The sequence below is a fragment of the Vitis vinifera genome, chromosome 4, assembly GCF_030704535.1.
Source record: "Vitis vinifera cultivar Pinot Noir 40024 chromosome 4, ASM3070453v1".
Taxonomy (NCBI): domain Eukaryota; kingdom Viridiplantae; phylum Streptophyta; class Magnoliopsida; order Vitales; family Vitaceae; genus Vitis; species Vitis vinifera.
The window spans coordinates 20270230-20414408 of record NC_081808.1 but is presented as its reverse complement, the minus strand read 5'-3'; the positions used below and the strand labels follow the sequence as shown (position 1 = coordinate 20414408).

At 34.7% G+C, this 144179-nt stretch overlaps 13 protein-coding genes across 19 annotated transcripts; 4 read left to right on the top strand and 9 right to left on the bottom strand.

The window, feature by feature from the left end:
• The first annotated feature begins 1148 nt into the window (after positions 1-1148).
• On the top strand, positions 1149-4629 carry LOC104879136 (transcription factor bHLH110). The gene is made up of 7 exons (XM_010650805.3): positions 1149-1799; positions 2214-2871; positions 3444-3569; positions 3669-3734; positions 3896-3961; positions 4162-4221; positions 4420-4629. Exons 1-7 carry the CDS (start codon positions 1669-1671, stop codon positions 4546-4548), a joined length of 1236 nt encoding a protein of 411 aa, XP_010649107.1. The 5' UTR covers positions 1149-1668; the 3' UTR covers positions 4549-4629.
• Positions 4630-5226: 597 nt separating this feature from the next.
• Positions 5227-10716, bottom strand: LOC100250656 (phosphatidylinositol/phosphatidylcholine transfer protein SFH12). Of its 3 annotated transcripts, none has more exons than XM_010650806.3 (15): positions 10544-10716; positions 10094-10212; positions 9639-9885; positions 9297-9396; positions 8926-9192; positions 8756-8833; positions 8558-8659; positions 8426-8475; positions 8166-8265; positions 7922-8017; positions 7695-7787; positions 7288-7411; positions 5830-6227; positions 5551-5625; positions 5227-5427 (listed from the first exon to the last, which is right to left on the bottom strand). In XM_010650806.3, the coding sequence occupies exons 2-15, from the start codon at positions 10119-10121 to the stop codon at positions 5410-5412; spliced, it is 1776 nt and encodes a 591-aa protein (XP_010649108.1). In that variant the 5' UTR covers positions 10122-10212; positions 10544-10716; the 3' UTR covers positions 5227-5409. The 3 variants fall into 3 exon arrangements, with proteins under 3 accessions (XP_010649108.1, XP_010649109.1, XP_010649110.1); XM_010650807.3 differs by having other exon boundaries at positions 5830-6224; XM_010650808.3 differs by having other exon boundaries at positions 5830-6068.
• A 5730-nt stretch (positions 10717-16446) lies between these two features.
• On the bottom strand, positions 16447-21296 carry LOC100264353 (thioredoxin domain-containing protein PLP3A). The gene is made up of 9 exons (XM_002276260.5): positions 21013-21296; positions 19481-19569; positions 18648-18722; positions 18513-18560; positions 18264-18406; positions 17585-17657; positions 17442-17503; positions 16981-17078; positions 16447-16910 (listed from the first exon to the last, which is right to left on the bottom strand). The coding sequence occupies exons 2-9, from the start codon at positions 19562-19564 to the stop codon at positions 16801-16803; spliced, it is 693 nt and encodes a 230-aa protein (XP_002276296.1). The 5' UTR covers positions 19565-19569; positions 21013-21296; the 3' UTR covers positions 16447-16800.
• Positions 21297-23716: 2420 nt separating this feature from the next.
• On the bottom strand, positions 23717-27239 carry LOC100245534 (disease resistance RPP13-like protein 4). Of its 3 annotated transcripts, none has more exons than XM_019219634.2 (3): positions 26995-27239; positions 26788-26839; positions 23717-26541 (listed from the first exon to the last, which is right to left on the bottom strand). In XM_019219634.2, exon 3 carries the CDS (start codon positions 26515-26517, stop codon positions 23965-23967), a length of 2553 nt encoding a protein of 850 aa, XP_019075179.1. In that variant the 5' UTR covers positions 26518-26541; positions 26788-26839; positions 26995-27239; the 3' UTR covers positions 23717-23964. The 3 variants fall into 3 exon arrangements, with proteins under 3 accessions (XP_019075179.1, XP_019075178.1, XP_002268940.1); XM_019219633.2 differs by having other exon boundaries at positions 23717-26538; positions 26995-27238; XM_002268904.5 differs by having other exon boundaries at positions 23717-26538; positions 26788-27238.
• A 5421-nt stretch (positions 27240-32660) lies between these two features.
• On the bottom strand, positions 32661-34592 carry LOC100262690 (AAA-ATPase At2g18193). Its single transcript, XM_010650810.3, has 2 exons — positions 33594-34592; positions 32661-33467 (listed from the first exon to the last, which is right to left on the bottom strand). The coding sequence occupies exons 1-2, from the start codon at positions 34578-34580 to the stop codon at positions 33045-33047; spliced, it is 1410 nt and encodes a 469-aa protein (XP_010649112.1). The 5' UTR covers positions 34581-34592; the 3' UTR covers positions 32661-33044.
• Positions 34593-38734: 4142 nt separating this feature from the next.
• Positions 38735-41136, top strand: LOC132253684 (uncharacterized). The gene is made up of 3 exons (XM_059736597.1): positions 38735-38750; positions 39325-40385; positions 40486-41136. Exons 1-3 carry the CDS (start codon positions 38735-38737, stop codon positions 41017-41019), a joined length of 1611 nt encoding a protein of 536 aa, XP_059592580.1. The 3' UTR covers positions 41020-41136.
• Positions 41137-49937: 8801 nt separating this feature from the next.
• Positions 49938-51635, bottom strand: LOC100257556 (AAA-ATPase At2g18190-like). Its single transcript, XM_010650985.2, has 2 exons — positions 51410-51635; positions 49938-50521 (listed from the first exon to the last, which is right to left on the bottom strand). Exons 1-2 carry the CDS (start codon positions 51633-51635, stop codon positions 49938-49940), a joined length of 810 nt encoding a protein of 269 aa, XP_010649287.2.
• An 8452-nt stretch (positions 51636-60087) lies between these two features.
• LOC100241950 (uncharacterized) lies at positions 60088-63118 on the bottom strand. Its single transcript, XM_002269148.4, has 2 exons — positions 61759-63118; positions 60088-60939 (listed from the first exon to the last, which is right to left on the bottom strand). The coding sequence occupies exons 1-2, from the start codon at positions 62782-62784 to the stop codon at positions 60397-60399; spliced, it is 1569 nt and encodes a 522-aa protein (XP_002269184.1). The 5' UTR covers positions 62785-63118; the 3' UTR covers positions 60088-60396.
• Positions 63119-72627: 9509 nt separating this feature from the next.
• On the top strand, positions 72628-77366 carry LOC100259055 (abscisic acid 8'-hydroxylase 3). Of its 3 annotated transcripts, none has more exons than XM_010650812.2 (9): positions 72628-73543; positions 73970-74294; positions 74557-74706; positions 74934-75185; positions 75691-75777; positions 75954-76023; positions 76405-76514; positions 76605-76723; positions 76806-77366. In XM_010650812.2, the coding sequence occupies exons 1-9, from the start codon at positions 73299-73301 to the stop codon at positions 76915-76917; spliced, it is 1470 nt and encodes a 489-aa protein (XP_010649114.1). In that variant the 5' UTR covers positions 72628-73298; the 3' UTR covers positions 76918-77366. The 3 variants fall into 3 exon arrangements, with proteins under 3 accessions (XP_010649114.1, XP_002269279.3, XP_010649113.1); XM_002269243.4 differs by having other exon boundaries at positions 75945-76023; positions 76405-76511; XM_010650811.2 differs by having other exon boundaries at positions 75945-76023.
• Positions 77243-87485, bottom strand: LOC100259176 (toMV susceptible protein tm-1(GCR26)). The gene is made up of 9 exons (XM_059736427.1): positions 87118-87485; positions 84052-84708; positions 83070-83276; positions 82473-82688; positions 82119-82341; positions 80260-80507; positions 79423-79601; positions 79074-79327; positions 77243-77643 (listed from the first exon to the last, which is right to left on the bottom strand). The coding sequence occupies exons 1-9, from the start codon at positions 87250-87252 to the stop codon at positions 77492-77494; spliced, it is 2271 nt and encodes a 756-aa protein (XP_059592410.1). The 5' UTR covers positions 87253-87485; the 3' UTR covers positions 77243-77491.
• Positions 87486-87814: 329 nt separating this feature from the next.
• LOC104879155 (heavy metal-associated isoprenylated plant protein 43-like) lies at positions 87815-88418 on the bottom strand. Its single transcript, XM_010650986.3, has 2 exons — positions 88263-88418; positions 87815-88101 (listed from the first exon to the last, which is right to left on the bottom strand). Exons 1-2 carry the CDS (start codon positions 88345-88347, stop codon positions 87815-87817), a joined length of 372 nt encoding a protein of 123 aa, XP_010649288.1. The 5' UTR covers positions 88348-88418.
• A 29008-nt stretch (positions 88419-117426) lies between these two features.
• On the bottom strand, positions 117427-130391 carry LOC100243691 (toMV susceptible protein tm-1(GCR26)-like). The gene is made up of 5 exons (XM_059736596.1): positions 122728-130391; positions 122225-122552; positions 119632-119707; positions 118114-118770; positions 117427-117462 (listed from the first exon to the last, which is right to left on the bottom strand). Exons 1-5 carry the CDS (start codon positions 122810-122812, stop codon positions 117427-117429), a joined length of 1182 nt encoding a protein of 393 aa, XP_059592579.1. The 5' UTR covers positions 122813-130391.
• A 3070-nt stretch (positions 130392-133461) lies between these two features.
• Positions 133462-133863, top strand: LOC132253683 (uncharacterized protein At2g34160-like). The gene has a single exon (XM_059736595.1). The coding sequence runs from the start codon at positions 133462-133464 to the stop codon at positions 133861-133863; it is 402 nt and encodes a 133-aa protein (XP_059592578.1).
• The last annotated feature ends 10316 nt before the right edge of the window (positions 133864-144179 follow it).

Sequence of the window (144179 nt, the reverse complement as noted above, 5' to 3'; positions counted from 1 at the left end):
CGATCCTCAGCTATTATCCGCTAACCAATTTCATGCAATAATAAAATTAATTAGTATTTTCTTGATATTATACTATCTATAATGGATTATTAAGACTGTGTTAGGCAATGAATGTTGGAAGTATTTTTAACCCTTCTAATACTTGAAAATCTTTATTTCTTAAGTATTAGAAATGCGAAAACACTTCTTAAAATCACTATTAAATATACTCTAAATTTAATTTGAATCAAGTTTTGAGAATTTTAGGATAACATTAGCACATAAATTGTTTTTCTTTTCCATAAGGATATGTGAACACAAAAAGAAAAGAACCCGTCTTCCTAAGAGTTCATTATTTTTGTTTTTGCCGAACTCAATTTTCTGGTTCATCACCTGCTATCTATTTGTCCCGTCAGATATCATCATTGCTCTATCTTTACTGATGCTAACAATTGTTACCGGAGATTATGTACTTATTTTATTCATATACTAAGAAGATAAACATGTCCTATATACCAATAAACTAGCGGAATCCCCTCCCAAATAAAACGGGAAACACTTAGCATTAATCAACAAAAAATTAAATGGTTAAAAAATTAAAATTATATCTTTTATGATTTTTTTTTATATTTATGATAGAGAAAAAAGTTCTTAATGCTATATATGTATAAATTTTTCTTTATCTAATAAAAGTGTTTTAAAACCGTAAGAGTTATTTGGCTTTACAATAAACAATATCTATACAATTAGGCGTGGGATGTCACAAAATAGCATCAAAACTAATCCTTGATGTGTGGGGGTTTGTTTGATGGTCCCATAATTTGATGGTATATAATAAAGATGTTGTGTTTGTATGAAAATAGTGATTGTGTGATGATCTGCTCGATATCTATATGGTTGGGAGTGAATTTCCACACTTTTTGACATCGAAAGGACTTGGAAATTTTAAGCAAAAGGGTTATGGCCTTTTACTTAATGCTCTATGTGCATGTTACTGATAAGTAGTGAAGCAAGACAGTTTTTACAACTTGAAGATTATCAAGTAACCAAAAAGAAAAAAGAGAAAAAAAAGGAAGAAGAAGAAATAAAGAAGAAGATTAACTAGGACATGGATCCTGATAATAGTTTGAGGTGGGGTAGCATGTAGGACACAAACTTACTATGTATCCTTGATATGTTCAGCCCACGCCACGCCCATATATGTTATAGGCTGGGTGCCCACAGTACTCAGCATAATGATGGAAGCTAGGTTCTTCAACATCTGGGGAGCAAGAGCATGGTTCCCATGATTTTTCTCTTCACACCCTTTGTCTTATAAGCTTCTAAATTGAAGACAGTGATTTTAATCATGGCATAGAGGAAGTATAATCATATCCCTGTTATTGCAGAGAGCGGAAAAGTATTTTAAGGAAGACAAATATAGGGTTTCAAGAACAGGTGAAGCTGCAAAAGGTTTCTCAAAGACAAGAGACGCATGGTATCTTCATCCCCATCTCTTTTTTTAAAGGCCGCTTTAAGCTGAGACCTGAAAAAGTAAAGAGAGAAAACTAAGAAAGAAAAGTGTGGCTAAAAGCAGGAGGTTTTGTGGGTGTCGTCTGAACCGTTTCTTTGAATAGAGTGAAGGGTTTCTAGAGCAAGTTAATTTTATTTACCCTTCTTGGGATTTTCAAGTCTCTTAAAAGAATCATTATGGAGTCTGTAGATGTCCATCGCCAGCATCAGCTCCAAGAACAGTTTATTATTAATGGATGTTCTTCTCTGGACACCCATGCTGGTTATGGAGTTCCAACCATCCATGGCCGGAGCCCAAGCATCACCATGTAAGTAAACCTATCTTCCTAGGGCCAGTACTGTTAAACCCTCTGAACATTAAGCTTCAGTGCTCCTAGGGTTTAACTGCAATTCACTCGTTTTTGACTTTTATGATGGCTTCAACAACACCTATCAAGTATGTCTGTCATAGGATTTGGAGTTAACTCTTTTATATTTCATTTATTCTCCAACAATAGGAACTGACAAAAGCAAATTTTGGTAGGTGTAATAATTCCAAAATTTCTTTTATACTTCTCGTCCTCTTCAATCAAACATATCATTTTTATTTAGTTGCTTAACATGGCTTGTTCTGGATTTAGTTCACGGATCTATTTGGCCTACAGTTTCTAAGTGTTCTTGGCTATGCAGGATTTTGGATTCAGAGTACATATATTAATAGTTTCTTTGTATGATTATTGCAGGAATGGTAGCAACCATACGTATGGGAACGAAATATTCCTCCCAAACTCAAGGGAGGTATGGCTAAAGAATGCCATTATGGATCCTCCTGTTAAAGCTTCCATGATTCAGGACTTGGGTTTTCATACTCATCAGTCACCCACTGAGGTACTGAACTTTACCAAAATCAAAGAGGAGTTGCCCAATTCTTTTCCCAAGTTTGGTGAAATGGTTGACAATCATTCCAATGTAGAAGAATTACATTTAGTACCTTCCATAGGCAGCTACATGAAACATGGCCAACAGCCCTTTCGAGATCTAAGTGAGAATCTCTGTTGGCTAAGCAGCAACTCATCTGAGGGACTTCAACTTTTGGCCGGAGATTCTTACTCAAATGCTCGAGAATCTGAAGGTTATGGAAGTGCATACGCATCTAGCAGATTCAACTTCAGCCATGGGTTTCCAAGTGCAAATCTTCCCAACCTGGATTTCTCGTCTTCATTAGTTTCCAATTCCTTGGGGTTGAATTTACAAACTTTGGATCTCTTAGCTTCTGCAAATTATGGTGGTGGGTCTAGCAAATCTTCACATAATGATCTTGATCCTTTTAAAGAAAGTATGCCTTTAGATCATGATCATATGCAAGAATCAAGTCACAATCCATCAAACAGCTCTAAAATGGTTGGTATATTTTTATACATTCTTCTTCTTAGAATTAGCATATATGTTGCTGTGCCTTTGTTAATACTCCTTTAATTTCATAACAATAACAATAACAATAATAGAAAATAGTAATAGCTAGTAATGTATAAGGCTATACATTGGGTTATAGTTTAACTTAGGGCAGCAGAAATTAAGACATATATGCATACCTTATACTATCGATATCGGTCATAATTAATTTCTTTTAATACATCTTGAAATGCGGTTAATTATTATTTGATTAATTTGCACATTATTTAATTTATTGTGCTCCTTTTTTTTAGGTATTAATTAATCAAAAATGTTCAGAACTGATACTATCTATAATGTAAAGCAAACACACATATCCTAAATATGTCAAAGAATCAGAAGAAAGGGTAAGGAAAACCTTGTCTTTTCTGCTGCATGCTAAGCATTCTTTTCAGCTCTCTGCACTCCACAACACTGATCTTTATAAGAATTATGAGTTTCTTCTTTGAGATAACTTTGGCAAAATCTTCATGTCATTATCATCCATAAACTGAACTTTACTTCTTTACTTAATTTTATAGACATCAGCCTTCATGAATGGAGTTTCAAGAACAAAGGTAACCCGCAGTAGAACTGCACCGAAGGCTTTGCATGCAGCAACTAAGATGTCTGGGTTCGGACCACGATCCTCGTATCCACCCCTGAAGGTAAGAATAACTTTAATATGAAAACCAAAGCTTGAAACTTCTTTATCATATGCCGTGGCTTTGTAGTGATTATGAGAGATATATATGGCATCTCACCAGGTTAGAAAGGAGAAACTAGGAGACAGGATTGCAGCTCTTCAGAGGCTGGTGGCACCCTTTGGAAAGGTACCATTTCTACATTACATGTATGTGTATATCTATATATACACACACACCTTATTCATCAGAATCCACTAACGGAGAGAGAGAGAAATAAGCATTATATTAAGTTGTTAGCCCATGCTGTGATGCTGATAGAGAACTTTTTCGTGTGGAGGAATTTGCAGACAGATACTGCCTCCGTATTGACAGAGGCTATTGGGTACATTCAATTCCTTCATGACCAGATCCAGGTTATTTTTCATTTCCCAACCTTCTGTTTTGCTTTCTCATTTGTTCAGTTTGAATTTGGTGTTCTAACACATTGTGAAGGAGCCGGGAGGATAACTAAAAGATAAATAACACTAACACCAGGGCAAATATTATAAAAAAAACGGTTGAAGGAAGGGAATGTGGTTAGCCTGAAACTCAAACCAATGTTTATTCCCTGCAGACATTGAGCGTGCCTTACATGAAGTCATCCCAGAGCAAGTCTCTTGTTCCAATGCAAATGGTAAGGTCCAAAATACTCTCTCTCCTCTCTCTCCTATGTTAGAACAAAGCACACAAGCCCCAAATCTGAGCCAATAATTAAGGGGAGAGTGAACAGATTTTGACCCAGTATTATTTTCTTTTGGTTATATGGATTTTTATTTATTTTAATCTCATTAACTAGTATTGATTGTTGAATGTTAATGATGGGACTTGACAGGGTTCAAGTGACGAGGACGGAAAGGAAGGGGCAAAACGAGATCTTAGAAGTAGAGGACTATGCCTTGTGCCCGTGTCTTGCACATCATATATTACCGCTTGCAGTGTGGGCGTTTGGACCCCTCTCTGACTTTGTATTAATAAGAGAAAAAAGATGCTAAAACTCTTCTTGGTTCCCTAAATCAAAAAGGTTTGAACGCCTTTTTTTTTACTCTCTTGCTTAGTTGGTTGCTCTTTTATGTGCCCTTCAGAGGTGTATATGAACTATGGTCATGCTTTAATGGGGCCGCAAAAGCTAATCTTGTAAAGGGTAAAAGCATCATCTATGTTCATAACTTCAGCACATCTTGGCTGTGGATCAAATAGGGGAAAAACTCAGACCAAATTATTATTATTTAAAATAAAAAAAAAGGAGAGGCTAGTGGGTAAAAATTAAAAATGAATTTTGGGTTACATAGGGAACATTTTCATACATTGAGTTGTAATAAATAAAAACTGCATAACTATGGAGGAAAGCCATCAAACAAGGCCACTAACGCTATTTCCTTTCACACTACTAGTTCTGCTGGTCTAAGGGGATAACCAAAGGGATATAGAGTAAGGGAAAAAGAACAAGGCATGACTGATTGTTTAATATATACACTGGGCTCAATCTAAACTCAAGGATCATGTCTGATGAATGATGATATATTATTTAAGGATCCAAGTGAAAAATTTTCCGGGTTGGAGACCCCTATACTAATTTAAGTAGAAAAGGGTAGTGGATATACAGGTTGAAAATCTATTGTCATTTTTAAGTAGACTGATATGATGTGGAGTTTTATTTATATATATACCGTGAAAGAATTGCAAGTTGTATATTTGACAAAAGCCTTGGGTTTAGTATATGGTAAGTGGAACATTTAAGTCACAGGGCATTGGATGGCCTTGGAGAATTGAAAATCGCCCTGCAACTTGCTTTGACTGCATCTCTTGGCAAGCCTGCATCTATTTACCAGCTGAATGGATTCTACATTATGAGCCAAAAAAAGAAAGAAAAAAAAAAATGAAAATGAGATGACTTCAACTAGGTACAAATGCCAATGAGCAAAAACTAGCTGAGCAATGATATTTGGATCTTTTAATAGAATACCAATTTCTTCTTCTTCTTCTTCTTCTCAATATAGGCCAGGACCTCCTCCTGTTGGGCCATGGCTTCCTCCAGAGTCTGCACGAACAATGGCCAGTGGATGATATCAATAAAAAGGTTATTTAAAGCTTGTAGTTACTTCATCTACCAGGGAAGGCTAGATACCAAATTGTGTAATATGGATTCAGTTTGTGGGCTGAACCCACAAACTGAATAATCTTTTAGGCTGTATTGAATTATAAAGGCAACGACAGAACTCAAAAGAAGCCAACAATGGGGTACCTTCTTGGTTGCTGCAAGTTCTCGCTCCAAGGTGTCGATCCGGATAAGAGCAGCATTCAGCAAATCCTCCTTGTCAGCTGGCATGGCCGTAGGTTTGACACTGAGAACACTCACTCTATCTTCCATCTCAGCCATGCGTTTCATGAAGGCCAAGAACTCTGTGCCGGTAATGACAGGGGCAGATAGCTGGTGTGCATATGGGTGGCTTTTAATCATTGCATCAACACAGTAGATTGGACCTGGATAGAGGTTGGCATCAGTGAACTTCTTGGGCATTGTTCGTGTCAGTCTGATCATGGTCACAATGCCCATAACCAAGGCCATGACACCAGTGAAGATCTGAGTGCTAAAACCGTCAGGAGCCTTGTAAGCATCATGTATGGTGAAACAATCCGCTGCTGTAAAGTATAGAAAAGTTACTATATATTGTTTTGGTCCAGGAAAGATGGATAATTTCTTTTTGGGCAGCCTGTTAAATGTTAGACCAGCAGTTGCCAACTATGTAATCGAAACAACACTTTCCCTTGCGCGGCTCAGACCTTGGAGAGGCAAACAACAAAACATAAACAAAGAAATGGGAAATAAGTACTAGACCAGGGTTCGATTTCTAGACCTCGACTCTTCCACAACCTTAAAGAATACTTTGGAGCAGCTTGCAGGTTCTTGGAATACAAGTCACTAGTATTTAGAGCTAACAACTGTTAAAATAGTGTGATGTATTGGACCTGGTTGTTGTGATGCCATTTCAGAGAAGGGGATAAATAGGGGAATCCTTAAGCTCTGGCTTGTATATCAAAGCTTCGAAGTATTAGTATAGTGGCTTTCTTCAAGTGTTATCTGCCTACTGGTTCTTGTTTTTTCTTAGTTTTGCTTCTGTAACTAAGGGGAAATCTTAGGGGAAATCCCAGAGGAGAGATCTCAGTCCATGAAAAGAAGCCGTTGGGCAACAAGCTAAACCAATGGAGTAAATCAAACTAATGTCAAAAGATAAAAATCCAATTCAAGAATAGGAAGCAGCCTCCATATCATGAAATATTAGAAGAGCATTTGGTGCACTAATTGGAATGAATAATGGTCATATCACAAAGCTACTGCAAACCTAAAAATCTAAGCTGAAAGAAGAATCCTGACATGATCCATGTTAGCCATTTGATCCAATCCTCAACTCTTATGTTGTTTATCTGTGCTAACATGTTGCAACATACTGATTTAGTAGTCGATTAAAATTATGCTGTATAAAGCATCCAATTCCACACATCAGAGGAATCAATAACATTGCGAACAATGAAACCAGATTGAAGAACATGCTGAAGAGACAAACTCCATCATAAGAATTTCAGGAAGTGAAAAAAGAGATGCTTTATGATCATTTTCTCAAACTCATATGTAGTAGCTTCATAACTCATTCAAGGGAGTCAGTCATATAAGTGGATGCAGAATTATAAGTAGGTAATGTACCTTTGGAGAGAGCATATCTGTCATTCTCCATGACATTCTGCCAAGGTGCGTTCATGCTCTTATCAATAATTGGGATGAAATCTTCATAATTGTAAGATTTATGGAAATTTTGATTAATCCTGACCTGCAATTTTTGCCCAAGAAGGAAACACGAAAGAAAATATATCACAACTCAACCTGACGATGATAATGTAGGAAAAAAAAGAGGGAAAATGACTGGATTGAAAAATGTCAAGGAAGAAAGACAGTCTAGCAGGTTTTTAGGTCCCCATGGATCCATAAAATTTTTACAGACGAAACAAAAAATGGATTCCTCACTTCTTCTAGTTTTACTAAAAGGAAGTCTCTATTTGTGCATATGTGCACTCCTTCTTGGATCTTTTTGTGCCAGAATTTACAATACTTACTTCTTCGTGTACAGGAGAGAGATTCGGATGCTCGATGTAGCTCCTAGGAACTTCAGGGGAGAGTGATTGAATGTCTTCTACCTCTCGAGAAACCTCCACATTGGAAGAGAAACACCAAATAACTCAGCAAAATAAATTCATCTGGCACTCAGCATGCAGCCAACAGTATATAGCAAGAAGGAAAAAAGTAAAGGCAGAAATATGTTCAAAGACAACATGAGACAGACCTTGGGGTAAACAATCTCATCCTCAGAGATGGTCTTTTCAGCAGTGGATTGACTCTCACATTTCGTTCTACATATGGCATAACCATTTTGAACCATCTGCAAGTCAGAACATCAACTAGGTGTCCGTTACTCACCACAGGATTGTGAATTTAATAAAACATAATTAACTAGAAATATATGAATTGAATTATCATTCAAAAAAAAAAAAAAAAAAATTAAAAACAAACTAGGAGCAGTAGATAACCCTCAAAATCTCTGGGTCCTTCCATGGGCCCTTATCAGAACGCATACAGCCTCCTTGATCAGCACAAGTGCACGTACCTCCTAAAAATTCTGGCAGCTCACTAGAAAGAAGCCAAGTAAAAAGGACATACTAAGAAGCCCCATAAACACAAGTTTTAAGCATAGAAATTTATGACCTTTGAAGCAGTGATTTAAGAAAAAAAAGAAACTAAAATGGAACAGAAGTTGAAATTATTTGACTGAAATAATTAAGAAGCTTACCTAGCTTCAATAATTTCAAGCAGCTTGCTCTGGAACTTATTACCAAGAACCTGGTGAATATTGCCTCTCACTGATTAACTAAATTTCCTTGATTAAAAGTAAAAGTTTCAGCACAAGGAGATGTATGCTTACATGGATCTTTGATGTGGTTTTGGGATCAAGAAAAGATTTAACAGTGTTCCACAATAGCCTAAATCCAGAACCCGCATTGATGATAAACATGCGATTCAGTGTCTACAGTGACCAAAATGCACATGACATCATAAACCTGTAAGAAAAAATCCAGACTCCCGGGACAAGCCAACTCAGGAAACCAGGAGAAATTAGTACCTCAGGGTAATTGTCACCATCAACCTTTTGAAGGTTTACGATAAGCTCCCTTGCAGATTTGGTGAAATGCTTAAGTCCCTGAAGTATTAAACAATGATGTATACGAACTCTCTTTATAAGATCGACTGAAAAAAACCATATTGCAGTAGTTGTTTATTGTTCTAACATACCACTCCTTGGACATCTAGGATGGTTGTACTTTGATCAATTTGCTTCCTCGCTGAAATCGAACAAGATGGAAACTTGATTACAAAAGTCCTCTCAAACTCCTGTACATGGTATTTTACATAGCGGTCCATTGTTGTGGCTTGCATCAGCTTGTTAGCATCCACTTTCCCTAATCTCTCAATATAAACAGGTCGGCCTTCCTTGTCGACTCCGTGATGACCTTGAGGATAATGTTCAATGACTTCGTTGAGCTCCTTGAATTCGAAGTCCTTGCAAAAATAACAGAAGCAAAAGATGAGAAACTCAAGAGAGGATCTCATTGTCATGCATCCAAACTTTTCAAGCATCAACCGCCAGTTTCTTTCATTAATACCTCCATAATTGTGTCAGCACCGAAGTCCTTCCTCCATTGAAGCATATCAATCCACATTTGTTTTGTTTTCTCAAGATCAAATTTCCTCGCCTTCAAAAATCTGGATTACGAAAGAGTACGTTGGAAGGCTAGTTAAAGAAATGAAGCATAAAATAATGGTCTCCGCAGTTGGGTGAGGAACAGTAGAAATTAGAATTGCCTTACAATATTAGAATACAGAAATAACTCCACCATAACAAGCTTCTATACAAAAACTTCAACCATTCTACAACTATGGTTTCATGAATTACGAATAATTATCTCGCATATATATATATATATAGGGGGAGTTCCGTCACTGACCTGAGCAGCATATGATAATCATCATGTCTTGAGGGTAAACGGTCTTCCGATATAAGTGCTTGACGGAGTGCATCGACAGCCTGCAACTCCTCAGCATCATGCACATCCTCGATGTCAACAGACATAACTTTACCACTTCTCCTACCCCTTTTTGTCAATGAATGTCTGAACTTGCTGGAGGCATTATTTGCTTTCTTCTTCAAAGAACCAATTCTATTCTCCCTCTCACACACAGAGTGGTCAACTTCTGTAGATACATAGACCATCAATGTCAGGTATCATAAATTAAATATTAATTGTTGTACACAAAACTGACAGATTTTTGTAATGGAAGGTGTGTACAATGTATGATCTATGGTCTCGGAATTTTTAATGATTAAGTTGTAAGATTTAATGACTTAATTGTTAATCTTGTACACTTTGGTGTAGCAATGAAAAGAGAACATTGTATTTACCAATATTTCGAGAGGGAGGTTCAGACATGATCCCTCAAATGTTGGTTTGTGAGACAATAGAGGGCAGAAGTGTCAAGCACTCATATCAAGATGCCAGAACCAAAGGCCTTGGCAAATGCCTGCATATCCCACCACACAAAACTTAGCAACCAAGAACACAATATAAAGTTCATTCTCTAAATCATTACCACTTGGATCTTAAAAAAAAGCTTTGATACAAAATCCAAATTTTGGCTTTTTTTTTTTTTTCCCTCTCATTTTGTTGGCAATCAAAATGAAGCTAATAAAATTACAACAAATTCCAAAAACTCAAAACCAGATTAAACAAATGAATCCAAAAAATAAATTCAAGGAACAAATAGATAGAAGGAATGTAATTACATTGAGTAAATAGAACAAAATTGAGAAAGGAAGAAAAGGTAGAAGGAGAGAAAGTAAGATGGACAATACCTTTGGAAAAAAATTAGGGGTTAGGGAGAGAGAAGGAGAGTATAAATGACCGAAGAATCCTCTATGGGGATGGAGGTCACTTGGAAAACAAACATGGAAGATTGATGCGTTGGATGTAAACCATCACCATGAAACATTATGACCCAGTCTTCTCTCCATGCCCTTTTTTAGCTTCTTACTCTCACACTCTTTCTCTCTGTCTTTATTTTTTGTAAATTAGATGAAGACAGGGAGTTCCGAAACCCAAGGTGTTCCACCCAATTCCTTAACTGATTTTAAAAGTAAAATTTGGGATAAAATGTCAATAAAAATTATTTTTTTAAAAAGAGTAATTTTTTTTTAATATTAAAAGATTAAAATATATTTCACTTAATATAAAGAGACTTGTTACTAGAAATTACATTTATGACATTTATTAAATAATAAAAAAATATTCTATAAAATACGTTTTATAGAATGCGGAAGATTGTGGTGTTAAGGAGTGCTCTCAAGGAAGACTATGTTACATACTAGAAGCCAAACATTTGCTTAGATCAGTGATTTTTTTTATAAACTTTTAAATATAGGATTTGTAGGTGTGTTTGGGCTAATTTTGAATTGTATTAGCTTTCTTTGATGATGAATTCATGAGATATGGGTTTTAGAAGATTATTGGGCAGGTAGATATAGTTTTTCTTTGATCATAGCCTTTAAACCGATTTTCTCGGTTTTTATTGCCTTTGATTGGTTTTAGATGCATATCTATATATTTATTTTTAACGTTTATTTGTTGCTTGAGTGGTGATATGTTGCTTGATTTTGGAGTTGATTTTCATTTTTGAAGTTCATTAAACTTTTTAACACAATATGAGACTTAAATTAGTTTGTGAATTATGTTATTCATATTTAAATCTTGATGAACACAAATTATTCTTATTTTTCTCAGATTTTGGATGTGTTCTCACTATTTTTGAAGAAAAAAAAATCAAAGTAACATGTATCAGATGTTTTATCTAAATCATTTTTCTTAGATTTTCATTTTTCTCCCTAATTGAACCATATTGGTTGTAAACATCATATTTTCCTTTTTGTTTATGCTTCATATGATGGCCAAAGATCGGTTTCAAGATCATGGGCTTTAATCTTGTAATTTTACTTGAAAAATTGATTACTTGCTCTTGAACTTTTGGCCATTCCTAAATAATTTTGAAATTGATTTTTATAAGCCATATTTCAATCCTTTTGAATATCATTTCATATTCATTTAAGGCTTAAAATTGTGATGGTTTTATGCTCATTAATAGCAGGCATGGGCTTTGACACATAAGACTCTATTAATTAAGGGTATGCTTGATTGTGAATGCTCTTATATGCCTTTGTGCCTTCTTTTTGAAATTTGAATGTGATGAATTGTTTTTTTGATACTTATGAATCTCATTTCATATCCATTTGATGCAAGGAGAAGGATTAGAGCTTTATAAATTAATCGAGGCCCATGTTTTGGCCAACACTTATACAAGTCCACTTTTCTTTTCTTTTTTTTTCTTTCCAAATCTTTGATTTCTTGTTTCTTGATATTATAATTCTTTTCAAAATTAGATTTTATGGGACTTATTCTTAGGCTTTTTAGCTCCTACCAATCATTTGAGGCTTGAGAAAATGAGAATTTCTTACAAAATAAATTAATTAGACCAATATCTTGGCACATTTGTTTCCAAATTTGTTTGAAAGCATTCGTTTATGTATGATTGTCTTGGACAATGCTCCTATGTAGGCTCTGACTAGTTGCATGGTTGAATGCCTAGAGTTGTCTTATTTTGAATCTTTCTAATGTTTCTTTAAATTTAAACCTTTTAGGCTTCTAGGTGATTATTTGGATGTTGTTTTAGAATGTATATTTTGCTTTAATGATGAAACTTGTTGTAACTTTGAAAATTATTTTATTCTTTCTCATGTCCATATGTTGCCCTTATAGATATCAAGACTTGTAGTAAATTAAATTATTACGAAATTGGTCCAATTATCACAAAATTGGTCCTCAAAATTATGGCTTATTAATTCAATAAAATTTAAGCTTGACAAGTGATGAGTCATATATATATTTGACATATGACATATATTCAAAAGTGACACGTGACAAAATTTGGAATACTACAAAAATTGGTCTTACAAATAAAATCAAAGTTTACAATTGAAATCAAAAGAAAATTAAAAAATAAATAAATAAAAAATCTCTTGTTGAAAAGGAAATAGATCTTCCAATTGAAGTCAAAAGAGAACTAAAAAAAAATTCTCTTGTTGGTGATTTTCCTTAATGAAGGAGACAATATTCTTTGAATTAAATAAATCAAATCTTAGATATTCCAAATTAGACTTCGGATCGACAAAAACGACACTATACGAGGAAAAGAGGTTTTACAAATAATAAAAAGTTTCACAAAATTTTTCTTCAAATCTAAGAAATCGTAGAAGAACTACATATGTGTTCTTTACTTTTCAACAAAGTCATTAAGGAATAAGCCACTCTAGGCCCTCGATTGATTTTTGAAAAAAAAAAAAAAAATCTTCATCATCTACACACATGATCTTCATCGTAAAACAAGTTCATTTAAGAATAAGTCATTTGTAGCCTTCGATTGATTTACGAAATCAAGAAAACGTTTTCATCATTATTCGTTGTATTGTGATCAAAGCGAAAGAATCAGAAAGATATTTTTTTATAAAAGAATATTATCACAAAAATTGTACCTCACAATTATTAATTTTAATAGTAGTTAATAACTTGATAATAAATAGAATCTCCTATCACATGAAGTGGATCAATGGAAGTTTTATCTCATGGTTCATTGATGATGTTTTAGACTCAAGTTATGCCCTTTAAATGTTTGAAGTTCTCTTTAATCATGACAACCAACTTGTATACAAGGGACTTATGGTAAAAAATTTATTCCGCAAGTACAATGGTTGCCACTTAGTCTTAAAAAGAGTGGTGAACATTTTTTGTTCTATTTCCCATTGTCATACAACTTACTTTGCTCTAGACCCATTCATTACTTGTAAACAATTTCTTCAACTTGACTTTTTTTTAAAAAAAAAAAAAAAAAAAAAATTGATTGTATAGGACACTAATAAATCATGTTATCCTAAGTTGGACTATAACTTCATCATAAATCTTTTTCATCTGTGAAGTAACCAACCATGATTATATATAAAATTAGTTATTTTTAAGTCACGTTTATAACATCTACAATATTCTCTCTTTTATAATGTTTTCAAACATTAAATTGATGCAATATGTCATGACATAAAGTTCAATTTAAGTTCAACTTTCATGTCAACAACTTCTTGAACTTCACAAATGTCAAACCATTGTTTATGACAATTTAAACCATATTTGTTGGGGTAACATCTTCGATATCATCATATAGCAAACCATACATGCATATAATGATACTATGATGCCTATGGAATACACCACAAAATTAATAACTTGGTTAGCCCCATCCATTTATCACACACTATGATACATTCATAAGTCTTCCATTTTTCTCTTTGGTTATTTACGTAGGCTTCCATTTCCTTATACTTCATATCTCAAGTCTTATTATTTATCTCATAAAAAAGGTAGGGTAGGTATACTCTTACCTACAATATTAGTATGTAATGAAAAAAGTAAATGTTATTATAAATATAGTTAGTAAGTAATATTCATATTTTAAATATTTAATAGTAATTATACACTTAGATCATGTTTGATTCCTACAAAATTTGAAGGAAAAATATGAGGAAAAGAAAATAAAGAGGAAAGTAAAAGAAAAATAAAATGGATTTCAACTCATTTGACTTATTTTTAACTTTTCTATATAAAGATTAAATCATTCGAAAAAAAAATCATAAAATTCTAACTAATTTTCTCATATTTGATTTCTTTTGTATTTTCTATAGTAAAAGTATTAAACATGAAAAAAAAAATTATTTTTTAAATATTTTTTCTTTCATTAATACTTTCTTAGAATCAAGTATTAGTTACATTTTTGTTGTGCACTGATCCATCATGTTTCTTAAGTGATGAGGTCATACCTTTGAAAAAATATTCTCATAAAAAAAGAATTTGTCATTTGAACTTATTTAACATTTTTTGTCTTGCATTAAATGATTTGTATGACGATAGTGCAATGGGCAGTACTACACTACTACATTTGGGACTTGACTACTTTGCGCACATCACTAAGATTACCACTATACCTTAAGGTTCTTTTGTCCTTTACTTGTTTTTAAGAAAGACATCATGTTTATTGTTGTGATTTCCATTCAACAGCCTTGAATGCTCAAATCGCAACTCAATATGCCTATTGCTTGTCAAGATGTATATCAACGAGGTACATGTAGATATCATTATCTTCATCAATGATTTGTCTTTCACTTTCTCACATTGTGTCATACAATTTAGCTAAAATTCATTTATTTATGTATTTTTATTTTTTATTTTTGCTCCTTTTAGATGATAAATACTTTTTTAGGCTTGAATGTGAGTTTGCATGTGATAAATGACACTTAAATTAGATGATGCCTTTACTTTGAATTGTATGGCCACACAAAAAAATATTTTGTGCTTTTTCTATTCCCTTTCATTAGGATACAATACTTTTATAGCGAGAGATTCATAATAGCAAATGCCCTTGATTCGCGAGAACCAATTCAAGGTTTCAACCATTTTTATTCGTCATTATTTCTTTTTTCTTTTTACAGTTAATCAAACTGCACTTGATTGAGTCAATATCACAATTTTGATACCTCTACTACCACAATAGTCGTTGCCCCCTGCCCCCCTTATAACGTATGTCTCTTCACGAGATGGGAGGTGACCTTTGCTACACTTGCCATTTAGCAACCTCTAGGTAGGTATTGGCTTGTTCTATTTTACATCACTTCCACTTTCACTTGGACTAGTCATTGCTTATGAATTGTGAATTTACAATAATAGATCGGAGTTTTGCTTGCATAAGTTGCAAATCATATACTTTTAAATTAAATTAAAATTAAAGGTAATATTTAAATAAGGAAATCAAACAATTATATTAAAGTAAACAAATTATAAATTTGAAAGTGCATATGGTATAAACTATATACAGATGAATTAATTTTTAATTCAATAGCAAATTAATAATTAAATTGAACTAATTAAACAACTACTTTTAAGTAAACAAATTGTAAGTTTGAAAATGTAAATAACAAAACATGTTTAATTAAATTAGATATTAAAACAATATTTACATTAAGGTATTTAAAAAATTAAATTTAAAGCAAACAAATTATAAAATTAAATGAATACAAAACTAAAATTTAATTTCAATTAAATTATAAATGTATTAGTGTAAATTACAATCGATATAAAATTGTCTTATATTAAAGTAAACTAGTATTTAAATTATATATATATATATATATATATATATATATATATATAATGAATGTATATTAAAATAAATATAAAATAAATATCAGAATTCAACTGATTAAAGTATTTAAATTAACATTTAACTTAAACTACAATTATTAGTAATTTAATAACATATTTTGAGCGGTTAAGATTTGATTGAATTAATTTTGAGCAAGAGTAGTTAGACATTATAAATTTTTTCTGACCCTTGGATAGGGAGCATGAGTAGTTGCCCGTTGGTAGCAATCCTTTTGTGAAAAAACAAATCATTTAAAAAATCATCAATATATTCACCATAAATTGTTTGAAAATCAGCTATACTTCACCCTCCACCGGATCTTTTATCCAGGGCTTGATCTTGTCCGGCTCGGGCTTTGAGCCAGAATACTTACAGAAACGGATAGGTTCCAAGTAAACTGACCCAAACGGACCCAATTTTCTGCTTTTCTGATTTCATTATATGGCTAACTTGAAATATACCCAATTCCACTGCCTCAAGGCAACCAAAAATGGTAGTTTTTCTCATATTCAAATATACCCAAGCTCAATCTCTATCTCGAATTTTCTTCCCGCCCTGTAGGTCAAGCCTCTACATCCATACATAAGTACAGGACCATTCCAAGGCTTTAATTAACATGAAACCAAATAATCTACAATGACCTCTGGGATATCCTAAGGAGGATCAGGAGCATACTCGCACTTCCTCTCTCCCCAAATACCATCATTAATTCAGCTGTTTATTGGTTCATGCCTATGGCTATGAAACCGATATCACACTAATAAGCATTCCAAAAGCAACTCACAATCACAATTGAACTCTTCAATTACTTTTTCCATTTCAGTCTGAATCAGAGTTTGGATCCACAGATGATCTCACTGTGTTGCGTCTACTTTCAGGATAACCCCCGTCTTCATCATCTTCATCTTTTTTCTTCTCACTAACTATACCTGTAAAATAATGGTTTAGAGCCAGCACTACCCAGTAGATATAGCAAATTAGACTGGACAAAGGTTTTACCTTTCTTTATAAGTAGAGCCTCGAGTGTCCTCGTGGCGAAATCATCTTTTCCTCCCATATCTTGAAACCCGATCAACCTATCTACTGCAATCCCTTTTCTGAAAGAGATGGTTGTATATTTCCAAGTTATATGTTTAATCCAAAAAAGAAATTTAGTCTGATATGGCATGAAACAGTCAAGCATATATGCCAGTGCACTTTGGCATATCTTTCAGATTGATTTTCTGCTTGGGTTTTCTTTAAGCAGTCTATACAAGTGTGAATCATTTTGCCCCATTTGCAACAAGACAAGAAACTCTGGAATTTTACTACTGGAGGTAGAGGGTAGTAATGAGATTCCAATTTTTCTCTTCTTGGGAACCAAATGAAGTTCTACATCACTGACATGCTTCTCACAAAATTACAAAGAGCAGCATAAAATATAAAATGGAGCAGTGAAAAAGTACTAGAGAGAGCCTGACCTGAATAAGATGACACAAGGCAAAGTTTTGACTCCTAGTTTAGCGACAAAGAATGGTGCATTCTGCATTTCACTTTTAACAATGAGATCTTATTTTCCTCAGTTCCACTGTGCAAAAGAACAAAAGAGTTAAGGAAAACTGACCTCTGCATCCAGCTTGATAAACTTGGTGTCCATATGCCTTGGTGCAAGGGATTTCAAATGCTTATCCATTATCCTAGAAAAATCAATCAATAGGAACACAATATTAATCTGCAAATACATGCATCCATGTAAACAGAGGTTCAAGAGAACACCTCCAACAACAGCTTACAAATGCGAGCTCACTGATGTGAGAGAGGCTTATACATCAATGTGAAAGTGTCAGGAAAACTGCTTCTAAACATGGGCTTATGAAGGCTCATGCCAAAAGATAATATGTCTATGTACGTGTCATTTTTCACTCTAGCCTCTCCTCTACTGATGTTTGAGATATATGCATCATCGATAGAGAGAAACTAACGCTCCTGTCACATAATTTTATCTTCTTCTACGGAAATTTACCCAAACAAAATCTTAACTCATTGCAATAAATTTAACCTCACCTATTGCAAACTTGATGAGAAACTAGATGAATTCTGGAAAAAGTATAACAAGATCTGGGGCAGTCAAATCCAACCCCTCAAGACACTTCCTTTTAGACATGTGCGTACAAGTGTGTGTGTGAGAGAGAGATAGAGTGGCACAATAAGAGCTGGGACATGGTCATATCCAACCCCTAAACACCCTTCCTTTTTGACATGTGTGAATAAAGAGTGCATGCAAGTATGAAGAGAAACTTTACTTGCATCGGTAGAACTCCCGATGGTAGAAGTGGCAAATTACTTTTTCACTCCCAGTGACTTCACCCAAGAAGTCCGCCTCAGTTACCTCCCTGTATTCTCCATGCCCTTGCTTCTTTAAAGCCTGTCGCTTCTCAGCTTCTTTCTATCAAATAAAACATAGGGTAACTACTTCACCATTCTCAGAAAAGATTACCACATATCTCAATATTTAAAGATATAGGTTCATTTCACAAAGATTGAATTCTGACCTTAAGAGCTGCAATCCTATCTGCATGCAATCTTTCCAGCTCTGGATCCTGATATCACCCATGCAAATAAATTCATGTAAAAATAAATAAGTGCATTAAAAAGAAGACATGACATAGATGCATTATCCCACTTACATCCATTAACTCATCAAGATCAACCTCCTGATTGATTGAACTGGAAGCTAGTGCCTTCTGCTGAGATAGCACTTCCTGCAAGACCAGAATAAGATGTTGTCGCATTAATTTTCATGAATTATGAGGAAGGTTTTCCAAGCTATCAGACTTGCCACCTTCACCATTATTCTGTTATATTTACAGAAACCTCTGAAAACACTCAATCATGGAGGAAAAAAAGTTAGTATCATTGTTTTAATCCTCTTATTATGGATGACTAGCTTATGCATAAGAATGTCAGGTCTTCAGGTTCACCATAGTACTCAGTTCCCTTCCCTCCAGTACTAGAGGCTTAAAATCAAAACATTAGTGGATAGAAAATATTGCATTACTTATGAGACATGATGTTGAAAGGTGGTTCCAACAGGTAACACACTCCATTCCAAGCCCATCTTAGGTACAATGTTACACCGTTCAGTTTCCAGGGGAAAAAAAGGCACATAAGAATCTTTAAGTTTCTTAACAACTGAGGGAAAGAAGCATTCAAGTCCTGTTCCTCAAGAAAGAGATTCTTCCTATCAAATCCGTGAACATAGGCATTGTAAATCATCCTGTGGAATAACTATTGTGCATTGCCTGAGTGATTTTTGGCAACAAATAGCATGGAATGCTAAAATCAAGTTTTCATCATGCTGTACCAAGCAGCAAGCAATATTAAGATCAAGTCCACGTCATGCCTTTCAAAGGATAGTCTCATATCATGCTTCTGAATGGTAGATACTAGCCAGTAGCAAACTAAGAGCCAGAGAAGAGACTGTTCTTAAATGAAAGAAAAAAGAAAATGAAAGAGGCACCTTTTGATAATCTCGAGCAGCTGCTGCCATTACATTTCCAAATGCTAAATTGGACAAGGTCGTTTTAACTGAATCAGGATCCATTTTCTCTGTAAAAAATTATAGCACAATAAAGATTAGAACATATTCTAGTAGAGATGACCTTAGTTTAAAAAAACAAGAAAGAAAATCATATGCACCATTCTTGGACTAAATTCAAGGACAGACTAGTTCGTGATAAGGCCACATAAACTCATAGAGTCATCTTCTAAAAGCTCATAGTTAATGAAACAACAATATAGTTTGTTTAGGAAACCAATTTCAAAACATGTATTGCTAATAACTTTTTATGCAGGAGAAATAATGATTTTTCATCAGACACTGAGGCTTCTACATTCCCCAGAAAAAGGGGTAAAAAAGAAACAACCAAAGTGCCAAGAACAAATGTATGTGTGACAGTATTAGTTTGCCCAAACAATGAAGCAAAGGAAAAAACTGGATTGGCCAAGTACTTACAAGTTAATATGGAACGGAATATTTCTTAATACCCACCCAAATCATTATATGTGCATGTCTTTTTCTGTTTAAACCATACCATAAGGGTTTTTCCTGAATTGACTAATTACTCAGTTGAAAAAAAATCCAACATACTTATGGAAATACATAATTGATAAAGTAAATGGTTCTAAGTACAGTTATATCACTCTAATGAAAACCAAGATTTTCCACTTGAAACTGTCAACAAACAGAATTGAATACTCTTCATCACTTGCACACAGGTTACAATTCTGTAAATTGTTGATAACTTAAAAATGCTTTGGAATGTACTGCAATGTGAAAAAAGGCAACAGATGTAAAGCGTTTAAGGAATGGAAACTAAGGGCTTTTATATTCACAACTTACTCAAGACAATAATGGGCAATTGCAGAGATGAATTAGTCTCTCTAAGAGTGAGGAGATGCAAAATGAGCAGTACCACTAAGCACTGACAGAAGGGTTAAAGTGCATTTTTGAGGGGAAGTGATACTTTCTGGACTCTAATTGGTAGCAAACCATGGATAAATCTCCTACAATTAATAAGAACCTCAAATAGTAAGGAACTAAAAAGAGGAAATAGACAAGCAATGGGAAATTCAATTGAGAACCCCACCAGAAGAAGAGAAATGTCATGAACTTTAATGTTGACTCATCTAATCAACAAAAGATAACTCCACAACAGGTCATAAACCAATGCTTAAGGTTCTAAAACAAAAAATTGAAGAAATACGAGCTTAGTCCAATGGATCAGCATTTTTCCACCTTCCAAAAATGGGTCATTTCCAGAAAAAATAAATGAATAAATAAACTGTTTTTGAAGCCATAGGAAGGGAAGGATCCTGCTGCCGGAGAGGAAGCTAGGTCGCCATCGACTCCTATCCGGGTTACCGCGGCAGGGAAGGATCCTGCTGCTGGAGAGAGGAAGCGTGACCCCAACACACAACACAAACATACCCAATCTTCAAACAAAGCAAAAATAGACGGAGTGACATAGGAAAAGAGCGACATTTATTCACCTATAACAAGACTATCGGAGAGATCGCCGCCGGCAAGCAAGAGTCGAATTCAGATCGCAAATGTAGAAGAAAACTCTGAAAAACCTTCCAATCGCTTGAGATGCGACGAACACGAATGGAGACACGAAGACTAGGTTAGGGTTTAGGAAGACATTGGGTAAAATAAGAAGAAAGAAGAGGGAAATGTGAATAGGGTTGGTGTTCAAATAGAATTCGGGGAAACTGAGAAGAAACTGAGGAAGATGAAACGGGAAACGACGTCAGATCGCATTTTCAAAATCCTATTCCGCTTTGAAATAAAAATAACTAAAATCCATGTGGCATGATTTTTTAAAATTATTATTTTTTAAAATATTATTTAAAATAATTATTTTTAAAATAAACATAACAACTTATCACTTTTAAATACTTATTTTATTTTTACATTAAATTTGCATCTTGAATTTTTTTTTATTAAGTTTATTTTTTACGCTCAACTTATTTTTTCAAAAAAGTAAAAAAAAAAAAAAATTTAATAATATCTAAAAGTATTGTAATTTTAAAATTATTTTTTATCACACGGTTTCTTAAAAGAAATATTTTAAAAAATAATATTACTTGTGAAAGTCAATGCTAAGCAACTACAAAAGAATTACATTGAATATAAGTTTGGTCCAAATTTTATTTTATTTTTGGTCAAAATGATCCAAAATTCCAAATAATCTTAATTATTTTTAAAGAAATGCATTAAATTTAAGTATGATAAATTTGGTTCTTATTGATATTAACAATGATGAACTTTATAATTATACTGGTCAAAGTCTAAAAGTTTGTTTGATAACTATTTTCAAAAATAATTTTCTGTTTTCTAGAACAAAAAAATAAAAAAACATGTTTAATAATTAAAAATTATTTTTAGTTTTTTGTTTTTAAGAATAGAAAACATGGTGTCTTCAAATAACATTTTTTAATTATTTTCACTTGTCATTGTTTTAGAAAATAATTATATAATCATGTAAAATGATTACAAATAAAGTATTTGATATAAAAATTATTTTTAAAACATATTTAAAAATATGAAAAAATAAGTTAAAAATATTTCAAGTTCCAAACGGACTTTTATTCTACAAAACATTATAAAACAGTTTTCAGAAACTTTTCTCTAAAACTGTTTTTGAAAATAGTTTCCAAACGTGATATAGATATTTTATTACATAGATTAACCAAAATTCGACATGAATAATAATCCTATCAAAATCATAAATCAAAATATTATTTAATTATTAAATAAGTAACATCTCATGAAACTCATTTAATTCATTTAATAATCAAATCATTCTATTTCATATAATTAATATTTCAATCTCATATGTTTATGAATTAATTGACATATTTATTTAAAGATAAATTTAAAATAAATTAAATATAGGTGAAATAATTTAAAGTTATAATTATGTTAATTAGATTGTTAAATAGATCAATTCTGATTGAATTCATATTATATAAATTGACTCAAAAACTATCAATTTATTAAATAAATTATATAAGATGACATAAAATTGACCCATAACTAATTGCACCAAACTTTACCAACCTTGATTAAGATACACTTTTACCGTTTAGTAACCATGCTTCCTGTCAAACATTGACTTCATTGGCAGCCCTAAACTATAATTACTAATTAGGCTCTGAGGGTGCTGAAGTATTTTCACCTCTTTAGAAGCCATTAGCCCTACTAGAAGCAGTACGCTATTTGAAACCAAAAGAACCAATCATGAGAGCATGCAAGATGAAAATATTGATAATCACTCGTTACTTTGATTTTATGCGTATATAAGATATATAAAAGATATATCAATCGATATTTTGACATAAAATATGATCACGTAAAAATTAATAGAATTATTAAAATTTTTTAAAGTATTAAAAAAAATCTAAAAAGTTATATAAGAAATAAAAATATATATTTTAAAGTTATATATATATATATATATATATTTTGTCATATTTGATAATAAAATCCTTTATATCGATAAAAAAAAATATAAATTTTATATTTACATTTATTATTAAGTTGTATTATAGATTATTTTATAATATTATTACTATATATATATATATATATAATTTTTTTAATATTTATATTTATTATATTTAATAAATATATAGATTATACAAAAAAATCTATTAAGAAAATTATGTTTTTATATTTTTGGTAATAAATTAAATCAATTATAAAAATAAAATAATTATAATTTATTTATTTAATAATAAAATATAAAAAAATCAGTGAAATATCGATAAAATATCTAGAAATATCGGTTGAAACATGAAAAAAATCGAAAAACCAATAAAATATCGATAAAATATTTGAAAATATCGGTTGATATCCATATCTTCCCAAATTTTGTATCGATATCCATGATATTGGATATATCGCGGAAATATGGACGATATATCCAAATATTTTAATCCTTGAGTATATGATTATTTGAAATCAAAATTCTTATTTTCTTCGTTTAATAAAATTAAAATTAAAAATAAATTCTACTTCATTTATTTATAAGAACTAATTTAATACAATAAAATCATCATCCTAACTAAACTCGGTGTGTTGACCGTCGCTCAACAACCAACACCGAGTAAATTCAAGATATCATTAGTGGTATGATTTGAACCTAAAATCATGTGCTATTTATTGAGACCACACTTGCTAGTGTTCACCTTGATAGTCTAACTGATGGGTTCGAACTCATTTATTTATGAATCATTGGCTTTTCATTAAAAGATGAATGAAAGCTAAAAATTAAACCAAAAAAAGGCTTACAAAAGATGCGTGTCCTATGTTTACACCTAAACCAAAAAAGGATAACAGAAAAATGCAAGCCAAAGAATTATCACACTTAAATACAGAAGACAGGGTATAACAAATAATATGACACAGAAGCTTGTTTTTTTGTATTTCTTCTAGTTCTAGCTTGGGCGCTCTCCCTTCTTCCACACTCCCCCTCTGAATCCAACATCTTCAATTGGAAATGAGTCCAAATCTGGACACCAACTAACATTCACAATTCTCAGTCTTGGCATCACTTGTTGCACCATAGACCATTCCATTCCCAAATCGGATAGTGATTCCAACATTAAGCCCTCAATTTTCCAGGTATTGTCACCATCACCCCAGAAACGTTGGCTCATGTTTGTAAGGTTTCCTGAAGAGATTGAAAGATACCTTAAGATAGGAAGTGAAAAAGGGTTTAGCCAGCCTGGGTTCATCTTTCCTGGATAAAATCTGAGAGAGAGCTCATGGAGCTGTTGGGGAGGAGAGAGTTTATCCAGTTTGGGTATCAGGTCATCACCGTGACTGTCAAAACAACTAATTACCAGAAATTGAAGTCCTCGGAGACCTACCAATACATTGTCGTCATTGTCTCCAATCTCATCACCCTGAGTTAGTTGTAAGCCAAGTCTCCTAAGCTTAGTCAAGCTTCTTAACTCAGCAATCCGACAACCTTCTAATTGATTTGATTTTGCAGGTTTAAACCCCAATAATATTTGAAGATTTGAAAGGCTCCCCAGGCCTTTGGGAAGGTATCGAAGTGAACCACAATGACTCACATCTAACACTGTGAGCTTCTCAAAAGTTGTAACATAAGAGGGGAGCATTTTCAAATTCTGACAGTAACTTAAATCCAATACCTGAAGGTTGCGGAGCTCCTCTAGTGCAGGTGGAACTTCAGTCAATGGATGTGTGTTGCTTAAGCTGAGATAAGTTAAGTGTTGGAGGAATCCAATATGATCCAATAAACCTGTGAGAGACTTATCAAAGATCGTTTTGGAGATATCTAACACCCGCAGGTATCGGCAATCACAGAACTTTTTTGCATTGCTTGAAGCAACCTTGTTCACTTCTCCAGTCTTGATTGTGGACAATAATGCACGCAGCTTCTGATTTGGCATATCGTACTTTCTGTCGATATCACCTTCAATACCCAAATGGCGACAACTTGCAGTTGTTGGTCCAGAGAACGCATCATCTTCCGCCTTCTTGATCACTAAATCCCGAACCATATCATGAATTTTGCAGGTTTGTATTGCTCCAGTATAACTCTTTTCAACGACTTCTATCAAACAACGATTTGTTAACCCTGAGAAACAATCCTCCCCAGCTTCAGTTGATAATCTGCCTCTTCTCAGTGGGACAAAACCCTCTGCAATCCACCAATGAATCAATTGCTCTTTGGTTATTTCGCAGTCCTCTGGATAAAGAGACAAACAGAGGAAGCATGACTTGAGGTGAGATGGGAGTTCCTCATAACTTAATTCGAGTGAAGCCATGACAGAACCATCCTCTTCTGCCAATTCATCCCGAAAATGGTCTGCAATTCGCTTCCAGTCATGATAATAAGGTTGTTGATAGAGCATCATTCCTCCAGCTGCCTTAATTGCTAATGGGAGGCCCCCACATTTATGTACAATCTCCCTCCCAATGTTCTCCAGTTCAGAGGAAGTACAAATGCCTCCATTTGCAGCAAATGCTACATTGCGGAAGAGCAACCAACTATCATCCTTACTGAGGACTTTGGGCCGATGTGTTCTCTCTTCCTCCACTCCCATCATTGTTGCGACTTCCTTAGTTCTTGTAGTGATAATAATACTACTCCCATTTCCTTTAGGCAATCCATCACTGATTTTGCGCCACCAAGTATTTGTGTTTTCCCCCACATCATCCATGACAAGCAAAAACCTCTTGCCCAAGAGGTATTGATTTATTTTCCTCAACAACTCACCACAATCATCTCCCACATTCATATCACCCAAGTTCCTCAACATGCTTCTCAAAATCCGTTTTTCATTAGGTGTCCCAGTGACAGACACCCACATCCTCCTCTCAAAACGAGCCTCCATTTCCCTGTCATTGAAGACCACTTGAGCCAAAGTAGTCTTCCCAACCCCACCCATGCCCACAACTCCAATTGCTAGGATTCCATCCTTGGCTTCCAACAGCCAGTTCTTTACCTTCCTTGTGTCACCCTCTATCCCAACCACTTGGGAATGGTCAAACACAGAAGAGCTCCATCTATCTACTGGGAGGTTCCGTGAATCTGCAATCTCGGCTTGGCTTAGAATCGGCACTCCAAGGAAAGACGGGATATTTTGTTTAATCCGAGTGATCTTCTCGTTGATTTCTCTGAGGCGCTTTCCAGTTTGATACTTGAAAGGAAGGTTAGTAGGATAGAAACACACAGCATACCAACCGGAGATGTCTTGGCTCCCCTCCGATTGAACTTTGCAATCCGCAAGTATATCTTCAGCTTCATAGATCAGCTCCCGCAAACCAATCATCACCGTCCGAAGAGTCTCGTTTTTCCTTTTCAGCCTCTCTGCATCTTTGAGGAAGCTTTGCATGAGCCGCAGCTCATCTCGTAATCTTTCAAACTGCTCTCTGAAATCGAACAGAACGCGGCCCTCCTCTTCAAGAGCATTGAGCAGTTTCTCTAGGAACACAGTAACAACAGCATCCACCATCTCTTCTCACCTTACAAAAATCTTCTTTCAAAAAAAAAAAGAAAAAAAAGAAAAAAGAAAGAAAATCAGAAATTATGCATTTGCACTGTAACAATCCCTCGATACATTCAAAAGACAATAGGAAATGAAAGCTTCAAGGTTGAATAGCGATGTCTGGAATTTTACTAAATAGATCTGCAGTAGTGTGGAATTTCGGGATTATCCCCAATCAGAACAAAAAAAATATAATTATCTACATAAAGATAAATGACGAGTTCAAAGCCCACTTACAGTTTTCGAGCTTGGAACAGTTTCCCAGAGCCTTATGTTTGCATCTCCCCTTCTGAAACGAAGGAACAGAAATCAAAGGAAAAAGAGGGGCAAAGGCTGAGATCTACAACAAAGGAGGCTGTGAATGTTAAACCATGGGCTGCAAGGTCCCTAGTCAACGCCATACAAGAAGCTTCTCTGCTTCTGATACCGAGGGACCTACCCTACCTTACACGGTTTTGGGCAATTGCTTGGACTCGGTCCAGAACGAAACCAAACAACAGACCGATGCCATTGGATAATCTCTACTTTCCTTCCACCTCAAGAAATTTCTATCTTTTTTCCTGGAAATTGCTGTTGACTAGGTTTTGGAGTGGAAAAAGCAATTATTACACTATCCTATTGAACTTTCATCATTCATGCAGGATTATGGTAGCCTGGAACCTGGGTCGATTCAATCTTGTTTGGGCTGGAGGCGGTAAAGTTTGTCAAAAGCAATTTTTTCTTTTAAATTTTTTTTTTATGTAAGATATATTTTAAATATAAAAGAAAAGAAGAGAAGAGAAAGAATAATATTTTTTTTTATATTAAATTAATGAGATTATCATGTTTCTTTAATGTTAAAATATATTTGATAGTAAAAATTTGATTTGATTTTATTTTAAATTAGCAATTAATATTTATTTTACAACTTCAAAATATTTGATTTTTAATCTCTTATTTCAATGATTTATATTTTATAAATTTTAAAATAATTATTTTGTTTGATAACTCATATAACAAAATTTATGATAATTTATAGAAATTTGAATTGTTTATGGGTGATCCACCCTCGCATTAATAAAATGTCTGTGTCAAAAATTGATTGTCACTTATTTAAAAGCTAACAACCAATCGTTAATTTAAGTCCTTTTATTGCCTCTATTTTCCTTTTCCAATTACCATTGGGATTCTTAAATTACATTAAGAATTAATTCTCCATTCTATAAACCCATTTTATCAATACTTTTTTCTTTTCATATGACTAATGCTGTAGTGCAGAAAAATCATGGGGGTAAACACATTTTTGTTAAACCAGGTGAATACTATATGTTTAATAAGGATCGTGGAAAAACTTAGAGCTCGCTTGAATATTTTTATTTTTAAAAATTAGATAATAATAGAAATTTTTATATAAAATATAATAATTTTTATATTAAATGATTTGGTATATCAGCCAATATATAACGAGACTTAGAAGCAATTCCCATACAAAAAACAACTTTTATATATATTAGTCAATATTTGATATAATCGTCAATATGTATTGATTATTGGCTTGTCACCTTCCTAAATTGATTTTATTTTTTCAAATGATTTAGAAATATTTTCATGAAATAAGAAACAAGCTGAGAATATATATGGTTGGGATTTATAGTCTAGATACATTTGAGAATTATACGGATTATCTTCGATCAGAGACAATTTGAAATTGTAATATGAAAATAAAGTTACAAATATTGCATAAATTAAAAGAAAGATATATAAAGAGTGATAAAATTAAGCATATGTTGCTCAAATTTCGTTTCCACTTACAAGTTTTTATAATAATGGTTAAATTAATGTTCAATAAGTAAGATCAAATGATAATTTAACAAACATATTCACAAAGGTATTATTAACTGCAACATTCAAGAAGCTCACATATAACATTATAATGCGTAGACTCAAATATCTTTGTACTAAGTTCGATAATAAAAGAAAATTTTAATATTCAGCACTTTTTAATTATACCAAATTAAAGAGATTGCTGTTTTTCTTTAATTATTAAAATATATTTTTGTATAAGTTTGATTTATGAACAATTACTTATATTAAATTATTAATTGATATTTATTTCATAACTTTAAAATATTTGATTTTTAATTTCTTATTTCATAATATAATCTATATTTTTATAAATTTTACAATAATTATTTTGTTTGATACCTTATAGAATAGAATCTTCAAATAAGTGGAAGATGTGAGAAACTAATCACCATTATTTGCCTCCTATTTATTAATAATTCTAATTAGATTTATTAAATCATTGGTATAAGTGCTTTTTTGTGTTGACAATTTCAAGTCAAAATTCCCATTGTGTCAAATCCCCTTCGGATTTTTGTCATTTCTAAATTATCCATGAATGAAGGTTGGTACAAGAGATGATAAGTGTTTTTAAGGTGATGGATGATATTAAACATGGATCAATTCAAGTTTTAACTTTTGTTCTTTCGTTGAAAAATGAAGTTGAAATTTAAGAGAGTGAAAATTTGTATTTAAAATATTTGAATCAATTATTGGTTCATCAAACTACAAATAATAATTTCTGTTATATCCAAAATTTTGCAGTTTCATTTAATCAATAAAGATTTGATCACATCTAGATTTTTTTTAAAAAAATAAATCTTAATGATTACTACTCAAAAAGTGCTCTTTGATAGCTTATAATTAATCATTTTAAACATTTTTGAGTAGTAGTTTTGGCCTTTTAACTCAATTGGCATGTTAAGGACCCTTGAAAGCAACTTTAATCACTTTGTGTAAGTTTTGGTGTTGTTGTTAGTAATTTGATCACCAAAGCAATCCAAGATTGAGGAGAGTTATGTGGAATCTAGGACAAAGCTTGGAAGTCATTTGCCAAGAGTAAATCCGGAATGCAAGGAGAAAAAGTAAAGAGAATCTGCCATGAAGCATATTCTTGATGACAGTCGTGGTAGCCACTTTTGGAGCACTTTCTGAAGTCCAATTGATGCATGCTATATACCATTTCAAAGCTCAGGAAGTCAACAATCCAATGCTTCAAACGGTGTGCAATTCGGAGTTGAAACGAAGAAGTTACAGCCATTGCAAGTCAATCACTCCAAGCTGAAGGAAGCATTTTGCAAAGTGTTACGAAATCACCCTTTTGTTGCGAAGTGATTTCGCAGCCTTTTTGTACAGTATGGTGTATTTCCTCCTGAAGTTGCCCGATATATGCCGCAGGTTGGAAGCTGGGAACCTCAAGATGGAAGCCAACTTCGCAGCCCTGCGAGAATAACCTTTTGCTGCGAAGTGATTTCGCAGCCCTTCTTGAGTGTCTGCGAAATCTTGCAGACACCATTTTCTCTTGCGAAATGGTCCCTGGAGCATCCCGATATTTGCTACCGACATTGGGAGATATTTTACATCAAATTTTTGTTGTCTAAATCCCAAAATACTCCTTGTAAGCCACCAATTACAAGATTCCTTAGCTTTTAAGTTAGTAAAAAGAGAAAATATCTATGTAATAATTAGTTTTATATTATGTTCATATAAATACCTCTCGGGAGTCTGTTATCGGAGAGGAACCCTTCTGTAAAAGTTTGAAAGCAAGTAAAGTTCAGGTCCTTTGTTTTGCCTTACCTTCTCACTTTGTATTATTTATTTCTTACTAAGTTATGCACTCTCTGAGGAATTTTCCCCAGAGAATGAGTAACTAAACTTCTAGTTCCTTGGAGCTAAGGTTGCCGGGGAAGGTTCCAAGTGCAAGAATGCAAAGCTTTGTGGTTTCAGCCATCAATGAAGAGGAAGTGAAATCCTTTAGTGATTTCTATGTTTTTAGTTAACTTAAAACACCTTAGAGTCACCTGGGCCAACACTTGGTAAGGCAAGTGATCTCCGTCCATGGAGATGCACTAGTTTACCCCTTGCGAGCCTCTGGGAGGTGACTTGAAGGTAGGATTTTCTAGAATTGCCAACACTTGGTAAGCTTTTGGACTCCAAGGAGACATCCATTAGTTATCTCTTGCGAGCTTTTGAAGGGAAGTCCAAGGTTAAAGATCACCTTGAATGGTTAAGGCTTAGTGAGAGGTTTGAACCATTGCAAGTTGCATCAGTGAGAGAATTAAAGCTGAAATCTAATTGAAGGATGTATCTGTACAACACCGGTTAGAGAATTGACTATATGTTGATTCTCTCATGCGTGGAAATGAACCAACTGACCTGAGCTATGTCTTTTGCATGAGGAACCTCCCCAGTGAACCTGACTCTCCAAGGAATGTTTTTCTTCGTAAGTAATTTCCATTACTTGTTTTTCCGTTAGCTTAAATCTAAATCTTTCTAAACCAAAGTTTGTGTTTTAGTTCTTAAGCTAACCTTGAAATGAAACACTACCAATTCACTTTGAATTGATATCATTGATAATTTGGAAACCCTTCCCAATGAACGATCCTAGAGCCGCTATACTATAGTAGCTTTTTCTTTGCTACCCTAGTATATGGTGTAATAGGTTATAAATTTTGTTAATTACTCCCTCATCCAAGGAGCACCAGCTGGACACGAATCAGCTGAGACACCAATTGGGCATGAATCACTTAACTATTTGATGGGTTTCAAAACCCTAGAATTTAAACCATTTCTCAAATGAGGAAATACAACTTTGAGAGTTAGGTGGCCTCCCTTAAGCTTCAAGTGCTTTAACTATTTTAGAGTTGTTTGGTTTGAAAGAAATTTTTATGGGTCTTGAATTAAAAATCATCTTTTGAATGAAAAAAAATTCTTCCAAAATGAGTTGATTTAGTATAAATTTCACCCCAACTCTTGTATTTATCATTATCTTTGGAGTAAAACTTAAATTTCTTCTTTTATACATGCAAAAAGAGGTCAAGATCAAACTTGATGTAGATTCTAAATATACTTCGGAAGAAGAAACATATTATCTGAAGTATGCCCATGTTTGAGACAAGTAGTTTGGTAAAGAATTTAAGGTTTGGATTAGGTAAATCCTTATATTTAATTATTTTTCTTCACAATGGATGCTTTTGGTTACTTGTATGCCCATGATTTTTTCTCTTTGAGGAAGTTTTCATCTCGATGTTATTGACTTTTTACCTTTATCTCATCTTTTTATTTATTTATTTTAACTTATGAAACTTTCATTGATTTAATATATCGACTGATTAATGTAATGAATTAAAATTGAATCACACTTAATATTTAGAATAGTGTGAAATAATTTTTGACTTGGTTTTGATGTTAATGGACATGAGAAAATTTGTTTTAAATGGCCCAAATACCTCGTATATCTTGGTTAGAAGTGTTGATTCATTTGCATGTGAATTATATTGATGATTTTATTGAGAGAGTAGTGTTAGCACATTAGACTTACTTGATGGTAAGATTGATAGATAGGACTCACAAAAGTACCATCTCAAATTGATTTTAAAAATACCTATTCCCCCGTCTCTAGGAGTTATCCATAGTTGTGATCCATTCAGTTGGACCTAGTTGGAAGGCTTGTTTGGATTGGCTTAGAAAGGTCAAGTCGACCCATTTCTGAAGGTCGGGCGCGGAACAGAAAGGATCCTCACTTTTTTCTATTCCGTGGTAGTTGGAAGTTGGAACAGGGACAGGAGGACCCATCCTGACCCAATCTGTTTACATGCCTACTTTCACATTCTCACTCTGTCCAAATTATGAATAAGGAGGTTAGTCATTTATCCTACAGCTACATATACATTTATTGAGAAAAAAAAAAATCTATATTTGCAAAAATCTTAAATTTGAAAAAAAAATAAAAAATTAACTAACACTTTTAAATCTTATTTTTTTTAATTTGAATTTAAATAAAACTTAATTTAACTTAATTCTAAATATTATTAAGTATTAAGTTATTTGTTATTTATTATTTATTTCTATTAAATATTAAGCATTAATAAAGTGAAGGTTGTGTTGAGATTATGTTTAAATTATTTAAAAAATATTATTTTTAGTATTTAGTAGAAAATCAAATATTTTGATTATTTTTATTCAATAAAATAATTTTAAAAAATAAATAATAAGTAGACAAAAAAAATTAAAAATCTAAAGGCAAATTACATTCAACATTAAGTGTAAAAAAATTTAAAATACCCCAGTCCAAAATGTATTATCAAGAAATGAATGTGATGCAAGCTACAAAAGATTAAAGATTTGGACTTGTTTTCCTCTTAAGATTTTATATCTATAATGGGTTTGCTAAAATTAGCAGAAGAAGGATTGTGCAGCAATTGGACCCAACGTTACGAGTGCAGTGTACGCTAGGCGCTGGGTCCAATCCTGCACCATGATAAGTAGGTGATGGCCAGGTCCTTTTAGAGCCCGCTTGTTTCTATTCTTGGGTCAGGCCAGTGGGCATATGATGGGCCCTGGCGAACGGTTCAAGAGGCACTGAAAGGAAAACAGTCTTCAATATTCAAACCCTGCGTGAGTAATCACTAATCAATGTAAACTGGTTGCATTTTAAATTATTATATACAGCATTATTCTTCACCGCTCCCTTCACCGCTGACTTCATGTTCATCATCGTTTTCTCTTCCCTCCATTCTATTGCCTTCGATCTTTTTCCGGTTGATGAATTCAACAAGTCCTCCAAGCGCAACATCAGCATCATCGCTCCTCATTAACTCCTCCCCAATTTCTGCCGGACTAACCTCCGTATTTTTAAGGAGGGTTTCGATCTCCCCAAAGAGTGGATGGTCAGTAACACCAAGGTAATTGGAAGCTAAGGTCTTAAAACCATCGTAAGTACAATAAGACATGTAGATATGCATATCCATGCGACCAGGACGCAGCAGAGCAGGAGCAAGTCGATCCTTGTGGTTTGTGGTAAACACAATGATTCGCTGCTCTCCGCAACTTGACCATAACCCATCAGTGAAATTTAGTATGCCCGATAGTGTCAGCTTCATGAATAACGAAGAAATAACATAGTTAGAAGTTAGAACCATTAAAAACCATGATTTATTTTACCAAATGATGATAATGATAATGATGATGATGATGATGATGATGATCAGTTGAAGTACTACCTTAGCTATGGTGGGCTCATATAGGTCCAAAAAGTCTCCACGATCTCGAGTCTCCGCATTACAATCAATATCCTCGATCACTATCATGGATTTACTAGTAGTTGACACCAATATCTGCTTGAGTTCGTTATCGGAGCGAATGCTATTGAGCTCCACATGGTAGATGTCAAACTTGAGATAATTGGCCATGGCTGCAATCAAGCTTGATTTCCCCGTGCCTGGAGGACCGTACAATAAGTATCCACGCTTCCAAGGCTTTCCAACCCTCTTATAATACTCCTTCCTCGCAACAAACCTATTCAAATCATCAATTATCGCCTTCTTTAGTTCCGGATCCATCGCCATAGTGTCAAACGTGGCCGGATGCTTCAGAGTGATGAATCCCCAGTCTCCAGTGTAGTCGTAGGAATCGTCTCCACCACGTTGTGTATGGCTACGGCTATAAAGTTTGAGTACCTTGTCTGTTACTTTAAGGTCATTGGCCCTGGCCATTATGTGAGGCAAGTAAGACTGGAGCACAATTTCTTTGTATTTCTTGTCGAAGCTAAGCTCGAATGTGCTGTCGAATCCATCGTCGTCACGCTTTGTACCGAGCACCCACTTGAGCTTGATGTTTTCGAAGGAATCGGGAACCACTTGGCCCTCTGCGATTGTAACGTTGAGATTGTTGTCCCTTGGGGTTTTCCCAACTTTAAGGCGTTCAATGAAAGGTGGGATCTTGGTGTCGAGATAGGCCTGGGTAGCATCGTAGATTTCGTTGGGCGTCATCCCATGGTCCTCTTCGATGAGGAGAGTGAGCTGAGAGAAAGGAGGAGCGAACCAGTAGGTTTGAAGCTTAGAGAGAACATTAGTTCGGATCTTGTCAGGGATGAGCTCGTTGATCATGGTTCTGATCAACACTATGAAGGCCTGGAGAGAGGCATAGAATGAGAATAATTTGGTTGCAATTTCAGGCATTGCTGAGAAAGAAGCAGCTATGGTTTCCATTGGAACTCTCTTGCAAGCTTGTGTGTTGGCTCCATCAACCATGATCAGTTTTTAAATTTTACAGGAGGGACAAGACACTCAGGGGTGCAACCGGGTCCCATGTCACATTATTCTTTCTTACCAAGCACGGAGAGTAGGATTTGGTTTGAGTTTTGGAACAAAATATTATTATTATTATTATTATTTAAAAACCATGTATAAATTGGATCCTACATGTAACTCCCAATCCAATATCTCCCAGTTATGTATACGTGGATATAACCTCTTTATTTTCTTTTCTCTTCCATGGCTGCCTTTGATGGAGTTGACTCCGGAGCCTTGAGACGACAAAACATTTTTTTTTTTTTTCTAAAAAAAATATTTTAACTCCCTGTATATTTATTTTTTTAATTTATACTCATCCATATTTTATCATTTTAATTTTTTATTCATTATTATAGTTTTAATTCATGTATATTTTTATTTATTTTTATCCACAATTATCTTTTTAATTCACCTATATTTTAAAATATACAATTTAAAAAAATATATTTTTACACATTTGGATAAATTAAAAAAAAAAGTGAGATTTGATTCATTAATATAAAAATATATAAAAAAAGAATTTCAAATATCTTAAATCAGTATTATCTTCATTTATTTAAAAATAATTTGAAATATATTCAATTTTTAATGAATAATCCAATTATTCCCAAAAATACCCTTTTACTTGTCATGTTATTCAAATCAATGGACAATTAGACTCGGTATAGATGTTTCCATTTCTTTTAGATATTTTATTATTTTAAATTCTTTTTTCTTTAAAAACAAACACCTTCGCATGATTCTTATTTTAATTTCCTAAAAGTTTAGGAAATATTATACAAAAAAAATCCTATTTAAATAGGATTAATATTTTTTTATTTCCTAAAATTTTAAAAACAAATCCTATTTACTCATAATTAATTACCAATTCAAAAAGTATTAAGGTTGTTTATTAAATAATAAATAATAAATTTAATAAAATATAATTATTTTAATTATGATTAATTTATTTAATATAAATATTTATCTATTTATTTTTATACTATATATCAAAGTATAATCATATTGTAAAACATTTTATATCTAAAAAACTCTTACAACAAATTTTATTCTCTATTATATCAAACAATTATTAATATTATATAATAAATATAAATTTATTATTGGTTTATTTATTATCAAGAATATGAATTTATTTTTAACTTATTACTATTAGAATAAACTTTTTTTTTCTTCAAATTCTTACTTTATAATGTTTCTAAAGAAAAAAAATTCCCAAATAAAATAATAATAATAATAAAAAAATATTTAAAAGTAAGGGAAATATTTAGACGGAAGAGTTTAATTGTCAATTGATTTGGATGACATGACAAGTAAAAAGACATTTTTGGGAATAATTGGATGACTCATTAAAAAGTGTGTGAATTTCAAATTATTTTTAAATAGATGAAGATAATATTAATTTAAAAAATTTAGAATTATTTTCTTCATATATTTTTATATTAGTGAATCAAATCCCACTTTTCCAAATTAAAAAAGAAAATGATTTTGAAATTTTATTTTTTTATTTTAATTTTCAGTTATATAAAATATTTAAGCTAATTATAACATATTAGTATCAAAATAAAAAATTTGATTATTGACAGCTTTCCTATGTAACACTTTTTTTTTTATAGTAATTTTATTTAATATATTTAAAATGCATAATAGTAAATTAATTTTTTAACTAATAACTGAATCTTAAATTTTGATAATATTACTTGGTTAATGATATCAAATTGTTGCTTTCTAATTCTACATAATTGTGGTATTCTCATAATTTATGTTAGATATATTAATACATAGTTGTTTATATAATAGATATTATATATAATTAAAGTTTTTTATAAATATTATTTGTAAAGTAATTTAAATAAATGGTTAATTTCACTCGCATCCAGTCAAATTTTAGACGAATATAATTGATCCTTATTGGTTTTAAATTTCATCAAACATTTCCCTTTTTGAGAGATAGAGGAAGCGGGTGAAAATAATAAATGAATCAAATAGATGAAATATTAATAAAATTTTAAATCAATGAGAATTAAGTGTATTTAATTAACCAAAATTTTAAGAGAAGTAATTGTTATGAGAAATTGTTATTTAAATTATATTTTACTTGAAAAAAGTAATTGAAAAATACTTGTAATATTTTCCATGATACATGTAATTTTTTTTATTTATAAAATTTGTTGAAGTCAAAAAATGCATATTGAACACATAGTGAGTGTAAAAAAGTACATTATGTTGCATGTCTCTACAGAAAACTTATATCTAGCACTTCGATTTTTTTAGGTCACTATTTGATCATTACCATCAAAGGACCCATGTATATGTTGTGATGAACATCAGAAACCTAAACTTCCACATATGTGACAAAGTGAGACTATATATATGCCAAGGAGATATTACTCTAGAACAATGTGTCACACACCTGTTGTCGCCTCGCGTATCCGATGGTCCACGTTGCTGCTATATGGATGGACACGTGATTCTCAACACACAAGGGGTTCTTGATTCAGTGGTTGCACCTGCAAAAGGCATCCGGACAGGGTGTCCGGACGCACCCTCCGATGGTTTTATTAGCCATGGTGAGAAAGAGATATATAAATCAGTTGGCCTTTTTTCTAGGTATCAAGAGGTTACCAGGAGATCCCCTTTCTTCTTCGTGCGAAGGTATATATATCCAGCTTCAGGGGTACTGTTCCTCTCATTAATGGTGAGGAGATCTTTTCTGTTGTGATGATGACAATAGGTGTTAGTAGGAGCACTATCATCCTACGAATGGCTGTCAGAGACTATGGTAGGTGATGCGGCCGTCAGAGATCGTGGGAAGCGATTATGCAGAATGATCGTGGGAAGTGACTTGCTGTCACTTCCTCTTGTCTTCTCATTCTGCAGGTGATGGGATGTGGGCCATGGCTGCTTGTTGTGATTGCGTGTAAGACTCGCTTTACTTTAATTGACCATCTAGAAGATTTATATCCGGATGGCTCATGCTGATTATCCGGATGTGTTGTGGAGGCTATCCGGATGTGTACGCTCTGCCAGCGTCGTTTGCTCTTCCTTGGATAGGAGAAGATGAAACGTCGTTTGCCTTTCCTTGAAGCGGTCCGGATAGGATAACTGCACCATGCATATCCTTAGGGGAATCCGGATGATGATGGTCCGGCTGATAACACGTGCCACGCGTCACTATGAGCTGCGTGCCACGTGTTTCCCAAGGGGAGGGGTCCCTACATTGCCCCCCTTTTTAACTTGCCTATTTTGCCTAAAAAATGGGCGGGTTAAAAATAACTGGCTTTTGAAAACTGAAGAAGTCCCTTCGTCTGACTGGGCCACGTGGCGAGTGGGGGTGCGGAAGCCAAAAAGGCATTTATGACGAGCCGCCGACCCTGCGTATCCCCAGACAATATGTCGTTTCAATGATAACATGGCTGTTGGTTTGGCTTTCCGAGGGGCTGTCCTGCTATAAATAGGGTACTGTACCTCTTTTTGTATTTTTTCCTACTGCATTCTCTTGAGAGTCTTTCTTCTTACTGCTTTTTCTACGCCCTTTGCTTTTCTGAGAAAAAAAACTCCGAAAGCTCTTTTGTACCAGTGCTTTTGTATCGCGACTTTGTTGGTTTGCTGCTGGTGATTTTGTATCAAGGCGGTACCCGTTCTTCTTCTTCGGTGCTGTATTTGGTACGTATCTCTTTGCTACTGCCGTTCCTTTGGTTGCGTTTGCTGGTTCTTTACACTTGTTTTCTGGCTTGCTTGGGCATTGTTTTGGACGAGTCGTTTGCAATTGTTGTTGAATGTTGGTACTTTGTTGTTGTTTGGAGGGGTTTTTGAGGGGTTTTTCTGACGGCTTTGAGTTAGGGTTTGTGTATTTTCTGATTGCTTGGTCTGAACCGTTTGCATTGTTTTTGCGTGTAGATTTTGCTTTGGCTTTGTGGTAAGAAATGGCTCCAAAAAAGACTGTTTCGTCTGTCCGGGTCAGCGAGGCTGGCGAAAAGGCGATAGATAAACTAAATGCGAAGGAGTTCCGGGAGCGATTCCACATCCCCCATGACGTATTGATAGACCTAGTGAACGAGGAGGCGGCTATGCCTACTGAGAAAGGTGGAAAAAACGCTATCCTCTTCACAAAGGAACAATTCAACGCGGGGCTCCGGTTCCCTCTGCCAGCCTTGTTCAAGGAATTCCTCCACTTCTCTCAGATTCCACCCATCTTCATTCATCCCAACCTTGTCCGGGTGCTGATGGGATGCAGCATTATCAACATGCTGTACAGCCTCGACCTTACGCTACTGGAATTGTTCTTTGTCTATTCCCTGAAGAAAGCAAAGAATGATATCTTCAGTGTGTCCGCTCACCTGCCCTCCCTTCAAATGGTGACAGAACTGCCAGATTCGACAAAGGGAGGGGCGAAGGGGCTGGTGGCAGTCTGGGGTGGATGGGCGGGGCTATCGCAGCATCCGTCGAGGCTTTTTTCTCCGAATTATAGCTTAAAAATTCCGGGTAATCTTGTTTTGCGATTTTTTATCCGGATTTTGCTTTGCTGATTTTTTCTGATTTTTCCGGACAGAATTCTCACCTTTTGTTGCTGACAATGCAGGTTTGGAATTGAGGGGCCACCTTGTGGATTGGGTGGAAAAGGCGTCCTTTGCCTGCGTCTGCAAATTATTTGAAATAGACCCCAAGGAGAGGGCCTACAAAACATTGCTTTCCGCGCGGAATTTGACAGAGGTCATCCGGGAGCCCCAGGAATATGTTATCAATATTCTTCCTAAGAAACTGGCAAAGGATGAGATAGTGTCTGGGGAGCATTATACAGTGAAGGAGCTTCCCCTCTATCAGGAAGCTAAAGAGGCTGACGCTGAAAGACGACGAAAGCTCCTGGAGGATAGAGATCAGAAAAAAACTGAAGGCACTATCCGGAAGGCTCCCGGACAGAAGGGGGGGCCGGACCCTCCTTCAAAGAAAATTCCAGGCAAGAGGGGGAAGCTAGTGAAGAAGCATGGGAAGGATGTGAAGGAACCCACTCCTCCCAAGGAGTTCCCTCCTCCCCAAACTACCTATGAGGGGGAAGTAATGATAGAGGAGCCAGTAAATGCTGCTCCGCACTCTATCTCAAGCGGCCCCGGACGCATGTCGGGGTTGAATCACTCAGGTCCTTCCTTGGTCGCAGCTGCGCGTCTGGCTAACGTGGCTGAGGAAGCTGCATCCATCAACCGTCCGGGCAACCTTAATCCGGATGCTGATGCAGCTGAAACGGCCCCGTTGGAGGAAGCGGGAGCAGAAAGCCAAAGTCAGCCTTCCGACGACCCGGATCGCCTGGCTATAGTCCTGGTGAAAGGGTCTCCCCTCAAGAAGCTGCGTTTGACGCGCGATCTACAGTCCGGACTCTTTGAGCGGCTTCAAGAGCGGCAGCAAGAGATTGAAATTAGCTGCGCTTCTGCCCATGACGCTCATCCGGATGGAGGCGAGGTGGAGATGGCTACTGAGACCTCAGCCGCTCCGGCAATAATTCCGGCTGAGGATGCATCCGGACCTATGTGCCCGGACGAAAATATGGGGGCTCCGATTCCGGGACACGAGCTACCCTCTCCTTCCTCATCCGAGGAGGAATCTGCTGATGATGCCGCTCCCGCTAGCCCTTTCAGCTACGCGGAGTTGGAAGCTAAGTTAAAGCAGATTACTCCTGACTGGAAAGCCATCAAGCCCTCTGCTAAGATGTTTGATATGATAGAAACGGTACACCGTTGTCTTGTGTTTTTGCTTTTTGACTTTTTGTTGCACTGATGTGTTTGTTGTAGTATGATTTATATTTTTGCTTTTCTTGTTTGTGTGTTAGCTGGTGAGGGGCCTCCGCAGCATGTCTCAACAACACGCTCTTTTTACTCAGCTGCTGCAGACTGCAGACTATATGAGGACCTTCTCCTCTCGGCACCAAGAGATTGAAAATCAACTGCGTCTGAGAATGGAGGAGGCTGAGGCCAGTCTATCCACCATGCGAGAGGAAAATGAAGCCCTCCGGGTGGAGTTGGCTGAGGCAAAGGGTCGAGAAGAATCAATTGCGGGCCGCCTTCATGAGGCGGAGGGTGAGGCAGCCCGGCTAAGGGATGAATTGAGTCGACTCCGGACAGAAGTTTTGAATGAAAAGAAACAGAAGGAAGACTTGCAGCTGCGTCTGGATGTGCAAAAAGAGGAACTTGAACGGGAGTTTGCTGTGGAAAGGGAGGAACTTGCAGCGGATTACCAGAAACAAGTGGATGATACATTTATATTTGGGTATCGCTGCTGCATGAAGAAGAACGGTATAAAGCGAGATACCCCTTCAATTCCTCCAAGTGAAGAAAAGAAGCTCCATGAGAAACCTGCTCCCTGATAGTTTATCTCTTCTTGCAATTTTTCTGCTGTAATTTTTCCTTCTGTATATTTTTGTGGTCCGGATGTCTCTTTGTAATTACATTTACTCATATCAATAAAACTTACTTCTTTCTCATTTGCACTTGTGTACACTTTCTACTGATAATACTGCTTTAAATTAAACACATTCCATGGTCTGAGTAACGGAGTGCCATCTAGCTTTTGTAAATGATAGGCTCCATTTTCATTTGCCTTAGACACTATGTAGGGTCCTTCCCAATTGGCTTGGAATTTTCCTGCGCCTACTTCAGCAGTATTTTCAAAAACTTTTCTAAGTACTAGTGTACCATTTTTGAAGTTTCTGGGCCTGACTTTTCGATTGTAATGCGCTGATGCTCTTTGTTGATAATCTGCCATCCGGATGGATGCGCTTTCTCTGACTTCGTCTGCCCAGTCCAAATTTCTTCCTAGTTCCGTGTCGGCGTCTTTTTGCTTTGCTGCATCAGTCCGGATAGTAGGAAGACCTATTTCAGTGGGAATGACTGCATCCATTCCATATGTGAGGGCAAAAGGAGTATTTCCTGTTGGTCGTCCGGGTGTGGTTCGATAGGCCCACAGGACGCCGGGTAGTTCCTCCACCCACTTCCCTTTGGCTTGCTCCAGCCTTTTCTTCAAGGCATTGACTAGAGTTTTGTTTGTGGCTTCCGCCTGGCCATTGCTTTGAGGATAACGTGGCGTGGAGTATGAATTCCGGATATTCAATTCCGAACAGAAATTCCTGAATGCAATGCTGTCAAATTGTGGACCATTGTCAGCTATGATGATTTGGGGAATCCCAAAGCAGCAAACAATGTTCTTCCATACGAACTTGGTAACATCTTTATCTTTGATGCTTGCATATGCTTCAGCTTCTACCCATTTACTGAAGTAATCAGTGGCGACAAGAAGGAATTTCTTTTGGGCGGGTGCTGCTGGGAGGGGTCCCACTATGTCCATGCCCCACTGCGCGAAAGGCCATGGGCCTGAGACCGATTTTAATGCGACTGATGGTATATGTGGAATGGGAGCGTATCTTTGACATTTATCACATTTTTGGACATATGCTGCCGCGTCTTTCTTCATTGTTGGCCAATAGTATCCTTGTGAATGAGCTCTATGTGCTAGGGATCGTCCTCCCGTATGATTTCCGCATATTCCTTCATGTAACTCAGCTAACACATACTGGGCCTCTGAATGCCCAAGATAGCGAAGATAAGGCCCTGTGAAGGATCGCTTGTACAGGTGCCCCCCAATCAGGGTGAAACGGGCAGCTTGCACCCGGATTTTGTGCGCTCGTTTAGGATCTTCGGGTAAAGTTCCTGTCCGGAGATATTCTGTAATATCATGCGTCCATTCTTGATCATCCGCTTGGTCTGCCTCAATGGAGTTGCAAGTGGAATTTTCTGCGACAGAGGGATTGGCTTGTACATGGATAGGCAATAGAATGGCTTCTCTGATGGGGAGGGAAGCAGCTATACCGGCCAAGGCGTCAGCGCGCCCGTTGTCAGCTCGCTTAATTTTTTCAATTGTCCACTCGGTGAATTGCTGTAAGGTGCTTCTTACTTTGGCCAAGTATCACGCCATGCGTGAGTCCTTAGCCTCATATTCTTTCTGGACATGCCTTACCACTAGTTGCGAGTTGCTGTAGATTTGGAGTTTGGAGACGGATAGAGCAAGAGCGAGGTCCAATCCGGACAGGATGGCCTCGTATTCTGCTTCATTGTTAGACGCGGAGAATCCCAGCCGGATGGCCTGCTCCAGATGTTCCCTAGTTGGGGACTGCAATAAGAGCCCAACTCCAGAGCCTGATGAGCGTGAGGCTCCGTCAACTCGTAGAGTCCACCACTCCTGTTCACCTGATTCGTGGTGCTGGTCGGGTCTTCGTGAATATTCGAGCACGAAGTCGGCCATTACTTGGCCTTTTTTGGATAATCTGGGTTGGAATTCGATTCCAAATTCGCTCAATTCGATGGCCCATTGTAGCATTCGCCCAGTTAAATCTGGCTTGTGTAGAATGCTACGAAGGGGCTGGTCGGTCAGTACAATCACTGGGTGGGCTTGAAAATAGGGGCGGAGCTTTTGAGCAGCACTTCGAAGAGCTAAGGCTGTTAGCTCCATTTTTGAATACCTGGTTTCTACATCTGCCAAAGCTCTGCTGACATAGTAGACAGGTTTCTGCTCCTTTGGCGAAGGGCAGCGGAATAGAACGGCGCTGATTGCCCATTCTGAGACAGCTAAATACATATATAGCTTCTCCTTTGGGATGGGGCTGCTCAAGATGGGCGGATGCATAAGACAGTGTTTAATTCTTTCCAACGCGTTTTGGCAATTGTCCGTCCATCCCTGCGTTCCAGCTTTTCGTATCGCTAAGAAGAAGGGTCGCAACTCATCAGTGAAGCGGGCTATAAAACGTCCTAACACAACGAGCTTGCCTGTGAGGCGTTGTAACTCCTTTTTGTTCCTGGGAGGAGGTGTCTCCATGACTGCTTTGACTTGATCCGGGCTGACTTCTATGCCTCTTTGGCTGACCATAAATCCCAGAAATTTGCCAGCACTCATGCCAAAGGCACATTTGGAAGGATTTAGCTTCATGTCATACTTTCGCAATAGGTAAAATACTTCTTGTAAATGGAGGATATGCTGCTCTCGAGTTTTGCTTTTAACCACGATATCGTCAATGTATACCTCGACCGAGCGGCCTATCAGAGGTTTGAAGATTTTAGTCATCAATCTTTGATACGTGGCGCCAGCGTTTTTGAGTCCGAATGGCATGACTTTGTAGCAATAGAGGCCGTGTGGCGTTATGAATGCTGTTTTTTCTTCGTCATCCGGAGACATGGGAATTTGGTGATAGCCGGAGAAGGCATCCAAGAAAGAGAGCATCCCTTGCCCGGAAGTGGAATCCACAATTTGATCTATCCGCGGTAAGGGAAAACTGTCTTTTGGACATGCATTATTGAGATTGGTGTAATCAACACAGACTCGCCATTTGCCCTTTTTCTTTGGTACCACTACTACATTTGCCAACCAATCCGGATAAGATACCTCTCTGATGAATCCGGCTTCCAACAATTTGTTAATTTCATCTTGGATAACTCTTTGTCTATCCGGGTGAAATCGTCTAATCTTCTGTCGAATGGGTCTGGCTGCTGGAAAGACGTTAAGCTTGTGAGAGGCGATAGAGGGATGAATTCCCTTCATATCCGAATGTGTCCATGCGAAGATGTCATGGTTATTTCGAAGGATATTCTGTATGCTCTGGGTTTCTTCTTGTGTCATGAGGGAACTGATGTTTGTGAGGTGATCATTCTCTTCTGAGATTTGGATTGTTTGTAAGGGATCTGCTACCGGGGGATCCTTGTCCACCGGACCCAATAATTGCTATTGGTCGCACGCAATGCTAGGTTCAGGGGGAGATGCATCCTCCTGGTTAGCGACTGTTTCACGTGCTATTTGGTAGCACTGGCGAGCGGCTAACTGGCTGCCATACAAGTCAGTTTGCCCTTCATTGGTGAGGAAACTCACCATTTGATGATATGTGGAAGGGATGGCTTTCATGTAGTGAAGCCATGTGCGTCCCAAGATGATATTGAAGGGTGGCAATTCTTGCACCACCGAGAATTGCACGTTGAGAGTGACTAGTCCAGCTCGAACCGGCAGTATAATGTCTCCTAAGGATGTTGTTGATGATCCGTTGAATCCGGATAAGATTCGTCCGGGGTTTTCGAGACCCGCGAGACTATGTCCCATATGGCCCATGACTGATGCTTGTACTAGATCGGCTGAACTGCCTGGATCAACCAAGATACGTCTTACATCAAAATCTCCTATTTCTAGAGAGAGGATGAGGGCGTCGCGATGTGGCTGTAGCGTCCGGGTGGGATCTACTGGTGGGAAAATGATTGTCCCATCTATGGGGCGAGGGCCCTCTCCAGTAAGACCCGGCCGGATGGAATTAATGCGCTCGCGTATTGACGCGGCCCGCAGCAATTTCTGCCTTTTACGCCTGGAATCGTATTCCTCGTCAGACGGGCCCCCATTGATATAGTTTATCACAGCCTTGGGGGCGACTGGGGCCCTCGGGGCCTCAGAGTTATGATGCTGAGATACGTCCCTTCCTCCAGTATCTGAGCGGAGGTACTGTTTTAAATGTCCTGCTTTGATGAGCCTTTCAACTAGATACTGGAGGGATCGACACGTCTCTGTTGTATGACCATGGTCTTTGTGGAAGGCGCATTTCTTGCTGCGGTCTCTTATGGATGGGTCCGTTTCGAGGGGTCTAGGCCACCTGAAGTCGGACAACCCTTGGATCATTGGGAGAAGTTTTTCGTATGATACGGATAGGGGTGTGACGGGCGGCCTATTCGGACGACTCGGCCCGTCCTGTCTCCGGTCAACTGGTTTTGGACGGTCCGGAGGCTTGGCATGCCTGTCCGCGTTATCTCTAGAAGCCCGTCCGGCAACCAATACTTGCTGAGTGGCTGCACGCACGTCATCTTTGAGCATTGAATATTTGTTAGCACGTCTGAACAAATCGTCCATCGTTGTAGGAGGCTTTTTTGCCAGTGATTCAAAAAATGGAGTGCCTGGACAAATGCTTCTCTTGAAGATTTGTAGGACAGCATCCATGCTGCAAACCTCTATTTGGAGTACGGCTTGGCCAAATCGTTTCACAAATTCCCTCAAGGATTCGTTGTCTCTCATTTTTATGTTCTGGAGGGTGCTGATATTCTGCTTGTGTCGAGCAGAGCACAAGTACTGTCCCACGAATGCTTCAGAGAGGTCCCTGAAATTGTCAATAGAGTTAGGAGGTAGGCGATGAAACCATGAGAGGGCCTGCCCTTGAAGGCTGGCGGGGAATACTTTGCATAACAATGCATCGTTGCCAATATCGAGCGTCATAAGCTGTCGATAGTGCATGATGTGATCGAAGGGGTCGTTGGTCCCATCATATGTGGAAAACTTCGGTACGAGGAATCCCCTTGGGGGTTCGTAATGAGTGATATGAGAGCAAAAGGGCGTGGAGAGCATGTCATCCAGCCTTTTGCTGATGGAGCCAATGGGTGGCTCGTTTGGAAGGTTTCTCCCAGCTGGTCGTTCCGCTAGGTGTGAGTGAACGTTCCGCATCGCTGGGGTGACCATGGGGTCACGATGCGGAGGTACGTTCTGCACCATGGGAGCGATCATAGGATCGGGGCGTGGCGCCCGGGTTGTGGCTGCTGGTGGCCTTGATCTCCCAGGCTCTTGTGGGCCTAGTCTTGCGCGCATAGAACTTGACAACTGTGATTTTCTATCACGCTGTCTTTTTGCTGAGAAATGAGTGGAATCTGAGCTTTCCTCACGGGGAGCTCGAGGCATGGGTGTGCGTGGCTCATGGGGCCTTGCGTTGTACGTTCCTGGGATAGCTCCTGTTGACCCAGGATATATTGATTCTGGCTCTGGCTTTGAGTTTGCCACCTGGCCTTTTGAGCGCTGACGACGAGGAGGTCCTGATGTTGAGGCTTGAATGCGTAACACAGCGTTTTCTTCCCTTAACCTCTCCGTCTCCTGGAGGAGAGCTTTTAGCTGTTTTTCGCTCGCCAACTGTCTTTTTTCTTTGGCTTGACGCCATTCGTGATTATCTTCTTCCTCTCTACCAGATGATCGACTTTGGGAAGGTGTGGCCATCTTTGCTAGTGACTGAATCAAAATAAAAAGTAAAAGTTTTCCCACAGACGGCGCCAATGTTGTCGCCTCGCGTATCCGATGGTCCACGTTGCTGCTATATGGATGGACACGTGATTCTCAACACACAAGGGGTTCTTAATTCAGTGGTTGCACCTGCAAAAGGCATCCGGACAGGGTGTCCGGACGCACCCTCCGATGGTTTTATTAGCCATGGTGAGAAAGAGATATATAAATCAGTTGGCCTTTTTTCTAGGTATCAAGAGGTTACCAGGAGATCCCCTTTCTTCTTCGTGCGAAAGTATATATATCCAGCTTCAGGGGTACTGTTCCTCTCATTAATGGTGAGGAGATCTTTTCTGTTGTGATGATGACAATAGGTGTTAGTAGGAGCACTATCATCCTACGAATGGCTGTCAGAGACTATGGTAGGTGATGCGGCCGTCAGAGATCGTGGGAAGCGATTATGCAGAATGATCGTGGGAAGTGACTTGCTGTCACTTCCTCTTGTCTTCTCATTCTGCAGGTGATGGGATGTGGGCCATGGCTGCTTGTTGTGATTGCGTGTAAGACTCGCTTTACTTTAATTGACCATCTAGAAGATTTATATCCGGATGGCTCATGCTGATTATCCGGATGTGTTGTGGAGGCTATCCGGATGTGTACGCTCTGCCAGCGTCGTTTGCTCTTCCTTGGATAGGAGAAGATGAAACGTCGTTTGCCTTTCCTTGAAGCGGTCCGGATAGGATAACTGCACCATGCATATCCTTAGGGGAATCCGGATGATGATGGTCCGGCTGATAACACGTGCCACGCGTCACTATGAGCTGCGTGCCACGTGTTTCCCAAGGGGAGGGGTCCCTACAACACCCACACCTTCGATACAAGGTTATATGAGATATATCTTAATAGGAGAAGGAATGTAAAAGGTGGGGGGTATACTTGATAATTGACTGGCTCGAGTGAGGGTAGGCTTGATATAGATGCTCATGCAAGGGTGGAGACGATGACATAAAAGACTAAAATGGTGGTCCTTAGAATATGTAGTGTTATATGAGATGAGACATTTCTTCGAATGAATGTTGTAGGTAGGAGTATAATTTGAGTGAGGGTATGACCGATGAGGATAGCTCATGGAAGGGTGATGACTATAACATAGACACTTATGATAATGGTGGAGGAAGAATGAGTGTGGATAACTCTGAAGAAGGTGGAGGGGGGAGTCTAGATGTGTTTAATAGGGTGGAGGAGATTGTGCAAATAACCTAGGTAGAGGCTGAAACAAGCCTCTCTCTCTCTCTCTATATATATATACATACATGTGTGTCTAGATGCCTTCCATGGTAAGAAAAGAACTAAATTGCTAGGTAAAGGGAAGAGTGTGGATATATGAACCAGACACTTTAATCTTCTTGAGAGTAAAGATAACCAATCCTTCAAAAAGCAAAAAGCCCGAAGATGCAAGAAAAATTAAGAAGGAATTTGGTTAAAAATTAAGATGGCTATTTTCTTTTCCTTATCTGTTGGTCTCAAAGTCAAGCTGATTTTTGAGAGACAAATTGAGGCATTGATGAAGAATAAAGCAATGAAGAACAAAGCGAAGGCACAATCAAAGAATAAATCTTGGAGGGTTTTGAAGGTTGTCGGAAGGGTGTGTGATTTTGATACCTTCGCCATTGTTGGTAAATATGCTTAGGTGATGAAGAGACGAACAAAGAACAAATCTTGGAGGTTAAAGATTATGGAAATTAAATATGTATAGTTGATGAGAGAGATTAGGGGTTGGGGTCCTAAAATACTAATAAAGTTGGGTTCATAATTGCTAAAATTGATAATAGAGAATGAGAAAATTTGAGGAACAAAACCCAAAAGTTAGGCAATAGTAAAGTTAGATTTATAAATTAGTAAGATGAAAACAAATAAAGAAAATGACGTTGATATTTGCATCAATCAAATATCTTTATATATCCACCTAAATTAAGAATTTTTAAAGATAAAATAATCTTTAATGAAACAATTAAATTTAAAGTTAGTATTGTTCAAAATTATATTTTCAACATTTTTAAGTACAGTTGGAAATGATATTTTTGATGTTCAACATTACAATTTTAGACACTACACATTTAGTTGTTGTTGTTGTTTTTTTTTTTTTTTTTTTAATATTAAAATTTCACTTCTAAAACACTTTAAAATTATTTTTAACTATTTTTTAATTATCTTTACTAGATTTTTTTTTGGGTCAAAATTTACATAAATCATTAACCTTAAAAAATATTCATGTAGTACTATTTTGAACTTATTAGATATATATATATCTTCTAATTTTACCTAGGGATTGCTGTCGAGTATAAAAAAATTAATTAAAAAAGGTAGGTATAAAAAAGAATAATGAAGAAAGTATTCTTTATATGTTCAAAATCTTAAAGTGAATGTATTAATTAATATGATTAATATTTTAATATGGATATATAAATAAGATGAATATATATAAGTTATCTTAATTTAAAATCATATGGATAGTTTTTCTTTTTTAAATGGTCAAACAATTGGCTAAAACTTTTTTGGTTTTTCCTCTTGTGCACTTTCGAGCATATGCATCAACCTATGTTATCAATATTTTGATATTTGTGTTATGTGTTTATAATTGTTTTATAAAATTTAATATTTATTATTTAATGATTTAAATTATTTTTTAAATTAAATTATTATTATTTAATTTTTATTTTAAATATTAAAATTGTTTAATAAAGTTAATTTAAAATTTATTTTAAATCATTAAATTGACATATCTTATCTCCTTAATTTTATTTAATATTTCAATTTTTATTAATCTTAAATAATAACTAAAATATTTATAATAAAAGATAAGTTGTGAATGTAAAATTATGATTACAAAATATATTATCATTAAACATAGACAAATGAAACAAAAAAATTTGAAGTTAAAAATAAATTAACTATTTTAATTTAATACTTAAAAATTATTTTTTACTTTAAAATGTGATATTATTTTACCATATTTAATCTACTTAATAAATGAAATTAAATTATTAAATCAAATTAAATTGTCAAGTTGATTTACTAATTAACACCCTCTTCAAATCGTACGTAAATACCAAACTTAAGGTGATTGGCCATGGCTGCAATCAAACTGGATTTACACGTACCAGAAGGGCCGTACAGTAAGTATCCACGCTTCCAAGCCTTGCCAATCTTCTTATACAGCTCCTTCCTCTAGGTAAACCTCTCCAAATCCTCCATGATCTCCTTCTTTTGATCGGGATCCATGGCAAAGGACTCAAACTTTGCCGGATGATGGAGTTGGATTGAGTCCCAACTCACTGTCTTATGTGTGGCATATTTACGAGTGTAAATTCTCACTTCCTCGTCTTCCTCTTTAACGTCCTTAGACATGGCTATGACGTAAGGCAAGTAAGACTCCAACACGATTTCTATGAACTGCTTGTCGAAGCTAAGCTCGAAGAATAGTTTGCGGTCATCAACAAGCTTCCACTGGAGCCGAATGTTGCGGAATGAGTCCTCAACCTGTGCACCCTTTGGGAGGGTGATGGTTGAGTTGCTTTGCTTGCTGGGTTTGCTCACTTGGATTCGGTCATGGGAAGGAGAGATCTTGGTGGGAAGATAGATGTGGGAGGCCTGGTAAATTTCGTTGGAAGTGGGACCGCAAAATTGGTCGATGATGAGAGTGAGTTGAGAAGAGGGAGGAAGGAAGAAGCGTTTAAGGGAAGAGACAATGTAAGATCGGAGCCGATCGGGTATGGTCTCCTCAGCCAAGGTTCTCAGCAGCGTCACCAACCCTGCCAAAGATACATATATGTAATTAAATAAAAAATATTTTAGTTTTTTTTTACTTTTTAATAACTATAAAATAATTTTTTTTTTTACAAAACTGAATTATAAAAATTTAGAATATTTATTTTATATCAATTATATTTATTTTGAGTAAAATTAAAATATTTCTTATACCTTACTCTGTTTTAATTTATTTATTTATAATATAAATAAGAATAAGTTTAAATAATCGGATGACTCATCCCGAATCCCTACTGTCTCTTCGTTATAAAGCTCTTAAGGTATCATAATCAGTCTGCACAAATGCAACCCATGTAGCAACCCAAGCCACTTAAGATATCATACAGAAACTCTGAAGAAGTGGATCACGAATGGAGCTCACGCACAGAATGGTCCTTCTCATGTGACCCAAAACTCGTTTGCTTACTTCTCGCTTAGTTTCTAGTAAAGCCATAAACTTACCCTCACTGTTTCATAAGGATTTTTGGACTTAAATTAATTATTTCAAATTCTTAGGGCTAACCAGAAGGAAATGTTCCTAAACAAAACAATACCATTCTTTGTTTCCTCTCCGGTAGAGCTCTAACGATGGACAGCTATCGTTACAGCAAAGAAATAAAATAAAAGGCGTCGAGAAAAAACCCAAATAAATAAATGAAGTTGGTGTAATGTGATATATTATCTAAATTAGAGAATTATCTTAGAGCATTAGGTTTAGAGATCCATTAATTCGTTCTCCCACTTTTTGCCTCTTAGCTTCACGAAGTTGATCAGCATCTTCATCTCTATCTTTGATCTCTGCGGCTTTGGTTCTCTTGCGCTTGAGGAGGTTCACTCTTCATCATTAATTAATTAATTTATGATCCATTAATTAGCCATTGCAGCGATCAAACTCGACTTTCCAGTGCCTGGAGGCCCATACAGCAAATACCCTCGTTTCCATGCCCTTCCCACTTTATTATAAAACTTCTTCCTCCTTACGAACCTATCTAGATCATCGATAATAGCCTTTTTCTGCTCTATGTCCATGGTCAGTGTCTCAAAGGTTGATGGGTGTCGCAGAATGACCGACTCCCAGATGTTCTTGGATGATCCCTGAGCGTTCACATACGTATGCATGCTCACAACCTTTTCTGCGTCTCTAATGGCTTTGGATTGTTCTAGTATGTACGGCAAGTAGGAGCCCAACACCCTCTCCTTGTGTTTCTGGTCGAAACTCAACTCAAAGTATCGACACTATTGTTTGGAGGAGACAAGAGAAGAAACCACCGATTTAGAATGGCGAAGGAATTGCACACCCATATCTCCTTGAGTCCTGGGTGGGAACTGTGTACAGACTGTTGGAATTTTTATGTGTGGACTTACATAATCAATTTAATAATGTCATAAATCAGTGTTATTTATTTTTTGCATTGTGGTCCATAATGGGACTGGACACATATTGTTGCTTGATTTTTTATGGGCTCACCCTAATTCACTTGACTGGCCCATTAAGTCAAGTGGTGGTCCAAATAATGTGTGTGATATATATATGAATATATTTATATATATATATATATAGAGAGAGAGATGTTTGCATTTTTCTAGAGAGCATCTTTTCTTCCTTTTGAGAGCTCTCCCGGCAAACACAATCACACGCTCCACTTTGGACTGAATTTTGGGGATTAAAGGGAAGAGCTCATTGATCGTTCATCCTCGGAGCATCACGCACCCGGAAAGCAGATTATTGGACATCAAAGGTAGCAGAAATGGCTTCCCAAAGCACGAACCAAGGTAACGGGTTGAATTTTGCTGAAAAATGCATGCTTAATTTGTCAACATGTGATCATATGAAATTTAAATTCTCATCAATTGGTATCAGAGCACACATGATTGACATTTGAGCTGCAATTTTGGGTTAATTTTTGGGTTTCCCGTTTCCTGTGGTGGAAGCCATTTTTTTTGGAATTTTATTTCTCGTTTGATGTTGATTCTCTGTTTTCAAGCCCGATTGTTGTTGGAAACTTGTAGAGAATATTGTTTGGAGCAAAACCCATCAAATTTTGTGATTTTTTGGAGCTCATTTGGTGGGATTTCGAAAATTAGGGCTTGTTTGGTTCTTGCTATTATGCGGTTTTTTGTGCAATTTTTGGGTTTGGATTGAAGAATTGATGTTTTAGGATGGAAATCTATGTTTTTTTGACGAAAAATGCGTGAAATTTTGGGCGGAAAATTTTTTTTTTTTTCTTCTCCAGAACCAGGCCGTGCTCAGCTGGAGGAGAAGATGAACAGTGACGTGATGACGTCATAAAAAAAAAAAAAAAAAAAAAACCAAAATTTTTTTTTTTTTGTTTGTTTGTTTCCTTGGTATTCTTGGATTGATTGTGCATATGCTAGAATTTTTTATGCATTTATTAAATTTGACTTTATTGGGACAATTATTATTATTATTGTTCTTTATGGTATAATTTTTTTCTTATATCAATAATGTTGTCCTATGTCAATTTTGTTAAATATTTCAATTTATTGAGGCAATGAAGCACACTTGTGTGATTGCCTATCGCAATTCCAAGTGTGTCAAATTGTGAAAATTGAATATTTTATTTTATTCATGACAATTGTGAACATATGTGTGATTGCCTATCGTGATCCTATATGTGTCAAATTGTCCTTGTTGAGATAATTTAACTCCCACATTTAATCGTTTTATTATTGTGATTACTAAGATCCATACGGGTATTGTAATTGTCCTATCGATGATAACAATGCTTGGTAGGATGCTTAGATTGGTGAAGGAAATTAATTGTATATTATGAACTGTACTAATTTCCTTTGCCCTTTCGGTAATAAAATTAGTACATTTTGGTTGTAATATTTAATTAGTTGTCCTTACCGCCGTGGAATTTTTTAAAAATTCCAAGCTATTGCTAAATTGAGAAATTATGGAAATTAGCAAATGCATGATATTGTAATAACATGCATACTGTTGAATTTTGCTATTTTCCAGCTACCAGCAATCCTGGTATTTCTCTGCAATTGTCTGCCATCAAACCTCTTACTGGGAATAATTTTGAAGAATGGTTTGAGTCCTTTAACGTGAATATGACTCTGCAAAATCTGGACTTGGCTTTGAGGGTTGATGAGCCAAGTAAGCTCACTGATGTGAGCTCTGCAGATGAAAGATTATTTTATGAAAGATGGGAGCACTCCAACAGGAGTTGTTTGATGGTGATGAAATTCACTATGGATAAATCTATCAAAGAATGCGGGCCAAAGACGGAAAGGGCGAAAGACTTCTTGGAATATGTGAAGGCCAATTATACCAAAGTTGATAAGGCTGAAATGGCAACTCATTTGAAGCTTCTCACAACTACTGTATATGATGGAGTTAGTGGGGTTAGGGATCATATCATCAAGCTAAGGCACTACTTCAACAAGGCAAATGAGATGAAAGTGGAGTTGGGTGAAAAATTTCTGAAATGGTTGATACTTGAGTCTCTTCCTGCTTCCTTTGATGCAGTGAAGTTGACTTACAATGCCTTGAAGGAAGAATGGACTCTGGAGGAGTTGATGTCCATTGTAGTGCAACATGAAGTCTCACTGAAGAAACATGAGACTCACTCCCTTGCTCTTGTAACAAATCAAGCCAGTAATGTGAAGAAAAAACATCCACATAAGAATTTTGGAGGCTCTAAGCAGTTCAAGAGGAAAGGGAATTCAAATCAAGGAACCTCCAACGCATCTGTTTCTTCTAATGCTGCAAAGAGTGAGAAATTCAAGGGGAAGTGCAACTTTTGCCATAAGATTGGCCACAAGCAAGTTGATTGCTTCAAATTTAAGAATTGGCTAGAGAAGAAAAAGAAAGGTGAAATTGTGGTTGTGGTTAATTTGAATGCAAACATGATTGGGACAAATATTGTTGATGTTCATGCCAATTCTTGGTGGTTAGATACTGGTGCCACTATTCATGTCACTAATTCTTTGCAGGAGATGACAAACAGAAGGAAGCCGTCAAAGCATGAAGAATGTGTGTATATGGGTGACGGAAGCAAAGTGAAAGTGGAATTTTTTGGCATGATAAAGCTGAAGTTGATCACAGAAAGTTTTTTGTTGTTACACAATGTGGCTTTTATACCCTCACTTAGGAGGAATCTGATTTCTGTATCTTCTTTGGATAGACATGGTTACTCTTTTCACTTTGGAGGTGGAAAAGTGGATATTTTTTGCAACTCAGTCTTAATTGGCAATGGTGTTTTGTTTGGAAATCTTTATAGTCTCAGTTTGCATCATGGTTTATTATGTGATTCATCCTCTGTTAATTCTGTTGTTGGTTGCAAGCGTGCTAGAATGAATTTGAGTTCTTCCATGTTGTGGCACAAACGTCTAGGTCATATTTCTAGGCAAAGATTAGAGAGATTGGTGAAAGATGGTGTGCTTTCTAATCTTGATTTCTCAGACTTCGAGACTTGTGTTGTTTGCTTAAAGGGGAAGATGACAGCAAAGACCAGAAAGGAGAAGATTGATAGGTGTGAAAGTACTTTAGACTTGATCCACACAGATATATGTGGTCCTTTGTCACCAACTGCTTTAGGGGGTTATAAATATTTCATCACTTTTATTGATGATTTCTCTAGATTTGGTTATGTTGAACTAATCCATGAGAAATCTGACTCCCTGAATGTGTTCAAAGCCTTTAAGGCTAAGGTGGAGTTGCAGTTGGGAAAGCCCATTAAAGCTGTGAAGTCTGATAGAGGTGGCGAGTATTATGGGAGATATGATAAGACTGGACGGAATCCTGGACCATTTGCTAAGTTTCTGTTGGAATGTGGCATTGATGCGAAATATACATTGCCAGGCACTCCTCAACAGAATGGGGTTGCAGAAAGGAGGAATCGCACATTGTTAGATATGGTGAGGTGCATGTTGTCCAATTCCTCTTTACCAGAATTTCTATGAGGTGAAGCCTTAAGGACTGCGGCATATATTTTGAATCAAGTGCCCAGTAAGTCTGTGCCTAAGACACCTTATGAGCTATGGTCAGGAAAGAAACCCAGCCTTTACCATTTCCATGTTTGGGGATGTAAGGCTGAGGTTAGGCCCTATAACCCACAGTCAAAGAAACTTGATCCTAAAACCATTAGTGGTTTCTTTGTTGGCTATTGCATTGGATCAAGGGGTTCCAGATTCTATTGTCCATCTCATACCACCAGGATCATTGAATCAGACAGGGCTGTATATTTTGAGGATGAAGTTAATGTTGATCCAAATTTTGTGCCTCGTGAGATACCTTTTGGAGAAGAGCATGTTGTGATTCCTTTTCCTACATCTCATGTTCCAAATATGGATGTTCCTATTGTCCAACAGCCAGCCACTAATCAAGGAGAACATGGTGATCAAGTGGAATCCGACCTTCCTGTAGATGATACAGTTGTTAATGAGGTTCCTTTGAGAAGATCACAGAGGGTTCGTAGGCCGGCTATTTCAGATGATTATATGGTTTATTTACAGGAGCATGAGTATGATAGTTATGATGCTTTTGATCCAGTCACTTACCAAGAAGCAATTCATTGTCCTCATTTCATATCTTGGAAAGAAGCCATGGATGATGAAATGAATTCTATGTATATGAATGGTGTTTGGGACTTGGTTGAATTGCCTCATGGTTGTAAACCAGTTGGGTGCAAGTGGGTCTTTAAGACCAAACGTGATTCTAGCGGGAAAATAGAGAGATATAAAGCTAGACTTGTGGTTAAAGGTTATAGTCAAAGAGAAGGAATTGATTTCAAAGAAACCTTCTCACCTGTGTCGACCAAGGACTCTTTTAGAGTGATTATGGCCATAGTAGCTCATTTTGACTTGGAGCTACATCAGATGGATGTCAAGACAGCTTTCTTGAATGGTGATTTGGATGAGGAGGTGTATATGGAGCAACCTATTGGTTTTGTAGAAGTTGGAAAGGAAGATTTAGTTTGCAAGCTCAATAAGTCCATTTATGGTCTTAAACAGGCTTCGAGGCAGTGGTATCTGAAGTTTGATAAGATTATCACCCAAAATGGCTTTAAAGAAAATACAGTTGATAGATGCATATATTTGAGGGTCAGTGGGAGTAGTTACATATTTCTTGTTTTATATGTTGATGATATACTACTCGCATCAAATGATCCTGACTTGTTGATTGAGACAAAGCACATGTTGTCAACCCATTTTGACATGAAGGATCTTGGTGAGGCTTCTTATGTCTTGGGCATAAAGATTCTTCGTGATAGGGCTAATGGAGTGCTTAAATTGTCTCAAAGAGCCTATATTGAAAGGATATTGAAGAGGTTCAATATGCACAACTGTAAATCTACTAAAGCGCCAATTGTGAAGGGTGATAAATTTTCAAAGGCTCAGTGTCCTCAAAATGATGATGAGAGAGAGGAAATGAAGACCATTCCTTATTCATCTGTGGTGGGCAGCCTTATGTATGCTCAAGTATGTACACGCCCTGATATTGCTTTTGTTGTGGGCATGTTGGGAAGGTACTTGAGCAATCCTGGGAGTCAACATTGGAAAGCAGCTAAGAAGGTCCTTAGGTATTTGCAAGGAACTAAGGACTTAATGTTGACATATCAGCGCACCAGCTTACTTGATGTAGTTGGGTTTTGTGATGCTGATTTTGCTGGCTGCATAGATGATAAGAAATCCACTACGGGCTATATTTTTATGATGGCAGGAGGAGCTGTATCTTGGAAAAGTGTCAAGCAGACACTTACAGCATCCTCAACCATGGAGGCAGAGTATGTGGCATGTTATGAGGCTTGTTGTCATGCTATGTGGATGCGGAATTTTGTTTCAGCTTTAGGAGTTGTTGACTCCATTTCTAGACCGCTGAAATTATTTTGTGATAATTCCGCAGCTGTTGCTTTCTCCAAGAACACCAGGAGTATTTCTCGCTCCAAACATATTGATGTAAAGTTCTATTTTGTTAAGGAGAAAGTGGCAGAGTCTCTTATTGATATTGAACACATGTCCACAAAAAGTATGTTGGCGGATCCATTAACAAAAGGCTTACCCATAATTGCGTTTCAAGAACATGTATCTCAAATGGGGTTGTTGGAAGCCTAGGTTGTATTAAGTTAGTGGGAGCCAATTTTTGGTATTGTAATACTATGTTATTGTTGAAAGGATTGCTATTATTGTACATTTCCCTATGAATCAAGCAATGAAGCATATATGATTGCTTTTGATTATTTATTTCTGATGAGATTCTATGGGACATTGATTTATGATTATATGTATGTTGTAATGTTTGATTATGTAGTCCAAGTGGGAGATTGTTGGAATTTTTATGTGTGGACTTACATAATCAATTTAATAATGTCATAAATCAGTGTTATTTATTTTTTGCATTGTGGTCCATAATGGGACTGGACACATATTGTTGCTTGATTTTTTATGGGCTCACCCTAATTCACTTGACTGGCCCATTAAGTCAAGTGGTGGTCCAAATAATGTGTGTGATATATATATGAATATATTTATTTATATATATATATATATAGAGATGTTTGCATTTTTCTAGAGAGCATCTTTTCTTCCTTTTGAGAGCTCTCCCGGCAAACACAATCACACGCTCCACTTTGGACTGAATTTTGGGGATTAAAGGGAAGAGCTCATTGATCGTTCATCCTCGGAGCATCACGCACCCGGAAAGCAGATTATTGGACATCAAAGGTAGCAGAAATGGCTTCCCAAAGCACGAACCAAGGTAACGGGTTGAATTTTGCTGAAAAATGCATGCTTAATTTGTCAACATGTGATCATATGAAATTTAAATTCTCATCACAGACAAATACCCATTTAAGCACTATCCCTTCAAAGGTATCGTTAATTCTCTCATCTCTATCGAACTGAAGGTTTAGATTGTCCTCTTTGGCGCTTTTGCTTACTCTGAGAAGCTGAATGTCAGGGCTGATCCTGCTGGACAAGTAGATCTCAGCCGCAGAATAAAGCTGATTTTGGTTGATGCCACCATATTCTTCGATGACTAGGGTGAGCGTTGAAGGGCTTCGTAAGTAAGAGCAAAGAATATAATCTTCGTAGCAGAAAATTTCGCATTGGGTTAGGAATGAAATTGTCTACGATAGATCGAATCGGCAGAACTGAAGTGGAGATGGAGACATAGGTTGAGAACAACGATGATGGCGAAGGCGCCATGGTCTCTCAACAAGTGATGTGCTGTTGGGATGTGGCTGAATATTTGGTTTATATGGTTTTGGCATGCGTTTGGGGGAATCCTAGCAGGAAAAGGAAACAAACACGGACAAAATCAACGATCATGGAAAAAAGAGCACGTGAGACTCTTTTTAGTCTTTTGCCAATGAAGCGAGAGTACGGGAAGAGAGCAACACAGACAATTGCTTCTCGATAAAAGCGTTAAGTAGTGGTTTAAAAAAAGTGTTTTTTATTTTCGATGATTTTGAGAAGTATTTTTAATATTTATAACATTATTTTTAATTTTTAAATATTAAAAATATTAGAAATACTTTCTCGTATTATTACTGACTCTAAATCCACTCAATTTCTAACACCGCCTCTATGCTGGAGTTGCGAGTCCATTGATACTTAAATTTAATTATTTTTTCTAGATGTTTTTATTTTATGATTTTTTATGTGTGTTAAAAACACTTTTTTTTCCTTTAATTTTTTTTATATACACTTAATATTTGTGCCATTAATAGTAATTAAAATGATAATAGAAGTGATTATGTACTTACCACCATCATTATTTTTATTTTCATTGAAAATAAAAAATAAAAATTAAAAAATAAATTTAAGGAAAATAATAAAAAAAATTAGGATTTATTTGATAATATTTTCTTAAAATAGTTGTAAAAAATGGTTTTTTAAAAATAATTCTTAAGAACAATTCTAGCTATTTTTAGGAATAAAATTATGTTTCTAATTCAACTCCTCACTTATTTTCCCTGAGAGTACAGTAAGTAAGTTATTTTTAGGAATAAAATTATGTTTCTAATTCAACTCCTCACTTATTTTCCCTGAGAGTACAGTAAGTAAGTTTATATGTAATACATAAGTTTGTATTGTATAGTGTATAGAACTTTAATGAAATGTTGAAATGAGTGTGTCATCTATAATTATCTTTCAAGAATGATGGACTTAAATTTCAAACTACTTAAACATGCCCTATTACATATTATTTTGAAATTGTTTTTAAAAATAATTTTTTATTTTTAATAACAGAAAAATAGTTAAACATATTTCAAAAAAATAATTGTATAAATAAAGAATGATTTACTATAATTAAAATTTAACAATATAAAAGAAGATAAGTAATATTTCAAGTTATAAAACATATTTTTTATTCATAAAAAACCAAACAAACAGTTTTTATAAATAGTTTTTGATAATTATTTTGAAAAGCACTTTCCATATGTATTTTTTAAAAACAATACTTAAAACTATTTTTTAAAATTATATCAAAAAGCACTTTCCAACCATAGTCTACCCTCCTCCTACAATCCCATAGATATATTATGGTAGATACTGCATTATCTTCAAAACAGGATTTGGAAACAAAGAACAAAATCATAGCAATTTCCATAACAATGTATTAAAGAGAAGGGACCAATTGGGTTCAGAGGGCTTTCACTCACCACAATTGCAACTCCTCTCAAGATTTTCCACGAAAACATGAAGAAATCTCCAATTTCTTAATTGCAAGGACCCTGTGAAAAGAATTGCAGAAATATTATGGTGAAGTACCACGGCAACATTCTTTAACAGAAGGAATGAAAAATGTTTGAGATCAATTGATGGCAGAGTCTTCAGACTGGCTTTGTATCCTCTCAATTCTTTCACTGCAGGACACGAGTATTTCCCAAGGAAACAAGAGTGACTATCCATCTCCAAGTGTAAAGCCCAGCTGTGGCATTCGTTTATTCATCATCATCACCTCGTCATTTTCTCCAACACTACCACCTTGCTGCAATTCCAGTTCTTTTTCTGGCTTGGCTTCTTCTTCCTCCTCTTCTTCCTCTTCTTCCTCTTCTTCTTCTTCTAGTTCTTCTTTTTCTTTTTGAACCCTAGCCTCTTCCTTCTTCACTTCGAGGAATTTAATCAAATCTCTGAGTGCCTTTTCAGGCTCATCACTTTGGAGTAGATGCTCGGCCACTTCAGCTGGGGTGACTTCAGTAGTTTGAATGAGATTTTCAATGTAACTGAATAGGTAATGGTTTATTATTCCAAGGTAGTTGGCAGCTAAAATTTTGAACCCATATGGAGTGCAATATGACATGTGAATGTGCATGTCCATACGCCCTGGACGCAGCAAAGCAGGATCCAGCTTGTCTTTGTGGTTTGTTGTGAATATTATGATTCGCTCGTCACCGCAGCTTGACCAAAGTCCATCGATAAAATTCAACAATCCTGAAAGCGTCACCTGTCACAGTTTAATGCATAATACGGAATTAGAAGAGGCAAAAGTAGGAGAAAATGGCCCTAACTTCGAAAAAACTCTCTACGGAGTCATTGCCATTTTCTGGGGGGTACTGTTACCTATTCCACACCCATATTCCGTCATCAATAAAGAGGAGAAAAAGTGGGTGTTTAACTCAGTTGTCAACACCTCTACAATAAACAAATTCTTCATATATATATATATATATATATATATATATATATTGTAATCAATTTAATCAAACTTGAGAGAGAAGTTGCTGTGGCAGTTTGGAGAGCTCATTATCAAATGACTAGAAGTCCTAAGACTAGTAACAGAGTACTATATTTTTTAGCAAGAAAGCAATTCACAGAAAGAAAAAAAAAATCCCTTGAAAACGACTTGAGTATGCCAATTTTTATGACCCTAGGGGAAAAAAAATAGTTTCATACTCCAAACCAATATCTTATATGGTTGAGAATGCCTTAACATTAGCCGGCATTGAAAAATTAATCACTCAACAACGAAATGAATTTCAAGCCTGATTCACGAATGACCCAAATATGGGAACATCATAATAGAAAAATAAACTGATTCACGAATGATCCAAAAACTGTGCGCGAGGTCCGGAAGGCTTATTCCAAGGAAAGATAGTACCGACTTTATAACCAATTTCGTGAAGGATTCTAACTTCCTACTAATCAAACATGGCGAAATTAGAGACTCACAGCTTCAATTCAATTTTCTTTTCTACTTTTTTTTTCTCAGCGACCAAACAGAGGAAAATTAAAACTAGTGCACAATTAAAACTAGTGTACTGACCTGTTTCTCGAACTGAAATGAGCGTGGATTCATGACTTGGCTTTCTGCCGAACGATCTTGCAACTGAATCGTACAGTCAATATCCTCCACCACCAGAATTGATCGATTGGCTGTCGCAAGCAGCAACCTCCTCAGCTCGGAGTTGCACCGGAGTTCCGTGAGCTCCAAATCATATATATCGAAGTTCAAATAGTTAGCTATGGCGGCGATCAAACTCGATTTACCCGTACCAGGAGGTCCGTACAGCAAGTATCCGCGCTTCCAAGCCTTCCCGACCTTCTTGTAATAATCCCTCCTCCTGACAAACCTTTTAAGATCTTCCAAAATTTTGCTCTTTAGTTCCGAGTCCATGGCGATCGTATCAAAAGTTGATGGATGATCAAGGCTGATTGATGACCAGGCATCGCTCATCTTCCCAAACATTTTTTCGAAATCGACGGTGAAGAGCTTCAAAGTCTTCTTCTCTTGTATCAAGGATACTGATTCCTTCAATATGTATGGAAAGTAGGAATTGAGAACCATATCCAAATGCTTCTTATGAAAACTGAGCTCGAAAGATCGAACTTCGGATCGAATTGTGGAGTTGAAATCGCGAGGATTGTATATACTCCTGGACTCAGTCTTAATACATATCAAGAGCCACCTGAATTTGACACCACGAAACACGTCGACGATCTCTTGATCACGCTCCACGTTGATGTTGAATTTGCGCTCCTTGGCCGGCCTGCTCACTCTCAGCCTCTGGGAGGAGCAGACTTTGCTGCCCAAGTAGGTCTCGGCAGCCTCGAAGATTTGGTTGTAAGCGATGCCATCGAACTCGTCGATCACCATGGTCATCTGTGGGGAGAAGCGATTGAACAAGCGTCGAATTCCAGAACAAAAAATTTGCTGGGCTTCGTAAGGCAAGAAATCTTGGAGGACGCTTCGGAACACCATAGCGGTGGCGAGGAGAGAGGCAGCGGTGGAGAACACCGTCTTGGCGGAGGCCAATTTGGTTTCAGAGAAAAAGTTGATTGCGTTATTCATGGTAAGGCGAATGGAGTTGCTTGGGGAGAGGACGAGAGATCTGGATAAAAAAACCAGAGAAAAGGAGAATTTTCTGAGCGGTTTCGCGGACTGTGATGAATTATGATGAACTGTTGTTTCAAATCAAGGATCTGGGGTATGCTGTTGGAGCAACCTCCAAACTGACATAAATGCCCCTGTGCTGCTCCAGATTAACGGCAGGAGCACATGAAAACGAGGACTTTCTAGTCTATTTACAGAGGGCTCAGTCTACCCTACCCCTTAGCGTGTGTCTTGGGTTCACCGAACTGAACGTCCGGTGCCTTGGAAACCGCGATACCGGTTAGACTCCCACTTTCCTTTTGATATAATCACATCTCTTCTAAATAAACCTAAAATATGAAATAAATATTTTGTTAAAAGTTAAAACCTAATTTTTAAAAAGAAAATAAATAGATATTAAAAAAAAATTCTTTGACTTTCATTCAATTTATTATAAAAATAATATTTATTTTAATTTAAAATTTAACTTTTTATTTATTTTTTAATTAGGAGAGAGGAAATAATTCACTCTAAATTATAAATGTGGAAACGCAAATAACTCTCCTAATTAATTTTGGATTCAAGGGAGAACCCCTCGTAGAAAGTTGCTAAAATTATGTAAATTGACTTTAAGAAACATTAAATACTATATTAAAATTCAAGTATTTGATTATGGAATTGGAAATACTAAAATATATCAAACCCTTCATCTCAACTCCTAAATAATAAACTTCAATCTTAAATTTAAATTTAAGAGATATACACAAATAAAATCAAATATTAAATATGAAAATTGACTTTAACAAATATTAAATAAAGAAAGGAGTTCTATTAGATTAAAATTCGGTATTTGGTTATGAAATAGGAAAACTACTAAATTATTCTGTATTTATCAAATATTTTTATTAAATTTTAAAATATTAAACAATAGAAACAAATGAGATTAAAGTATAAGAATATAAATCAATGAGACTCGGATCTATAATCATAAGATCTTGTTGTACACATCTAACATTTAAGGATAAAAATATCAATTTTAACGGATATATCAATAATTTGATTTGAGAAATATATCGAGATATATTGATAAATATTTTAACACAAAATATCAATAAAATGAAAATTGGTAAAAAATTATGAAAATATTATAAAATATATATATATATAAAGTAATAATAGAAATATTGAATTACATCACACATTTAGCTGTCGAAATCTTTTGTTTGGTAGACATAAAAAAACTTATGAATTTAGGTGTGTTGCCTCGCGCATTACAATAGTCTTTTGATTTTAATTGAACCCCATCCACCCACCACGATGTTTTATCCTCTGCATGGCATTAAAATTTAATAGCATGCAACATGAACAACTCAAAAATTCTTTCAACTCCATCTTACCCCATTTACAAAAATGCTTTGTGCCTTCAAGTTGGGAGACTTTTAAAAGCATGTTAAGAGTTCTACAACATTAGAGATCGTAAAATTAGTTGACAGGCTCAAGCCACCTAATAAACTTAAAATTGTGAAAAAAATAAAAAAATCTATATAGATTCATTGTGGAATAGCTCTCACTCCACATTTTTAACAAACAAATATAATCGCACCCCGAAATGAAAAACATAACACCACTATATGACTCGGTTTTTAATTGGAAATCTCAACTAAAACCCATGATTGCGTTTTTATCTTTTCTTATTTATATTGTTTAATATATATATATATTTTGAGAAAATTATGCTTTGGATCCAATTGGTCCAAAAAAATTGATCTTAAATCCATAAAACCTACTTATTTAAGCCCAAGACATAGTGAAAGTACAAAAATTGAGATATAGGATATTAAACTTCAATATTTTCCGAAATGCCCTTTATTGATTGTGACAAAACAAAATCACAAAATCCAAATGCCCTTTATAGATTGTGAAAAAACAAAATCACAAAATCCAACTTAAAAATCATTTCAGAATTAAAAAAAAAAAAAAGAAAATAAAAGAAAAGAGAATTGTGCTTTGCACTCAATTGGGCCTTAAAATTGACCTTTAATCCATGCGTAGACCCACATTTAGGCATGAATCACTTTTTCTCTATTTGTTTTTGCAGATCACATTTTTAGCCAGATGTCACTATCCCAGCGGGCCACGTGTCACATCCTTAGTGGCCATAAGGAATCAACCTCACTTTTTGAAGCAGAAAAGGTGGATGCAGAAGGGGTGGAGTAGAGAAAAGGTGGTTGTAGAAGGGGTGGAGCAGAGAAAAGGTGGTTGCAACAGGAGTGGGGCAGAGAAAAGGTGGCTGCGGCAGAGATCGTGAAAGAGGCAAATCCAGAAAGAAAAAAAGGAAAGGGGAGAGGAGATTTTTTTTCTCAGAGGGAGGTCTTCCATTGCCAAGAGTGAGTTCTTGACGGCAGAGAGAGACATTTGGGCTGAGCTACTCCATCGGAGGGGTCATTGGGAAAGAGTAACTCATTGAGAAAGAGAGACTTGATTTCTTTTTGCTTGAGGAACCAGGTATGTACCAGTTTTCTCCTCGTCTCTCATTATTCATTGATTTTCCATTACATAACGCTGTTTTGGGTGGATATTGAAGGCCACTGATCTGTTTGTTGATATGTATGCCTGCATTTGTGTAGATTTGTCCATCTTTTAATTTGATATGCTCCTGTTGTGGTTATGAAATGCTTGAAAATCATGAGGGTGGTTGCATCTGATATGGTTTACCCACCTACTCAGAAGATTCATGGACGATTCATGAAATGGATTTTCTGAGATTTTTCTTTATTTATTCGTCTTCTTTCACGCTCTGTTTCTCCACTTCTCCTGTTTCTTGATATCCATCCATGGTATGCATCCATTTTCTCATCCCTGCTCGAAAGAGATCGTAGAAAATTTGGGAGTAGTTGTCATGGCGGCAAAGCTCATCTCATTAGCATCCCCATACCCATCATTCATCTCTCTTTCTCTCTAGGTCGTCATACCCACTTCCTCACTCAAGCTTGTAGGAATCAAGCATCCTCCACCACACCCATCTTTCTCTCATTCATTCTCCATCCCACTCCCTCGCTTACATGGAGTCTCACGGGTGCATGCCATCCTTCACTCCTTCACATACCCATTAAAACCACTCCTCCAAGCCCGCATATCCACACAACCCATACCTAACCTTCATGCTACTCATAACCACGTCCATTTCATTCGGACATATCGCATCCAGAATTCCTCCGCCGCCATTCCACTCGGAAGTCCCCCCCGCATCCGGAATTCCTCCCCCCGCCATTCCACCTGGATGCCTCACCATCCAGAATTCCATCCGGCCAACATTCATTCTATCCGGACATCTCGCATTCGGAACTCTCCGCCGCCAACATTCTACTCGACATATCGCATCCGAAATTTCTCCACCGCCATTCCACCCGGACATAACGCATCCGGAATTCCTCCCCCCTACTTTCCACCCGGACATATTGCATTCGGAATTCTCCTCGACATTCCACCCGGACATATCGCATCCGGAATTCTGCTTGACTGACGTTCCACCTTCCTCCGGATATCTCGCATCCGGAATCCTGTTTTGTAAATTCTTTTTAAATCCTGGTATTCAAATAATCCCAATTGTCTCATACTTCATCCTCAGAGTTTCTTTAAGTTCCTAAATCACATTTCTAATAAAGCTTTGCTACCACTTTCATTTCTGGTAAGCAATTTCCATACTTTCTCTGTTTTAAAATGTTTTGAAATGAGCAAGGAATCAAGTTCCGTAATTCCGAACAACGGAGTTATCGGAATTGATTCAAGCAAGATGAAATGGGCTGGTGGGGGCCCCACATATGTGAATTCCTAATTGATCGATTGATTGATTTATTTGTCATGCGTAATTGATTTGCTATGTCCCATGGTATGTATATAATCATTTTGTGTTTATTCGCTAACCTCATTCCATGATAGCACGTTGCTGTTTGCTGCTCAGGTACGCATTTACTCATTCTAACTATTCACTATACATATTCTAATTCTCATATGTGCATGATAGTTCCGGGTATCCATTGATTTCCTAATTAATTCTCATGGTTGCTTCATTTTATTAGTAGAGACCCATTTTAGGGGCTTAGAGGGGTGCTACGGTTTATACTGTACCTTCTTGATAAGTAACCTGACCCTCGAACCTAATCCGATTTTTTGCAGACCGTCTTTTCCAAAGTAAAGAGTCACACTTAGGGTTTTTCTTTCTCATTTTGTTTACCTCTTAAAAAATAAAACAAAAATAAGTGACGACTTTAAGTCAATTTTTCTTAATCCATAAAAACCGAGCTCGCCATCGAGTGGGAAACGCATGAGCCGAAATACGGGGTCCACACCATGTAAGTGGCATAATTGATCGAAATGATATGAAATTATAAGAGACCAAAATATCCATAAAGATGACAGTATAGATTTTTTAAAAAGTTGATTGGTAGCACATATGATGAAGACTTGGAAAAGACCCTATTTTTTATTTGATTAAATACAAGAAAAGGTTATTTACAAAATATCTTTCAATCTTTTTTTTGTTGACAAAAACCAATTTCTATTTGAATTAGAAAATATTTATAAAAAAATAATAATTTATGTTTAAAAAAAAAACTCTCAAATTTATTTAGAAAAACATTATAATTTATTTAAAAAAAAGTTATACTTGCTTTATCCTTAAAAAAATATTTTAAAAATTAAGAGGAAAAAAGTCCAAATTTATTAAAAAAAATGTGATTTCAAATTCTAAAAAAAAGGTTTATTTAAAAATAATAATTTATTAAAAGAAAATTTCAATTTATTAAAAAGGGAAATTCGATTTTATTAAAAAATATATTTTTTTGCTTTTCAATTTTATTCTAAAATGTTTTTTTTTCTCTACTTTTATTTAAAAAAAAAAGAGACCATTTCTCAATCTTTATTTTGAAGAGTTTTATTTTTGGAGAAAATTATGTTTTAGGGTCAAATGAGATTGATAGTTGACCCAAAATCCATGTAACACTTTAAGCTCAAAACCTAACAAGTAAGTGAAAAATTAAGTTGAGGATATTATCTTCCAAAAAAAACCCTAAAACACCTTTTGATTGTAAAAAAGAAAACAAAAAACCTAATCACCACCACACCCTCATCTCTCTCTTTCCCCGTTTTCTTTCTCTTTTTCCTCTCCCATCTCATTTTCTTTATCTCACCTCCATTGCCAGACCACCCTATACCCATACCCATACCGGTCGCACCATCACATTGTCGACAACCACACCTTCAGCGACTACCCATCAGCCAAGACCAGGCATGGTCGACCACCCCCCCAAATACTTTTTCTTAGTTTCTCTCTATCTCTTTATATATAATAATAATAATAATTAGTAATGAAACAATTAAATAATGAAATAATTAAATAAAATTGGGTAGGCCATGTTTGGGTTGGGGGTGGCAATAAAAATAAATAAAAAAAAGAAAAAAAATAGTATATTTATGAATAAATAGAATAAAATAAAAATTGATAATAAAATAAAAAATTGAAAATAAAAAAATACATATAAATAAAGAAAATAAAATAAAATAAATTAATAATTAATAATCAATAATTAAATAATTAAATAATTAAATAATTAAGTAAAATTGGGTAGGGCAGGGCGTGTTTGGGTTGGGGTGGTGTTTGTGGGATGGGGTGACGGCTTATAAGGGTTTTTTTGTTCCTTAATTTTTCATATCTTTCCCGTTAATTGTGGATGTTATGTGGATTTTGGATTAATTATCAGATCCATTTGACTCTAGAACATAATTCTCCCTAATAAAAAGGATATAACAACTTACGTCTTCCGATATTTTTATAAAAGTAAATTATAATTAGTTAATTTGATATACAATAACTAGTTAATTTGATGTATATATATAATTTCAATTTAAATATTTGAAATCTAATATAAAATATTTAACTTTCTTTATTTTGATTTCAAATTAAATATTTGACATCTAAAAATTTGAATTATTGATTTATCTTCACATATTCCTATGGCTAATTACATAGCAACAATTTTATAGTGTCATTTTTTACCCAATTTATTTTAATATATGTATTTTTTTGAAATAGTTAAAGTTGAAAAAAAATAATTGAAAAATATTTTTGAAACATTTTCTATTATTGTACATGTATAAGTTTTATAAAAATTGTCAAAGTAAAATATCTATCTATTAAACAAATATAGTAGGAGTAAAAAAAGTACATTATAACACATTTCTTCACATGGAGAAAACCTCCATCTAATTAACACTCTCTTCCACTCGAGTCACTCCTTAATCATTGCCATTGAAGGATGATAGATTCAACTATGCACCATGATGAACATTACATACCTGAGTTATTGTATCTACGTGTGATAGAGTTGGAACTAAAGGCCATGGAGACATCACTCTAGGTTGACAAATCATGCGCCTATAACTTAGAATGTGTAGGGTTACATCAAATTGAATAACCTAAGACATCTTTAACATGAGGAGTGATGTCTTAAGTGAGGATACAACTAATGATATGAATGACTCAAGTAGGAGGGGGCTTATGTAGATAGCTTTTGCAAGGGTAAGGATGATGGCATAGAATGTGCCTGAAATGGTGGTAAATGAGGATGAGAGTGGAAGGGTGAGGGTCGATGTATTTGGTGGAAGTAGACGAGCTAGTACAGATGACTTAGGTAGAGATAGGGACAATGACATAAATGTTATGATATAACCCTTGAAAGCATGATATGATGCAATAGAATAAGATTTCGTTAATATATTTACGTTTTATGAATTTTGATCTTTCTTTTATATTTGATTGTATTATTTCTTATTTGAGCATTTATGTCTATATCACTTGTATTATACATGACTTGAGTAATGGATTCCTTATAAGATAATAATTTATTCATAGTTGATTCATGAATTTAATTAGGTAATCCATTAGAAATTGTAGTGCACCATCTCTTATTTAGAGGGATAACTTGTTTTGGTCATCATGATGAGTTTCTTATATTGAGTGCACTAGTATGTAAGATTACACATTAGACAACATCTACGGTAAATCATGATATTAACTACCAGGTAGTTATGATTTACTAAACTACTATATTGTATAAGTTTTTAACCTTGAAAGAATATTAAACTAATATTGAGGTTTTTAATGACTTTGAACTATATGTGAAATCCTAAGGCACTCATATACAAATTAGGTCGCTATTGATTAAAGTAAATGACAATAAATATTTCAAGATAGACACTATAATATCTTATGAATTGAAATAATATGTCCTCTTAGGTGATCCTAAGGACATGTGATTATGAAATTTGTGGTTATAGTAATTTCTTAAGTGGAATTTAACATATGCTTTAAAAAGCTAGAGAATGCCAATTAATTATATAATAAGAGGATATGAGATTCAAGGATTGTAAAATTAATATTGAGAGGTTAATAACATTTACCTAATTAGATTACAAACACTAGTTCATAGAAAATTTACATTTAGTTGATAGTAAGTCATAGACTGGAGTTTTACATCTTAATTTAATATCATCTAAAATCTTGGAGGGTAGTTGACTTTCCATAATAGGATGTTGAATCAACTTTAGAATTGGATTATGAGAAAACATATATTTTTCTATGAGTCCCAATGGTTCTTGTTTGAGCTCACATTTTTTGATGCCATAGTTTTTAAGGATATTTGGTTTCTTTGTTCATATGTGTGCATAAGGGTGTTTAGGGAAAAACACAAGATTACATAAGAGCTTATGGATGATCTTTTTAGATTGGACTAATTAATTAATTTAGGCCTAATAAAACTAATTAATTAATAAGAAATCACTAAGTTTGATTAAGTATCCAAGCCTAAGATGGGCTTAAGTTACTTAAAACATAATTAGCTAGATTCATTTTGCCTTCCCAAAAGAGATAAATGTATCATTTAGGCCAAGTGAGAATTCCATCATTCTCAAGTGCCAAAATCTAAGAGAGAGTTTAGGTGGAAGATCATGAGGTTTTTGAGATCTACATTATCTTCTTCTTTAATTTGAATTAATTAGGAACATCTCGATCAAAAGTAGAATTTTTAAAGCCCCTAATCTATGTTTTATCCCTTTTATCGCTTCCCTTGTGTAAATCTAGTGTCCCTAGATGTATAGAGAGCATGCACCTATGATTCATGGATATCCCAACACTAGATGTCTCAAGTGGTAACAGAAGAACTAAAATGGATGATTTTGTTGGGGTTGGAGGGATGAGTATGGATGTATCAAGTGAGAGTAGAAGGGAAAGCGTAGATAACTCAAGTAGGGATGAGGATGATGATAGAGTTGCATCAAGTGGTGGTAGATATGGTCCATATGGATGACTCTTGTGGTTTAGAGGGTGAGTGTGAATGTATCTAGTGGGGGTGGAAGGGTTGGTATAGATGACTTAGGCAATGGTAGAGATAATGACGTAGATGCTTGAGGCGGTGGTACAAGGGCTAGAAATAGATGACTCTAGTGAGGGTGAATAGGGTGGTGGTGGAGTAATTTAATGTGAATGAGTTAAGTGGATGAGTGGTTGAAGCAAAAGTGTTCTTAGTTTGTTGCATAGGTAATCGAGGCCATCGACTAAGTCTCCCACTACTTCTTTCTTAACCTTGAGTAGGATGTAGCTTAGTGGTAGTAGTTGATGCAGGTGGTCTCTAAGGTGACCTTAATGACTTAGATGGTTCATCTATTGGAGGTATATGATGATCATTTATAATAATGCACAAAACATTTATAGCAATATAATAAATGTGTCCTAAAATAGCTAAGTAACTTTAGCAATCAAATAGAAATTTACATCATAGTAATGATTTGCAACACAAAATGAAATATGAGAGATAAATTTGTATTATTAACGATAGTTTAAATTAGTCGAATTGTATTATCAACAACTCAATGGTGGTCGTTGTACTATGGTACCTCATTGAATCCCTACACACCAAGGGTGTAGTCAATTGTTGTGCCATATCTTAATAGATCACGTGTTTATGAAGTGAGAAAAAAAAAAAAAATCAACAATGTTTTCCCTATAAAGTGAACCATCGATCAGATTGGTTTATGAATTTTTTTTTTCCCACAAAGGGGCATGGGCTGGAAACCAGGTTCCCACTCTTTGAATCGATTTTTGGAAGGAGAGCCAAAAAATTAAAACCCTCTTTACTTTTGCTTCCTGGCAAGAATATTTTGAACATCACTTTTGAGTCAGAAAACCAAATAACCTTCAAAACAATATGTTTCACTGTTCTGGGTTGTTCCATGAATTCCCGTACTTTGATACCCATCAGCCCTCTCATAATAAATAAGAAACTTAGTCATAATTCTCCTAATAGAGTTTGATTTTACTAGGATGCTGAACACAGACCCTCGTTTCATAATGTTACCTGCAACGTGGTTGGAGGGACCGATGGTGCAATTAGAACCAGGTATTCTTTGAGAGATCTCTTCGGCTCACTCAAACTCTGTGGATATGAAATAGATCACGTTCCAAACCCTGCATCTGTTTCATGTTTTTCTGCCTTTCTATAACAGCTAAAGTTTTGCCATATAGGCTTTCAAATTGATCAAAATATTTGATCTGAATTGGATGAATGCTTCCAAAAGACCAAATGCAGCGGGCCATAACTTGATATGCATTTACTAGCAAATCGCATACTTTGATCCACTTGTCTGATTTTGTTTGCAAGTAAAGATTCAGCTTTAGTTCAAAGCATATGGGCCTCCTGCCCATCCAGTTCTACTGGCATTTTGAGGATGATATGTGCCACAACGGTATGGATGGCACCAGTCCAAGCTGTTCTTAACCATTGTTGAATGAAAACTATCAATCTTGCCCAAGCACTAATATTGTGCTGTTTCAAACTGTACCCCAAATGACTCAAATCTTTTTCAGAAATCAGAATGAGACGGACCACTTAGTTCAAATGACCAATGTCCAAGTGGGTCCTTCCATCTCCATGGGCACGTGAAGCCAGAAAGACCATTCCAGCAAAACCTCATTTCCTGCCCATTTACACTTCAATCATCAATCATTCATTTCCTTTTTCAGTGGTTGAACATGATTTGACACTTTACATGTGACTGATCAGTCCCAACAGTTACCATTTACGGAGCAGCATGTGCAATATCACTCAGAGATAGAGTTTTTCAATGGTTCACATCATTACTATATCAACCTTAAAGAGGAGCTTAATGCTTAACTCAGAGTCAATTTGCCCATTTTAGGACAAGGAATGAGTTTATTTCATCAGGAAGAGCTTGTTTTTCTTCACCACTTTGAACATTTTTGTTTCTTCACCTCTTCCTAGGATGCTCCACATTTTGATACAATAGATGATCTGAAGTGTCTCTCCTTAAGCTTCGACTTCCATTTATCTATATATACAGTGTGATGTTTGAACTGTGATTCATTACATCTTCAATCTTCCTTTTTCTTAATCTGTTGACTGCCTCAAGGAAAGCTAAAGATGATTAATCTACCTAGGAACAAGCTTGTCTTCCTTGTACAGAACCATATCGAAATTATGATGGTTGCAGTGTTCTCCTTAGGAGTAATGCTTATTGTCCAAAAAGCATTGAGAAGATTAACAAGTGAGAAAAGTGTTATTCCTGGTCGTCTGGGGTTGCCGCTTCTGGGTGAAACCTTCTCTTTTCTATCAGCCACTGGTAGTACAAAAGGATGCTATGATTTTGTGAGGCTAAGACGACTGTGGTTAGTGATCCTCTTCTACTGTTGTCAATATTAATTCCAAATATACATTGCCTGCCAATGTTCTCTGCTAAAGCTGTTTGGCTTCTCCTCCCATGATGAAGCCAAGAGCTGTAAAGCAGCAGCACTTGAGAAGCTGTGGAAAACAACAATCATATTTAGTCTAATTCTTCGTTTCTTATCCATCATGATTCTATTCTTTCTCCAATAGGGTTTTGGATTTTTGTTTTTTATTTTTTTTTTATTTTTTCTTGGCAGCAACATTAATCTTACCTAGTGTCTTTTACTCTCTAGAAATCTGCACAAGTAACTCCATGCACTGATAATTTTACCTAGTTTGTGGGCATGCATACTCTTAATTTGGAACACATAGTTGCAGTTGCTGGTTAAGAAAACATGTTCCTAATTTGATGATTATGATGAAGGTAGGCATGGGAAATGGTTCAAGACAAGGATATTTGGCAAGGTCCATGTGTTTGTCCCAACTACTGATGGAGCAAAAACGATTTTCGCTAATGATTTGGTGCTTTTCAATAAGGGTTATGTGAAATCAATGGCAGATGTTGTAGGCAAGAAGAGCTTGCTATGTGTTCCTCAAGAGAGTCACAAAAGGATTAGGCGTCTTCTATCAGATCCTTTCTCCATGAATTCTTTGTCCAAGTTTGTCATGGAATTCGACAACATGCTGTACCAAAGACTCAACAAATTAGAAGAAGGGGGGAAAAGCTTTGTAGTGTTCGACTTCTGTATGAAGGTATTAACATCCTAGTTCATCACTTGACTTGTTGTTTTCGGCCTTTTTGTTGTGGTTATCTCTGCTTATCCGTAAATGGTAAGTTCACCAGTTACATACTATTGCCTCAGTATTTAATTATGCTTCTTTGGAACTATCACATCCATTTTTAACACAGAAAAGCCAAAAACAAGTATCAAACTAGACAAAATGATAGTTAATATTGTTAATTAGTCCACTTACGTACTAACCTAGTTCTCTGGAAATGTTTGGTAATACCCAGATAGCATTTGATGCAATATGCAACAGGCTAATAAGTGTCACCGAGGCTCCCTTGCTACAAGAGATTGAGAGAGACTGTACGTATGTTTCCAATGCTATGTTGTCATTTCCTCTCATGATCCCTGGCACCAGATACTACAAAGGTATCAAGGTAAAATTGTCATTTTCCTTTCTAATTCTCTTGTTAGTGAGGAGAGGGAGGGGATTTTGTTTGCAATAGCCTGGGTTTTGTGATGAGACCAGCCCTTAAGAAAAGGGGCCCAGTAATTTGTAAACTAGGCTGAGTATTACTTGGGGAAGAGCATGCAATTTATAGTATCCAATCAAAGCTTAATTTTGCCTTCAACTCCACAATATTAACGAAAATAGTTAAAGCAGGCAAGAAAACGTCTAATGGAAACCTTTGGAGAGATGATTAGCAGCAGGCGAAGTGGAAAGGAGTACTCTGATGACTTCTTGCAGTCCATGTTACAACGGGATTCATACCCGCCCAGTGAAAAGCTTGAAGACTCAGAGATTATGGATAACCTATTAACACTGATAATTGCAGGACAAACCACCACTGCGGCTGCAATGATGTGGAGTGTCAAGTTCTTGGATGAAAACGAAGAAGTCCAGGATAGGCTAAGGGTGAGAATCTGGATAATATATGCACACTATCCTACAACTTGATCCCCATCTGGAAGCAACCTTGGAAAAGAATAATTTCCACTGGCTTCCACTTTAACAACTTCCACACACAAACACTCAAGAATCCAGTAATAGAAAAAAAAGAGTACAATAATAAAACCCTCAAAAAACTCCTTTCAATTGTGGCCACTCAAAATATAACATGGTTAAATATATAATGAGGGTAAGTTGGCCATTCATTACATAAAATTAAAAAAAAAAAAAAAAATCTTTAGGAACACTATTCCCTTTAACCTCTATAACCTGATCAGGCAGTTAAATCCCCACTAGCTCAACAAAAAGTTCGACCGATGTTTTGAATAAAACACAATAAAACTGATTCAAACTTCACAATCTAACATCCTTCAAACAATTACACATGAAAAAAAAATTATAGTGCCTTTCAGTTACTTGATATCAATATTCAGTACTTACTAAAAGTCGGCTAACATTTATGAACTAACAGGAAGAGCAACTGTCAATAATCAGAAACAAAGCAGAAGGAGCCTTACTTACCCTTGAAGATCTAAACAGCATGTGCTATGGCTTACAGGTCAGAAAAACTAAACCAGCTGGTAACCTTGTTTATGTATGTGGGGTGTTGTGGGATATTCGTCAAGCAAACAATTATACTGAATACTGATAATGTTCTTGATTTTCTAACCTCTTTGTTGTATTTATATAGAATGATGTCGATGTTTTTACTAATTAATTTGTCAGGTTGTGAAGGAAACATTGAGAATGTCAAATGTTTTATTGTGGTTTCCTCGTGTTGCACTTAATGACTGCAGAATTGAAGGCAAGTTTTTCTTTTAGTTCTTCTAGTTAAAGCTTTACCATGATATTTCACGTTGGATAAGAGAAAAAGTTTCTGATGCTATACATCTATGAATTCCTCTTAACTTTGTAAATATGTTTTTAAGGTGTGAGGATTCATCGAACCCAAAATGAATAATATCTACATAATTAGAAGCAGATCATTACATATAAGACCATTTGAGATAAGATTTTATGGTCTTAATATGAAAGACACCAACTTGATTTATATTGAAAATGCACCTTTCTTACTAAAGCTTCTCTAACCAGATAAAACTACCAAAGCAGTATTTTTTTATTTTCTAATAATAATTGTTCTTCTAATGTAAATGGCTTCAACTAGATTGATATTACCCGATGGCAGGTTTTGAAATAAAGAAAGGATGGCACCTCAACATTGATGCGACTTACATACACTTCGACCATAGTCTGTACAAGGACCCTATACAATTCAATCCTTCGAGATTTGATGTAGTAACATCCAGTCTGCTATTAATTTGCTGTTTTAGGATTCACATTAAGCTATGAACATCTAATAAGGTATACATATCATCATGTCTGCAGGAAGTGCCAAAGCCATACAGCTTCATGCCTTTTGGATCAGGACCAAGAACCTGCCTAGGAATTAATATGGCCAAAATGACAATGTTGGTGTTCTTAAGCCGGCTGACCAGTGGATTCAAGTGAGGCAATTTTATATCATGACTCATTACCTTGTTCTTCCTTTCGTCCTCTTGGCAATAACATTTCCCTTCTGCTGTGTAGGTGGAGAGTCGATGATCGAGATCCTTGCCTAGAAAAGAAGGCACACATTCCTAGACTGAGAAGTGGCTGCCCCATAACCTTAAGGACCCTAAAGAAGAGGGATATCATATAAACCGACTGGCTTCGAAGCATATGCTTGAAACTCATTAAGGGCTTATGAGAGATACGCACATGATTCATTAGATTCGGAGTTCTGTGATTTGTTATCTTTCTATGATAAGCAGGGAGTTGCGATGAGGAACAGTTTTCCCCTGAAACCAATTTTCAGGTTGTGTTTGTTTTGAAGAAAAAAACCAGGTAGAAGTGTTTTCATGATGCCAGGAGTCCCTGGTCTGACTATGGTCATGACGTGTTAAGCTATATTGCAAAGAAACTACATAACATGAAATGAAGAGGACTAGAATTCCAGGCCCAGGCCAATTTCCTTGAAAGAACCATTTCATGAATAAATTTGCTTTATTTTCTGTAAGAAAAATGGCAACATTTTTTTCCGATATTTATTTGCGCCATGAAACTTATTCCTTACCAACATCAGACGTTCCATTTCGAAAGTTGTCACACTAGACTAGCTACTAGTTGGACAAATCTGATCCCTTCCCCTGTTCTTATCTGCGTATATGGGATAGAAAGCATTCAAGGATAAGAAAGGTATTGAATCTGGGATGATGATGAGGCAAAAAGCACTTTCACTTTATGCGAATTGATTTGTATTGTTGGACTGTGCTTGTTATAGCTCGTTCAACTGGTAACCTCTCCATGCTTGATGCGCCATAGAATCCATGAACTCCCTTGGTCCTCTTTAATACGAATTCTGCCTCTTGGGGACCAGAAATAGGACCTGCAAGTTACACCAAACAAATGACTTATGAGGTATTATAATCTACGGTTATGAAAGTTTCAAACTAATATGGTTAGATATGATATACAGGTAATTAGGAGCAATCTTCAAAATCTTTTTGAATGTTGCTGGGTAAGAATAGTTTGATTCTCTATCCCAATTTTTTTTTTTTAATTGGATAGCCTGTGCATCCCTGGAGATTGAAGACCAGGGTTTTGGCTAGAAACGTAGCATTGGAAGGTTTGATATATCCAAGAGCCAGTACCCAACATTTCTGAAAAAGAATTAATAAAGCCAGGATATTAGTTGAGGTGAGGAGGTGCAAAATCTAGGTATTGATTCCAGGAGGTTCAGAAAAGGAACAAATTGTTGTGTAGCCTAGTTATAACTTATGGAATTCATGTCATCCTCGTGAAAAGGATCAAATCTCCCTTTGTGCAAAAATTTCAGGGGGGCCCCTTGCTCCTCTGGGGCATGCCTCCAGCCTCCAATACTGATTACCAAGGAGGTTCCCTTTTCCCTGTTAGTTCCAATATCTAGCACTATACAAATAACATATTGATGTATTCCCAGCACAGAGCTGGCAATGGGTCAGCTGTCAGGTCATCTAGGGGATTAACCTTAAGCATAATAGATAACCAGAAAACCCTCGACCGAAACAACCAATATTGTTAGAACAGTCTGAAAATCCATAAGAAATAAACCAGACCCCAAATTTGACCTACTTAATCTGCCTAAGACGAATACACTTCAACAGGAATAGAATAATACTGAGACAAATACACTTGAAACAGGACTAAAATAGTACTGAAATTAATTTAAAGATTGAAAAAAATGAAAACCACTCATGATATCACCATTAATATGCGTGTCAAAAACCTTTTTCAATTTAGAACTTTAAGTTTATTGGATAGTAATAGCTAACTGGTCAAAACCCAGACCATCAATTAGAAGTAGCAGCACAAACTCCACAACACTCAGGGATTTCTTATTGGTCAATTGAGTCTATGTGCATCTACTTATACCAAATTTCCGAGGGTCATGCCCATTACAAGACCACAGGAATAGAACCTGCAATGGGTCATGTTTTCTTGTTGGTGGATGGAATTACACTCCTGCACAAAAGAAAATGAGCTTTTAAAGTGTCTGTTGTCTGCAGCTGATGTGTGTGTGTGTGTTTTTCTTTTTTTTTTTTAATAATTGAGGAACCTTCCATGGTCAAGCCCTTAGGACTCTCCATGGGGACCCAAACCTCAGTAAATGGTGCAATATCACCTTCCTATGATTCAAACTATAGGATTATTCATACCATTGTTCACCTGATTCATCAGAAAATATCCATTTTAAACATTTCATACAGCAAATCACTACTATATTCAGAAAAACTGGATAAATAGACTTTCTAACAAAGAACAGGTCTTTCAGATTACCTCCATGGCAGAGCACAATAACCTCAGGATTAATACTATGTGCAGCATCTGCAATAGCTTGCACACGAACAACACTATCCTCAATTGAAACAGATGTTTTTGCACCAATAGATCCAGATGTTGTGAGTCCCATATGGGCCACAATAATGTCGGCACCAGCTTTTGCCATTCCCACAGCTTCATCTCGGTTGAAAGCATATGGAGTTGTCAAGAGACCCATTTTATGTGCCTTTCCAATCATCTGCACCTCCAAGCTGACCATGAGAAAAGTAATAAATGACAGTTGGTGAAAGCATATATAAATAATTATAACAAGAAAATGAGTAAACTTAACCTTTTAGGCTCCTACCCATATCCCATTCCCGTCTCTTCCAGATTTTGTCTAAAATTACCATCAATAAGTCCAACAGTTGGAAAGTTTTGCACACCAACAAATCCAATCAATTCCAACTGCTTTAAAAAGGAATCCATTCGGCGGAAAGGATCAGTTCCACATACTCCAGCAAGAACTGGTACTTCTTTAACCACCTACACATATTTATAAATCACAAGCATTGGTTGAAGTTGATTTAAAACCATTACCATGCAGGTAAGTCCAACATCATCTTTGCACCCATAACATTTCTTTCATATAATAGATAAGAAGGAATGGAAATGAATAAATTTGATATCAATGAAACAATAATACATTTTTATCAAAAATTTCCAATTGTTTGGATCATCTGGTATGAATTCAGACAAATCTTTAAATACTGGTTATGACTAGGAAAAATATAATGAACATATCAAATGATTTTCAGGCAGCCAAAATTTAGCAAAATTTTTCTGCATCTGTCTCCCATTTAAGCTGACCAACTCCAGGTTTAACCCTTTTCTTTTACATCCTCATACCTCAACTCTTTACTTGGCAGCATTCAATATCAAGGCTTCTTATGATCCACAGTTGATATGCAATAATGTCCTCTTCGTTACCAGACAGATTTAAACAATACAAGACACGGGATGCAGGTAAGGGCCTGAGAAAATTGAGGGAAAGGCATAATAGAGAGTAGCCGAACCCAACAATTCAAACTCTGGATGATCTGTTAAGGAAATGTAAATTCATATTTCCATCTGATGTAATTGATAATTTGACAAGGACTTTTGTTTAAAGAAGTTCTAGAATAAACAAGCAGTTGATACTTACAGGCAACACTTCACTGGCCATGTCAACTACCACTGCATTTGCATCAGCAAAAGGTAACAGTCCTGCTAAGGAACCCCTTCCTGCCATCCGAAAGCGGCCCGAGTTGTAAATAATTATCAAGTCCACACCACCAGCTTCCTCAAACTTTGCAGATATGCCTGTTCCTGCACCAGCTCCTATTATGGGTTTCCCTTTACTTATTTGATCTTTCAGACGCTGTATTATTGACCTAGTTCTTTGCAAGGTCTCTGAGAAAAATAAATTCAGTTACTTTTGATTAGGTCATAGTCTATATTGATATAGAACAATGCTAGATCCTCTATTTGCTTATATATATATAGAGAGAACAATGCTGACAACTAAGTTGGATAACAAAAAGCTCCTCATTTTCTGCACAATATGCCATTTTGAGGTATTTAACTCTAATGGTTACAAGAATTCAATGTCACCAGAATAGCTCATTCATGAAGCATAATCGTGAACAAAATTACATGGTTCAATGTAACTTCAGCCAACAATTTTCCCTAATGGTCAGTCTGTGGCAAGACTAGCAACCATCTTGCAGCTCAGAATGGTTTTGCTCTCCACAGACTGCACTCAGCTTGTGTTGCAATCTTCAATAGACTTTTAACAGCCAAAGCAGCTGGTCTCCGAACATTAAAAAACATTGGTGGTGGGTAAACAAACATTAAATGAACATATCACAACATGATTTTATATATCTATTTTCATTACATGGACACTTCAAAAGCACCTCAAGTAAATATGTTGCGATGACACAACATAACATGTGCACAAGTATGGGAAAGGCACAACTTTCAGTCATACCCAATTCCAGCATCCAGAAGAGATAGTAGGTCCTTTTGTTTAGTTTTGTCTTTTTTTTTTTTTTTTTCCCCGAAGGGGAAAAAAAATGAATGGTACCTGACCAACATGGAATACAAAAATATATCCCCAGGCCCATTTTTTCAGATAACAGGAAACTTCAGCCACATTTCCATATCTAAGAAACCAGGCAGATTCCCCCACAGCTGTAGCATTGACTCTGGATTAGAACTTGGTACACCAGGATATTAGTTCCACTTTTCCCTTGGATCTAGAGGATAGTTAAAAACTATTTTTCAGTGGCTTCCCATTTTACTCATAAGTACACACTGCCTCTTAAAAGTTAAAACCACCATTGACTCTGTTGACACAGGTTCAGATTTCCTCAGCCACAATACCAAAGTTCAATTCATGTACAACCAAACAATTATTTCTCCTCAAAGATGTGCATGATCACATAAATAAGAGAAATCATTTTGCCATACTAATCACTCTACAGAATTATTGCTCTCTTAAGAGAGTGCTCATGGGTCATAGAAATTTCAATCCTTAGCTGTTGCATGAGGAGAAAATTTCTTAAATCCATCATAGCCCTTAAGTATTTCAACTGATAAGGAAGAAGGAGATCTATTTCTTTCCCTTCTTCTTGATCAAGAGGAAGATGTATTTCATGTATGAGAAAAGTATATCTGCAAACCTAGAAGGTAATAAAGTATATCTGCAAACTAATATCAAATAATAACAGCAATAGATTAAGAAAAGTTAAAAAGATAGATTCATCCATGAATTTGCTGTTGTTGTTGTTGTCATGTTATTTAGAACTGTGATCAATGTGTGTGTGTTTGTGTATTGTTCTTGCAAACTTGTGATAAGATCTAAGACATGAACTAAGGTAATGACATCAATGCGAGTGTAATCTGAAATACATCTTTAATAATCTTGAAGTTACTGATGGATAAATTTAAAGAATGGATATAAATATGAATTCAAGAAGTTGCTAATTATGAATATAAAAAAAGTGTACAAACTCTAACCTGGCCTTGCATCAGGAAAGTCACTTGGGCTGTAACAAATTGTTTCATTGCCCAACAAATTCGGTTTAGAAATAGAATCTTCATGAAGGTCTTGATTGGGTACAAAAGCAGCAATTTTACGAGGATCAGCATCTTCGGAATGCCTTTTTCTGATCTCCAGAAATGAATCAACCAATGTGTTCGCAAACTCGGGGTCATTAATATGGTAAGGATACACCTCTACCTATCATACACACAACTTCCAATTAGAAGAAAAATCAAGATGATCCATAAATGGAATCATTCCATCAAACCCAGGCAGACAGAGAAGGATGGAAATTGCCATAGACACCATCTGATATGCAATAATGGTACCTGTCGATCTTCATTTGTCTGAATAAGCTTCTGTAGTTCCTTTATTAGAGTAACGGTAGCCTCAGGATCATAAAAGGGCTTCCCTGGTGCATCCAAAGCAGAGATACCTTTCTGTGGAAGGCAAACACGAACCTTTGATGATGCTTTGTTCAGTTTGTTTGCTATAAAGCCAGCAAATTTCTTGTTTTCATCTACCGTAGTTCGAACAAGAGATACCTGCAAACAACAAGCAATGAGAAATCCATGTAAAAGGCATCTCTCATAATCTAAGTAATCTGAGTCGCAGATATATTAGAAAACAGATACGGAGTCAAATCTAGTATATTAAGTATTTTGTTCCATTATCCAGAGAAGAAACACATGCTTTATCACTCCCTTCGGTCAGTCACATGGCATGATTAATGAAAGTAAACATATCATCTCCATAAAAGACTGACTATGACACTGTCAATTTTAAAGTCTTGAGAACAGAGGCATGGCAATAATAAAATATACACAAGGATTATATCATGCTAAAATTAGGGTGCATATGTTTAATGAATTAACCTAGCTGGAACAGAGTTAAAGATGAGAAAAACCATGAAGAGACCCCAATACCTGCTCATTATGTACATGAATATTTCTTTTCAGTAAATGAGAAGGTATGGTAGTCTTGGCTCCAAAATTCACCATATCCAATGCTCCCACACTCACAACTAAAGGGATCTTCTTCTCTATCATGGCATCAAAGCGGGAACTGTCACAAGCCATGACACCTCCAACTACATAATCCGCAACCTCTGTTGTTGTGATGTCCAAAACACCCTGAATAAAATAAAAGATAAAGGTTATGTATGATGTAAGGACACAAAAATGGATTTAATTGACACCGGTTAGTACCAAGGTTAGGTTCATCCAGAAGTTAGAGGCAGTTAAATCGATGATCTATAGCCAAATCTTGAGGAGTATTTTATAGATAAGAAGCGAGAATGTAAAAATATTAAATACTAGACAAACTACTAAATAAACGCTCTTTTTCGAGTTGAGGTTTATCATAAGAACAAATGATCATATACATAAACCAGATAATTAATGATTAACTCTGAGTGCTTATATTAATTTGATAAAGTACACACAAAAAAAATGGAAAATAACAAGCATTTCATGTTCAGATCATTGACATTTCAACTACCTCCTTATCTCAAACAAAGTTCCATTCAATGGTACTAAGACACATTCTTGGTTCCAGGTCAAGTAAGCCTAATCAAGGGTTGAGCCAACCCCTTGAGCCCTGAAATTTCAACAATCAAATAACACCATCTCCTTTTATTGGCTTCAGTTTTACTTCAACAACTTTAAGCTTGAAATTAGACACATCAAAGTAAATTTGGTCCAATAATCTTTCAATTAATAGTCCAGTTTAGAAACATGTATAGGAAGAAGCATTAAAAGTGTAATGCAATGGCCTGATACTTCTTCAAAGTCATGTTTTCTGGTCAACTGCCAAAGATTGAAAGGTCAATTACATTTAACAAAATGTGGATTATGATCATGCTAGAAACTTTTTCAATGCACAGTAGTGATAACTTGGCAAGTGTACCTGTATAAATCCCCCTCTGACAAGATCCTCCATAGCCCTTCCACCTGTTCCAGTGGCATGGAAAACCAGAGTCTCATATCCTTCTTTAACCAATCTTTCTTTGACAGCATTTACACATGGAGTTGTGACTCCAAACATGGTTACGCCAACAGTAAACTTTTCATTACTACTTAAAGAATCTCTGGATGCCTGGAGCCTTCCAATCACCATTCCAGCAAAAGCAGCACCAGCATTTGATAAAACAACCCTACTTACATTGTTAATCCCACATACATCCACTACTGATGGAAATAATATTAAATCTGAGGTGCCAACATAAGGTTCAGTTTGACCACTAGCTACAGTTGATACAATAATCTTAGGCATTCCAATGGGAACAGATTTAAAAGCAGATGATATAATAGATGTGCCTCCACTTCCTCCAATACCAATTGCTCCAGCAAGAACATGATCCTCCTGAGCTTTCTTAAGGTAATGTTCAAGTGCTTTACTCATTATGCCAACAGCTTTGCCTCTGTCCTCTGGCAGTGGGCCAGGTGTTTGTTCCATAGACCCAAAATAGCAAGAGAGGATATCCTTTCTGGGTACAAATATAAAATCCCCCACACTGTCAATCTCGTTTTGGTGGGTAGATACATCAACAACTGTCACTTGTACCTGTCATTTCCATAGACATGTCATATACCTTTAAAAATCACAAGCTATAGAGAATCCAAAAACTAAAAATCTTATATACAGACTCAAACCACATTGCCAAGAAAATATAGAAAATGTTAGACCAACTTTTGGTTAATCTCATATTTTTATAATAACAAAACAAGGTTTTGATCAATGGTTATATTTAAGTTTGATAGGCAAGGAGATCTCCTTGAAACGTCAAGAAGAAGATAAATGGAGCAAAAGAGAACTTTAGGGAGAATGAAGAAAAGGTTTCTCAAGTTTATCATTAGGATACTTGATGTAAGATGATGGGTGATTGCATATTTTTTTTAAGCACCAAAACATTCATCCATAGGTTTATAAGGTTTTATACTTGTATAATTTGGATGAAATCTTTTTGAGGATGAAAAGACCTACCAAGCCTAGGAGACTACCTTGGACCTCAAACTTTTCATGAACATTTTTTAAGGTTCTTAAAAACATCATCGACTTAACCAAAATTCTTTAGACTTGAAAGTTTCTTAAAATATCAATTAAGACTATGTTAGAAAGTGGTTTACATTCATGAGTTAGGTAAAAAATGTCTAAAATTCTTTAGACTTGAAATGTTCTTAAAATATTAGTTAAGACTATGTTAGAAAGTGGTCTACATTCATATGACTTAGGTAAAAAAGGTCTAACCCCAAAACATGTATGAACTTTAAAAAATATTGTGCTAGAGCACGTGTGGATGACCAGTGATCATCCAATTGTCATATGGATGTCCAGGAGGTCATTCATGTGCTTTGTTTTGGGACAAAATGACTAGTAGGAGCAAAATGGACATCCACCTGGACAACTACTTACCTCGAGAAGTGATTTTTGGCTACTAGAAGCCATGTGGAAGTCCACTAAGACAACCGCTTGGTAATATAGATGACCACCTAGAAACTCACATATGCTTTTTGACCTTCATCGACTCTCTACACCTCATTAAAGGCTCCAATGGTTAGTATGTGGATGACCACACAAATGTTCAATTCTAAGAAACTTCCTTCTAATGGCTAATTTGACCTTTTAACTTCTATATACAGACTCTATACTTCTTTTATAAATAAGAGAAGAGTTTCAAATTGCTATTCAATCATCTCTTGAACCTTAGGAAAATATTTTGAGTGCATTAAACTTAACTAACATTTTATTTTAGTATACTTAATCAATTCTAGTTTTCTTTGTATCCTTAGCAAAAATTTGTAAATTAGGAATTTGTAATGAGAAATTCATTTTTTTGTAAATCTTGTGAGGTGAATTCAAGTGCAGGTATCACTTGAGGAGTTTAAGAGTGAAACTTTTTTTTGAAGAAAATTACAGGTGTTCATTGGAGCCGATTAATCAAGTGTAAAGCTTGAGGCCTTGATTTGTAAGCCTTAATATAATGCATTAGGATTGAAGCTAAAGGAGAGCCTGGGATTGAAATTAGAGGAGAGCTTGGGATTAAAGCAAGGAGAGTGGATGTAGGTCGGGATTGAGCCTCACCATTACAAATCTTGAGTTTGCATTTCTCCCTTTCTTGTTCTCTTTCTTTATTTATATGCAATTCCTATTTATAATTTTATCATATCATTGGTTGTTTGTCTCTTATACCCGTCATAATTAATTTCTATTATAATTTGCAAAGAATGATAAATATCCCATTTATCCTCTTTTGGTGTTTATTTTACGTTGGTAAAAATTATTACTTTTTATTATTGCTGACATGGAGCCTGAGTGGAACCCAGCGTGGTTGGTTTCCCATACCGTTCTTCCATGGCGAGATTATAAACAATAGGTGAAAATTGATGGACAAAAGAATCAGTGCGGCCATAGAGGCGGATAGGAAAGGACACCACAGCTTAGCAAGAACACCCCGTTTCCCAACAGCTTAACAAGAACACACCGTTTCCCATTTATAGAGACCCTTTTGACCTTTTAACCAAGTGGGGAATAAAAGGATGTCTTTCCCAAATCAACTCCCATTTTTGCCATCTTTTCTGAAGTTTCTTCTCAAAACTAGAAGTTCATCAAACACAAGGAACAGAACCTGCACCGATTTACCTCCATGTTTTTAATAATTAGACATTTTTTATTTTTTTGTATTTTTCAGAAGTATATGTTCGCTTTTTGTTTTTTATTTTTTATTTTTTTACTTTTGGCTTCTTAAATTTGATATAAGTATTCTAAAAATACAAGAAATTTGGAACAATTTTTCTAAAGAGAAAACAGAAAGGTAAGTATGCCACGCGCTGTTACTAAAAAAACGCTGGAAATAATAAACCCGAACAAATGGCGCTGGCCACCCGATTTTCATGCTTTTTAAAAATCATTTTCCGAGGATCTCTGGATATCAGCTTGAATTAAAAACTAAGAAGATAAAGAAATGAGGAAGACCTTGGTAGTAGAAGAAGTGTTGGAGAAATTGTTCAAATTGGATCGAACAGACTCGGCCAAGAATCGGATCTCCTCCAGCTTCGTGTCGGCAGTTCCAATGCAGAAAACTCGGGGAGCGCCATCTGGATTTGCCATTTGAAACTCTCAAATTTGGTTAGGGTTTCTAAGTAGTTACAAAGAGGATGCAGCTTAGTATGTTGTGGAGATCGGATTCAGTCCTCAAAATATATACAAAAGTCGAGGAAGGAAGGTAGATCCGCAGAGGCCGGTTACCTATGGGTCGTTGGTACTTGGTAGTTGGTAGGAGGTCCAAAACTCGAAAGCGGTGGTTCCAGCGGCCACTGCCAGGACTCATGAGCCATGCTGGCATCATCATCTCTGACTCTTGAGTCACTTTATCTATTTTGGGCCGGCCAACTCAGCCCTTGCCACGGCCCAACACTGTGGTTTGGTTTGGGTTTGATTAATCCGGATGGGCCTACTGGATTGGAAAGACACAATAAATGGAATCGATTTTAAGCCCAATTAAAAAACGTTAATGTGGATTCAGCCAGAAATTTGGATGTGCTGGACTAGTAAGTAGTAACCCAATTTCTAATATATTTTGTACAACACAGAGTTATACTTCAATCATTAAATTTCACACAAAATTTACAAATTGCAAAATGAAATGCTCATGAATGGGCATGGGGTGGAGTTACAGGATAGAGCATGTAACATTGGGCTCGTCCCACTGGTCTAAATGGATGACAGCAAAACGCTGACACATACGGCAGTTGTCAGACGAGGGGACCTTTTTATCGGGCTTCTCTTTTTCGGGCTTCTCTTTTTCGGGCTTCTTTTCGGGAGCAGGTGGAGGCCCAATAGTCACCACTTCAGCGTGTTTGCAAGCCTTCCTAGCACGAACTATAACTTCATAAGGGTCTGCCTCACCGGTTACTGTCAATAAACCTTTGGTTGCGTCAATGTCAATTGTATTCACACCTGCAATTCCCCTCCCCCACCCCCACAAAAAAAGAAATGGATTTGAGGCATCTCTATAACCTTCTCATATGGGAAAAAATAAATAAATAAAAGTTTTCTTGATTAGCATTTATTCAAGTATTTTAAAAGTTAAGAAAGGGAAGGATGGGATTTGATCTCACCTTCTAATCCGGAGACTGCTTGGAGGAGCTTCTTCTGGCATTTTGGGCACCAAATATCAACCTTCAAGACGGTCCTCTGAGCCATGGACTCTCCCTTTCAAACTCAATCATAAGACTACAGTGGCATTTGGCGACAATTTATGGAGAAAGATCGGCTTCTGTCATGGATCTTAGGATTCTTCACCCCTTGTCCACATTTTCTAAGGCTTGTCCCTCTTCCATTGTCTACATTTATCTACCACTAATATTCGTATTAATTTAATCCTGAGATTTTGTTGGATTCAACCCTCTTTTACATTTAGCTTCTTGTTTCGACTTCCAAAGGCAATGGAAGCTACAGCAATGGTTGAAGACCCGTTTGGAAGTTGCTAATGGAAACAGATGGCTTTGTGTATTAGGTGTGGTTGTATTGTAATGGTTGTTTACTAGTGGTTGATGTTATTACCACTGTAGAGAACATTAGAGCTAATTGGCTCAATAAATGGTTTAATTTTTGATTTGGTATCTGGTACGATTCATATTTAAGTCAACTAATCACATTCCACAGGCCACTTTATGGAAAGCAACAGACGAAGTAGATGTAAGCTAGTCATTACCTAAGAGGCGAGGTGTAATTAACGACTCAAGATTTGGGTAGTTTTGTAAATCACTCATACAATGACAAATAAATAATTATTAAAAAATTCCATAAAGAACCGACTCAGAGGCCCCCAGCCTCTTGAGCATTTATCCATCACCAGTATGTCAGAACCGTTCTATAAAAATATAAGATTCCATTTGATATTATTACGTTTAGAAAACACTTATAATATAAAAAGTGTTTTTGATAAAAAAACTCAAGAGTTGTTTGATAGTGTTTTTAAAAACTACTTTTAATTTTTTAATATTTAAAATTTTTCATCATTCAAATATTAAAAATATCAAAAATATTTCTTAAAATAATTGTCAAACACTCTCCAAATTATTTTGAAAAGTATTTCCACAAAATTAAAAATTTATTTAAATTACTTATTCAAAAAATTACGTGATAAATGATTTTTTAAATAACATATTTAAAAAAAATATTTTCACGAAAAATGCTTTAAATAGAAACATTATAAAACAATGATTTTAATAATGTATTTTGATAGCTTGTAACATAATAATAAAAAAGTTTTTAATTTTAATAAATGATTAAAAAGGGCATTATAAATATTATTATATTATTATAGTGTATTAGAAAAAAATAACGATATTTTTTATCATGATTAAAAATTTTTAAAATTAATTAAACAAGGAAAAAATATAATAAAACAATAATTTTCATGATTAAAGAATAAATAAACATGTATATAATAATAATAAAAGAAAATTTTGAAAAGTGCTTTTTGAAAAAACGTGGAGAAAATGGATTCCTTCAATCTTCCTCATTATACACCATCCCCAACTGAAGTAAAATGTGAAGTTGGAAAGGAAGGATCCTTTACCATAAATAGGCTGGAGGTTTCTCAAGTGAACTCACGGTGAGTTTTGCCCATCAGATGCTCATAAAGTGGGTACAATGTGGCCAAGCTGATCAGAGCAGTGGAGCCATTGCTTGTAAGCCACTTAGATGATGGAATAATAGAGGAAGTGTTCAGCAGGTACCAACAGATTGTTGCTGATCGCATGTCCAGAGAGACGACTGAGTTCGTAAATGTCACTGTTTCCATGACTAGGCATGGATGACCAACATTCAACGGGGCCAGCTCCTTCATCGATCCAACGATCAACATGGCTGCTTGATCATTACTAGTTTTATATTTCAGAAGGTGCATGTACGCCTTACTAAAATAAGCTTTCCCATGATCATTTATCAATCCTAGTTGTTTAGATTGTCATATGATGTTTTATTGTCTAAGATATTATTAAATAGACGTTGGAGTGTCGTTGTCTTTACGCGTTAATTAATTGGTTTGTCAGCATCCTGATGGGAATCCTGTATTCAACAATATATTTTATAAATAAATAATTAAAAAATTGTGTTCATTGTTATTTTTCTCATAATATAAGGCCCTCATTCATTTTCAAAACCATTATCCAAAGATTGTGGGGCATCTTCATGCCAAAATATACTGCACTCGCTTCTCTTCCAGACATTAGTTTATGTGGCTCAGATTATGTTAGAAATCAGAGCCTCATGTTAATGGATATCAAGCAGAGTAATAAAAATCATGCAATATGAACAAAATAATTTATCAAAATTTCATTTTTAAATAATGAAATTTTATTTTAAGAAGCCAATCACTATAGAGTTGTTCCAAAATATGGATATGTTGAAATTCCAAAATACCCTAAAAAAATCCAATTTTTACGGGCGTTAGAAAGTTAAATTTGATTTAAAAACTTTCTAAATATTGCAATTAGATTTAGTTTCTAAAAAGAAAAGCATTTTATTTTGAATTGTTATTTTAGTCTCTATTTTTGAGTTATCAAATCCTAGAAGTTTTTCTATTTAATATTAAGATTTTTTATTTTGTTAAGTGTGGGTATCCATAAATAAGATATCATGTAATATTTGAATAATAGCGTGGTAGAATGCAATAAAGTTTTAATTCTCCATAATTTTATATTTATTTATTTATTTATTTGTGTTTCTCTCTTTCAACTCTATAACTATTTGCATACCCAACAATTGCAAGCGCTGCTTAAACATATTGCTGTGTGTTAGCCCAAGGGTTCTCTTAATTATGTTTTAATGATAACAAATCATGGTTAAGTTACTAATTGATTTGAATTGTAAAGAATCTTATGTATTAATTTAGAAATTCATCAAATGACCTAATGGATGCAAGATCAAGATGTTTGGAAGACCTTTAATTATAAGAAACAAATGTAATATGAATGCATGAGTACAGTTAGATTTTACATATCATTTCATACTTCTTTGAAAAACTCGGTTTATTTTTTAAAGTTATAGTTTCATTAAAACCCAAGTTTTATCAAATGTACCTTAGACAAAACGTTTCAAAATTGACATATTAATTTATCTAAAGACCTTGCTTAAGTGTTAGAAGAGAAAAAAAAAACTGAAAAAGATAGGTTTTCGAGCCCAAAATGGTGAACCGGTCGAAACATTGACCAATTGGCTCAACCGGATAGGGTATCGGTCGATCGGTTCCCTATGTCCGATCGAGATCCGGTCGAGGAGTGTAAAAACACACTCTCTCTCTTTCAATAGTCTTCCTTTCCTAATCGAGGTATCATTATTCCCGGTCGAGGTCTGGTTGAAGCAATGGTAACTTGTTAAAGCATTAAATGCTCCAACGGCTAGTGAATCGGTTGACCCCTATCTCGATCGGTTGAGGCTGCTTTTTGATTTTCTTGACTCCCAAGGTTAGAAACCTATAAATAGAGAGCTCTACTTCATTTATGACTAAGAGAACACCTGCATTTATTTGTCTACCCACTTGTTCTTGCCTTAAAAGCTCTCATTTCTTTCTTGGTGCATTAAATCTTCACTTGCATATCCTTTAGTGCACATTTGTGATTCATCCTAGCTTCAATTTGTATTTGAGCTATTATTGAGTTAGGTTGAGGGATTCATTCTTGTAAAATTGAGTGTTAAAGCCTTCAAGTGAGTTGAATCTTGAAGAAATTGTATAAGAACCCATTGGAGTCGGAATCCAAGTGTAAAGGAGATTAGAAGCTTGGTTGAAGCTTCAAGTTAGTGGAACCCTCACTCGATTATGAGCTTGATGAGAGTGGACGTAGGCAAGAAAGTGTCGAACCACTATAAAAAGCTGAGTTTGATTTATCCAATTCTATCTCTTTATATTTGCTTCTATTGTGCTTGAGTTTATTGTGTTCAAAAAGATTTTTTAAAAACCCAATTCACACCCCCCCTCCCTTCCCCGTCTCTTGAGTGTTTTTCTCATTTAAGATCAGCCTTTATTTTCTCACTGTGTATAGGAAGCTCTTTATGATACGATGACTTCTTAGCTATTCTATTTGCATATTTCTTTCAATTATTTTTCTATTATCCGAAATTTAAAAATTAAGTTATATATGCAAACATAGAAATAAAAACAAGCTATTTTTGTACCTCACATTGGTATGAAAACACTATAGAAAAGGATGATTGCCAACCTTACTTGAAGAAAACTAATTTTTCTTGGGCAAGGTGGTGTTTGTTTGTTTGTATATTTTTTTTCACTTAAATCTAAATATAACTTAATTTAAGTTAATTTTAAATACAACTTAATAGTATTAAATATTAAATTATTTGTTTTTTATTATTTTATTTATGTTAGATATTAAGTATTAATAGAATAGAAGTCATATTGATTATGTTTTTATTGTTTTAAAAAGTTATTTTTACCATTTAGTAAAAAACCAAATATTATATTGTGGACCCTGCATTTCGGCTCATGCGTTTTTCACTCGATGGCGGACTCGATTTTTGTTTGAAAAATGATTTTTATTGATTAAGAAAGTGACTTGGAGTCGCCACTTATTTTTGTTTTATTTTTAAAGGGTAACAAAATAAGAAAGAAAACCCTAAGTGCGACTCCTTATTTTGGAAAAGGTGGTCTGTGAAAAACCGGATCGGACTCAGGGGTCAAGTTACTTATTGGGAAGGTGCGGTAAAAATCGTAGCACCCCTCTAAGTCCCTAAAGTCGGGTCTCTACTAATAAAATGAAGTTGACATGACAATCAATAGGAAAATCAATGGATACTCAAATCGATCATGTACATATGGGAATCAAAACATGCATAGAGAATGACCAGAAAGAGAGTGGATGCGTACCTAGGCCACGAACGAACAATGCGCTATCATAAAAATGGGGTCAGTGCACAATACAGAACACGAAACACATCACATGCATCACAGAACAGAAATCAAAATTGTTCGAAGGAAAAATGGATTTTTTGAATTCATTTGAAAATTGGAGTCTTAGAGATCATTTGAAAATTGAATTCTTAGGAATTAAATGTAAGAATGAGAATTTAGAAATTAAATTTGAAAAGGACATTGGGATTTTGAAGAATTATTTGAAAGTTCGGGGTTTTTAGGAAAAAATTTAAGTTACGAAAATTGGGACTTTGGGAGTTAAATTTTGAAAGAAAACAAAATTGTAAGTTATTTAAGAAGTAGAAATTATGAAAGTTGATTTATAAAAATTGGAAATCTTGAAAATCATTTGAAGGCGGACTTCTTAGAAATGAATGAATAAAATGGTAAAAATAATAATGATAATAATAAATGAGTAACTGGATAAATACGATGATTGGAATATTGGGAACTGAAAATTAAGTTCGGAGATAGGACAATTGGAGTTTCAGATAGCTAAATTTAGAAATCGAAAATTTGAAGAATTAAACTTTAATGATTGAGATTTTTAAGAGAAATAAATAGGTAAGTATGGAATAATGTTACTAATTAATCAAAAACGATATTTGGACGGATGAAAGTGAATAGTGAGATTTTGTGAGATTAAAATTTAAATTAGAAAATCGGATTTTGGCAAAAATGATGTTTGAACGAAAAGTGAATAGTGAGATTTTGAAAATTAAGTTTGAAAGTCGGATTTTTGAATGATTGAACTTTAATTATTGGAATTTTTAGAAAAAAGAAATAAGTGAACGCAGAAATAGCGATTAACAAAAATGATATTTAAATGAATAAAAAAATGTAGTGGGATTTTTGAGACTGAAAATTAAATTGGGATGTTGGATTTTTGAAGGATTAGACTTTAAATAAATAGATAAGTATGAGATTATAATTCTAATTGATGAAAATAAGATTTAAACGAATTGTAGAATTTTTAGGATTGAAAAATTAAATTAAGACGTGGAATTTTTGAAGGATTATACTTTAAATAATTAGATGGCTACGAGATAATAATTCTAATTGATAAAAATAACGTTTAGACGAATAGTGGAATTTTTAGGACTGAACATTAAATTAGGACGTTGGATTGTTGAAGGATTAGACTTTAAATGAATAAATAAACATGGGATGATAATTCTAATTGACGAAAGTAACATTCGGACGAATAATGGAACTTTTAGGAATGAAAATTAAATTAGGATATGGGATTTTTGAAGGAATTGGACTTTAATGAATGCAATTCTTAGAAGAGGATAAATATATACGAAATAATAATAATAATTAACAAACATAATATTTAAATGAGTGGATTTGAATAGTGAAAATTTTGAGATTGAAAATTAATTTAAGAAGTCACATTTTTTGAAGAATTTGAATTTTAATGATTGGAATTTTTAGAAGAATTAAATAGATAAATACGGAATAATAATAGTAATAATAATAAGAATAATATCTAAACGGATGAAAGTAAATAGTCGAATATTTGAAATTGAAAATTAATTTAGGAAGTCGGATTTTTGAAGAATGGTTCTAAAAGACATAAGTTTTTGAAGATGGGACTTAAAATTTGAAATGTAGAAAATTCATTGAAACCGACATCGTCTAATTATATAAAAAAATTTCATATAGGATGATTAAACACCACTAAGGAAGAGAAGATAACATATGAATTATTTTTAGTTTTAAAAATGATATTCAACCCTAATAATTCGTTTTTTAATTGACTTTAAGTTGTGTTAAAAAAAAAAAAGGTGAAAGCAAAATAAGATGAAAAATAAGACTAAATAAATAAATTAATGAATTACGAAAATTAGAGGCTTAAAGATTTATTTAGGATGGGAGCAGCCCAATGGGCTAATTCAATGCAGACATGGGCCATGAGGGTGGTTGGCATGGAGAGCATGAGGCCCTCCACCAACATGCTTGGGTTGGGCTGCTTCTCAAGCCCAATATCTACCACCAATGGGCAAGCCCAAAACTCTAAACTCCATCACAGACCTGGGCTTGGGCTCCAACTCAAGCCCATATCTATTGTCATCATGGGCAAGCCTAAAACCTTAATCTCCATCACGACCTCTTTATTTGGGAAGACATCCCAGAGTCCATCACTTGCAATAATTATGAAAACCATCATTTTCTTCTTCTTGAATCTCTGGATCAGCAACAACATGATGCCTTAAGAAGTTCATCCCCAAATGCACAAGAAACAGAAAGAACACCACCAACCCGCCAGATTCCTGCCCAAATAACGAAACCTCCAGCGTCTTCAATCCTTTGACGTTCATCAGATCTGTCAGGTTCGTGATCAGTGGACAACGGGATAGTTGAACCCACTCTACAAGCAGCCACTCCTTTAGCAGGGTACCCGACGGAAGGCAACGGAGGCAATTCCGGTCTGGTACCCGGCGGTCTTAAGAAACACGGGCGCGACAAGGTTGAAGTGGGGACAAGGAAAGAGTTGCACCAGCCGCCATTGTCGCCGGGAAGAGCATAGTCAGGCGAGCGGAAGTGGGTGACGGTGACGAAGATGGAGAGGGTTGCCGGGGTGACACTCTTGCCGTAAACGCCGAGGATTCAAGCGTGAATCAAGGTGAGAAATGAGAGGAGTGAAGCAAGGGAAAGAAGAATGAGAAGAACCATTGAGAGAGAGAGAGAGAGTGGGGGGGGGGGGGAAGATGCAGTCCCGGTTTGCATGGTTCTCAGCACTCATGCTGGTGAGAAGAAAATGGATTCCACCACACAAAACCAACAACAAAAAAACAATACCATACATATATCTGGATGCCACAATGAATATGGTAGAGACCCTCATCCATTATTCAAGCCAGATTGATGCAAAGGAGAAGGAACCAACAGCATAAGTAAAAAAACGTCAAGTAAATCAACAAAGACATGGGAGTGATGCTCAGAATAACAGTAAGTATGGTCAAATATGAATATACCTGTAAATTGCACTAGATGTCCTCCCTTCTTAGCACCAGAAAACCTTCTTCCCCACCTGTTTCTTTTTTTGAAAAAAATCCTCCTCTCTTCCGCACCCCTCTGCCATTTTTCTTTTTTTCTTACTCTTTTTTCTTTCCTTCCTTGGCAAGTCACTACTTGCCCTGCTGTTCACCCATATCAGCAAGCATGGGCTCCTCAACAACCAGCATGGTCGCCCCTGCCTCTGCCGTGTCCACGTGTCCAATGCAGCTCCTTCCTGGCAGAAAATGGGTCCCCCTCCTCACTTCAAAAAAAATCTCCCGGTGGTCCCTCAAACCAACTGGAAAAACCCTTGGTCTTTTAAGGGGTCTACACTTGTATTCTTCTATTTAATAATATATAAATAATAAATAATAAGTAAAAGAAAATTTTAATATAAATATTTAAGATTTGAAAGTAAATTATATTCAATGCACCCAGGACATACAACAGTTCATGCACGCAATAATTAAATAATTAAATCTGTCTAATTATCTCCAAGCATAAAAACAGAAATATGTAATGTCTAATACTGTCTAATTTATTGCAGAAATTTAAGCATAATAACACAAATATTTGAATCTGAAAATATTGTTTATTGAAAATATACCTTGATTATACAGAGTTGATGACTACAAGTTGTTGACAGCAGAGGTATGACTCTAACTCTAAGAAAATTACAAAAGAAAATTTTTTGAACTCTCAGAATTTTTGCACTCTCTATTTTTTCTACTCTTGAAACTATTTCTCAGAACTCTTGAAACCTTCCCAAGCTCTCTCTCGGCTATTGGAACTCTGCCTCTGGAAGAAGCCTTGGAGTCTTATTTATAGTAGAGGCTATGGGCTTAAAAAAGGCTTTGTCTCTTTGATGTCTTCCACGTGTATGGAGATTGCAGGAGGTAAGGTTCTTTTCTTCCTCTTCATTTTTATCACATGGCTAATGAGTCACCTTCTTGCTTTTTACTTTTGAGTCATAGTAAAAGGCGAATTTTACTATTCACAAAACACTATTCACTTTTTTTTTTTTTTTTTTTTTCACTTCACACCTGCAGACTTTATATACTTTTTTTTTTTTTTTTTTTTTTTACTGGATAATTACAAGGGAGCATATACAGATGTACAAAAGATTCTTGATATCTCTTAACTGAGCATTTCTAAGAGATATTTTTCAAAAGTTTTTCTGGCTTCTTCTTCAAGGACATATTCTTTTTTGTACTTATCAACAAGATAAGTAAATTGAGTTTGAAACAAAAGAGGAATTTTAGGAAAGTTATTTGCAGAGATGATTTTTTGAATATTGTCTTCAGCAATGAGATTATAGTTAGAAGAACTATAAATCTCAGAATCAAGGTCTCTGGCAATCATTCTTGATCTCCAATGTCTGATTTGTTTTTTGAGACTGGATTTAGTACAGGGCCAAGGGTCCTCTGTACCAAACAACTGATATTTTCTCTGATTTGCTTTGAACAAAATGAGATGTTGAGCAGGGTAGACTCCTCCATCATTCGACCATTCAGGAGATTTACTTTCTATGATGAGTTCAACAGATTTGAAATCATTAATGAAGGCATTTAAAACACAGACAGCTAATTTTCTTCCAAATTTATCAGTTTGATCAAGATGAGAGAAAATCAATTGATAAAGAACTCCATAGTCCATGAGGAGGGTTGGAGTTAGCTCTATTGACTCATTGTTGAATTTAATGACTATTGGTTTATAACTGTCTAGGTCAATGTTGACTTTGCATATACTGTAAGTAAGAGCACACTTACAGTCATGCCTTTCTAATGGAATTTCTCTACACAAGGGATCGGTCTTTGAACAATTATTATAAGTGTTGTCATAACAAGAAATCCAAGTGAAGCTCATCCCTTGAATAGTAATTCCAAAAGTGCTACAGTCAGCAAGAAATTGCATGATATGCTCTTGCTTTGCTTCTCCTGTAGCTTTAGCCTTTTCACATATCATCTGTCTAATGCTTTCAAGAAGGTCCAAATTTTTTAACTTGAAAAATGAAAATCTGGAAATTTGACATTCTTGACTTTCCTTAGAAAGTTTTGAATCTTCATTTGGTTTTGAAAGCTCTTTTTGAAATTCATTTTGAAAATCTTTTGAAAATGCATCTTTGGATCCTTTTGCTTTTTTCCTGCAAATGAAATTTTCAAGATCTATATCCATTGGGGTGCAATGTATATCAGAACTTGAAGGGTTAGAAAAACTTTCTAATTTATCATTTAACTGTTTAAAATGGAAAGATAAGGCATTTAAAGCTTCCAACTTTTGAATATCACTTTTTGCATTCCAGAGGTTGTCTAAAATGCATTTTTGTGATTTGTCTAAACCTTCAATATCTTTATGAATCCGAAATGACAGATTACATTTAGGAAATACTGGAAGAGTAAATTTCCCAAATGTAATTCTTTCTTGCTCCATCTGTAAACAAAGTTCAAATGTTAGTATCTCTATTGAAGAATAAAACAAATATCTAATGGTTTTGTCTTTATCATACCAAATTTGAAAATATATTGAGTTTATGAGGGGAACATAATTTATAATAATGATGTTAAAATGAGTTTTTGAATATTTTGAAATCACATTTATTGACTTATATGAGCATGCACAAATACCATCACAATCTTTTTGATTATCTGATTCTTCTTCTAGACTTGACTCTTCACTTGATATTTCTTGAGTTATGAGGATCTGATTATCTTCTTTTGATTCATAATTTTCACTTGATTCATCATTTTCTTTATCAATCATTAATCCTATCATTAAATTTTTGAGTTTATCACTTATTTCTAATGAATTGATTTTATTTTCTAATTGACAATCTCTTGAATAATGACCTACTTTTCCACATTTATAACAAGTAGGTGTTTTCTTTTTTAAATTTGATTTGTTTGGAGGTTTTGATTTATTAGGAGTAGATTTTACAAACTTCTTTTGAAATTTTGATTCTGTTGAGGGTTTTTTACTTTTTATTTTATTTTGTTTATTTTTTCTTTTTGAAGGGGCAACTAATGTATCATAACCATAATATGAACAAAATTTTCCTAATTCTTTTCTATTATCTTGTTTTTCTTTTTTCATTTGACTTTTTAATTTGAGATCAGTACAAAGGGCTAAACCTTCATTATTAACAAAAGTAATTAATTCTCCATATGTTAATGACTCATAAGGAATCCTACCATTATGAATATTTCTTATTCTTTGTCTAACTTTTTCTGCAAATAAGGTGGGTAATCTTGCTATAAATTTTTCTTTCCAATAATGATTTCCACAATCAGGTCTTGACATAACTTTGACTAAAAACATATCTTTATACCACTTAAAATCTTGAAGTGTTGGACATCTAAGATTGTTAAGGATTTCAGAAGTTCTTTCTTGAAAATAGACTGGATCTCCTATAAAATGTTTTGTTATTGCAAATATTAGAGTATTGACAGCATCTTCTTCATAACTTTGGACTGATGTTCCTTCTTCTTTTAGTATTGTCTTTTTTGCATTTAATATATATTCTTTATCATTTTGACTCAAATAATGATCCCACCATCCTTTAAGCAAACCAGTGAATCCTATGACCAAGGCATCGGCAGCATGAAAGTCAGAATTACTAGTCTTGATTCTATATGCATTAGCAGCCATCATCATTTCATGAAGCAAATTTATTATTTGATGTTCACTCATTCCATCTATATTCCATTCATAAAAACTACTACCATCATAACTAGCAGCTAATTGATAATTTCTTTCTTCTAATTGGACATCAGGAAAAGAGGGTTTTGAATAATAATTTTTTCTACTTACAAAATTATTAGAAATTGCATTGACTGTTGCAGGAGGTTTTACTATTGAATCAGGAGACATTTTGAATTGTTCTTCTATTTTATTGATTTCTGATTTTCCTTTTGTTATGGTTAGAATTTGATTCTTGGTTTGATTGATACCATTAATATTGAGTTTATCTAATCTGATTTGTATTTCTTTTAACATTATTTCTGTTGGTGTTGCTAATTGAATATTTGATTTTGCAGCATTTATAAGAATAATAAAAGGTTGGTCTACACACTTAGAAGATGATGATGATGATGATAAAGTTGAAGAAACTTTTGAAGAAAATTGTAATTTTGATGTTGTTGTTTCTCCTATCCTCTCTCCCGGGACAGAAGAAAACAAAAATTGAGAAATTTTTGTTGTCTGTTGATTCACATGTTGAAGAGAATGATTTGTATAATTTAATTGTTGCTGAATTTGTCTAATGTCTTTGTAAATTATGGGACTTTGTTCATCTTTAGTTCTTGGAATTTTAAAGGGTGATGCAGAAATTGAATTATTGTCAAAATTGAATTGATGATTATTTAAGGGTAGTTGTGAACCTAATTCTGAGCTTATTGTTAAAATTCTTTTTTGAATATTTTCTGAGTGTTTTAAAGCTAATTGGTGTCCTTCTTTATCTCTTAAAGTTATAATTTGTTTTCTTTGTTTTTTAAGTTTGAAAAACCAATAGAAAAAGGGAATAGTAATTTTCTTTTGATTCATATATTTTTCATATTGTTTTCTTAATGCATTTCTAGTTTGAGAAGGAAATGTTTGAAAATAAGCTCTTTTTGTATCATTTTGAGGAGAAAAATAATCTGATTTTATCCATTCTACATTAGGAGTAAAATGAGTCTTTTTGTAATTTTTCTTATGAATTATGTTGACTTGATTGGGAAACATATCCGAATGAGTAGGAGACACAGGAGGAGATTCATTTTGTTGATAAACAGGAATAGGAATTTTTGGAACAAAATTGACACTGTTTAAGCTAGCATTTGAAGTAGAAGGTCTTGAAGACATGAAATCTTGATTAAAAGAATTTCTAGAAGCTGGAGAAAATTCTATTTGAATAGTACCATCAGTATGTTGAATAATTTTTGAAGGAGTTGTTAAAGGTTTAGTAGGTTTTGGATGGGTTAAATCTTTTAATTTCCATTGACTTCCTTGAGTACTTTCATTCCATTTTAATTTTTTAGGAACAAAAGCTTGAGTATTATTAGGATTATATTGTAATAATAATGTTTCATCTTTAACAGATTGACATATGGCTCTAGGATTTAATTGAGTAGTCATGACTTTATAGTATATCCTATAAATTATTGCTATAGTTTGAGCTTCTTCTACAAAATTCATGTTTTTAGTTTTAATATTTAAAGTTAGACTAGAAAGTATACTAGGATCATTTATGTTCATAGAAAAGTTTGGAAAGCAATTAAAATAAATAAGACCATTAGCAAGGTTTGAATCTATCATGCTAAGTATTGAATCAGTAAATTTTATAGATCTAGCGTCTCTAAGGCATGCAAACACAGGAATATCTAATCCTAGCCTAAATAAAGGTTTTATAGCAACTTGAACTAATCCTATGTGAATATAATTAAATTTCTTCCTATGATGATTAATATTATTTTGACTTAGTAATTGAAGACTTTCTAAATTTTGATTAAGAGATATAGTTTTTTCTTCAGTTTTTATTGAATAATTTTGATTAAATTCAAAATTTCCTTGTTGATATATTGTATTAATTTTCATGTGAGGAATTGACCAATTATGAAGTTGACTTTCTATTTGAGCAATATTTATTTCTTGACTATTAACTATATTTTGAGTAAGTGATGATGCAGTTAATGATGCAGATGATGATGCAGAACTATCATTAGACCTAAGTGATTTGGAAGAACTACCTCTACTTAATCTCCTAATAATATTACTCATTGTCACAGAAAATAATCACAATTTTATCCTTAATCAATTCAGATAATTTCCTGAATAAGGACCACCACAAGTGGATCAACACGGGACTTACGCTCCTTCTGCCCTTAAACACCGCTTATCACAGGCTGACCAATCCGTTCAAAGGAAATTCAACCCGAACTAAGTCAGGACTAAATCTGTGATTAATTACTGTTCTAACTCGTAACACCACTCGGTTCTCAAGCAGAAAATGGCTCTGATACCATTTGCACCCAGGACATACAACAGTTCATGCACGCAATAATTAAATAATTAAATCTGTCTAATTATCTCCAAGCATAAAAACAAAAATATTTAATGTCTAATACTGTGTAATTTATTGCAGAAATTTAAGCATAATAACACAAATATTTGAATCTGAAAATATTGTTTATTGAAAATATACCTTGATTACAGAGAGTTGATGACTACAGGTTGTTGACAGCAGAGGGATGACTCTAACTCAAAGAAAAAAATTACAAGAGAAAAATTTTTGAACTCTCAGAATTTTTGCACTCTCTAATATTTTTTCTACTCTTGAAACTATCTCTCAAAACTCTTGAAACCTTCCCAAGCTCTCTCTCGGCTGTAGGAACTCTTCCAAGCTCTGCCTGATGAAGAAGGTTAAAACTCCTTTTATAGGTGAGGATTCGGACGTGAGCTGATATTCAATCTTGAAAATTATTGAAATTCATCATGTGAAAGACAGCTGGAGCCTTAGTGAATTATCTCTGCAGAAGGTAAAAGATCTTTACCTTTTTCTTTCTTTCCCCAAGCTCCACGTTACCTTCAAGGATAAAGTGGGTGACAAGACCCACTATTCATCACTATTCATTTTTTTTTTTTTTTTTTTTTTACACTGGATAAACACAGGGAAGCAAATTTACAAAGATACAGATGTACAAAAATTTCTTGAAATCTTTTATTTGGATTGACCCATAGGTCCTCCATAAAGGATAAACTCAGGGTCTACGTATGAGTCATCTGATAAAACTGCATCTTCAGTTTCTTCATTTTCTTGATCTCCAAACTGTTTGAGCGTTTGAATGAGTCCTTGACGATATTGCTCTAAATCAGTGGTGGCTGCTAATGAAGCTTGACATTTGCTTTTCAAAGTTAGGAATTCTTCTTGAGTCGGTCATTGAGAAGATCTTGATGAATCCTTTGAATATGACGATCCGGGTCTTGTTGAAATTAATTGCAAAACCTTCTGTTGACATACAAAATCATGATTGAATTTGTCCCACCATTTGATGCTGAATTCTCTAGAAAGAGATAATGGAAAAGGAAGAGGTTGCTCTTGCTTCTTGATGATGTTCCATGTGAGAATCCATGGAATTCTTAATCTCGAACAGAACGTCAGGAGTCTGGGCTGAGTGATATTCTGTGATGAAGTCTTCCTCTTGTAGAAGTTGAATTTCTCTTGAATATCAGGAGGAAATATTGAATCTAGTAGACCAAAGAAAGTCCACCATTTTTGAAACCAAGCAGGAAATTTGGTATTGCAATTTCTTGAAAATTGGATGAACCAGGAATGCTGGTAGCTTTGTAAGTAAAACATATTGTACCAAGCATCCATGTAGTCTATGTAATTGTAGCTCATGGGATGTAAAGGTTGACTAAAAGCTTTACAAGTGAAGGGTTTTTTATTCCAATCTGCAATGGTCATGACTCTGAGAATTTGACATTTGGAAAAAGCAATCCTCTGAGGATTGTTTTTGTCAGTGTTATGAGTAATTTCAACTGAATCAATGTCCACCAAGATGAACTCATAGAATTGACGAGTTTTCAAAGGATCATTCGAATTGAAGTTGACTCCTTGAGGAAAGATGTAAGGAAGAATTTTAGGAATCTCTTCAAAATTGAACTCTGGCTCAATGAAAGCAATTTCTAATGTTTTGGGTTTTTTGACATATTGACTATAAGAAAATGAAGGAGAAGGAGATTGAGAAGGAGACTGAGAAGGAGAAGGTAAGGTTGAAATAGTGTTAGGGCTGGATTGTCTTTGGAAAAAAATATTTTTAGGGGATGATTTAGAAGCTTGAATAAAACTTTTTGAAGGTTGAAGAGGAGGAAAATCTGGACTCAAAACTTGAAAGGAATTTGATGTTTGTAAAGGAAAAGTAAGACGAACATTTGAAAAGTTTGAAATCATAGCATATGAAGCTTTGGTTTTCTTAGATGATGAAGGAAGCTGAGGCCTAACGGGAGTGCCCATTAGGATGGAGAAGGATCCTTACCCTGCAGAAACTCCCTAGTAAGGAAGTTAGGAAGGAAATTCAACTCTCCTTTAATAAATTCGATTTCAAAATCAAAATTTGAAAGTAAAGCTTGCCATCTTGCAAAAATTTGTTTTGAAACTAAATTTTTAACATCTTTTTGTAAAATATCTTTTGCAGCTTTGCAATCAATTTTCAAAAGAAATTTTTTATTTATTAAATCACTTTGAAATTTTGAAATACATAAAACTATTGATAAAACTTCTTTTTTGACAGTTGAATAATTTATTTGAGCGCCCAACCAGATCCCTAAATGATATCTAACTATATGCACTTGATTGTTATATTCTTGTTTTAATATGCCTCCATAACCTAAATTAGATTCATCTGATTCTACAATGAGTAATGCATTTGGATGAGGGATGCTGATGCATGGTAAACGTTTGACTCTTTGTTTAATTTCTTTGACTAGACTAGTATGATGCTCAGTCCATGCAGGTGCATTTTTTCTAAGTCTTTTGTATAATGGTTCACAAATGATTCTTAAATCTTTGAAGTAATCAGAAACATAATTTAAACAACCTAAAAATCTTTGCAATTGTTTTTTATCTTTAATTTCATCAGGAAATTTGTCAGCAAATTCTATTGACCTTTGAATCGGTTTTGTTTTTCCTTGAAAAATTTCATGACCTAAAAATCTGATTTTTGTTTGAAACAATTTCATTTTTGGAGCAAAACAAGCCATTCCATTTGCTTTAATGACATTAAAAAACTTTTTCAAATGAATAAAATGTTTCTATAATGAATCAGAAAATACTAAAACATCATCAATATATACAATGATGAACTAAAAATGAGGATTAAAAATATCATTCATAATATTTTGAAATTCAGAAGGGGCATTTTTGAGACCAAAGGGCATGACATTCCATTCATAATGACCAAAAGGGACAGTAAAAGCAGTTTTGTATCTATCTTCTTCTCTTATTTGAACCTGCCAGAATCCTGCTTTCATATCAAATTTTGAATAAATGACAGAACTATGAAGTCTTTTGAATAAATCTTGCTTATTAGGAATAGGGTATCTTATCCATTGTAATACTTTATTTAAAGGTTTATAGTTAATGACTAATCTAGGTGCTCCTCTTTCTATTTCAGCAGCATTTTGAACATAAAAAGCGGCACAACTCCAAGGAGATTTTGAGGGTCTAATTAATTTCTTCTTTAATAATGAATCAATTTCTTGTTTACAATATTCTAAAAGCTTTTCATTCATTTGAATCGGCCTAGCTTTGGTGGGAATTTTGGACTCATCAAAATTTTGAATATAAGGCAAATTTATCTCATGTTTCTTTCTTGACCAAAAAGCATTAGGAAGATCAGAACAAATTTCATTTTGAAAAAGATCTTGAATCTCTTTTATTTTCTTTTTAACTTTATCTTCTAAAAGTTGTTCATCTACTTTTTTATATTGAATTTCTTTTGATAGATAATTTATATGAGCTTGTTTTCTTTGAATTAAATTTATATTCTTATTTATTGAATCACTTTGAACTTGATGTATTTCTTTTTTAGTTAATGGATATATAAAGGGAAAAAATATGGTATTTCCTAATATTGTAGTTTTGACACCTTCATCATTTACTTGAAAAGGATAGAGTAAGGTAATAAAAGGAGTTCCTAATATTAAAGGTTCACTCATATTTTGTACTAATATAAATTGAGTTCTAAAACAATAATTATCTTGACATATATGAACATTTTGAAGTTTATATTATATTTCTAATTTTCCTTTATTAGCAGCAAAAAGTTCTTGTCCTGTTTTTTCATATTATTTAGTAGGAATTATTCCTTCTTGAATACAATTCATATCAGCTCCTGAGTCTATTAATGCTACTATTTCTATTTCAAAATCTTCAACTATAAGTTTTACATTTGTATACCATCTTTGAAAATCTATTTTTGATATTGTATTTATAAATGATTCTATAGGAGTTATTTTATTAGGTATTATTATTCCTGGTTCTTGGTTTTCAATAGTTTCAGCTAAATCTTGTTTATATTGTATTACATTTCTAATTTGTTCATTCTCTTGTTTTATTTGATCATTTTCTTGTTTTATTATTTCATTTTCTAATTTTATTTGTTCATTATATAATTTTAATTGATTTATTTGACTTTTTATTTCTTTTATTTCTTCTTCCAAGTCTTTAATGGTTATTGGCCTTTGAGTCTTTTTGAATCTATTATAAATTTCATCCATTGAATATTGATTAGGTTTGATGTCTTGAGTTTTATTTGGATTTTCAATGAGAATTAAATTTTTTAGATTTTGTAAATAATTTCTTTGTATTTCTTCATCTTGAATTTTGTCTACAACATCAAAAAATATTTGCTTATCTACTCTTGAAGATATTACATTTATCTTTTTGATTTTATTTTCTTCTTTTGATGTTTCATTAATTTCTTTTGGATTTTCTGTTTTTGTTGTTGTTGATGTTTCTGTTGATGTTTTTGTTTCCTTCACCTCTCCCGGGGCAGAAGAAAACAAAATTTGATTAAATTTTGTTTCACTTGACTTTTGTTTTGAATTTTCATTTAGCTTTTGATTAATTTTACTTGACTCTTCTTGGATTTTGATTTGTTGATCTAATAATTTTTTATTATGTGGAGAATTTTCTATTGCTTTTCTTGAAGTTAATGTTGCAATTCTTTTAAGGGGTTTCCTATATTTGAAAAACCAAAGGAAAAAAGGAATAGTCATCTTAACTTGTTGCATATATTTTTCATATTGTTTTCTTAATGTATTTCTAACTTGAGGAGGAAGTTGTTGAAAATAATTTCTTTTTGCAGTATTTTCAGGAGAAAAATAATTTGCTTTAATTAATTCTATTTCAGGAACAAAAGGATTTCTTTTAATGTATTTTTTTCTAATGATATTTATATTTAAAGGAGGTTTATCAAGAGAGAAAATTTTTGACTCAGACTCTTCTTCAAAAAGAGAAATTTCAGGAACAAAGTTTGAACTATTTTTTAGTTGATTTTCTATTTGATTTTATTCTTCATTAAATTTTGAATTATTAAATTTTATATGATGACTCCATGATGATGCAGCTAATGATGCAGCAGGTAATGATGCAGATGATGATGCAGTTGATGCATTTGAAAATCTCATTATCTTATATGGAGAACTTTCTAAATTATATGCAGAATTATTTAATGCAGGTGCAGAACTATCATGAGACCTAAGAGATCTGGAAGAACTATTTCTACTTAATTCCCTAATAATATTACTCATTGTCACAGAAAATAATCACAATTTTATCCTTAATCAATTCAGATAATTTCCTGAACAGGGACCACCACAAGCGGATCAACACGGGACTTACGCTCCTTCTGCCCTTAAACACCGCTTATCACAGGCTGACCAATCCGTTCACAGGAAATTCAACCCGAACTAAGTTAGGACTAAATCTGTGATTAGTTACTGTTCCAACTCGTAACACCACTCGGTTCTCAAGCAGAAAATGGCTCTGATACCATTTGCACCCAGGACATAGAACAGTTCGTGCACACAATAATTAAATGATTAAATATGTCTAATTATCTCCAAGCATAAAAACAGAAATATTTAATGTCTAATACTGTGTAATTTATTGCAGAAATTTAAGCATAATAACACAAATATTTGAATCTGAAAATATTGTTTATTGAAAATATACCTTGATTACAGAGAGTTGATGACTACAGGTTGTTGACAGCAGAGGGATGACTCTAACTCAAAGAAAAAATATTAGAGAGTGCAAAAATTCTGAGAGTTCAAAAATTTTTCTCTTATAATTTTCTTCTTTGAGTTAGAGTCATCCCTCTGCTGTCAACAACCTGTAGTCATCAACTCTCTGTAATCAAGGTATATTTTCAATAAACAATATTTTCAGATTCAAATATTTGTGTTATTATGCTTAAATTTCTGCAATAAATTACACAGTATTAGACATTAAATATTTCTGTTTTTATGCTTGGAGATAATTAGACAGATTTAATTATTTAATAATTACGTGCACGAAAGAAATAAAAAGTCAAATAAATCAATTAAAATTAGATAATGAACAAATAAAATTAGAAAATGAAATAATAAAACAAGAAAATGATCAAATAAAACAAGAGAATGAACAAATTAGAAATGTAATACAATATAAACAAGATTTAGCTGAAACTATTGAAAACCAAGAACCAGGAATAATAATACCTAATAAAATAACTCCTATAGAATCATTTATAAATACAATATCAAAAATAGATTTTCAAAGATGGTATACAAATGTAAAACTTATAGTTGAAGATTTTGAAATAGAAATAGTAGCATTAATAGACTCAGGAGCTGATATGAATTGTATTCAAGAAGGAATAATTCCTACTAAATATTATGAAAAAACAGGACAAGAACTTTTTGCTGCTAATAAAGGAAAATTAGAAATAGAATATAAACTTCAAAATGGTCATATATGTCAAGATAATTATTATTTTAGAACTCAATTTATATTAGTATAAAATATGAGTGAACCTTTAATATTAGGAACTCCTTTTATTACCTTACTCTATCCTTTTCAAGTAAATGATGAAGGTGTCAAAACTACAATATTAGGAAATACCATATTTTTTCCCTTTATATATCCATTAACTAAAAAAGAAATACATCAAGTTCAAAGTGATTCAATAAATAAGAATATAAATTTAATTCAAAGAAAAAAAGCTCATATAAATTATCTATCAAAAGAAATTCAATATAAAAAAGTAGATGAACAACTTTTAGAAGATAAAGTTAAAAAGAAAATAAAAGAGATTCAAGATCTTTTTCAAAATGAAATTTGTTCTGATCTTCCTAATGCTTTTTGGTCAAGAAAGAAACATGAGATAAGTTTGCCTTATATTCAAAATTTTGATGAGTCCAAAATTCCCACCAAAGCTAGGGCGATTCAAATTAATGAAAAGCTTTTAGAATATTGTAAACAAGAAATTGATTCATTATTAAAGACGAAATTAATTAGACAGATTTAATTATTTAATTATTGTGTGCACGAACTGTTGTATGTCCTGGGTGCAAATGGTATCAGAGCCATTTTCTGCTTGAGAACCGAGTGGTGTTACGAGTTGGAACAGTAACTAATCGCAGATTTAGTCCTGACTTAGTTCGGGTTGAATTTCCTGTGAACGGATTGGTCAGCCTTTGATAGCGGTGTTTAAGGGCAGAAGGAGCATAAGTCCCGTGTTGATCCGCTTGTGGTGGTCCCTGTTCAGGAAATTATCTGAATTGATTAAGAACAAAATTGTGATTATTGTCTGTGACAATGAGTAATATTATTAGGGAATTAAGTAGAAATAGTTCTTCCACATCTCTTAGGTCCCATGGTAATTCTGCATCTGCATTAAATAATTCTGCATATAATTTAGAAAGTTCTTCATATAAGATAATGAGATTTTCAAATGCATCAACTGCATCATCATCTGCATCATTATCTGCTGCATCATTAGCTGCATCATCATAGAGTCATCATATAAAATTTAATAATTCAAAATTTAATGAAGAATAAAATCAAATAGAAAATCAACTAAAAAATAGTTCAAACTTTGTTCTTGAAATTTCTCTTTTTAAAGAAGAGTCTGAGTCAAAAAATTTATCTCATGATAAACCTCCTTTAAACATAAATATCATTAGGAAAAGATACATTAAAAGAAATCCTTTTGTTCCTGAAGTAGAATTAATTAAAGCAAATTATTTTTCTCCTGAAAATACTGCAAAAAGAAATTATTTTCAACAACTTCCTCCTCAAGTTAGAAATGCATTAAGAAAACAATATGAAAAATATATGCAACAAGTTAAGATGACTATTCCTTTTTTCAAATATAGGAAACCCCTTAAAAGAATTGCAACATTAACTTCAAGAAAAGCAATAGGAAATTCTCCACATAATAAAAAATTATTAGATCAACAAATCAAAATCCAAGAAGAGTCAAGTAAAATTAATCAAAAGCTAAATGAAAATTCAAAACAAAAGTCAAGTGAAACAAAATTTAATCAAATTTTGTTTTCTTCTGCCCCGGGAGAGGTGAAGGAAACAAAAACATCAACAGAAACATCAACAACAACAAAAATAGAAAATCCAAAAGAAATTAATGAAACATCAAAAGAAGAAAATAAAATCAAAAAGATAAATGTAATATCTTCAAAAGTAGATAAGCAAATATTTTTTGATGTTGTAGACAAAATTCAAGATGAAGAAATACAAAGAAATTATTTACAAAATCTAAAAAATTTAATTCTCACTGAAAATCCAAATAAAACTCAAGACATCAAACCTAATCAATATTCAATGGATGAAATTTATAATAGATTCAAAAAGACTCAAAGGCCAATAACCATTAAAGACTTGGAAGAAGAAATAAAAGAAATAAAAAGTCAAATAAATCAATTAAAATTAGATAATGAACAAATAAAATTAGAAAATGAAATAATAAAACAAGAAAATGATCAAATAAAACAAGAGAATGAACAAATTAGAAATGTAATACAATATAAGCAAGATTTAGTTGAAACTACTGAAAACCAAGAACCAGGAATAATAATACCTAATAAAATAACTCCTATAGAATCATTTATAAATACAATATCAAAAATAGATTTTCAAAGATGGTATACAAATGTAAAACTTATAGTTGAAGATTTTGAAATAGAAATAGTAGCATTAATAGACTCAGGAGCTGATATGAATTGTATTCAAGAAGGAATAATTCCTACTAAATATTATGAAAAAACATGACAAGAACTTTTTGCTGCTAATAAAGGAAAATTAGAAATAGAATATAAACTTCAAAATGTTCATATATGTCAAGATAATTATTGTTTTAGAACTCAATTTATATTAGTACAAAATATGAGTGAACCTTTAATATTAGGAACTCCTTTTATTACCTTACTCTATCCGTTTCAAGTAAATGATGAAGGTGTCAAAACTACAATATTAGGAAATGCCATATTTTTTCCTTTTATATATCCATTAACTAAAAAAGAAATACATCAAGTTCAAAGTGATTCAATAAATAAGAATATAAATTTAATTCAAAGAAAGAAAGCTCATATAAATTATCTATCAAAAGAAATTCAATATAAAAAAGTAGATGAACAACTTTTAGAAGATAAAGTTAAAAAGAAAATAAAAGAGATTCAAGATCTTTTTCAAAATGAAATTTGTTCTGATCTTCCTAATGCTTTTTGGTCAAGAAAGAAACATGAAATAAGTTTACCTTACATTCAAAATGTTGATGAGTCCAAAATTCCCACCAAAGCTAGGCCGATTCAAATGAATGAAAAGCTTTTAGAATATTGTAAACAAGAAATTGATTCATTATTAAAGAAGAAATTAATTAGACAGATTTAATTATTATACTATACAATCCCTATGATTAATATATTGTTACATATTGTATTAATGTTGTTTCCATATTTTTATAATATGAAACATTGAAACAAATATGAATATTTAATAATTTTAAAATTTTAAAATAATAAAATATGTAGATATATAAATAAAATTAAATATTATAATTTTTTTATATTTAAATAGTGTACCTATTCTATTTACTAAAATTTGATATATTAATATGCTTATATTTATGTTCATCACTTAATTGATATATCCAACATGAAAAAAAGAATATTATTAAAAAAAATTATTATATATATTAATTTTTTAAAATTATTTTTAATTTTAATAAAATATATTTGTGATATCATTTTATTGAATTAATGAATTGCGAATCAATAATTTTTTCGATTCAGTAAACACTCCGAATGTGAGAAGGTCGGAAAAAAACAAATAAGGTTGTGTGATACATGGAAGAAACGTCATTTCATGCTCCATTGATACCTCCAGTATTTTGTGGATAATATCTAATCCCAATTTGTTATAAGCGGCCAACTCATGCATGTACCTAGCATCACCTTGTCCTACTTTCACCATCATGTTTCATGCCCACGTTATTAGTATTGTTTTCATTGTTTGCCAATTGTTTTTAGTTTCGTGTACGCAAAGGAAATAAATAAACCCATTTTATTTTTGATTTTTTTTTTCGTGTGTGTAGTTATTTGAGCAGATTTGATTCATATGAAACATCAATTTAACGTTCTTTTAAAAGGAAAAAGTTGGAAGTTCTCTTATCTTATTCTCTCTAGTACGTGCTTAGTATATAAAATGATTATATAATGATATATATATATATATATATATATATATATATATATATATATATATATATATATTCATTTTAAATAGATCTTAGTACTTAAATATTATATATGTTATATTCAATAAAATTTAAAACATTAATATTAATATTTTTATTATTTAATTTGATATATTGAATATAAAAATAAAATATCATAAAAAAATTAATTATTATATTTTAAATTTCTTATAATTATTTTTAATTTTATATAATATATAAATTATATATTTATGATATCAACGTAATTCAAATGAGACACTTGTAATTGGTGAATAGCATGTCATATGGCTTGTTGTATTATGTATAGTTTGTTCCGGTGGATGTCACAAGTTCTATCTACCTTGTGGTATCAGTATAATAACTTTCCTTTTTGAATTATCAATTGTTAGATACAAATAAAATTATAATCTAGATAAATATTCGAAGAAGTTCTTTGTAATAGGAATTGCAGTCTCTAATGATTTGGTAATTTTCTTCTTCAAAAAAAATTATTAGACCATATTTGATTGATCGAATATAATATATGATATGATAAGAGAAAAAATATTATATTTTATCTTATATTTGACTAGTGATGGGATAAGATAAGTTATCATATCACTTATTCTATCTTATGTTCAACCAAATATAAGACAGAATAAGTGATAGGATATATTTTCACCTTTTTTCATCTCTTTTAAAATGAGATGTGTTAATACCATGGTAAGATATGAAATATACATATCCATGTATTAAAATTTCATTTTTTTTATCAATTTTTTTTTAATATACTCATTTTACAAAATAGTTTTTTATTATAAATTAAATTAATGATTAAAAAAAGAAACTAAAAAAATATTTATAAAATAATATTAATATATGATATATAATTATTTTTATATATTAAATAACATAATATAAAAAAATTATTTGTAAATTTTAAATATTTTAATAATGAATATTATTAAACATAACAAAATTTTCATTTTTTAAATAGAAAATATTTGAATGTGATATAATTTTTATTTTAAACAATGTATTATTGGATATGCTATTTTAAAATATCATGTCAATATGTATATCAAAGGATACCATATTCCATTGGAAATCATATCCTATCTAATGGGATATGATATCCTAAGTATACATATCTTATAAACAGACAGGCTTCGAAGCATATGCTTGAAACTCATGAAGGGCTTACGAGAGATATGCGCATGATTCATTAGAGTCGAGTTATGTGATTTGTTATCTTTCTATGATAAGCAGGGAGTTGCGATGAGGAAAAGTTTTCCTCTTAAACCAATTTTCAAGTTGTGTTTGTTTTAAAGAAAAAAAAACCAGGTAGAAGTATGTTCATGATGCCAAGAGTCCCTGGTCTGACTATGGTCATGACGTGTTAAGCTATACTGCAAAGAAACCACATAACATGAAGAGGATTAGAATTCCAGGCCCAGGCCAATTTTCTTAAAAGAACCATTTCATGAATAAATTTGCATTATTTTCCGTAAGAAAATGGCCACATTTTTTGCCGATATTTATTTGCTCCATGAAACTTATTCCTTACCAACATCAGACGTTCCATTTCGAAAGTTATCACACTAGACTAGCTACTAGTTGGACAAATCTGATCCATTCCTCTGTTCTCACCTGCGTATATGGGATAGAAAGTATTCAGGGATAAGAAAGATATTGAATCTGGGTTGATGAGGCAATTAAAAAGCACTTTCACTTGATGCAAATTGATTTGTATTGTTGGACTGTGCTTGTTATAGCTTGGTCAACCGGTAACCTCTCCATTCTTGATGCGCCATAGAATCCATGAACTCCCTTGGTCCTCTTTAATACGAATCCTGCCTCTTCGGGACCAAAAATAAGACTTGCAAGTTACACCGAACAAATGACTTATGAAGTATTATAATTTACGGTTATGAAAGTTTCAAACTAATATGGTTAGATATAATATAGGTAATTAGGAGCAATCTTCAAAATCTTTCTGAATGTTGCTGGATAAGAATAGTTTGATTCTCTATCCCAAATTTTTATTTTTAATTGGATAGCCTGTGCATCCCTGGAGATTGAAGATCAGGGTTTTGGCTAGAAACGTAGCATTGGAAGGTTTGATATATCTGTGGGGGCCTTATCCCATGTGTACACCCACGAATACTTCCATGCGTCTATCTATGTGGCATCGTCCTAGCTAAGCCACATGTCACTTCTTTCATCACTGCTCGGACAACATTCGAGGCATCTGGAAACTTCCTGTCCAGACCATTTGCGCTTCTGAGCGACCCACATCTCTTTGATAGCCTCAAATCTTCTCTGATATACGAGACCATGGCTAGCTAACACCAGATTGATTGATGGGACTCTTCCCATCCTCACGTCTGCTTTAGTATGATCAGTCTCAGGTCATCATTAAGGTTGAAGGGACGACAAGTTGTGTCAAGACGCGCCGTCTGACATAGCCCCCAGTTGCCTGCAAATGTGGTGATTGCCCTATCACTACTGCACAATCATCACTACAAGGGCCAGCTCAGTACTACGGAGCCTGACTCCACATTTGAATATTATAAAAACCTTACTGAAATATAACAGGAAGGACACTGTGAGTTCTCTCATCCACTCTCTCTCTCTCTCTCTAAAGGTTTTCATTCTTTCTAACGTCTAACTTGAGCTTCGGAGGATATGTTTGGACACCCATCCGGACATCTTTGTGCAGGGAAGCATAAGACCCAGATTCCGATACCGGAGTGAGAGCTTTCTTTGTCACGTTTAAGGGAGGAATCCATCCTCAGTTGACAAGGTATCAACAATATCCAAGAGCCAGTACCCAACATTTCTGAAAAAGAATTAATAGAGCTAGGATATTAGCTGAGGTAAGGAGGTGCAAAATCTAGGTATTGATTCCAGGAGGTTCAGAAAAGAAACAAATTGTTGTGTAGCCTAGTTATAACTTATGGAATTCATATGTCATCCTCGAGAGATGGATCAAATCTCCCTTCGGGCAAAAATTTCAGGGGGGGCACTTGCTCCCCTGGGGCATGCCTCCAGCCTCCAATACTGATTACCAAGGAGATTTCCCTAGGGCACTTGTTCCAATATCTAGCACTATACAAATAACTTATGCATGTATTCCTAGCACAGAGCTCTCAATGGGTCAGCTGTCAGGTCATCTAGGGGATTAACCTTAAGCATAATAGATAACCAGTAAACCCTCATCTGAAACAACCAATATTGTTAGAACAGTCTGAAAAACCATAAGAAATAAACCAGACCCCAAAATTGACCGACTGAACCTGCCTAAGACAAATACACTTTAACGGGACTAGAATAATTCTGGGATAAATACACTTGAAATAGGTACTGAAATTGATTTAAAGATTGAAAAAAAATGAAAAACACTCATGATATCACCATAAATATGCATGTCAAAAACCTTTTTCAATTTAGAACTTCAAGTTTATTGGATAGTAATAGCTAACTGGTCAAAACCCAGACCATCAATTAGAAGTAGCAGCACAAACTCCACAACACTCAGGGATTTCTTATTGGTCAATTGAGTCTATGTGCATCTACTTATACTAAATTTCCGAGGGTCAAGCCCATTACAAGTCTACCCATTGCAAAACCACAGGAATAGAACCTGCTATGGGTCATGTTTTCTTGCTGGTGGATGGAATTACACTCCTGCATAAAAGAAAATGAGCTTTTGAAGTGAATGTGGTCTGCAGCTGATGTGTGTGTGTGTGTTTTTTTTTTCTTTTTTTTTTCTTCTGATAATTGAGGAACCTTCCATGGCCAAACCCTTAGGATTATCCATGGGACCCAAACCTCAGTAAATGGTGCAATATCACCTTTCTATGATTCAAACTATAGGATTATTCATACCATTGTTCACCTGATCCATCAGAAAAGATCCATATTATATTTTAAACATTTCATACAGCAAATCACTACTATATTCAGAAAAACTGGATAACTAGACTTTCTAACAAAGAACAGGTCTTTCAGATTACCTCCATGGCAGAGCACAATAACCTCAGGATTAATACTATGTGCAGCATCTGCAATAGCTTGCACACGAACAACACTATCCTCAATTGAAATAGAAACCATCTGATATGTAATAATGGTACCTGTCGATCTTCATTTGTCTGAATAAGCTTCTGTACGTAGTTCATTTATTAGAGTAACAGTAGCCTCAGGATCATAAAAGGGCTTCCCTGGTGCATCCAAAGCAGAGATACCTTTCTGTGGAAGGCAAACACAAACCTTTTATGATGCTTTGTTCAGTTTGTTTGCTATAAAGCCAGCAAATTTCTTGTTTTCATCTACCGTAGTTCGAACAAGAGATACCTGCAAACAATAAGCAATGAGAAATCCATGCAAGGGGCATCTCTTCGGTCAGTACCATGGCATGATTAATGAAAGTAAACTTATCATCTCCATAAAAGACTAACTATGACACTATCAAATTTAAAGTCCTGAGACCAGAGGCATGGCAAGAACAAAATATACACAGGGATTATATCATGCTAAAATTAGGGTGCATATGTTTAATGAATTAACCTAGCTGGAATAGAGTTAAAGATGAGAAAAACCATGAAGAGACCCCAATACCTGCTCATTATGTACATGGGTATTTCTTTTCAGTAAATGAGAAGGTATGGTAGTCTTGGCTCCAAAATTCACCATATCCAATGCTCCCACACTCATAACTAAAGGGATCTTCTTCTCTATCATGGCGTCAAAGCGGGACTGTCACAAGCCATGACACCTCCAACTACATAATCTGCAACCTCTGTTGTGTTGAGATATTAAGAATGTTTTCCTTATATCATTCTTTCCTTATATCATTTAATGTTGAGATATTAGGAATGTTTAGATATTAGGAAAGTTGAGATATTATGAATATTGAGATATTAGGAATGTTGAGATATTAGGAAAGTTGAGATATTAGGATATTAGTTGTTATTTCCTTATATCATTCTTTCCTTGTATCATTCTTTCCCATTCTTAGAATGGTGATTACCCTCTATATATACTTTGTACATGAACGAATGAAAGTATGAATGAAAAAACTACTATTTATCAATTTGAAGATGTTGTTGTGATGTCCAAAACACCCTGAATAAAAGGACACAAAAATGGATTTAATTGACACCGGTTAGTACCAACTTAGAGGCAGTTAAATCGATGATCTAAAGCCAAATCTTGAGGAGTATTTTATAGATAAGAAGCGAGAATGTAAAAATATAAACCAGATAATTAATGATGAACTCTGAGTGCTTACATTAATTTGATAAAGTACACACACAAAAAGGGAAAATAACAAGCATTTCATGTTCAGATCATTGACATTTCATCTACCTCCTTATCTCAAACAAAGCTCCATTCAATGGTACTAAGACACGTTCTTGGTTCCAGTTCAAGCAAGCCTGATCAAGGGTTAAGCCAACCCCTTGAGCTCTAAAATTTCAACAATCAAAAAACACCATCTCCTTTTATTGGCTTCAGTTTTACTTCAACAACTTTAAGCTTGAAATTAGACGCATCAAAGTAAATTTGGTCCAATAATCTTTCAATTAATAGTCCAGTTTAGAAACATGTATAGGAAGAAGCATTAAAAGTGTAATGCAACGGCCTGATACTTCTTCAAAGTCATGTTTTCTGGTCAACTGCCAAAGATTGAAAGGTCAATTACATTTAACAAAATGTGTATTATGATCATGCTAGAAACTTTTTCAATGCACAGTAGTGCTAACTTGGCAAGTGTACCTGTATAAATCCCCCTCTGACAAGATCCTCCATAGCCCTTCCACCTGTTCCAGTGGCATGGAAAACCAGAGTCTCATATCCTTCTTTAACCAATCTTTCTTTGACAGCATTTACACATGGAGTTGTAACTCCAAACATGGTTACGCCAACAGTGAACTTTTCATTACTACTTAAAGAATCTCTGGACGCCTGGAGCCTTCCAATCACCATTCCAGCAAAAGCAGCACCAGCATTTGATAAAACAACCCTACTTACATTGTTAATCCCACATACATCCACTACTGATGGAAATAATATTAAATCTGAGGTGCCAACATAAGGTTCAGTTTGACCACTAGCTACAGTTGATACAATAATCTTAGGCATTCCAATGGGAACAGATTTAAAAGCAGATGATATAATAGATGTGCCTCCACTTCCTCCAATACCAATTGCTCCAGCAAGAACATGATCCTCCTGAGCTTTCTTAAGGTAATGTTCAAGTGCTTTACTCATTATGCCAACAGCTTTGCCTCTGTCCTCTGGCAGTGGGCCAGGTGTTTGTTCCATAGACCCAAAATAGCAAGAGAGGATATCCTTTCTGGGTACAAATATAAAATCCCCCACACTGTCAATCTCGTTTTGGTGGGTAGATACATCAACAACTGTCACTTGTACCTGTCATTTCCATAGACATGTCATATACCTTTAAAAATCACAAGCTATAGAGAATCCAAAAACTAAAAATCTTATATACAGACTCAAACCACATTGCCAAGAAAATATAGAAAATGTTAGACCAAGTTTTGGTTAATCTCATATTTTTATAATAACAAAACAAGGTTTTGATCAATAGTTATATTTAAGTTTGATAGGCAAGGAGATCTCCTTGAAACGTCAAGAAGAAGATAAATGGAGCAAAAGAGAACTTTAGGGAGAATGAAGAAAAGGTTTCTCAAGTTTATCATTAGGATACTTGATGTAAGATGATGGGTGTACTATGTTAGGATTGCATATTTTTGTTAAGCACCAAAACATTCATCCATAGGTTTATAAGGTTTTATACTTGTATAATTTGGATGAAATCTTTTTGTGGATGAAAAGACCTACCAAGCCTAGGAGACTAACTTGGACCTCAAACTTTTCATGAAATTTTTTTAAGGTTCTTAAAAACATCATCGACTTAACCGAAATTCTTTAGACTTGAAAAATTCTTAAAATATCAATTAAGACTATGTTAGAAAGTGGTATACATTCATGAGTTAGGTAAAAAATGCTTGAAATTCTTTTGACTTGAAAAATTCTTAAAATATCAATTAAAACTATGTTAGAAAGTGGTCTACAGTCATATGAGTTCAGTAAAAAAGGTCTAACCCCAAAACACGTATGAACTTTAAAAAATATTGTGCTAGAGCACGTGTGGATGACCAATGGTCATCCAATTGTCATGTGGATGTCCAGGCGGTCATTCATGTGCTTTGTTTTGGGACAAAATGACTAATAGGAGAAAAATAGGCATCCACCTGGACAACTACTTACCTCAAGAAGTGATTTTTGGCTACTAGAAGCCATGTGGAAGTCCACTAAGACAACTGCTTGGCAATATAGATGACCACTTGGAAATTCACATATGCTTTTTGATCTTTATTGACTCTCTACACCTCATTAAATGCTTCAATGGTTAGTATGTGGATGACCACACAAATGTTTGATTATAAGAAACGGCTAATTTGACCTTTTAACTTCTATATACAGACTCAATACTTCTTTTTATAAATAAGAGAAGAGTTTCAAATTGCTATTCAATCATCTCTTGAGCCTTAGGAAAATATTTTGAGTGCATTAAACTTAACTAACATTTCATTATTAGTATACCTAATCAATTCTAGTTTTCTTTGTATCCTTAGCAAAAAATTATAAATTAGGAATTTGTAATAAGAAATTCATTTTTTTGTAAATCTCGTGAGGTGAATTCAAGTGTAGGTATCACTTGAGGAGTTTAAGAGTGAAATTTTTTTTGAAGAAAATTACAGGTGTTTGTTGGAGTCGATTAATCAAGTGTAAAGCTTTAGGGCTTGATTTGTAAGCCTTAATATAATGCATTAGGATTGAAGTTAAAGGAGAGCTTGTGATTGAAATTAAAGAAGAGTGGATGTAGGTCGGGATTGAGCCCCACCATTACAAATCTTGAGTTTGCATTTCTCCCTTTCTTGTTCTCTTTGAGGGCTTGATTTGTAAGCCTTAATATAATGCATTAGGATTGAAGCTAAAGGAGAGCTTGGGATTTAAATTAGAGGAGAGCTTGGGATTAAAGCAAGAAGAGTGGATGTAGGTCGGGATTGAGCCCCACTATTACAAGTTTTGAGTTTGCATTTCTCCATTTCTTGTTCTCTTTCTTTATTTATATGCAATTCCTATTTATAATTTTATCATATCATTGGTTGTTTGTCTCTTATACCCATCATAATTAATTTCTATTATAATCTGCAAAAAATGATAAATATCCAATTTATCCTCTTTTGGTGTTTATTTTACGTTGGTAAAAATTATTACTTTTTATTATTGCTGAAATGGAGCCTGAGTAGAACCCAGCGTGGTTGGTTTCCCATACCGTTCTTCCATGGCGAGATTATAAACAATAGGTGAAAATTGATGGACAAAAGAATCAGTGCGGCCATAGAGGCAGGTAGGAAAGGACACCACAGCTTAGCAAGAACACCCCGTTTCCCAACAGCTTAACAAGAACACCCCGTTTCCCATTTATAGAGACCCTTTTGACCTTTTAACCAAGTGGGGCATTAAATGATGTCTTTCCCAAATCAACTCCCATTTTTGCCATCTTTTCTGAAGTTTCTTCTCAAAACTAGAAGTTCATCAAACACAAGTGTTTTTAATAATTAGACTTTTTTTTTTGTATTTTTCAGAAGTATATGTTGGCTTTTTGTTTTTGTTTTTTACTCTTAGCTTCTTAAATTTGATATAAGTATTCTAAAAATACAAGAAATTTGGAACAATTTTTCTAAAGAGAAAACAGAAAGGTCTAAAAATATTTTCAACCTATTTTCTTTTAAGAGTTAAGGTAAGTATGCCACACGCTCTTACTAAAAAAATGCTGAAAATAATAAACCTGAACCGGTCCGTTCAAATGGTGCTGGCCATTAGATTTTCATGCTTGTTAAAAATCATTTTGGGAGTATCTTTGGATATCAGCTTGAATTAAAAATAAGAAATTTTTTTATTAAAAATGATGAAATAATCCCTAAATAAAAAATGTAACTCATCTCATGTTTTGTTTTTTAAAGATAACTCATTTTTTACATAAATGCTTTTTATTTTATTTTAAATATTTACGTGTATGTTTTAAAAGAAATAGTTATTTTTACAAAAATATAATGAAGACATTTTTGTTTAAATGATATGAAAAAAATAAAACAGTGGGAGATTAAATTTCAAAATTTGGGTTTTGAGAAACCATTTTAATCAAATAACCCTAAAAACAAATAAGATAAAGAAATGAGGAAGAACTTGGTAGTAGAAGAAGTGTTGGAGATATTGTTCAAATTAGATCCGTAGAGGCCAGTACATAAACCTTTTATCTATGGGTCGTTGGTACTTGACAGGAGTCATGAGCCGTGCTGGCATCATCATCTCTGACTCTTGAGTCACTTTTTCTATTTTGGGCCCGCCAACTCAGCCCTTGCCACGGCCCAACACTGTGGTTTGGTTGGGTTTGATTAATCCGGATGGGCCTACTGGATTGGAATGACACAATAAATGGAATCGATTTTGGGAAAAGTTTGTTTTTATTACAAACATTGGCCAAAAAAAAAAAAAACCCTTCAATTTTAAAATGTCCCTAGGCACGATGGACCACTTTTATTCGAGGGGTCTATCTATGACACGAAGGAGATTTATTTTTTTCTCAATGGGAGCAAATAACAAATTTGATACCATTGAGCCCAGTTAAAAAATGTTAATGTGGATTCAGCCAGAAATTTGGATGTGCTGGACTAGTAACCCAAATTCTAACATATTTTGTACAACACGGAGTTATACTTCAATCATTAAATTTCACACAAAATTTCCATATTGCAAAATGAAATGCTCATGAATGGGCATGGGGTGGAGTTACAGGATAGAGCATATAACATTGGGCTCGTCCCACCGGTCCAAATGGATGACAGCAAAACGCTGACACATAGGGCAGTTGTCAGACGAGTGGACCTTGGTATCGGGCTTCTCTTTTTGGGGCTTCTTCTGTTCGGTCTTCTCTTTTCCGGGCTTGTTTTGTTCGGGCTTCTCTTTTTCGGGCTTCTTTGAGGGACCAGGTGGAGGGCCAATAGTCACCACTTCAGCGTGTTTGCAAGCCTTCCTAGCACGAACTATAATTTCATAAGGGTCTGCCTCACCGGTTACTGTCAATAAACCTTTGGTTGCGTCAATGTCAATTGTATTCACACCTGCAATTCCCCTCCCCCACCCCCACAAAAAAAGAAAAGAAAAAAAAAGAAATGGGTTTGAAGCATCTCTATAACCTTCTAATATGGGAAAAATAAATAAATAAAAGTTTTCTTGATTAGCATTTATTCAAGTATTTTAAAAGTTAAGAAAGGGAAGGATGGGATTTGATCTCACCTTCTAATCCAGAGACTGCTTGGAGGAGCTTCTTCTGGCATTTTGGGCACCAAATATCAACCTTCAAGACGGTCCTCTGAGCCATGGACTCTCCCTTTCAAACTCAATCATAAGACTACAGTGGTATTTGGGGACAATTTATGGAGAAAGACCGGCATCTGTCATGGATCTTTGGATTCTTCACCCCCTTGTCCACATTTTCTAAGGCTTGTCCCTCTTCCATTGTCTACATTTATCTACCACTAATATTCGTATTAATTTAATCCTGGGATTTTGGGGGATTCAACCCTCTTTTACATTTAGCTTCTTGTATCGACTTCCAAAGGCAATGGAAGACCCGTTTGGAAGTTGCTAATGGAAACAGACGGCTGTGTATCTGTGGTTGTTTACTAGTAGTTGATGTTATTACCACTGTAGAACATTAGAGCTAATTGGCTCAATAAATGGTTTAATTTTTTATTTGGTATCTCGTACTATTCATATTTAAGTCAACTAATCACATTCCACCGGCCACTTTTGTCACCCCCCCAAAACTCACTTTAAAAGCATACCGGTCATTTCACACCTCAAACCTAAAGGTTCAAAATAAAAATAACACAACATTCATCTTATAACTTGAATTTACCAATTATCAATTTCCTATTCAGAGTAGTAAAATAAATAAATTATATGACCCTCAATTCTCAACTTTAAAAACTAACACATCAATCAGAGTGTTATTGTCCAAATAACTCCAAATTCAAATAATTTAAACGGGAATTAAATTTTAACACTTAAACAATGTCCAAAATAAAGTTTGAACCAAAATCATACAAAGAAAAATTCCATAACCTAACCATCACTCCTTGCCCAAACTGAGAATACCTGAAAGATTATCAACGAAGGGGCATGAGCTTAAAGCTCAATAAAAAACATCAATACAGTTTCATGGATCAAACATTTTTAATTATGATTACAAATAGGAGATATATCATATATTCATTTTCATAAAAACTTTTGAGTTAAACATGTTAATATATTCAAAACTTTTCAACAAAACTTTCTTATATCCAATTCAAAACAATTTCTCATCAAAACCAAATCAAATACATTAAAAAAAAACCTTTACTCTGGTTATCGTATGACAAATGATGTTCAATTAGGTGAGACTTCACAAATGAATGATTAGTTTCAAATTTGTTCTAGTTAAGGTGAACAAAACCAAATGTCAACAATTATAACCCTTTGACTAAAGTCATAAGATCAACTATTATAACTCGTTGACTATGACTATAAGGTCAACTATTATAACCCGTTGATTAGACCCATATATTATCAACTATTATAATACGTTGATTAAGGTCGAAAATGTTAACAATTATATCCCGTTAACTAGAATCATAGAAACCAAAGTCAAATGCTTTATTTTATTAATTTAAACTTGTAAAACAAAATATCATATCTCCTCAATTTTTCACTTTTCATAAATAAACAAATAAAATTCTCAAAAATATTTTCCATACAAAACACATATTTATCTAAATATATAAATCTGACAATCTTAAAAAAATATTTTATTTAGTATTAGGGATCCTAATTAATTTCTCATATTAATATTATTACCATCCAATATTATTTTCAACTTCCTAAACAATAATTTTTGTTTTTCTAACTTATCTAAATTAAATCTTTTAAGAATATTTATTTGCATTAAACTATTATTACTATTATTTAAATCTCCTACTAAAACTAAAACTTAACAAATACCCCATTGTGGACCTCGCATTTTCGGCTCAATGCGTTTCCCACTCGATGGCGAGCTCGATTTTTTATTTCAAAAAATTGATTTTTATTAATTAAGAAAAATGACTTGGAGTCGCCACTTATTTTTGTTTTATTTTTAAAGGGTAAACAAAATAAGAAAGAAAACCCTAAGTGTGACTCCTTATTTTGGAAAAGGTGGTCTGTGAAAAACCGGATCGAGTTCGGGGGTCAGGTTACTTATCGGGAAGGTACGGTAAAGACCGTAGCACCCCTCTAAGTCCCTAAAGTCGGGTCTCTACTAATGAGATGAAGTTGACATGGCAATCAATAAGAAAATCAATGAATACTTGAATCAATCATGCACATATGAGTATCAGAATATGCATAAAGAATAACCAAAGTGGAAGTAGATGCGTACCTGATCAGCAAACGGCAACGCGCTATCACAAAAGGGGATTAGTGCATAGTAATGAACATAAAGCATGTCACTCATATCACCAAATTAGATAAAGAAAGCATCAATAGCCCACATAGCCTTTCATTCAAATTCACTCTTATTTTGACGAAAATTTATTTGATGTTGGGCCCCCACCAAAGCCCGTTTATTTTTGCATGAATTAATCCCATAAATTCCATTATTCGAAATTATGGAATTAAATCCATGCTTATTTTAAAACACTTTAAAAAACAAAGAAAATTTAAAAATGGCTTGCCAGAAAGAAAAAGGTAGCCAAATTTTATTAGAAAATAGGAGGAGTTGGGATTATTTGAAAAGCTGAATTTAAGAGAATATTTACAAAATAGGATTTGGGGCAATTATCTTAAAAATTCAAAGAGGGGAATGGGAGATAGCACATTCCTCAAAGGTAGCCACGCATTGACATACAAATGAAAAGGTGATGAGAGAAAACCAAGTAAGAATGCAATCTGGAGTGCCACTACATCTGCTCTGTCAACAACTCATCTTCAAATGAATCACATGATCTTGCTATATGGGCTGGCCATCCATGTACTGCACTACCAACTGATCGAAATAAATCCCAAACATCCCTTGAACACTTCTCTACAGGCTGCATACATCTTCTAAAAGATATCCCTGTGGAGTCCTTCAAATCTTTATTACTCGAATGCTGAGGAGAGCAGACATTCCTCATTGAAGCAAAGCTAGTAATTCCCGCATTCTTTACAATCTGTGCATCCTCATCAAAAAGAGTCTCAAGCCTAAAGAGACATATTGATATCCCCAGCGATGATGATGGAATTCTGACCATTTGACTGAAGCATCTCTTCAGCAGGACATGTGGTGCAGCAAATACATTACCAAGATGCTTGAGATGACCCCTCCATCAGAAATCAATTTCCTATACGTGTCCTTACGTGCTGGCCAGAATCTGATCATGCTTTTATGAAGCTGTTTCATCATCTTTTGGATCAACGAGCGTGTTAAGGGTGACTATATCAACGGGCGCTTCAATTTTCCAACTTTGATATTCTGACCGTAAGCAAGATGACTGTCTTTGTCCCCATCTTTGGCTAAAAAGTCTCAACAAGATTTCAATCAATCAGTGGGATGATTCAGCATGAGAACTCCAATTTTGTCGCTATGAAAAGTGTCCAATCTGGTCGTGTCGTCGGCAGCGTTCATTCTTTATAACAGCGCCTTTGAACTTGCTGAAAATGCCCAGAAAAGTCTATATAAGCTCCACGCTATGCTTGCCCTGGAGGTTGGAGATGACCGCGATATAGTTTCTCCCAAACTTGACATAAACCATCCGTGCCACCCTTGAACTGAATCTCCATGTATCTGTATCTGAGCTATATCTTTTCTTGAATGTCCTCCAATATCTTCCCTTTGGTGTCACAAACATCTATCTCCGGCTTCCTATGTATCGTCTCAAACATCTTGAATGCTGCAGACTGACCAACAGCAAATGCACTCATGCAAGGAGATGCCTACCCGGCGGGTCTGAGGGTTCTTTGGGCTCATTGATCATATCTAGTATCTCAGGAAAAGTCAAGCCCTTGCACCGGTCCAGACTGATGAGTTCTTCAACCATCTTGGCATTTTCAAAGTTTATCTTGTGACTCCTTCCATGCAAACCTTGCCAATGGGTCAGATTCAACTCTTCCGTTAATTTCACTTGCCACATCTACATGGACTACCCTTGCGTGGCCTCTGCATGAACCCTTAGCTAAAAGATCTTATCTCCGCCACTGCCACTTTCACCCTAACTGACATTGCATTACCCACAATATGGAACGAAACCACGAGGATGTCACCAAACTTGATGGTTTCAAGGAATTCGACGTCTTTGTAACTGAATGGGATCGATAATGCTATTCCTTCACGTACAGCTTCGTCAAAAAGTTCAGTATGTCAGCACAAAATACCTTCTCTAAATCCCATCACATGTGGCCAATCAAGCTTTAGGCGCATCAAACATCTCCATGTCTTTTGTACTCCAGCTGTTACAGAAATAGTGATGAGAAAGCCACTAACAGCGCAGTGTAGATCGCCATTGACAGCACTCTACAGAATTACCTCCAAAACAAGCAGTCCCCGCAGCACCAATAATTCCTTCCTCTTCTCCTTCAAGATTGCTAGCATGCTTTCCTCTTCTGCAGATGCATCATGAGCAACAACATTTATTCCCAGTAGAATCTCCATCATCCAAGTTGTTTGACGGGAGATGAGGAGAAGGATGAGCAACCTCAACACTGGAGACTTCAACATTTTCTGGAGGCTTTAGCTTGGGTCATCATCACTAAGTAATCTTGAGTCTTCAGAAGGAGGAGCATCTTCTGATTTGTGTGTCAACTGCAGCAATGGCTCATTCGGAACAGAAACCATCCTTGATGCTTCTCTTATATAATCTTCCATGTTTGCAAGAAATGATTGTGGAGGCTTTCTCGAAACAGGAAGTGGAAATATTTTTTAACAGAGAGAACACATGCGGCCACGGTGGAAAGGATGGGTATTGGATGATTTGATGCTATGTATGGGTGTGAGATAATGAAGGTGGGGTGGTGAGGAAAACAATGAGGGAGATAGGCATTGGAGAATAGGGTGGTGATTAGATGGATATGGGGTTATGATGAGTAGTGGGCTTAATCGGTATTTGAAGGGGTAAGAGTGGACTGACAGAAAGCTTTGGGGTCAGCGCCATTGGGTTGATGTCTGGGCATAGAAAATGGGTGCTTGCTCGCAGTATTAAGGGTTGGATTATTCCTTGGACTCCTCAAAGAAGCAGATCCAGCAGTTGGTGAAGTGACAGCAAGGGGGGTTATTTGCTACTCTGCTGTCCATTGTAGGGCTCAAGCTATCCTTTGCAGCTGGTGAGATACCATTCCTCTCTCGTCCCTCTGTATCTCTGCTCTTATTATTGTGACAATTCCCAAAATCAGCCGCATCTCCAACCACTTCTCTGTCATCTCTATTCCATGAGAATTAAAGGTTATTACTGTTTGATCTAACGAAGGCACAGTTCAGAGGAAATTAAACTTCCAGAGGTCCCAGACCTCAGAATTTATAACACCTCATTTCCAACAGGATGGGAGCCCCAATGCACTTTTCAATTTCTGCAAATTCATCAAGCTTTTCGTTGAAGTCCACTTATGGATCCTTATTTCCCTTTGAGACCTTTTCCATCAAAGACCATTCTGCTGTAACACAAACAGCACAAAGTTCGCATGCACAGAGCAGGGCAACTGCCACAAGAAGAAGAACAGCTACAACTTTTGAGCTTTGCCATTGTGTTCTCCACCAAAGCATGATTGAATAGAATGCCAACAAAAAAAAAGCAATGCCAGCCATTATTACAGACAAACCAATTTTATCTCGATCCAATATCATCACCAACTAGCATACCCATATAATAAACGTCACAATCAGAGAAATAACAAATATCTAAGCAGAGAGAGACAACATCCCACACAATAAGCCGAGCTGAGTAAGCATCTCAATAGTCATATTCAAGTCGCATTCATTAGAGAAGTACACTTCTGTAAGGCTCTCAACAGCAAAACTAAGAAATTGCAAAGCCAAAAGCTCCAAAAGGTTCATGTTCCTTTCTCGGATAGCCAAATTCAGTTGAGCTCAGATGCAACCTCTCAACGATTAGATTGCCATGAATGTTGGAGATATGCCTCGCTTTTAAGAACTGGATAGTGGCTATGTTGAGCTCAGTTCTGCTCTCGAAATCTGAGGGAAATGTAGGGAGAGCCTGGGAGATTTCACCAAGGAGAGACCACGCACAGTAGGTCTTCAATCGCATGTGAATGAGAAGGAATTGAGCCGAGAATGAGGTGGTGGTTATGGCCATGCATATGAAACGGGTATGAATGGTGTCTAATAGGATATAGGTGGCTGGAGAAAGACGTAATGGGTGTTAATGTGGACTCTTATGGCCATGCATCAGGAGAAAGAATGGATGTGGAATGTGATAGAAAACGGGTATGCAGAGTGGTGAGGAGAGAGAAAATGTAGGAAATGGGTATGCATGAGTGATGATACACATGAGGGGGGTGGTATGGAGATTTTAACTCGTGAAAAATGGGAAACAATTAGGTGGAGGCGCATGGTATAGTGGGTAAGGAGAGTGCTATGAGGGGAAAATGCATGCACTGCATGCATATGAGAGCCATCACGACACCATCCTTAGGTAATGGAAACCCCCAGACCAGGTTTGCAATATTAACTGTACCATTGATCTCACCTGGTGGATAATTGAGTGGAGCTCAACATCTTCAAAAATCAGCCTGTGAACGTTCTTTTCTGTTCCGACTCTCAGCTATCTTTCTTCTCAAGCAACTAGTCACAAGGATCACCATCTCTCTATGATATTTCTCCGCGGCGTATATTCTCATGCAAACACTTTCAGATTCAGATTCCATAGTCATCAACCTTCTCTGCATATAATCATCTTACTCCATCAACCAAACTCCCCAGGTTCCCAGTCATGAAGCCTGATAGCCTCACTTGAACCTCACAAAAGAATTTCATCCCCAGTCACAGTCCCTTTTCTCCATGTCAGATCTTTGAAGGAGCACACAGTCCAAAACCGGATCCACTTTCCCACAGCTTTTGCATTGATCAAGGCCCAGAAACAGAGAAAAGAATGGATGGAGTATAAAACACAAAAGAAAACGAGTAAAAATGACTCTCAGAGGTTTCACTTCATGAGTCATCCATGAACCCTTTGATTAGGTGAGAAAATCCGTTTTAAATACAACATTGAGGCACATTCATAATAGAAGCAGAGTATACCAAAATCAGCAATGGCAACCGTGAAAGCAAGATTTCATCCCAACAAACTAAACAGCATTCAAAATATCAACAGCAACTATGGAGAAGCAATAAGAATCAAAAACTAACAATAAACCTTTTGCTTTCATACCTGAGAGTGCTGATGTTCTGTTTAGCTTCAAAGGATCCTCAATCACTACTCCAAAATACCTTTGTAAAACGATCTCCCCAGCACCTCTTCTCCACTCTCTAATCTCTCCCTCTATCCTCTTCCCTTAGGCAAAAAAAAAATCTCTCCAACCGCAGCAGCCAAGACCACCCTCCTACAGCAATGGAAAACTCCTACTATCCTCCTCCCCAGCTCCCTCTATTTCCCTGAAAGCTTCCCTCCAGCTCAAGAGATTCCTCTCAAGCTAAACGAATACCTTCTCTCTCGCTCAACGAATACCCCTACTCCCAGCTGTCTCTCTCTCACCACCTTCTCATACGCCTCTCCTCTCTTTTTTCAACTCCGGGATCCCCCCTAATAAAAAATATCTCTCCCTCCTCTCTAAACAACCAAACAAAAGCTCCTACCTCTAAAGATCTCTGCCACCTTCCTCTTCTAGGCCGATCTCCCCACTACCTGCTTTGCCCCTACAACAATAACTCTGGAAAAAGCCACCCCCAGCACCACTACACTCTGCAGCCCAGACCCCCTCCCTGCAGCTGCCAGCCTCCACCACTCCCTTCATGCAGCTGGCAACACCTCCTAACGGAAAGCACGCTCCCTTCTTCTAGAAGAATCCTATGCCACCTGTCAAACCTCCATTGGCATCCTAAAAGCATCATTTGATTCCGCACCAGCCTCTCAAGAGAAAACACGTGGTGGGGTAAGGCCCTTCCACGTGGCAAAATGAGCAGCTGCCAGAATGGCCCCAAAAGGGGGGTCTACACCCATGCAATTCTTTTTTTTTTTTTTTCAACATGCCAAATATTTCCTACACATCTTTCATCATTTTTTTTTCCTCTCTAAAGTCAAAACTTTTAACCTCAATACTCACAAAATTTATGAAATTTTCACATCTAAAACTATATAATTTTTATTTTATTTTATTTTTATCTAGATCTATTCATTTGAGTAATAAAAAAATTATCAATCTCCATTAATAAATCAAACTATGTTCATAAATTTTTAATCTTTTTTACCTAGAAATTAATTAAACGAACTTTAATCAAAATTGAGATATTCCAAATAATATCTAAAATGTTTAAAACTAATTAATGAATATAAAATATTAATTTAAGGATTAAAAATCTTATTTGAAAAATTGATTTTTAAACTCTAAACCTCTAAATCTTCAACCCATTTTTCTTATCTCGGTGTAAAAGGGTTTTCTGAATAAAGAATATAAGAAAGATCTAATTTATATTTAGGGGTTTTAAATACGAAAATACCTTTTAATCCTAATTAAATTACTTTAATTAATTAATAATTTTTAAATTATGATTTTACCCCTAAATTAGGTTTGGGGGTTACAACTTTATGGGAAAGCAACAGACAAAGTAGGTGTAAGCTAGTCATTGCCTAATAGGCTAGGTGTAATTAACGACTCAAGATTTGGGTAGTTATGTGAATCACTCATACAATGATAAATAAATAATTATTAAAAAATTCCTTAAAGAACCGACTTAGAGCCCCCCTACCTCTTGAGCATTTATCCATCACCATTATGTTAGAACCGTTTTATAAAAATATAAGATTATTTGATATTACGTTTAGAAAACACTAATAGTATAAAATGTGATTTTATAAAAAATCAAGAGCCTATTTGATAGTAATTTTAGAAAGTATTCCTAATATTTTTAATACTTGAAATTTTTCATCATTTAAATATTAAAAATACTATAAACGTTTTCTAAAATTATTGTCAAACACACTTGAAATCATTTTGAAAAACACTTCTAAAATGTTGAAAATTTATTTAGAGTGCTTATTGAAAAAAAAAATAAAAATTGATAAGTGATTTTTTTAATAACATATTTAAAAGAAACACTTTCACGAGAAATGCTTTAAATAAAAACATTGTAAAACATAAGGTAGACCCCCATTATGAGAGGTTTTTTTTTTTTTTTTTCTGTAGCTTAATTTTGCCAAGTGTTACGATCCAGGGTGACCACGTGTTGCTTCATGACTGGTTGCTAGGGAATCACAATAGTGCTTTTGAGAGGCAGTGAGAGGTCGACACGTGGTAAGAAGATTCCAAAGAAAAGTTGCAGACCATTGCAAGGGAGCAGGGATTCAGGCAGCGAGAGAGGGAGGTGCGTTTGGAGATGTGGGGAGAATGAGATATTTTGGGATGAGGAGTTTTGCTAGAGGGAGGAGAGCAGATGGGTTTTCTGATGGGGGATTTTTCTGATAAGAGGGGGTTATTTTGCTGAGTGGGAGAAAAACATAGAGAGAGATATTTCTCAAGGGTTGGCTTAACAGACATTCTTGAGAAGCAAGCTGAGGAAACAGAGTTTTAGAGAGAATAAGCTGCTACAGAGAGAGATTCTTTTGAGGGAGGGGGAGTTGAGGAAATTCTTTCTTAGAGGAGGTAGCTTGAGAGAATACAAGAGATGATGGAAAGATATTTTTCCGAGAGTTTTAGGGAGAAAAAGCTGTGAAACAAAGAGAGTGAGCAGGCTGTCAGAGAGCCATTCTTGAAAGGAGAAGAAAACGAGAGTAGGAGAATAATTGGTGTAGCTGTTTTTAGAGAGGTGCAAGGAGGAGAAAATGAGGATTCTGATTTCCAGAGGAAGAAATGAGGAACAGTAGAAGAAGATCAGAGGAGGATGGTTTAGCTGGCTCACTGGTTTTGTTGATTTTGGAGAGGATGGGGGTTGCTTGAAGCCAAGACAATGGAGGATCTCCAAGTAAGTTTATCATGACTTTCCAGTCTTTTTCTTATTATCATTATTTATCCATTATTCTTCCTGCTGATTCTGGGTATTGTTTGCTAGTTTGAGTGTGGATACCCCCATTGTTTGATTTCTGTTGATTTTATGGGATGAATGTGGATTTATTGTTTTAGCTTTTTGTCTCTCTTTCCCATTGGTTTTTGCTAGAAGATGACCTCACTCTGTTTCAATTCCACTGTGAAATGCTTGAGAATCATGACCTGTTCATATTGACATGGATTTTCCTACCTAGTTAGCAGGCTCACTGATAACCCATGAAGTGGAGCCACATTTGATGGTATCTTTATTTGTTTTCTTTAATGCTCTGTTTCCATGGTTTCTTCCTTCTTGTGGCTCTTATCCAAATGCATGGGCTGTGAGGAAGAAGACCCGGATCTGGTGATGAACTCCTATAAGGATACATGTCCTCAGGCTGAAGATGTTATCAAAGAGCAGGCATGTCAAACTTTTTTATAAGCTCCACGAGAAACCCTTGGGAAATGGTCTGAGAAGGTCTCTCATGAAGAGCCTTTCGATTTTTCAACAACTCCAGGCCCTATCAGTTTTAGTTTTGAAGGTGGTTATTATAGTGAGAATGGACTATGGTTTGATGAGTAGGGTTTTGCTATTGGAGGTCAAGGACTCAGTTGATTAAATGGTCACCTTTCAAAATTGGCTGTTGCCTCACTTGTTTGTAGAAGAGGTGTCTGTTTCTTTGTGCCTTTTCTTTCACTCTCATCATTATCTCATCTTCGACGAGGGCTAGGGTTAGGGTTTGTGGGTTTGTTTAAGCTGTGGAAGAAATCACAAAGGGAGTGAACAACATGAACATTGCAGATTCTCACAAGAAGAATCAGATTCAGGTCTCTAACACCAAGAAGCCCTTGTTTTTCTATGTTAATCTCGCCAAAAGGCACATGCAGCAGCACAACGAGGTGGAACTCTCTGCCCTAGGAATGGCTATTGCTACTGTTGTTACCATTGCTGAAATTCTAAAAAACAATGGATTGGTTGTCGAGAAAAAGATCATGACATCTACTGTTGATATGAAAGATGAATCAAGAGGTCGACCTATCCAAAAAACCAAGATCGAGATATTGTTGGGGAAGACTGAGAACTTTGACGAACTAATGGCAGCTGCAGCAGAAGAGAAATGGAGGAAAATGGCCACGATAGTGGCGATGGTAGTCATTGGTGGTGGGCTCTGGCAAGCGCCGCCTAATTAGGGTGGGACGTATTTGTCAAGTAGTTAACAACTTAACAAACTGTTATTTAAGTAGTTAACAGGCTGTTTGTTGTAACTAATTAGATGTGTTTGTCAGTAACTGATCTTTAAATTCTTGTATATAAGAAACAGAGGACTGATCAGTGTTGTAGTGGGATATAGCTCAATTTCAGTTTCCGTCTTTCTGGTTTTCTCTCAAACAGATGCTCTACACATCTTCTTCTTCTCTTCATATCTCTAAGTTCTTTCTCATCAACTAACATCTGCAAATCTTTTTTTCATGGCATCAGAAGGATCAACATCTTCCACGGATCATCCTAACTCCAGTTTTACTCATCATACAATGCCATCATTGAATCAAGCATTCGCGGTAAGACTTGATCAATCAAATTACTTACTGTGGCGAACTTAGATGTTGAACATCATCATTGCAAATGGCCTTGAAGAGATGATCCATGGCAAAATCCCTGCTTCTTCACGTTTTCTTGGCGATTCAGAGAACATAAATCCAGAATACAATATATGGCAACGTCAGAATCGCTTAGTAATGTGTTGGATCTATTCTTCTTTAACAGAAGGAGTGATGGCACAAATTATCGGACTTGATACTGCATCAAAAATCTGGACTGCTCTGGAGAAAAAATTTTCAGCAGCTTCAAAGGCTCGTATCATGCAGCTTCGCTTCCAACTGCAAACAACAAAGAAATAAGGATTGAGTATGATGGAATATCTACTCAAAATCAAGTCCATTGTAGATAACCTGGTTGCAATTGGAGAAAACATTACAGAGCAAGATCGAATTCTCTATTTACTAGCAGGACTCAGAGTAGAGTACAATTTGTTTGTCATTTCAGTTACCTCTGGGCATGAATCATTAAGCCTAGAAGAAATTCACAGCATGCTCTTGACTCATGAAAATTGATTGGAACAACAACACACAACAAAAGAAACAAATCTCCTACAAGCAAATTTTGCAACAATGAACCTTCAAGGTCACAAAAAAAAAAAAAATCAAAAGTCTGGTCAATTCAAGACTCAAGGTAGAGGCAGTTAGAATCCACAACAATTTAATCATCAAAATTTTGGTAGAAGCCGTGGGAGAGGCCACTATAACAACAATGGTGGAAATTTTGGACATGGTCCAGGAAGAGGTAGCTTTAATAACCATTTTTACTCATCTGGAAACTACAATAATGTTTCTGGTGGCAGCAATGGAAAACCACAATGCCAAGTGTGTGGTAAATATGGTCACATTGCGATTAATTGCTATCATAGATTTGATCAACTTATCAACCAACAATGAACAATCAGCTTGCTGCAATGGTTGCAACTCCGTCCACTGTTGGAGATGGAAGCTGGTACATGGATACCGGAGCTACGCATCACCTAACTCCAAATCTCAACAATTTGAATTCACATACTCCATTTGCTGGTTCAGACAAAGTCATCGTTGGAAATGGTAATCGTTTAAATATCTCAAATATTGGACACTCCACTATTTCTTCAGTTTCTCGGTCATTAAATCTAAAGAATATTTTACATGTTCCACAACTGACAACCAATCTGATAAGTGTGAATAGGTTGTGTACTAACAATAATGTTACTGTGGAACTCTTTACCAATGGATTTGTGGTGAAGGATCAAGCTTCGAAGAAGGCTCTTCTCCAAGGCAACCTTAACTATGGCTTATACAAACTGTCGTCTTCAACACCTAGTAGAAGATATCAAGATCCTGATGATAATAAACTTGCTGGAAGAACAAGCTTGACAACTGAGGTCCCATGTATGTCATCTACATTACAACTTCCCAATAAGGCAGTTCTATGGCATTTCAGGTTAGGCCATCTTGCATGTAAAATAGTCAATAAAGTTCTGAGTCCTTGTAGCTTGCCCCCAGAACATTGGACAGGTGTTTGTGAACCTTGTCAAATGGAAAAGAGTCATCGCTTACCTTTTACTTTGTCTGAATCCAGAGCCTCTCGGCCTTTTGCTCTTGTACATTCTGATCTATGGGGTCTTGACCCTGTTGTTGGTGCTAATGGTGCCAGATACTTTGTGCTCTTTGTGGATGACCATACAAGATTTTCTTGGTTGTATCTACTAGCTTCTAAAAATCAAGCTATCTCTGCATTTTTGCAATTCAAAGTAATGATTGAGACTCAATTTGATACTAAAGTTAGAATGATTCAAACTGATTGGGGAGAAGAGTTTCAAGCCTTTACTAATACCTTGTGTAAGTTTGAGATTCTGCATAGAGTATCTTGTCCATCCACTTCTCAACAAAATGGTTGTGTGGAGAGAAAACATAGGCATGTGGTTGAAGTAGGTCTTTCCTTGCTTGCTCATGCTTCTATTCCACATAAATATTGACCTTTTGACTTCCAATCTGCTTTATATTTGATTAATAGGCTTCCTTCCTCTGTGCTGAATTTTTCTTCTCCATATAAGACTTTTTACCATTGTCTACCAAATTAATCTTTTCTTCATGTCTATGGTTGCACTTGTTATCCTTTTCTCCGCCCTTTTAATCGCCATAAATTTGCATATCGATCAGTTAAATGCACCTTTATTGGCTACAGTTCTAAGCATAAAGGATATCTCTGTTTGAACATGTCCACTAGAAAAATACATATATCACAACATGTTATTTTTTATGAACTAGATTTCCCATTTGCTAAGCCTTCTACAGTTCAGCCTCCTTGTCATGTTTCCTCTTCTCATTGTGCCATTCCTTTAGTAATACTAACCACTCCAATATCTTCTCTCTTGCCTTCCTCATCCAGTCCATCTTCAAAGCTGGTCCCAATCTCTGATGATAGTGTGTCAATTTCCTCTTCTAAAGTTGCACCTATTCCAATAGTTCAACCGTCTTTCTCTCATGTTCCTCCTTCTTGTCATCCCATGACAACATTTGCCAAAAATGGCATTTTCAAACCCAAGATATTTATGTCCCCTACTGAGACTATTTTTCATTCACCTTGTGAATCGAATTCCTTCAAGGAAACTGCTAAAGTTTCTGAATGGCAGCAAGCTATGCACCTTGAATTTGAAGCTCTTATGAACAATAAAACATGGGTCCTAGTTCCTTCTCCGTCTAATCATAATATCATTGGATGTCGCTGGGTTTATAAATTGAAATACAAACCTGATAGAACTGTTGAACGCTATAAAGCACGTTTGGTGGCGAAAGGATTTCATCAAACTCTCTGTTTTGATTACTTTGAAATCTTCAGTCCCGTGGTTAAACCTACTACTATTTGTGTGGTTCTCTCTTTGGCATTAAGTAAAAACTGGTCCATCAGACAACTTGATGTTCATAATGCCTTTCTTAATGGTGATTTATCTGAGCAAGTTTTTATGACACAATCCCCAGGCTTTGTGGATCCCTCTAAGCCCAACTTTGTTTGTAAGCTTACCAAGGCATTGTATGGTCTGAAGCAAGCTCCACGGGCTTGGTTCACCAAACTCAGCTCTGCCTTAGTTAAATGGGGTTTTTCCATGTCTCAAGCAGATACATCAATGTTTGTTTACTGTAACAATTCTGCCATGCTTGTTATCTTGGTTTATGTTGATGATATTATTGTCACTGGCTCAAGTTCTTTGTTCATTGAACAACTTATATCTTCCTTAAACTCTTGCTTTGCTCTCAAGGATCTTGGTCCTCTCAACTTCTTTCTTGGAATAGAGGTGTTGAATTCTGGATCTTCTTTGCATTTAAGTCAAGCTAGATATATCTGTGATCTTCTTCAACGTGCTGGTTTGTCTGAATCAAAGTCCATGACTTCCCCAATGGCGGCTGGCCCTGTTCTTTCCATAGCTGATGGTACCAGATTAGAAGATCCCACCTTGTACCGGAGTCTTGTGGGTGCCCTACAGTATTGCACAATCACTAGACCAGACATTGCTTATACCGTTAATAAGCTTTGCCAATTTATGCATGCTCCAACCTCTACTCATCTTCAAGCCGTGAAGCGTGTCCTTCGTTATCTCAAAGGTTCATTGTTTTATGGGTTTTCTTTCCAACCATCTTCTTCCCTTGATCTTATTGCCTATATAGATGCGGATTGGGCATCTTGCCCTGATGATAGACATAGCACCAGTGGCTACTGCATATTTTTTGGAGGCAATCTGGTCTCTTGGTCAGCTTCTAAACAAAAGGTGGTTTCACGCTCTAGTACTGAATTCGATTATAAGGGCTTGGCTAATGCAGCAACTGAACTCACTTGGATCCAGTCCCTGCTTAAAGAACTTTTTGTTCCCCTGTTTCAGCCTCATGTTCTTTATTGTGATAATCTCAGCACTACTTATTTAGCTACAAATCTCGTCCTTCATTCTCGGGCTAAACATGTGGAAATTGATTATCATTTTGTTCGTGAGCAAGTCTTGCAAAAAATTCTTGATGTTCGATTTCTACCATTTGAAGATCAAGTTGCTGATATCTTGACCAAAGCTCTTTCAACTCAACGTTTCCTCCATCTCCGAAGCAAACTCACAGTTCTTTCTCGTCCTATGTGCTTGAGGGGGGATGTCAAGTAGTTAACAACTTAACAAACTGTTATTTAAGTAGTTAACAGGCTGTTTGTTGTAACTAATTAGATGTGTTTGTTAGTAACTGATCTTTAAATTCTTATATATAAGAAATAGAGGATTGATCAGTGTTGTAGTGGGATATAAATCAATTTCAGTTTCCGTCTTTCTAGTTTTCTCTCAAACAGATGCTCTGCACATCTTCTTCTTCTCTTCATATTTCTGAGTTCTTTCTGTATTCTCGTACCAGAGAGGTGGGGTCGGCGACTCTCGCCTCATGCCAGTTAAAGCCTTTGGCGTCGCCTCCCTCATCATCGGCGCTGCTGCTCAGCCGTCTTTGGCGTCCTCCACGCTTCTGACATTCACAAGGTAGAAGACCTCAAGGAAATGGGTGCCAATATAAGGACAGGACTTGGAATTCGTCCACGAGGCACGGGATAAATAAATTTTTTATTTACTTTTTTTTTTTCTTGGTAAATTTGAATGTCATAACAAGTTTTGTAGTTGGGATTCTGAATATGAGGAAAGAAAGGCTAAGGTGGTGTTTGTTTTTTTGGCTTTTTGCTGAAAACCATTTAGTTTTAGAATTTAGGTTGTTTGTTTTTTTTTACTTTTTCATGACTTATTATAAACTTTTTACTAAATAGAAAAAGCCAAAATATGTGGCTTTTTCTAATAGAAAAAATAACACAATTGTTTTTTTTACTTTTTAATACTTAATAGAAATAAAATACAACAAAAACAAACAACCTAATATTTAATGCTATTAAGTATTAAGGTTCTATTTAGAATTAAGTAAAAAAACAAACACCACCTAAGTTGATAGAGAGGTTGAATGCACTGAACTCTGCGGCTGGGGTTGACGACGACGATGAAGATGATGAGTGAACATGACACTTGAGAATCTCAATTTTGCCTTTTTAATTTGAATATGAGCACCCCTCCAGAATAGCTCCATCCCTACTGCATGGCTTGCATGGCCATTTTGGGCATGCAACTTTAGGTTGCGTATCTTTCCTCATTTTTTTTCATTATTATTATTTCCTCATTTTAGAATTTTAAAATAATTCCTTACACTCCCATTTTCCATATAATTTCCTGGATTCTAGTTTTCTTTTTAATTTTCCAAACTCCATTTTTATTAAATAATTTATTTATTTTTCATTTTTAGGATTTTTTAAAATCACTCAAAATCTCATTTCCAATAAAATTTTGCTGTCATATTTCTTTTTGGCAAGCCATTTTCACACCTCCTCTATTTTTAATATGTTTTAAAACAAGCAAGAATTAAATTCCGTAATTCCGAATAATAGAGTTATTGGAATTGTTACATGCAAAAATAAATTAGGCTTTGGTAGGGGCCCAACATCAAATAAAATTTTCTTTAAAATAAGAATGAATTTTGAATGAAGTGTCATACGTGCTATTGGTGGTTCCTCATCTTGTTTGGTGACATGAGTGACATGTTTCATGTTCATTATTATGCATTAACCCTATTTCTTGATAGGACATTGTGGCTCGTCACCCAGATACGCATCCACTCCCTTTCTGGTCTTTTTATATGCATGTTTAGATTCTCATATGTGCATGATCACTCTGAGTATTCATTGATTCCCTCATCAATTGTCATGATTGATTTATTTTATTAGTAGAGACCCGACTTTAGGGACTTAGAGGGGTGTTACGATCTTTACCGTACCTTCCCAATAAGTAACCTGACCCTTGAGCCTATCCGATTTTTCATAGACCACCTTTTCCAAATAAGGAGTCACACTTAGGGTTTTTTTTCTTATTTTGTTTACCCTTTAAAAATAAAACAAAAATAAGTGGCGACTCTAAGTCATTTTCTTAATAAATAAATCATTTTTCAAAATAAAAATCAAGCTTGCCATCGAGTGGAAGCGCATGAGCCGAAATACGGGGTCCACACATACTCTAACTAAAATAATTATAATAATATGTTTTGGTAGCTATAAAATAATAATAAAAATGTTTTTAATTTTAATAAATTATTAAAAATGGCATTATAAATATTATTATATTATTATAGTGTATTAAAAAAATAAAGATATTTTTTTATCATGATTAAAAATTTTGAAAATTAATTAAACAAGGAAAAAATATAAAAAAAACAATAATTTTCATGATTAAAGGATAAATAAACATGTATATAATAATAATAATAATAATAATAATATTTTTATCACTAAAGGAAAATTTTGAAATGTACTTTTTGAAAAAACCAGATAAATAAACAAAAGTTATCATAAGGTAATAGTTTTTCAAAGCAAAACAAAAATTGTGTTTGTTTCTTTGTGTGAAATTTAAATAGGCATGAATTGAAACTTAATATAAATAGTGGTCATTTGTTTTTTATTACTTTTTGAATGTTATTCAGTATTAGTTGTTTGCTTTTATTAATATTTTAATGTTATAAATATTAAATTTATTTATTTTACATGTCATAAAAATCTATAAAATTAATTATTAGGAAAAGACTAATCATATAAAAAAAATATATTAACTTAACATATTTCCAAACATTTCAAAATATCATAATTTATTGTCATAATAAAAATTTTTGAAGATTAATTATGTATAATAGGAAGTTAGTAATTAGATAATTACGAAAATTTCAAAGTATATTTGATTGGTAAGAAAATGTTAGAAAATTTCTAAGTGGGTGTTGAGTAAAATTTAATACTTATTATTTAATAACTTAAATGATTTTTAAATTAAATTATCTTTAAGTTATTAGATTAAAACTTATTACTTATTTTTTACTTTGAGTATTAAAATTGTTTGTTAAAGTTAATTTAAAATTTATCCTAAATCATTAAATTGATACGTTTACCCTTATTAATTTTAACTAATATTTATTGCATTGATATTAATTTTAAGTAATAAATTTATTTATAAATATTCATATTTAAAGTATTGTCGATACATAAAATAATCATAAAATATTTATTATAAAAAATGAATTATGAATGTGGAATTATAATTTTTAAAAATACTCTCACTAATATGGGCAAATAAAGTTAAAATGATTTGAAATTAAGGATAAATTAACTATTTTGGCTTAATATGTTAAAAACAATTTTAAATTATAATATGAAGTTATTTTACTAAACATATTTATGTTACTTAATGACTTAAATTAAGTTAAAGTTATATTAAGTCATTAAATTGTGCACCAAACATCCTCTAAACCAATACTTGTTTTGATGTGGTGTACCTTTACATTTTATGGATTCTTGATTGAAATATGAGTTCAATTATTTAAATTAATTAGTTAATTTTAAAAAATAAAATAAAATTATTTGGGATAAAATATCAAATTCTATATTTTTTTTTCAAAATTAATTTGAAATAGATATATAGATAAATATAAATTATATACCTTTTGGAGTTCTAATTAAAGAAAATTCATTGAAATGAATGATTGTTAATTTTGGTTTTGTTGTACAATCACAAGTTGAGCTTTGAAGATTTGAAGTAAATTTTGTTTCTAATCTAAATTTTATGGTTTTTAATATTTTTTGTACTTTTAGTTTTGAATAGAAAATCTATAAAAATTTATGACCTTTAATTTTATTGAGAATTGAATGAATTATGAAACAAAAACAGTGGTTGCATGTGATAGAATTTTGGTATTTGTTTTGAAATTTGTGAATTTATTTTGGATTAATTTCTTATCCAAATTATACTATTTTGATTTAGTTTTTGATTAATAATTCATGAGAAAATTTTATATTTAAATTTTCTTGAGAAATAAGAGAAAAATAGAACAAAAATGAACCTATTTTAGTCATATTTACATTCTTCTTTATTACAATTTTTCTAATTCATAGTAAATTCATTTTTCATTCAAATTACACAAAATTAAAGTTGTTTAATTAGTTTTTAAAATAAGGTTTATTCAAAAATTTAAAAAATGAATTTGATTTAATTTTGTATGAGAAATTGGATTTGAATTATAACAAAGTTAAAAGCGGGAAAAAGAAAAAAGAGAAGTGACATTTTCTATTAAGACAGAAAAATATGAACTTTTTCATTAAGACAAACTTGCTTTAAAAAAAATTAATAAGTTAAAAAAAATGACTTTAAGAATGTTTTAGGTTTTAAAATCAAGTTGCTTTAAGACTTATAACAAAAAAAAAATAAAAATCCTAAAGTATCTAATTACATGTTAGCTTAATTTTCTTTTTTTTTTTCTTTTCAAAAAAACCTTTACTAATAAATGATAAACAAGAAGACAAAATCTTCTATCATAATAAGATATATGTATGTATGTATGTTTATTCTTACATTTTATTGTCATAATAAAACATTAATAAGATATAAGATGATTTATAATTTGATTACTTCTTCATCTCTCCCTTTTTTTTATTATTATTTATTTATTTATTTATTGCATAACATGAGTTGTCTTGCTCCATAAGTCCATTGTCATCATAAGGTTTAAATTTTATATATGTTGTTCCATAATTCTTATGAAATTGTGAAGAACCATAACATTTACTTGTTTTAAAGAGGCAAATTATGTATTTTAAGTAGGATTTTCCATTTATACTTTAAGGTGACAAATATTCTCTCAATTGTGCACCTCAAAGATATTCATCAATTTTCTAAACTTTAGGCAAACTATCTCGTCAAAAATATGAAGAATGGTAACATTTACCCTTATGAGCGCCTTAATCAATGGAGATGTTGTGATAGAAATTTGGTTGGTTTGGTTTTATTTCCAGATTCGCGGTTTTGTGTTTAAATCTTCAGTAATCCCTTGACTTTATTATTGGGAAGAAGTATTAGGCCATCTTTCTGTCACTTCAATTACTGCTGGAAATTATTTCCGAAAGAAGTGTTGGGTCATCCATGCAGGAAAACATAAGGACCCCTTCCCTATCAAAAATAAAAAAAGCGTGCTGGCCCGTGGCCCATATTTTCCTCAGAACATAAGGCCAAAACCATTATTCAAGGAGTGTGGGGCATCTTCATGCCATAATGTATTGCACTCGCTTCACTTCCAGATATGGACTGGAACTGCTGATTAAACAGATTACTGTGTACAGGAAGCTCTTTGTGATAAGATGACCCTTTAGCTATTCTATTTGCATATATCTTTCGATTATTTCTGTATTATCTGAAATCTGAAAATTGAATTAGATTTACAAACACCGAATAAAACGAAGCTATTTTCGTACCTCCCATTCTTATGAAAAATTTTCCTTAGACTAAATGACCATTAATAATCAAAATAAGACGCCAACCGACACTCATATTCATGGGATCAGAACTAGACCTAGTTCATGCGGTGGGTCAGGCCTTTCCTCCACGCGCATCACTTTTTACAAATACCTACATTTTTCAACTAAAGTAACTACTCGATTGGCATCTTTGATTGAGGCTGCGTGATGCATGGAAACATCGGCTAAGAAACGTTTACAGGTTTGTTAAGAAAGCGGCCAACACATGCGCCCACCTTCACCTTGTCCTACTTTCATGCATCATCGTGTTTCATGCGACCGTTATTGGTACCCGAGACAATAGCTCTGAAGCATATATATGGATAATTGAATATATATGATAAGATCTAAATGGTTGAGTAATGGTATATATAAGCGGATTATAATACATATAATGAGATAAAACATTATATATATATGATTTAACTTGAATATTTGATAGATAGCAAAAGAAAAATCATTTGGTATTATGACAGACCCTATTAATATTATTTTTGTTGTTTGCCGATCGATTGTTTCGAGTTTCCTTTATGCATATCAA

Bases quoted from the DNA above. Each gene is read 5' to 3' on its own strand.
- LOC104879136 (XM_010650805.3), top strand. From the start codon at position 1,669: ATGGAGTCTGTAGATGTCCATCGCCAGCATCAGCTCCAAGAACAGTTT. The intron at 3,735-3,895 runs GTACCATTTCTA...AGGAATTTGCAG, and splicing joins TGGTGGCACCCTTTGGAAAG to ACAGATACTGCCTCCGTATT. The intron at 3,962-4,161 runs GTTATTTTTCAT...TATTCCCTGCAG, and splicing joins TCCTTCATGACCAGATCCAG to ACATTGAGCGTGCCTTACAT.
- LOC100259055 (XM_010650811.2), top strand. From the start codon at position 73,299: ATGATTAATCTACCTAGGAACAAGCTTGTCTTCCTTGTACAGAACCAT. The intron at 74,707-74,933 runs GTAAAATTGTCA...TAGTTAAAGCAG, and splicing joins GATACTACAAAGGTATCAAG to GCAAGAAAACGTCTAATGGA. The intron at 76,515-76,604 runs GTAACATCCAGT...TCATGTCTGCAG, and splicing joins ATCCTTCGAGATTTGATGTA to GAAGTGCCAAAGCCATACAG.
- LOC132253684 (XM_059736597.1), top strand. The intron at 40,386-40,485 runs GTACACCGTTGT...TTTGTGTGTTAG, and splicing joins TGTTTGATATGATAGAAACG to CTGGTGAGGGGCCTCCGCAG.
- LOC132253683 (XM_059736595.1), top strand. From the start codon at position 133,462: ATGAACATTGCAGATTCTCACAAGAAGAATCAGATTCAGGTCTCTAAC.
- LOC100264353 (XM_002276260.5), bottom strand. From the start codon at position 19,564: ATGGATCCTGATTCAGTTAAAACGACCTTGTCCAATTTAGCATTTGGA. The intron at 17,504-17,584 runs GTCAGTTTTCCT...AGTGAAATGCAG, and splicing joins TTATCAAGCTGGATGCAGAG to AATGCACCATTCTTTGTCGC. The intron at 17,079-17,441 runs GTCAGGCTCTCT...CATCTCTTTCAG, and splicing joins CCTTGTGTCATCTTATTCAG to AAAAGGGATTGCAGTAGATA.
- LOC100245534 (XM_019219634.2), bottom strand. From the start codon at position 26,517: ATGGTGGATGCTGTTGTTACTGTGTTCCTAGAGAAACTGCTCAATGCT.
- LOC100257556 (XM_010650985.2), bottom strand. From the start codon at position 51,635: ATGCATACGTATGTGAACGCTCAGGGATCATCCAAGAACATCTGGGAG. The intron at 50,522-51,409 runs GTTTGATCGCTG...TATCTTTGGCAG, and splicing joins TCCAGGCACTGGAAAGTCGA to GGTTGGTGACGCTGCTGAGA.
- LOC100262690 (XM_010650810.3), bottom strand. From the start codon at position 34,580: ATGGAAACCATAGCTGCTTCTTTCTCAGCAATGCCTGAAATTGCAACC. The intron at 33,468-33,593 runs GTAGTACTTCAA...TTATTCATGAAG, and splicing joins ATGAGCCCACCATAGCTAAG to CTGACACTATCGGGCATACT.
- LOC100241950 (XM_002269148.4), bottom strand. From the start codon at position 62,784: ATGAATAACGCAATCAACTTTTTCTCTGAAACCAAATTGGCCTCCGCC. The intron at 60,940-61,758 runs GTCAGTACACTA...AAACTGTGACAG, and splicing joins CATTTCAGTTCGAGAAACAG to GTGACGCTTTCAGGATTGTT.
- LOC100259176 (XM_059736427.1), bottom strand. From the start codon at position 87,252: ATGGCAAATCCAGATGGCGCTCCCCGAGTTTTCTGCATTGGAACTGCC. The intron at 82,342-82,472 runs GTACCATTATTG...TGTGTATGATAG, and splicing joins AGACAAATGAAGATCGACAG to GTAGAGGTGTATCCTTACCA. The intron at 80,508-82,118 runs GTTAGAGTTTGT...TATTTTTCTCAG, and splicing joins CTTTCCTGATGCAAGGCCAG to AGACCTTGCAAAGAACTAGG.
- LOC104879155 (XM_010650986.3), bottom strand. From the start codon at position 88,347: ATGGCTCAGAGGACCGTCTTGAAGGTTGATATTTGGTGCCCAAAATGC. The intron at 88,102-88,262 runs GTGAGATCAAAT...GGGGAATTGCAG, and splicing joins AGCAGTCTCCGGATTAGAAG to GTGTGAATACAATTGACATT.
- LOC100250656 (XM_010650806.3), bottom strand. From the start codon at position 10,121: ATGTCTGAACCTCCCTCTCGAAATATTG. The intron at 8,018-8,165 runs GTTATCTACTGC...TCTGACTTGCAG, and splicing joins AGGACCCAGAGATTTTGAGG to ATGGTTCAAAATGGTTATGC. The intron at 5,626-5,829 runs GTACCCCATTGT...TTGTTCGTGCAG, and splicing joins AACTTGCAGCAACCAAGAAG to ACTCTGGAGGAAGCCATGGC.
- LOC100243691 (XM_059736596.1), bottom strand. From the start codon at position 122,812: ATGGCTCAGAGGACCGTCTTGAAGGTTGATATTTGGTGCCCAAAATGC. The intron at 118,771-119,631 runs GTAAGTAGTTGT...TGGAAATGACAG, and splicing joins GCCAAAAATCACTTCTTGAG to GTACAAGTGACAGTTGTTGA. The intron at 117,463-118,113 runs GTACACTTGCCA...CCTTTTATTCAG, and splicing joins TCAGAGGGGGATTTATACAG to GGTGTTTTGGACATCACAAC.